The sequence below is a fragment of the Pteropus medius genome, unplaced genomic scaffold (assembly GCF_902729225.1).
Source record: "Pteropus medius unplaced genomic scaffold, Ma_sr-lr_union100, whole genome shotgun sequence".
Lineage (NCBI taxonomy): Eukaryota > Metazoa > Chordata > Mammalia > Chiroptera > Pteropodidae > Pteropus > Pteropus medius.
In genome coordinates this window covers 28,194,905-28,317,705 of record NW_024344378.1, presented here as the reverse complement: position 1 = coordinate 28,317,705, position 122,801 = coordinate 28,194,905, and the positions used below count along the sequence as shown (strand labels likewise).

At 39.5% G+C, this 122,801-nt stretch overlaps 4 protein-coding genes and 3 pseudogenes across 4 annotated transcripts; 5 read left to right on the top strand and 2 right to left on the bottom strand.

Moving 5' to 3' along the window:
* Positions 1 to 8,678: 8,678 nt before the first annotated feature.
* Positions 8,679 to 68,000, bottom strand: LOC120609342 (60S ribosomal protein L7-like 1; annotated as a pseudogene).
* Positions 29,777 to 30,763, top strand: LOC120608947 (interferon-induced protein with tetratricopeptide repeats 2-like; annotated as a pseudogene).
* On the top strand, positions 36,173 to 42,291 carry LOC120609341 (interferon-induced protein with tetratricopeptide repeats 2-like). The gene is made up of 2 exons (XM_039871767.1): positions 36,173 to 36,539; positions 40,792 to 42,291. The coding sequence occupies exons 1-2, from the start codon at positions 36,508 to 36,510 to the stop codon at positions 42,191 to 42,193; spliced, it is 1,434 nt and encodes a 477-aa protein (XP_039727701.1). The 5' UTR covers positions 36,173 to 36,507; the 3' UTR covers positions 42,194 to 42,291.
* Positions 54,349 to 64,415, top strand: IFIT3 (interferon induced protein with tetratricopeptide repeats 3). Its single transcript, XM_039871766.1, is given in 4 exon segments — positions 54,349 to 54,561; positions 56,983 to 57,141; positions 62,402 to 63,806; positions 63,808 to 64,415. Coding segments are annotated over 3 exon segments (1,461 nt in total). The 5' UTR covers positions 54,349 to 54,561; positions 56,983 to 57,136; the 3' UTR covers positions 63,859 to 64,415.
* An 18,026-nt stretch (positions 68,001 to 86,026) lies between the features above and the next one.
* Positions 86,027 to 101,367, top strand: LOC120609339 (interferon-induced protein with tetratricopeptide repeats 1-like). Its single transcript, XM_039871765.1, has 2 exons — positions 86,027 to 86,201; positions 98,676 to 101,367. Exons 1-2 carry the CDS (start codon positions 86,197 to 86,199, stop codon positions 100,090 to 100,092), a joined length of 1,422 nt encoding a protein of 473 aa, XP_039727699.1. The 5' UTR covers positions 86,027 to 86,196; the 3' UTR covers positions 100,093 to 101,367.
* On the bottom strand, positions 87,134 to 87,252 carry LOC120610176 (uncharacterized; annotated as a pseudogene).
* Positions 101,368 to 105,163: 3,796 nt separating the features above from the next.
* Positions 105,164 to 115,577, top strand: IFIT5 (interferon induced protein with tetratricopeptide repeats 5). The gene is made up of 2 exons (XM_039871764.1): positions 105,164 to 105,322; positions 112,572 to 115,577. Exons 1-2 carry the CDS (start codon positions 105,318 to 105,320, stop codon positions 114,013 to 114,015), a joined length of 1,449 nt encoding a protein of 482 aa, XP_039727698.1. The 5' UTR covers positions 105,164 to 105,317; the 3' UTR covers positions 114,016 to 115,577.
* The last annotated feature ends 7,224 nt before the right edge of the window (positions 115,578 to 122,801 follow it).

The following is a 122,801-nucleotide window of genomic DNA, read 5'->3' as shown; positions in this document are numbered from 1 at the left end:
TGAAAATTCAACCGAAGAGATTCTTCACCCAGTTAAGAGAGAATTTCCCCCCACTTTCTGCTTTGGTCCATTGTAATCCATAATGACTGATGGATGACCCATACTTTTTACTATAAAGAGAAAGCTTCACAGAAGACAGGGATACAGGTGTTTCGTGTGGCAGTGGGGGTGGGGAGAGGGAGAGGGAGAAAGTAGTAGAGAAGGATGTGGAGTGGGGGAAGAGGGAGAGAGAGAGGAGGAGAGAGGGAGAGAAACTCTATTGTGAGTGCACATGCCCTGGAGGTCTGTGAAGGGTTCCCCTCAAGTCTTGGGCTGAGTACTAATTGGCACTTACATGTGGAAAAAACTACAATACACCAGGAAAAGAACCATATGAAAGAAATAAATGGGAAACCCCCCCAAGTTCACACAGGACTGGGAATAGTTCAGGTTCCACCCAGCCAGAATGGAAAAACCTTATAATATACAAAGCACTGGGTAGAAGATTCAAAAGGATATTGTCTCAGCATTGGTGCCAAATTAGCCCTAGAGTAAGGATCCTTAAAAATAAGAGTCCTTAAACAGATTTCCTCAAATGATTTTCACTAGGGTGCCAAAACAATTCTGCAGAAAGAATAATCTTTTTAACAAATGGTGCTGGAACAATTGGATAGCTATATGCAAAACAGTGAACTTCAACCCTCGCATCTTACATAAAAATTAACTCAAAATGGGTCATAGACATAAATTTGAGAGTTAAAACTATAGAACTTCCGGGAAAAAAGAAATAAGAGCAAATCATGGGTTTGCCAGAGATTTCTTAAATACAACAACAACAAAAAAATTATCACAACCCATGGGAGGAAAAATAAACGCCAACAAATTGGACTTTTTCAAATTGAAAAGTTTGTTCTTCAAAAACACATTATAACCACAATGAGCACCACTTCACACCCACTGGGATGACTATAATGAAAAAGACGGATAATGACGAGTGTTGGTTAGGATATGGAGAAATCAGGACTCTAATATACTGCTACTGGGAATGTAAAATAGTGCAGCCGCTTCGGAAAACAGTCCACAGTTCTTCAAAAAGCTAAACGTATAGTCACCATATGAAACACCAATTTCACTCCTATGTATCAATCCAAGAATAATGAAAACTTATGTCCACATAAAAATTTGTCCATGGATGTTCATAAGAGCATTACTCATAATAGCCAAAAAGTAGATACAACCAAATATATATCAACTGATGAATAGATAAAGTGTAATATATCTATACAATGGAATATTATTGCATAGTAAAAAAATTAAGTACTGATACATACTACAATATGGATGAACCTTGAAAACATGCTAAGTGAAAGAAAACAGGCAAACACACACACGCACACGCACACACACATACATTTCATTTACAAGAAATGTCCAGAAGAGGCAAATCTATAGAGATAGAAAGTAGATTAATGGTTGCCTAGGGATAGTAGTAGGGGATGGGGAGAATGTGTGTTGACGGCTACAGGGGGCGAGGTTTCTTTTTTCCACGATGAAAGTGAATTGTGGTGACGATTACACAACTCTGAACAAACTGAAAGCCATTTAATTATGCACTTTAAATGGGTGAATTGTATGGTATATGAATATATCTCAATAAAGCTGCTTTTATTTAAATGATAAAGTATTCTCTTTATAATTTAATAAGATGATTAAGAACCCAATAAAAATGGGCAAAAGATTTGAATACATCATCACCATAGCAGACATACAGATAGCAAATAAACATGTGAAAATATGCTCACCATCATTAGTCATCAGAGAAATGCAAATTAAAGTCACAATGAGATACTACTATTTTACCCATCAGAATGAATAAAAGTAAAAAGTGTTGATAAGGATGCATTGTAGCTAGAAATTTCATGCATTGCTAAGTGGAAATGTAAAATTATATATGCACATTAGAAAAGAGTTTAAAATGTTCTTAAACGATTATGCATATGCCTACCATATAACTCGGCCATTCTACTCCTAAGTGTTTGCTCAAAATTGCCAAAGAGAAACAAGCTAACTTCAATAAAAGTCCCTCCAGTCACTGAAAATCAGCTTGTTGAATTAGATAACCTGTGCTCAACCAAGGGCTTACATGCTTGAAATTCCAAAGCAGTGGTTCTGAAAGAGATCATAGGAAGACATAGACCTATCAACAAGGCTGGGGATAATCCACCGTAAAGAAGGACCCCAAAGAGTTTTCTTTTGTTTATTTGGGTCATGGCAATTGATATTTACTATATTAGAAATTAAAACCTGTAGGATGATTTAGTGACCTTCTCTAGTTTGGAAAGCTGCAAAAATTTTTGGCTTGTAAAAAAAGCTCATGAAAGCTACACTTAAAATATTCAATCCCCATCTCTTTAAAGTCTGAATGATTGGTTTCAAAAGGATGTCACAATTTCATTGGCGTTACAATATTGTGTCAAAATGTTTTGCTGCATACAACACAATAAAGTACATAACTAATATCTATAAAGATAAGGGGAGGCCAGCAGTCATCATATTTTCATTTCTTATTTACAGCTTTGCTCCAGTTTCTTTGGATTACATTCCTTGCTTAGAATGTTTGGAGTACATCCCATACTCCCACTTTAGGGCTTTGCACTAGTACCTATTTCTGCATGGAATGTTCTTAGAGAGCCACATAGCTCCCTTCCCTCCCCTCATTCAAGTCTTTGCTCCAATGTCACCTTGTTAGTGATTCCCTTCCCTGACCTACCTATCTAATCTTACAAAACCCCTTGTATGTTATATCAGTCACTTTTATCTAAAACCTTGTAATATGGAAATTTTCAAGCAAAATTTAAAAAGTATAAAGGCGCTTCTTCATGTATCTATAATCCAACATCGGTAATTAGCAACATTTTACAATCTTAGTTTATCCATAAATACTTCAGTCTGCATCTTTAAATAAATACTTGTATTTTAGAAAGACAGTCACCATGCCATTATCAGGTCTAAAATTTAATTGTATCATATACAAGTATATATTCAGATTTCTCAGCTGTCTCAAAGATGTCTTGTTACAGTTGACAAGGTACACATATTGTTTCATAATTTTTCCATAGCTATATCACCATTCAAAAGATTACATATTTTATGTATTTGTTTACTGTCTCTCTCATTAGAATATCAACTTTGTGTATACAGAGATTTTTTGTTTTTTTTTTTTTTTGTTGTATCTTCAGCACTTAGGATGGTTCTTCAATGCAATAAATATTCAATAAATGTCTGTGGAATGAATGAATAAATGAATGAAGTTAGCAACAAGGATATAACAGTCAAGGGGTATGCTGTATAAACCTGGTCGAATGTGTTATTTTCTTGCTTTAAAACGTTGGGCATCTTTTCTGAGCCTCAATTTTCCCATCTGTAAAATAGGACTAATTTTTGCAAGGTTGTTGTGAGAGTTAGACAAAATATGTGTAGAGTGCCTGACAGGTAGTACACTCTCGATGTAGCTCCTATTTTTATTTTCCATTAAGTTAAAGATCTTGAGATGAAATTATTTTGGATTCAGGATAAGTCCTAAATTCTATGACAATGTCCATATGACAGAAAAGGAGAATACACAGGGACACAGAGAAGAGTACCATGTGAAGATAGAGGCAGAGATTGGAGTAATGCAGGCACAAACCAATAACACCAAGAGTCACCAGAAGCTAAAAGAGACAAGAATGGATTTTCCCCTAGAGACTTCAGAGGGATCATGGCCCTACAAACACCTTGATTTTAGACTTGAAGCCTCCAGAATGGGAGAGAATAAACTTCTGTTGTTTTGAGCTACCAAATTTGGGATGATTCGTTATAGCAGCCACAGGAATCTAGCACACATCCCTCCACACTGATACAGCACAGATCACCATGCCAGGGCTCAGCCAGTCTGATGGTTTGAGTGACTGATGTACATTTTGAAGCAGCTTTATCATATTCTCAACTAATCCAAAGTCCACCAGCTTCTCCCTCCCTCTCTCGCTCTCTCTCTCTCTCTCTCTCAATCTCTCTCTTTCTCTTTTCAATATATCTTTCCCCACCTCCCACTTCACTCTCCTACATTTATGGTAGAATTGGAGGCACCAAAGATCTAATGATTTCTTCCTGGATTATTCAGGAAGACAATGAGACAAAAATTAGAGAGGCTATATTTTTCTCATTTGATGCCATACAGACATATTTTTCCATCATCTTGTGAAGGATCAGAAGGGTGGGACAGGTGGAATGTCAAGAGTAACTGGAGATAGAAATATTTCAAATAGACAAATCAGTGTATGTCATGTCACAGGATTGTGTGTGTGTGTGTATGTGTGTGCCTGAGTCTGTATGTGTGTGCGTTTATGTATATGAATAGTGTGTGTCTAGGCAAAAGAAACAGGATCTTGACTTCAAACCTTAAGCTGTGCTGAGTCTCTCTGACTCCATCAGGCATTTGGGCATTGTGGAACCAATTGTTACTGGTGTGTTACTGGATGGGGTAGTGTCCCCTGGGGGTCATTTTCAAAGATGACTAGGAGTCTCTTGGAAAAGAATTTAAGGTGAGAGAAGAGGGTGAGAGAACACAGATTTGCTTCAAAGAACATAGCTCAATCCAAGGCTTTGGGAGTATTTTGCATTCTAGATGCCTTCCCCACTGCCCTCCTTGTCCTAGGCACTGGTATTAGAGCCTTGAGGAGTGAAGACTGAAATAAAAGTGCACTAAAGCTCCTCTGTCACCGCAGTTTTATTATGTGATAACTTGGGTACATACAGAGAGTCAGCCTAAACCTTTGTTCCGATTCCCTGGGGTGCTGCTAACCTGGCCAAGGACCAGAGCAGCCTATACCAGGCTGGTCTTGGGCCTTGGAGGGAGCAGTGGCAGAAGAGTGCCCATGGTACATGGAACAGGAAGGCGAAACCCTCAAACACTCCCTGGAGCAACCTGACTTATTTGGAAGTAGAGGGTAAGCTAGGGCAGGGCTGGATTCTACTATTGTGGGTGGAAGTGGAGCTGGAGAAACAGAGTTCTATTTCTCTCTTCTGTTCTGTTTCTAATAGGGAGACCCTGGTTTTGACTCCAGACTGGAATTATCTGGAAAATACTGATGACAATAAAGGTATAAAACTAGTTACATTTATCGAAAGCTGTTATTGCTGGAGCTCCCTAAAAACAAGCTGGTTTTGAAAAGTCAGTGGTTCCAGTCAAGATGGTGGATTAAGTAAATGCTGTGCTTGCATCATATCACAATCACATCAAAATTACAACTAAACTTCATAATGACCATCACTGAGAATTGCCTGAAGTCCAGCTGAACAGAAGACCTATAACTAAGGAAATACAGAAGAAAACACCTCGAGACTGGTGGGAGGGGTGGAGACATGGAACAGGTTGGTTCCACATTCACACGTGGCAGTGTGTGAATGCCTCAGGAGGGCTAGTTTGGTTGAGGAGATCATCCTTGAGGAGCAAGGGGTCCCAGCCACACACAGATTACCCAGTCCAGGATTCCAGTGCTGGGAGGAGAATTACCCATGAATTTTGTCTATGAAAACTAGTAGAGATTGTGGCTAAGTGAGACAGAGGGTGGCCAGAGTCACACGCAATCCTCTTAGAGGGCCCATGCATAGATTTACTCATTGACAAACTCACTTGCTCTGAGCTCTAGTACTGGGGCAGCAGGTCAAAAGGCATCAGGGACACTTGGAGAAGAACTGAATTGTCTGGCTTCTGGGTGAGGGCTGGAGGGACAGCTTTTTCCCAGACAGAAGTGCTGGTAGAATCCATTGTGCCATTGTTGAGGCCTCCCATCACCCAGTATACACACACAGGTGGGCGCCATATATGAGTCTCCATCAACCTAGTTAACACTGTTTGCCGCACTCTAGTGATTCTCTGAGACCCTGCCCCACCTAACTTGCAGGCCCACCCAAGCCACTTCCAGTGACTTTTCCATACAAATAACCTGTCTTGGCTCATGCTGAGGACTTTCCTAAAATCTCTCAAAGGTTCACACACCCCAAAGAAGCAGCGTCTGTCCTCAACATGACCTATACCTCTTACTAAGCAGCCCCAAGCCCAGCACTAGTGGCACCCAGCCTCAGTTTTCAGCTCAGCCTCTTCCAGGCACTTCCAAGCGCAGGATAAGTTATAACCACTTGCAGGTCACTTTGTAGCTTATATCAAGTGTCTCTGGGCAGGGCACTGGCAGCAGCTGGACTTCACCTGCACTAGAGCCCCACCCAAGAGGCCCCAGAATTAACAGACCTGGTGGCTAGCTTCAGACCACACCATATCACCATGTAACCACCTCCACAAACGACATGCCCAAAGGGCAGACACCAGACCCCTGGTAAAATAAATTATGCTTTTAAGGTCAGTCCTTGCACAATAGCTCCTCCACTATAGTCACAGCCAGTCTTCACAACCAGTCAGCCTGAGGATCAATCCCTTTCATTGATATGGCAACAATAAGCAAGGCTCAGTTACAACAGGAAAGCATAAACAACTTGCACAAAAGACATACATGGACAGCCTGGCTCAGGTGACCAAGGAGATTTTACTGCTGGGCCCCACGGGACACGTACTACATAAAGCTACTCTACTAAGACCAGGAGGCATAACAGCTTCACCTAATACATAGAAACAAATACAGGGAGGCAGCCAAAATGGAAAGGCAAAGAAACATGTCTCAAATGAAAGAACAGAATAATGCTTCAGAAAAAGAATTAAACAAAATGGAGACAGGCAATTTACCAGACACAGAGTTCACTGGTTATAAGGACGTTCAATGATCTCAGTGAGACCTTCAGCAAAGAGATAGCAAATAAAATGGATATAGAAATCACAAAAAAGAGCGAGTCAGAAATTAAGAGTACAGTAACTGAAATAAGAATACATTAAAGGAAATCAATAGTAGATTAGATAAAGCAGAGAACTGAGTCAGCAATTTGGTCAATAAGGTAGCAGAAAACACCCAATCAGAACAGCAAAAAGAACAAAAAATCCCCAAACATGAAGATACTTTAAGGGGCCTCTGGCACAACATCAAGTGTACCAACATTCACATCATAGGGATACCAGAAGAAGAAGAGAGAGAAAGCAAGAAATGGAAAGCCTATTTGAAGAAATAATGATGGAAAACTTCCATAATTTGGCAAAGAAAATAGACATACTAGCCCAGGAAACACAGAGAGTCCCAAACAAGATGAACCCAAAACTGAGATGAACCCAAAGGAGCTCACACCAAGACACATCATAATTAATGAGCCAAAGGTTAAAGACAAAGAGAGAATCTTAAAAGCAGCAAGGAAAGAGCAGTTTGCTGCCTACGAGGAAGCTCTCATAAGACTGTCAGCTGATTTCTCAACAGAAACTTTACAGGCCACAAGGGATTGGCATGAAATATTCAAAGTGATGAAAAATTAAGACCTACAACCAAGATTACTCTACCTAGCAAAGCTATCATTTAGAATCAAAGGACTGACAAAGATCTTCCCAGAAAAGAAAAAGCTAGAGTTCATCATCACCAAACCAGTATTACAAGAAATGTTAAAGAGACTTCTTTAAAAAGAAGGAAAAAAACATCAAAACTATGAATGTAAAACAGCTATAACTACATATCTATCAATAGTTAATTTAAACATAAATAAATTAAGTGCTCTAATCAAAAGACATAGGGGAGCTGAATGGATAAGAAAACAAGACTCTTCTATATGCTGCCTACAAGACTCACTTCACATTGAAAGACAGACAGACTGTTTTTATGAAAACAGAAACAAACAAAAAAACTGAAGAAGCAATATTTGTACCAGACAAAATAAACTTTGGCTATAACAAGAGACTAAGAAGGACCCAGTAATCCCGCCTCTCGGCATTTATCCAAAGAAATCCCAAGCACTACCTCGAAGGGACATGTGCATCCATGTGTTCATCGCAGCATTATTTACAATAGCCAAGACATTGAGGCAACGTGAGTGTCCATCAAGGGATGAATGATTAAAGAAGAGGTGCTACATATGTACAATAGAATATTACTCAACCATAAAAGAGAATGAAATTTTGCCATTAGCAACAACACACATGAACTTGGTAGGTATTGTGCTGAGTGGAGTAAGTCAGACAGAGAAAGACAAATGCCATATGATTTTGCTTATATGTGGAATCTAAAGAACAAAATAAACAAACAAACCAAACAGAAACAAACTCATAAATACAGATAACATTTTTTTTTTTCAGAGCAGAGACAACTGAGCACAGTTTTTGTGCTCTTCTAACTGTATTTAAAGTTCTTTCCAAAAGAAGGCCTTAGGAACTCCTAGGTTTAAGTATGCCCTAGGCCTGGCCTATTGCCATCTTGTATTCTTGCTTGGGTATCCATTCGCCAACATTAAACCCCTGGATAGATGTGAGGAAGCAAGACCCTTCCTCTGTGGCATGAGTCCTTTGCTGATTTCAGAGGTGGCAGCAGCAGCCAACGTGGAAAACACTGAGACTTTTCCTTTGGAACTGGGCTGTGATGAGAAGTGCCTGCAAGGAACATCACTATCTTTTCTCTGAACTTTCCCCTCCAGATTCTGAAGATATAGCAAAAAATAATCTCTGAAGATACTGGATAATAGTTCCAAAAAACAAAAATGCATGCTTCCAATGCATTGTGCTTTCAGATATCCTATGTTTAGTTCAGCTGCCGTGTGAGCTGATTGATGCATTCGCCTCAATAGCCAGTTAAGGCCACCTGTTCAAGGAAGCCCACTCTATTCTTGATAGTATGACGGGCCACCGAGATATAGAAAAGGCACAAGAACTCTGAGATCACTTGGAAATTCTTCCCTGGGAAGGCAATTTCATGAATGAGGTCTTCCAAGCAAATGACACCAAACTTCCCCAGGTACTCTTCTTGTCCACATTTTAAGATGAGTTCCCGGACAGACTTCAGATTTGGAAATCTCCACTACACATAGCATTTTTATGGTGTGGGGGTGTCACTTTGACAAAAACACCACTGAAAATCTTCAGGTGAAGCCTTACAATGGTCCTCTTCACCATTAAACTCACTCCATTAATCTTTTGGATGTATACAGCTTAACCCAAGGGACGATCATCCAGCACTTCCAAACCACAAGTTTCCACTTCTAGTCATCTGCGGTGCACTTTGTCATGTTGTTGCCGCCAGGCATCATGTTGGAACCATTCTAATTGTTTTTCCTTCCCTCTGCTTCTTCTTTCCAAAAAGTGCCTGCTTTGCCTGGGGGCTTTGAGGCCTGAAATGCCTTCCTTTTATTCAGGAGATTTTCTAGAACCAATGGGATCTTTTTTCTTCGCTCTCTTTCTGCCATCTTTCCAATGCTGCTGCTCCAGAGAATATTTCAATGGTCACAGGGGTTTGGGAGGATGGATGAAAAGAGGGACAGGATTAAGAAGTACAAATTGGTGGTTACTAAATAGTCATGAGGTGTAAAGTATAGCATAAGGAATATAGTCAATAATATTGTAATAGCTATGCATGGTATCAAATTAAAAAATAATATTGACTATGTACCCTAAAAAAAACTATGTATGGTATCAGATGGGTACCAGATTTATTGGGGTGATCACTTCATAAATTATATAAATGTCTAATTATTATGTTGTACACCCAAAACTAGTATAATATTGTATGTCAACTGTAATTGAAAAATTAAAAATTATTTTTAAAAAGAAAAACAAAATAAAGACATAGAAACTGTTCAAAAAATTAAATTAAATTAAAAAGTCAATGAAAAAAAATTGCAAGACATTACAATTTAGTGAATTTGATGTGGGTAATAAACTTGAATTACAAAACAGATCTCCAGGATCAGAATCCATCAAAGGTATCACATCCTTTCTTATATTTCTGTCGTAAACTCTGGTTGTATGGCCCTCCTCGCTGCCCTCGGTCTCTCTCATCCACCCCAGACCTAGCGTCTGGGAACATTTCAGCATCTTCACTCAGGCCTCCTTTGACCCGGCAGATGCTCTCTTCCCAGAGCAGCTGGGAATCTCAGCAATTAGGGCAATTCACTGGGTCACCTTTAATTGTGGGGAAATGTTCCGCCTTTTCAATCGAGTACTGTGGTGACTGCGCTGCCACGTGCAAGGCGCTGTGCCGGGCAGAGCCGGAAGGCCTGCGGGGCTCAGCACACCGCCTCTGCCCTAGGAGTATTTGGGGACAGAGAACATACAATGAAATTAGCAAAGAAAGAGAAAAAATCAGTAGGCCAGTGTCACACAAGGGCTAAGAGCTTGAGCTCTGAAGTCAAAGATTACATTCAAATTTCATCTCCTCTGGGGGACTTCGGTAAATGAAGGTTTCTTAACTTCCTTAAGCCTCAGTTTTACCATCTATAAAATGATAATCATAACCACAGTTGTCTCAGAGGCAGGGTCATTCCTAGGCTGTGCAGGCCTCAAGCAAACAAATTTGTGGGTCCTCTGTCTATACAGACAATTTGGGTCTTCCCAAACAAGTGAGCCAGGATCATTCTAGCAATTCAATCTCATGTCATCCTACCAAAGAAACACCACTCTGGGCAGTGGGAAGGGTTTGCTCACTAGGCACCCTTCCAGAGCCAGGGTCAGTCCAGTGGCCCTGGGATGACTCCATAAGTGCGAGCCTCAGAGCTTCTTGGCACCTGGTCAACCCTACGCTGTGTAAAGGAACTGCCAGCACAGCAGTGTTGAAGGACCAGGCCTAGAAAAGCATGAGGAAGGTGCTTCAGAGAAGCACAGGTTCTCTGAGGTGTGAGACTGGGGTGTGGGCCCTTCACCTTCCTATATCTGCTCCTAAGATGTTGTGAAAATGAAAATAGGTAATTTATGAAAAACATCTAGACAATTAGCATGGCTACTAGCACGTGCTGAATGGTAGCGATTATTATTACCAATAGCAATAAGGCGGAGGAATTAACTAGAGAGAAGAGATTTAGAGATCAAGAGGCCACCAGGTGGGGTTGCTGAGAGAAGGTGCCATCCCACAGATGAGCTATGCGATGGTCTTCAAAGTGTCATCAGGACATCAACAAGTGACAGGCCTTGGAACAAATGGAGGCAATCTTTATTAAAGAAGTATGACTTGAGTCCTGCAGACCCAGGAGAGCTGGAGGGTTTGCAGGGGCTGGTTGCAAGGACAGGGCAGAGCCTGGGGAGAGCCAAGGACCAGAGGCTGAAATGTTGGGGGGCGGGGTGGGGTGGGAGGGTGTTGCCCAGGGAAGAGTGGGTAAATGCCGCCCCTCCCCCAGCTAGAGCAGAGGTTTGATGCAAACTGTAAAATAGCAGAGGGCTGTCTTATGAGACTGTGATGAAGGGAGAAGAGAAGAGCCCCCTGGAGGCCAAGAGCCACATGGAGGGTGGCGGTAGGGTGTGTGTGGGGGCATATTCTTCTGAAGCAGGACTCACCAGGAGGAGTATTTCTCCCCTCCCCCAACTAATCCGAGGCTGCCCTGGGCTGTTGAGCCAGAGGTGGGGAGGCTTGAGGAGGTGCTGCTTGCTCTAGCAAACAGCCGCCAGACAGCCATGTGTTTGTGCCAGTGAATCCCGAAAAGGATTACTGCGCAAATTAAATTAAAATTTAGGAAACACACACAGCAACGAGACCTTCTAATCTGTAGCTCCAAATAGGCAAACAGCCCTGTTCGAGCAATTAAGCAGCTGTGATGATGAGGGGCAGCCAAACGCTGGAGCTGCACTCATCACAGCTCAGGTCATGAACGCACCAGGTTAGGACCGTCTGTGCGGAAGCGGGCTCCACACCGCAGCTCATAGTCGCCAGTGCGCCCCTCCTGGTAGCGACTTTTACACCAGATTGGGCAGGCCTCCCTTCTTTCCCGTCAGCGAGGGCAAGCTGAGAAGGAAAAGACAGAGAAAAAGTCCTTCGTTGCCTTTTGAAAAGGGAGATTTGGTGCTTAGCAAGGGTAACTTATTTTTTCCAGCTTTATTAATATGTAATTGACATATAATATCCTGTAAGTTTAAACTGTACAATATGATGACTTGATACACATATATATTGGGAATTATTTACTACAATATGGTTAGCTAACACATCTGTGGAGGAAACTGTCCCATGATGTGACCGCTGCCAGACCCACAAGCTAGACCCCGGCCAGAAAAAAGATTACTTACTACAAACCTCTCTTAGAGACCATCTGACTGTAACTGATATTCATTCACGCATAAATCAGCACCTTTCCCCTGCCTCCTGCTGTGTGCTGATTCCTGGAACAGGTGGTTGCCTTGATCTGGTCTAGCATGTAACCAGTACCTTTACCTGGTAGCTTTCACTTCCTAGTACCCATGACTATTCCCTTTTTGCCCTAGGTAATTTTGCCCCTGACAAGCAGCATGGAGATCCATTTTGTTCTGTAGCTGCCTAAGGTGTGCCTCATAGGTAAGTTTTCCTTAATAAACTCAGTTAGTTAACGACAGGAGTACCCAGCCTCTTTCTTTAGTCTTTCAGAGGCCTTCTTCTGGGTCTGCGTGTAGTAACAACATCCTTCTTCTAACATAATTACCATTTTGTTGTTGTAGTTATGGGGAGAACATGAAAGCTCTATTCTCATAGCAACTTTCAGTGTTGTTAACTAGTCACCATGCTGTACATTAAATCCTTGGAATTTATTCATCTTACAACTGAAAGTTTGTACACTTGCACCAACATCTCACCATCTCCTTCATCCCTCAGCCCCTGGCAACCACCATTCTACTTTCTGTTTCTACGAGTTTGTTGTTTTTAGATTCCACTTATAAATGAGATCATATAGTATTTGCCTTCCTCTGTCTGACTAATTTCACTTAGCATAATGCCTTCAAGGTCATCCATGTTGTCACAATTGGCAGACTTTCCAGGCTAAACTATATTCCATTACGTATATGTGTGTGTATATACACCCCACATTTTCTTTATCCATTCATCCATCAACAGACACTTAGGTCGTTTCCATGTGTTGGCTATAATGAATAGTGCTGCAATGAACATGGGGTGCAGGTACCTTGTCAAGATAGTGACTTCATCTTTTTTAGCTATATACCCAGAAGTGAGATTGCTGCATCATATACCAATTTAATTTCCCACTAACAAGGCACCATGGTTTCCTTTTCTTCCCATCATATCTTGTCTTTTTATAACATTTATTTTAACAGATGTGAGGTGATATGTAATTTTTGATTCACGTTTCCCAGATGATTACTGGTGTTGAGCACCCTTTTGTGTATTTGTTGGCCATCTGTCTTCTTTGTTTGTTTTTTGGTTTTTTTTTTTTTTTTTTGCTATTGAGTTGTATGAATTTCTTTTATCTTTTGGGTATAAACCCCTTTTCAGATATACAGTTTCCAAATATTTTTTCCCATTCCATAAGTTCACTTTTTACTTTGTTGATTGTTTCTTTTGCTGTGAAGAAGCTTTTTAGTTAAATGTACTATACTTGTTGATTTTCTCTTGTTTTGCTTGTGCTTTTGGTGTCAAATCCAAAAGTCATTACGAAGAAGGGTGTCAAGGAACTTTTTCCCAAGGGCAATTTTAAGACTGTAGAGGGGAGGGCGTTAACAGGCTTTTCCACCAGGGGGCGTGCTTGGTCTATTTACCTGCCCCTCCTGAGCTGATCTGTTGTGGCAGCTCTACCTTCTACATCCACAGAGGCCTTCTAAAGCCTCTCTGGAAGTGAGTGCTTTAAAAAAACAATACATTTTTAATTTGTGGGGTTTTTTTATGTGAAAAAGAATGCACAGAAAATTGAGAAAATATAGAAAACCAAAAAGAAAAAAAAAAAACGAAAATTATCCACAGTCTCAGAACCCTGGGATTCCTTTAGCAATTTAGTATAGAACTTTTTTTAATTGAAGTAACAGCTGGCGTTATGATTCCTCTTTTGGGGAGAATTCTTTTTCATATTCATTTCTTCTCTCTCTCTATCTCTTTTTAGGAACTATAAACTGACACATTTTCTGGGTTCAGTGTGGGAGAACATCTTGTCCCTTGGTATAGGAAGGAGAGATGGAGTGTGGGGGCCAGTTCCTCTGACAAAAGAGATTTAGAGATTGCATGTTTCATCTTCAGCACAGTGTCAAACATGCTGTACAGGTTCAGTACAAGTTTTTAATAAACATGTCATTTTGAGACACTGAGCAGACATACACAAAGTAATTAAGTATTGGGGCTCTCGCACCCCATCCCCACCAGGCTTCTGCCATTAGCATGAAGCAGAATTCTAAGCCCACAGTTAAATCTGTTCTCCACACTGCTTAGATGAACCCTGAAGGGGATGAGCATTCATGATTCCTGCAACCAGGTAACTGGACTTATATAGATTCTTCTTATGCATAACACCCAATGGGTTTTTCCAAGAATATTTTGTATTGCCAATTGTTCTGTTGTTTTCTGACGCTCAAAACGAGTGTGGGGAGGGGTGGAGGAGATGAGGGAAAGAAAGGACAGGCAGAGGTTTTCCACTGGCATGCTTTGATAGACTTATTATTATTTTGACTTTAGGTAGATAGACACTTTAAAGATCACATTTCAGTTCTGAAAGAATACCCCTAGAGGAAAAATGTGAGGACGAAAACCTAGTCTTGCTATTTTGAACTTGAATAGTTGAAAGAATACCTGTGTGTATATTTTCACCCAGTTTACAATTTCGTAGACTTTATTGTTTCTAACATTTCTGATACCTGAAGAAGTGAGCTGTTAACTGAAAAATAGACTTCCTTTTATTGGCGGCTGAGAAGAAGGAATACTTTCCAAAACCAACATACCCTTTTAGGAGGAAACAAGTGTGTACTTTGTTGTTGTTGTTTCTTTGCCAGTAATTTTCGTTAAGAAAATGTGAGTCCTGGTGCCTGTGTCAGAATGGGTCTCTTTCAGTGGCAAATAGAATAAGTGCAATGGTCACTGGGCAACGTGATTTCTTTTTCTCCACCTAGACCATTTGCTGAAGATAATGCAATACATATATAGTAAGCTCAGAGAAAAATACAGGTGCTTTCAGACAATTCATTCAACTCAAATTGGCCTTTTGCAAATTGCTCTTTTCTCTATCACCTTGTCATAGTCTCAGCAAAATAAAAGTGGAAACAAACATTAAGAATAGAGAAATAAATGATGTCTTCAGCAATAACACATGTTCTTCAGCTGTATCAGTTTTAGAATCTTGTCACTAGAAGGGTCCATGGAGGTCACTTATCGAAACACCTGGGGAATGTGCCCCACTACTCCTTCCAGTGACCATGGCGGACATCACTAACTGATTGCATTTTCCCATTATGCAGACATGACCTCAGAATCCTTTCCATCAAATCATACCAGTCATTCACTATCAATCCATAAAAGTCGATACTCAAGATGAAATCCCTTTGCTTCTTTGTATGGCTTAGTCATACTACCCACTCTATGAAGGCAGTTTCTCTTAGAATGCCTTTGGTGGGTGACTCAAGGCCTCCCACATTTGCTTCCAACTTTTCTCTCTAGCTCCAAACAATTGTATGTACCAAGAAGTTCAGCCTAATGAAGTGCTCTCTGGTCCTCAAATAAAACATTCATTTTTCTTGTATTAGTATGTAAACTTTTGGAAGTCTCCAACATTGCTACCATCCCAATAACATTCCAGCATTCCTTCAATGAGCATCCAAGAGCTGCTTCTGCAGCAAAGTCTTCCAACTAACCATTTGTGCCTTATAGAATGTTATGTGATCGCTTTAAAAAAAAAAAAAGTTATTTATTTTAATTAGTTTCAAGTATACAGTACTTTCCTTAGACATCTATATAGTTCATAAAACAACCCCCCCATTACTTCCTCCTCTGCTGACCCTCCAACTAGCCAACATATTAATGCTAACTGCATTCCTTTTTGTCAGGCTCCATCCCCGTGACCATTCATCAGCTAATTTGTACATCTTTAACCTTTCACCCATTCTCCCAGCCCCGAAATCCCCCTCCCCTCTGTCTGTCACCAAATTGTCCACTATATTTGTGAGTCTGTTTTTGATTAGTTTGTTCTTTTTATTCTTTAGATTCACATATAAGTGAAATCATATAGCGTTTATCTTTCTCTGTCTGACTTAAATATCTTCTAGGTCCATCAAAGCCATATCTTTTTCCATCTCCTTCCTTTTCATATGTAGGAGTCTTGTTTTCTTCTTCTTTCAGCTACTCTATCTTTTGGTTGGAGCACTTAATTCTTTTCCATTTAATGACTTGATGACTCTATGCCAAGGTATACCAGGCATAAACAGCTTTCTAACAGCGATGTTAGAAAGAAGATTATCTTTTGACTTTATTTATTTCTACATTATCTTCAACACTTAACTATACAGTTTATATGACAGCAATGCCAGCTCAGGTCAGAGTGTTACCTGTCTATTTTACAGTATAATTTTGCAGAGAATGTCAATCTGTAAAAGGCAGAGTTTAAACATGTAGGCACTGAACAGGGCCAAGACAGGGTAGGGTAAAGGGAATGAGGCAACGAGGGCGCATCATTGGAGGAGACACTCGCAGGATCCCGTGAGTACAGGGACAGCATTTATACCACCCGGAGAGCAAGTGTCTCCAGAAATTTTATACCCTAGGTGCCTTACTCACCTCGCTTTAGTCCTATTCATGGTTCTGGAGACAGACTACTATGTTTGAAGAAAAGATCCATCACTTGCTAGTGTGCAATCTTATGCAAATTATTTAATCTCTTTGAGTCTGTTTTCTCTCTAAAATAGGGATAATCACAAAATATATCAAAATGCTGTGTCAGAGATTAAACACAATAGTATATACAGAACGGCTAAAACAGTTCTGGCACATAGTTAAGGATCAATTAATGTTAGCTATCTTTATTTTTATTTATATTACATTCAAACATTACAGGCATAGAACAGTGTCTGACACATGACTGAAATTCAATAAATTTGATTGAGTAAATTAATGAATGAATAGAGATGGATGGATGGATGGATGGATGGATGGATGGATGAGCAAAATATTTATTCTGAGTTCAGCGTCCCTGAATTTCCCCTCAGCTGTTCAGAAAAATACAGACAAAACAGAGGGAACAATCACTGACAAATGTGTTATTTTTAAGTGGTAGAAACTATTTAAAACAACCTCTGCTGCTCACAACTGGGTTTAGGGATACAGCTGTGTCAGCGGCGGCAGGGTGCCCTTTCATTCATTTATTCATTTTCCAAGTAAATTTCCCCAGCGCTTCTACTTTGCTGTTATCTTTACACAAATAACACCCCCTTCCCACTCTCCTTATGGGAGCACGCATTTTTGTTGTCGTTTCGTTCTTGTTTTTTTTTTTTTTTTAAGTTTTCCAATCTAACTAAACTGCATTAAAACGGTAACTTGAAAATACAGAGTGCTACATAAATATGAGGAACAAGAGATGACATGCTGACCTTTTTCGAATCTGTTACATAACCCTGTCTCTTTTCCTCCCCCGCCCCCTCTTAGATTAGAATAAGTTCTTTGTGTGAACCTGGCCCAGGGCCAAGAGTCAGTATTGTCAACAAGAGAGTGAGAACAGGAGAAGAAAACATTTTTACTCAAATAAGTTTCTTTTTGGGGAAGTATAACAAGGGCAGTTTCATTTTCCCAGTTCTAATGACTTCATATCTATGCTGAAAGAAAAAGAACAGGTGACAAGGCTAGTGATCTTCTTTGACAAACAAGAGAGGCCGTAGCTGGACAGAATCCAAATGCTAAAGTATAAAACAAGACCAGCTGGGATTTGAGTCACTGTGCCCAGAAGGTCTACAAGCAAGACTTGTGAGATCAATCTCTCTGCTTCAGTGTTTCAGGGAGGTATGATGATGAGCCCAAGTAATGACTATGCAATAATAAAATGTAATTAACATTTATTAGCAGCTTACAATTTGCCAAGCACCATCCTTGGGGCCTATCTTGATTTAACTTATTTAAGCCTTACAACAAACAAATTTGATAGAAAGCAGAGGCAGAGAGAGGTTAAGTAACTTTTCAAAGCCACACGGCTAGAAATTTACCTTATTTGACTTCAGAGGTAGAGGTCTCCACAATTAAAATTGTTAGTTTGGAATACTAGGCAGAAAAATAAAAGTATCAAGACAGGCTCCAAATAGTTCTTTATGCTTTGGAAAAAGGAAGAAATCTCATAAAATAGAATTGAATTGTGAAAAATATAAAGTCTTAAGTTTAGGTTAAAAAAAGTAATAATAGAAGCACACAACATATAATACTGATATATACACTCAGACAAATTATATAGAATATATAATAGAATATTATGTAATATATCATAAAAATATATCACTTTTATATATTATTTAGAAAAAATATAATTACAATATATAAAACTAATATTTATGTGAATATTTTATTATATTTATATTTAATATTTAAGTATCATATTTACATATAGATATTTATACTAAGTAATATATAAAATGAAATAACATTAATTTTATGTTATATAGAATATAATTTAAAAGAATATATAAATTGTTTTAAATAAATATCTTATAATAAATAAAATAAATTATATAATACTCATATATACATATATAATGGGAACACATAGAATGGGAGAAATTTTTGTCAACAACTGTTTTACTGCATCTCATATAAAATACACTCGAGAAAATGGCTTCTGGGAAAGATCAGTTGTTATCAATAAGATGATATGCCCCCAGAAAAATAGCTGCCCTTTGGCTACATTAAAAGAAGTAGAGTAGACCAAAAAAGGGAAGTGATAAGTGTTCTAAGCTCACTGGTCATGAGATTCTGTTTAATGTGGTATGTCCCGTTGAGACTCAAGTGCTTTAAGGATGAACAGAAACCTGGCTCTCCCACCACCGTCTGTGCCCTTTCCTATGATACATCCCACCTTCTTCCCTTCTTCTTAGCTTATAGAGAGTTTAACCTCCAATAAGTTTAGTTAAAAGCGACTATTTTCTATAAGAGGATGGGTAGAGTGCAGCAAGGCCCTGAGCAGCCATTAGGTTGAGCGAGAGTTTTGGAGCAGCATCTGGGGATTGCTTTTCTATCTGAGTGGCAGGCGGTGGAAAACAGAACGAGATGGAAGTGGAGAAGGATCCCATCTTCAAGAAAGATTTCAGATTTCCAAATACATTGGTAGAAGCCAAGGTCCTGCCATGACCAGGGCTTCCAACCAAAGCACAAGGAATGATAGAGACAAGCAACAGAGAAATCCAGCTATTTCCTAAGAAAGGGCTCTGAGCTGAACCTTGACAAACAATACTTAAAACTTTTTGGCCTTGAAACTTCAGAAGTATGAAAAAACAGAGTAGAGATGTCATTAATAGAAGCCTTGAAGCAAACTCCACAACTACAAGATATAATTTATTGAGCAGAGAAATTTTAACATAGAACAGGAAATCTGGATACAGCTCTGAATTATTTATAAAGTTTTATAAATTCTTACCAAAAATAACTACCTGCTTCACCAGATCTGAAACTACTCTAGGAAAAAAAGCCAAATTCAAAATGCAAAAGCATATGAATCAAGTGGGAAAGAACAAATCATACAGACTCTGAAGTGTGCTATGAATTCTTTTTTTAATAAATGTCTTTATTTTTAGTTTTTCTTCCAGTTTTATTGAGATATAATTAACAGACGACACTGTTTAAGGTGTACAGCATGATAATTGACACACATGTATACTGTGAATGATGACCGCGATAAGTTTAGTTGACATCCATCGAAAACTTTTAGGACCTGCTATCACAGCAACTTTCAAATATATCATACAGCCATACAGTATTTGTGCATTTCTGTCTGATATTTCATTGAATGACCTTAAGTTGCATTCATGTCCTCACGAATGGCAACATTTCCCTGAGTCTTCCCTTATTCCTATGGTAAATGGTCCTCTTTCACCTGGGTGTCAAATGGAATAAATTAGGCGAGTCCTATAAAGCCCTAAGCAAAGATTCTCAATCAATATTAGCTAGTTACCGGTGACAGCAGCTCTCCTGAAGCCACACAAGTCCAGTGGTCATTTAGATTTCTAGTTCTCTATCTGTTACATTTCTTGTCCTCCCTCTAGTAAATTTTCCTCTACCTTGAACTTCCTTACACAGTCTTCCTCCAAAACATTTCATCCTAGTCAAGTTCCCAGCCAGAAAAATAAAAACTCTTCTTGCTTAAGTCTCCTCTCTCCACAGCAGGAAACTATGCTACCCACAAGTTAGTCGTGCTTGCCAGGATAAATTTCCATGCCATGTTTGCAAGTACACATAAAGGTACCCTTCATCAACAGCTCTGTGCTTCTTATCCTCAGGAATCTGCAGTCAACTCAGGCAGATTCTGAGCAGCAAATCAGCCTTTGCCAGACACTGCAGGACAGCTGGGCAGCACTTGAGGTAAAGCCTTTTATTTCTGGTATTGATCCCTTGAAATTGTGTCTAGTGTCTGAAAATCTCAAGGCAGATATTCCTTAAGTGTTAGATTTCAACGTCTGCTTTAATATTTAACAAACCTTAATCTAGAGAATGATTGTTTCCAGTATTTTAAATTCTGTGGCATTTCCAGACTCACACAGTCTCTCCCTAATGGAAGCTTTTAGAAATCCTAACCAGGAAATGGCCAGAAACTGGCCCAGGAAGGGAGCCGTGCTTTGGGGATGGGGGAAGGACAAATTTATTTCATTCCGTGGCAGGCAAATTTTCAGCAGTTAAGGAGATGCAAACCAGGTAGAAACATTCTTACAGGTTTTTATTTTTCTCTTTTTTATGTGAAAGAAAAAGTCAGGAACTTGGGGTTATTTAATTATAGTTTTTAAAGGAAGCATATGTCTTTGTCAGAGCTCGGCATTGGCTGTCCTAGTAAAGAACGGATTGGATGTAGCTAATTTCTCCCCAAAGAACAACAGTCAGGCACTAACATAACTCACATCTTTGAGGTCCTCCAAAGCCTCCAGAGACGCTGAGCTTCATTGGTCCCAGTGACAATCCTGCCTTTTATGTTATGTTTTTAATCCTCAGTGATCTTTAAAAGAAAAAAAAATGAACATACAACAGTAACTAAATTAAAATGATGAAGGACTTTTTTCAGGATAAAAATACTATAAGAACACTTTAAAACCTTGGAAAAATATTGGCTAATATAAGGGGAAAATTCATACTATTATATAACCAACCAGAAATAGACTATTTCAACATTTGATTTATATGTACTTTATAAAACAGATTTTGGAGAAAAATTTTTTTTAAGTTGAGGGTATAAATTACATATAGTTTCATCTTCTTTTCACTTAACATTATATTGTGAGAAATTCTCCATGTTATTAAAATTTTCCAGTATGATGAGTACTGAGGTTTTATAATAAAGTTGAGAAGTATGGATATATCATGATTCCCTTACCTTCCTCCTTTCCTTCGTTCTTTCTTCCCTCTTCCTGCCTTCCACTATTCATTCCTTCTTTCCTTTCTTCTCTTCTTTCCTCCTTCATTTTCTCTTTCCTTTCTTCCTTTGCTCCTTCCTACTTTCCTCCATCCCTTCCTCTCGGATGTTTTCTTTTCTAGTTTGGTCAAATTTGTACATTCATATCATTTAAATAGACAGCGTAATCTACAAGGTAGAAGAGCTAGCATCTCCCACCACCGTCTCGCCTTATTTCTCACTCCGCAGGGCGACCATTTACAATTCAGTTAGCGACTATCATGTTATTTATGGCCATATACGTAAATGATATGCTTATATTGGAAATTCTTGATTCTTAATAATTATTAGGCAGTATCTATTGGCTTTCTACCGTAGAACTCCCTCCTCCAATGCGCGCCCCTCTCCCCTGCGCCGCGCCCCCTACACACACTCCTTTTCTCCCACATCCTTCCAACCCATTATCATTTGTAAGTTTGGTTAGATTAAATTATTACAACACATAAATGCTATTCACAATGAGCCATATCTTGTTCCACAATAACCTTTCTTCTATATTTCTTTTCATTTTTTCTGAATTAAAGGAGACAAAAAAGTGGTTTTGTTCTTTGTTTCTTTTTCTTAGGTTTCTAAGCATTTATCTCTATCTCATCCTCAAACTCTCCTCTAGTTGAACAAATCTCCACTCCATATTTTCGGATTTTAGGTAAGCTGTCATTTTCACATTTCTGTAGAAATCGCAGGAGTAGGGTGTTTGACCTACTCCTGTCTACATTAGTTGCTCTCTAGGCCTGTTGCAAAATAACAAGTATTTATTTCCCTTCCCCTTCATCCAAGGTGTTCTTTTCCCCTCCCTCTTGGAAGAGACCTCTTGCACTGGATCCTGTGTTTCCTAAATCCCATTTCTTTATATACCTGGTTTACTCCTACTTTTAATGAGATGTCTCCTCTCAGCTTCCTGAGGAACAGTGCGCGTAAATTCTGTACTTATATGTATAAAAGTGTCTTTATTCTTTCCTGCCATTTAAATAATTACTTGGCTATATTTAGAATTCTAAGTTAGAGATTATTTTCCCACAGTATTTTGATGGCATATCTCCATTGCCTTCTAGGTTTTAGTATTGTCGTTGAGAAGTCCAATAACATTTGGATTTTTTTTAATATATAAATCCTCTTTCCCCTTAGAACTTACAGAATTTCCTTTGTCACCAGTGTTGTAAAAGTTTGCCATCATGTGCTTGGTAAAAGTTTATTTTTATTAATTTGGAAACTTTTAGCTTTCAGCTCAGAGAAATTTTATTAGATTTTTTCTTCTTTTTAATTTGATTTTTCTTGAGTATTTTTCTTTTTCATTTTCTTTGTCCTCTCTAGAACTCTTTTATTCAGATGTTGGTCCTCATAACTGATCTTCTAATTTTCTTATTTTATATGCCCTATTTTTCCTGTCTTTATCTATTTGTTCTATTGGAAATATTTTTTCTGATTTTTCTTCAAATATATATATTTTTTAATTTTTCATTTCTTTTACTATTGCTTTAACTCCTAAGAGTTCTTCTAAGTTCTTTAATGTTCATCTTTTTCATAGCATTTGTTTCTACTTTATGTATCCAATGATTTTTCCAATATCTCAATTTATTGATGACAGTTTATTTGCTGTTGTTGTCATTGTCACTTTTAATTCTCCTCTCTTTGAGTCAATTTTGCCATTTGCTTGTTTCGGCTGGTGCCTTCCATGTTAGAGGCTTTTCTAAACTGTCTGGAGATACTTGAATGCCATCTGAGAACTAATAGTGAAACACAAAAAAAGCTTACCTGAAGCTTGGAACAGATGTGTGGGGCTTGATAACTGAGCTTCCTTATAAGGTGATCTCAGTGAACCGTTTTAGGGGGAACCCTTGATGTTCGTATCTTTAAGCTTTATCTCTTGGACTTCCTTATTCCTTCCATAATTGTCTTCTTATCTCTTCCCTGGAGGGAACGAATCTGACTGCAGTATTTTTGGGGCTGAAATTCAATATACAAACATTTATTTAACCCTTATACTTTCATTATAGCGTCCCAAACTTCAACTGTGCCTCTAAGCCCCAGTCCATGCACTTCTATTTTTATCCTCCTTATAGAATAAACCTACAATCTTCTACCTAGATTAGGAAGTGAAAGTTGCAAGGATCTGAGGCAGAGTCTATGGGTACAGCTTCTTAAACTATTAATTGGTCCTCCTATCTTAGCTCCGGTTTACCACAACGCATGCACACACGGACACACACAAACACACACACACTTATTCAGCACCTCTGTGCCACTAATTCCTTAGACTTTGAAATGTTCTGCATTATAAATTGGGTGGATTCTTGGATTTCTCTCACTGCTGTCAGGTGTAGTTTTCTTAGGTTTAGTACAGCCTAAGGAATTACCACTTGTCTAGCTCTTTCAGAGTTACCAAGACTGTGTTGCTTTTGTGTTCTCTATTTCCTTTTCCTAATGGATTTAAGCCTTCACAAACTCTGGCATTTTAGTAGAATTTAAGGAGAAAACTAAAACAGACTCGTGCGCTCAATTGATATTTCTATAATACCTTTAAAGTTTTCTATGAACCATCATCGTTTGTGTAAAATTTTAAGCAGTCGTAACTAATCCTGCAATGAACATCTTTTGTTCGCAGACCTTTGTATCAGTCAGCATTCAACCAGAGAAGCAGAAGCAGTAGGAGATATATATTAAGAAATTTAATGCAAGGAATTGGCCTAGTGATTGCGAGGGCTGGGTAGGCAAGTCCAAATCTATACGGCAAACCATCAAAAAAAGAAGGCTGCAACTCTGGGGCATGGGCTGCAGCTGCTGTTCATGGGCAGAATTTCTTTATTAGGGAAGCCTCAGCTCTGTTTTAAAGCCTTTCAACTGGTTGAACCAGGCCTACCCAGATTATCTAGGATAATCTCTTACTTAAAATTAACTTATTATGGCATTTAATCACATTTGCAAAATGTGATTCACAGCAACATCTAGATTAATGTTTGATTGAGTAACTGGGCACTGTATGTAGCCTAGTCAAGTTGAGATATCAAAAAACCATCACAACTTTTGAATATCTGATTTTCTGTAAATTCCTAAAATCAAATTTTTATGTCAAAATCCCCTAACTTGTTTTGCCACAATGCCCCTCAAATTTTGTATCAAAATATGTTCCAAACACTCACGTATCAATAAGAGTGCCCAACTTGCCATATCCTTGCCAGCTTTGATTTTTAAAAATTGTTTTCTTATAATTAAATAGTTTTAAATGCTATTGAAATATTATTGATTTAATTTGGATTTTTGATTATTAATGACCATTTTTCACATGTATATTGGTAAATCTTAAACTAGCTTTTTATATTAGTATTTTCTGATTGATTCGTTAGAACTGTTTACGTATTAAAATGGCATTTCTTGTCATACTTGCAATTATTTATTTTCTCTTTTCTAGTTTGGCCTTTGATTTTTGTGAATAAAATTTAAATGTGGCCTCTTTTTGTCATGTTTCTCATGTGCTCCTGATTTCTCTCCATCTCTGTAGAGAACTTGGCTATTGTCTTTATGGCTGTAGGGCACTTGACCACTGACCAAAGCAAAAGTGTGGTAGGCCATGGCCTCAGGTAGTAACCAACAAGATAAGGAGTGGGGAGCATTTGAGTTATTGTTCCAACTCTTGATTCTATCCTAAGAGCCAGCTCAGCAAAACAATCAGCTGAGATAGTCACGCAGATGGTACTACCCTTATTGGCCCAACTTCAGGTGGATAAAAAGCTCTCCATGGGCTAACTTGAATGAACTAAAGCTCTGTGCAGACCCCCATCCCAGTGAAAGGTCTCCCAAGGGACATCTATTCATATTCGGCTGCAAACTATCTCCTGCTCATCTTCTCTTGTCATCTTGACCCCAGCATTTCCTTTTGCTCCTCTGACTAGTTTGGGCAGCCAGAAGTCCATGGAAACGCTGGTTTCCATGCTTCAGAGAAGAAACAAAAAATGACCTCACTAATCATTTTTACTCAACCATTGCACCACTCTCCAATAGCATTTCTGTAGAGAGACATATCTCACCCTTTGTAGTAGAGCTTCAGTGCCTCTGTGTACATCCTTCTCTAAGATAAGTGGGAAGCAGGGTGGCCCTCGGTAATAAATTTTCTCTACTTCCCCTTATTTACCGGCCATACCTTCTGTCTTAGTCCATTTGGACTACCAAGACAAAATACCACAGAGTGGGAGTCATTTCTCACAATTCTGGAGGCTGGAAGTCAAGATCGGGGTGCCAGCATTAGTCACAGAGGACCTTTTTCCAGGTCACTGACTTTTCCCTGTATTTTCATGTTTTGGAAGGGTCAAGCTAGCTCTCTGGGGCCTTTCTTACGAGGGCACATGAACTGAGCACCTCTCAAAGGTCTCGCCTCCTAATCACATCACTTTGAGTATTATGTTTTCAACATAGGCGTTTTGGGGAGAGACAAACATTCAAACCATGGCACCTCTTTTACATTCTGACTAACCACAAAATACCATGTATGGTATCAATAGTTAAGGGATCAGGAAATACAGTCTCTCTCTCTCTCTCTGTCACACACACACACACACACACACACACACACACACACACACACACACACGGTTAATTGATATGGCACTGTCCTTGCTGTGGAATATTGTGTAAGAAACCATTTCTCTCAGTTTCTCATTTATAAATGGGGATATTTACCATCTACCTCCTAAGGCTCTGTGAACATTAAATGAGATGATCCCTGTGAATAGCTTCACTTGATTACTGGAAGTCTGTTACACGTAATGATAAGAATACTAATAAATAATATTTTCAGATGCTTCCTTTGTGCCAGGCAATGTTACGGCAATTTCTATGTCATCACGTTTAACCCTCACAAAAGATATGAGACATCGAAGCTCAGAAAGGTTAAAGAACTTACACAGTGTCACAAAGAGAATGCCCTGATTTCACCTGCCAATTAGTCCTGAGGCCCTGGGTTCTGATTTTTAAGGTTTCCTCTCTTTTTCTGTATAAGTCAGGTTCCCATTAGGAAACTGAAGTCGAACTTAAGGTGAGTAATTGAAGAAAGTTGACTAAAAAAGTGGGTTGGGTTTAGAGATAATAAGAGATGCTGTAATACTCTGAAGTTAATAACACTAAGCCCAAAGGGGCAAGAAAAGGAAGTTATAGGAACTAAAAGGAGAGTTGTAAACAGAGGGCCAACTGACAGCAACTGTGGACTTCGGTAGAGAGAAGTTCTGCAGGGGAGAAGTCTCAGAAGTAATACTTGAGGATACTGCTCTCTTTCTCTGATCTCTTGTTGTGTCTGCCTTTGACAAACCAACTGGGAAGCCAAAGACAGTGGAGTTCACTGATGTCTATAAAGGCTGGTGGGAAGGATGGGAGGATAAATCTGAAGGGGCATATAGAAACCACCTAGTGCTGATTCCATAAACTTATGACACATACATTTCTTGACTCTCAGAGACACATGCTCAAAAGCAAAAACTTAGGGATGGAAGAGAGAGAAATACAAAGAAGTAAATAAAAATGGAAAGTATTGCTAACATTTTGGTGTTTATCTTCTTTAAGGAGCAAACTTATAGAACCACTCTCATTAGTCACTACCAAATCTTCAGCCTGCCTAAATCTGTGCCCTTAGCCTGCGTTCCCTTTCATAATTTGGGAAGAATTGTCCCTACTGTTAAAAACAATATAAAACAAAACAAAACAAAAATCAAGTCAATCATCACAGTTCGATCCTGGTTTATATCCCATTTCACTTACTCAAAGACTTCGGCAATTAATTATCAGCTCTTTTGTATCATCAATTTTTCCCTCCCTACTGAATCACTCCTATCGACACAAACATTTATTAATATCATCCAGTTTCATAAATGATCCATCAGCTACCTATAGCTGTACCCACTCCAAGTTTCTGCCGTTACAGTAAAACTTCCTAGAATTGTCTCCTTACTTCTCGTTTTCTCTTCAACTCACTCCACTTGAGCATTTGCCTCCATCACTCTTGATAGATATGTTACCAAAGTTACCAAAGAACTAACTTCACCACTTTCTCCTTGAAATGCCTTTTTTTTTATTTTTTATTTTATTTTATTTTATTTTTTGATGTTTCCTAGAGCAGCACCACTTTCTGGTTTTCTTTCTTCTTCACTGGCCATTTCTTCTCAGCCTCTTATGCTCCTCCTCATCCTCTATCCAATCTCTGAATGTCACTGTACCCCAAGGCTCTGCCTGGGCATGCCCTTTCTTACATCCACACTCTTTCTATAGGTAATGACATTCAGACCCAAGGTTTTCAGAACTACCTATATGCTCAAGGCTTTCAGATTTATCACTCCAGCCTGATCTCTGAATTATAGACTCTCATATCGAACTATTGTCTTAACAGCTCCTCTTGGATCTCTACTAGGCATTTCATTTTAGCAGAACTCTTGATTGCTTCCATAAATCTACTTCTCCTGTTGTCTTCTTTATCTCTGTGTTACCACAGCTCAGCAAGTTGCTCAAGCGAAAAATTTACCACAATTCTAATTTCTTTCTTTACCTGATACCCCATATCTAATCATTAGCAAATCCTGTTGACCATACTTTCAAAAATATATCCCAAACATTTTCACTTATCTCTATCTCTTCTGCTCTCATTAGTACTAGCCATCATCACCCCTTGCTTGGACCACAGCAATAGCTTCTTAACTAGTCTAACAATCTCCACATTTGACTTCTTAAAATCCTAAAATTGTCCATACGGCAGCCAGAATCATCTTGTTCAAACATACTAAAATCAAGTTACTCCTCTGCTTAAACTCTCCCTCAGCACACATCCTGCCTATTGTCTTCATATATCACTTAGAAGAATATCCATGCCCCTTAACCCATATGACAGATCCCCATGTGATCTGGTCCCTATCTATACCTCTAACTTATCTCATATGACTCTGCCTCTTGCATTAGCCACATCAACATTCTTTTTCTTAAATATGCCAAGTTTATTTCTGCCTTAGGGCCTTTGCTGTTGCTCTTTTGTATGCCTGGAAAGGTTTTCCCCCAACACCCAGATCACTGAATACCTAGTTTGTAATTGTCCTTTAGGTTGCAGCTTAAATGTTTCCTCATCAGAGAGTCTTTTTTCAAACTACTCTACCTAAAGTAACTCTAGCCCACCTTCCACCCCCAATCACATACTCAGGCAGCCTGGACAGTGTCATACAAGGATATTTTCTTGTATGGTCCTGGATTTGTAGTTTATTGCAGTCTTTTCCCACCGGAATGTGAGTTGAGAGATAGTAAGAGCCTGTCTGTGTTCATCATTGCTATATCTCTAGTATATAAAATGGCACCTGACCCAATATCTACTGAACAAGGGAATGATAGAGATATAGATAGATTCATAAATTTATTTATTTGTTCAATAAACATTTGTGGATATGTTTATGTACATATACACACATTCATATGTTTGTGCATGTCAAGTACTTGTTTAACAAGTGAATTATATTTATATAGCTGCTATCTATAGATTTAGACTAGTAGTTAAGAGTGTTACTTTTGAAGCTACACTATCTGGGTTCAAATTCTACCTCTGACAGTTTATATGACCTAAAACAAGTTACTTAATGCTCCATTTGCAAATTGGGGATGATAATAATAGCTCCTGCCACATAGGGTTGTTTTGAGGATTATGTGAGTTAATACATGTAAAGCCCCTAGAACAGTGCCTGGCATGTGATAAGTGCTCAGTAGACATTACCTCAAATGTAATATTAAAAATCAAAATCATTATTTGGGTGTAGAGTGAATTTGTGAGCTGTTCTTCTTTACTCCCTTAGGGATGTCAGCTCCCTTAGGGGACAGTCACTTGCCAAAAGCGAATGCTTCTCTCTCTCCCTCTTTCCCTTTCCTTCCCCTCTTCCTGACTCTGTGTGGACATGTGTTTGTTCCCCATTCTCATACTCTCTCCCCCTTTTGCCCCCTAACTTATATGCATACATTTAGAAAGATTGGTGGGAAGAACTAACTGTTCAGTCAAATCTAAGAATTAATCTAATCTGGATAGAAAGAAATGGTCACTTGTACATAGGTTGGCCTGACCAGGACTGCTGAGCTCATTCTTAGCCAGAATCGTTCAGCATGAGTGTCAGCTTTCCCTATTAGTACAAGGACTTATCCTTCCCCCGTGTCTGATCCATCGGGTAATATTCTCACACTACTTCCTCCTAGGCAACTTGAAACAGCATGCAAAAGAGGCCACAAGACTCGTGGCTTACGTTAGTAGTCTTTGAGCGTGGCTGAAGGACTGTAAAGTTGCTCATCTTTACATCTGTATGTTTAACTGCTATTCAGAAATGGTCAAATGGCTATGATCCAAACCTGTTACTTCGTACATCTGCTTGCTCCCATCCCCAAATGCTCACTTTTCTTCCTCTATAGCGAAATCACCAAACAGTCCTTGGAAAATATCTTAGCACACAACTGAAATGTCACTTCACCTGGAATTTATATGATGAAGAAAGTTCTTTAGAGAATTTAGAAGACAGGGTGCGTGATCAGATGGAGTTTCTAAACACAGAATTCAAAGCCATTATGTACAATCTGTTCGCCTATGTTAAGCACCTCAGAGGTCAGAACGAGGCAGCTCTGAAATACTTGCAGCAAGCAGAGGAGTTTATCCCACACAGGAAGGCCCGCCAAGGCAAAATAAGAAGTCTAGTCACCTGGGGAAACTATGCCTGAGTCTACTACCACATGGGCAGGCTTCCGGAACACAGGCTTACATCGACAAGGTGGGAAATCTGTGCAGAGGTTTGCAAGTTCCTACAGAATCAAGTGCCCTGAAATTGACTGTGAAGAAGGGTGGGCACTTTTAAAATGGGAAGAAAAGTATTTTGAACAGGCTAAGGAGTGTTTTGAGAAGGCTGTGGAAAAGAAACCCACCAACCCAGAATTCTCCCTTGGATTGGTGATCACACCGTATCGTCTGGATGACAAAGCACCAACAGAGACCACATTTGCCTTCTGATGTGGGCCATCCAGCTGAACCCTGACAACCAGTATATTAATGTTCTCTTGGCTCTGACTCTTCTAAATGAAGCAGAAGGAGACAAGCTAGTGGAAGAAGCCTTGAAGAAAACGCCTCGTCCAACGGAGTTACTCTGCAGTGCATCCAAATATTTCCGAAATAAAGGTACTCTGGACAGTTATAGAATTACTTAAAAAGGCTTTAGAATCAGTACCAAACAATGTCTACCAACATCTCCAGAATGGATGCTGCTACAGAGCAAAAGTCAGACAAAAACAGAGGTCAAGAAAGTGTTCCACTAATGAAGGTGAAGAAGTATAAGAAATGATGAAAAGTGCTGTGAATCATTTTAAGAAAGTTATTGAGTTGAAAATTAACTTCCCTCATTCCTGCTTCAACCTTGCCTGCTCTATGCTATAACAGGTCAGTGAGATGACGCAGAGTATTACTTCCAGAAAGGATTCAGAAATGATCTCACCCCTGCAGAGAGATATGCACTCTATCTGCAGTACGGCAACTTTCAGCAGTACCAAAGTCTGTGCATTAACACTGCCATCCACCATTACCTGGAGGGCTTGAATATCAATAGGACATTGACTGAGAAAGAAAAACTGATCAGAAGTCTAAGAAGAATTGCCAATAAACGACACTCTGAAAACACCTCAGACACTGTGGGTTGGCACCTCTCCAGATTCATTCGTGAATTGAATAGAAAAGGGCAGCCAACAGCTGACAATTCTGAGAAAAGACTGGAATGCCTATTGGACAATCCAGTCACAGACGCTGGGAGATGTGTCCCCTCTGCCTTCCTGGCTAAGAAGGACAATAAGGAAATGGTAGAAGGCGAATGTGGTCTCTGTTGGTGCTTTGTCATCCAGACGATATGGTGTGATCACCAATCCAAGGGAGAATTCTGGGTTGGTGGGTTTCTTTTCCACAGCCTTCTCAGGAGGGACCCGCCACCCAGAAGAGCAGAAGGCTCTAGAGAGAGTCTCTAACCAGGTTTCTGAGTTTCAGAGAGAGGAGAGGGAGAGCAGGAGGGAGCGGTAGGAGGGCCGGTTTCGTGGTCACAAAAGGGAGAAATGGGGAGATAGAGAAGTCACAACTCTCTCGGAGGAGCTGAGCCTAATGGCTAGGCTTTTCATTTTGCTCTTTTTTCCCAGGTTCTGAAAATTCTCTCATCCAGATCTGGAAACTCAGAATCACTTTTGCTCTGTCATACAGATATTTTGAGCAAAAGCTCCTTTGTGGGAAAGCACTTGCTTTGGGACTACATGATTCTGGTTTCTCAGTTTGCATGATCCAGATTTCCCAGCTCTCCCCCAGTGCCTTTCCCATGGCCTGGCATACAACAGACACTCAGTATTTGCTGAGTGAATAGAACACCACTGACCATTGTTCCTCTTTTCGTGCTCCTTAAACTACAAAATGAATCCCATGTAAATCAAAGCTTTAAATGTTTAAAAAATGGAAATCATAGAAGTACTGCAATAAATCTCTAGAGAACTTTTTTGAATGTGGGGTCTAGAAGTTGTACATATGAAACAAGACACAAAAAGCATAAAATATTAATGAATTCAACTACATTAAAAACATATACTGTATAGAAGAGATACGTTTAGAAAGTCCGAAGATAAATGACAAACTTAAAAGTACTATTTCAACATATTACTGAGTAAAGATTAAATTCTTTAACAATAAAATAGTTCCTGTTCATTAATAATGAAAAATAAACTCAATGGAAAAATGGGCAAATATCAGGAACAGACAAGAAATGGAAATGGCTTTTAAACATATGAAATGAGAGCTGATGTCACTCCCATTAAGAGCAAACAAACACTATGAGGAAGACTGTCTCAGGTCCACAAAGAAAACACCTTTTCTAAAAGTGTAGGAAGAAGGATTTGGGGAAACAGCCTCTACCATGCATTGCTGTTGAGATTATACATTGCACAGATGGAGGGAAGGAGCTGATTATTATTAGGTATACACGAATCTCTGCCCTAGAAATTCCACTGTAATTAACGTATGCTGTGTTTGCATATATGTGCAAAGACGCGCACATGGATATTCACAAAGCTTTGTTTATAATAACATAGGACTGAAAAAAAATGTCCATTAGGTGACTTATTAATTCAATTTTTATATTCCATATAAAATGTAGCTATTGTAAGGAAAAAAGGCAGTTTTAAGTGTTAAAATATAGAACACTATCTCTGAGATATATTTAAAAATAAAAAAAATAAAAAGTGCAGAAGAGTGTGTACGGAATGCTAACGCTGTTCAAAGGAAACAAGGAAGAGCAAGAGAGAGAAAGAAAAAAAAAAGCATGTCACAAGTATGCACAGAATATTTGGGGAAGGACATACTCCCCCTAGAGGAGCCTCTAAACCAGGAACTATACATAATCTACTAGTCTCTATTTCCAGGTCTTTCCCCATGCCTTAATCTCTACTACCACCACCACCACTCACTCACCCCCCAAACATTCACAATATTCTGCAACTCTTTTTGCTGAACTGTAATTGTAACTATAAAAACTGATTTTTCAAAATTTCAACTCCTCCTGGAAGTTTGCTCTAACCACTCTCCTCCATCTGCTAGGGAATTTACTTTTTGTGCAACAAACTTCTTGGGAACCCACTAGATGTCAAGTAATGTGATATGTGAGAGTGTACCAAAATGAAAGGCACACATCTTTTACCAGTTCACACTACAATATTGTGCTTCTGTTGACGACACACACTCTTCAGTTTTCTCATTTCTCAATAACAGCTTCTTCCATTTTATGTGCTTTGCAGTTTTGAAAGGCTTTCATCTCTGTTATTAGATGTGTAAAAGTTTAATCTTGCAATCAGGAAGATTAAACTTTTACCTAGGAGGTCAGGGACAAGGTTTTTAATTTCACGATGATGCTTTACCTTCCCTGATGTTGAAGGGTGTCGGAAACCAGCCGACCAAGTCAAACCAGGTACCTGAATGGGGGAGCGGGGACTGAGAAAAAAGAGAAGACGGACAGGGTGCAGGAGGGAGAACAGATCTCACAACTGTCTCTCTGAGTTTATTTCTTATGCTCCTTTTTATACATAATCTGTTCCTTTGTGTATCCCAAGATAACATAATTAAAGCAACATCCTGAAGATCAAGGTACAATCGACACTTCCTTTGACACTCCCTTCGACACTCCCTGTTTCTATTCTTAATCTTCTTCCTGAATTCCTCAGAACCAGCCTTTTCCCTTTTATATGCAAGCAGGCCTCCCGAGATAATCCATGCACTCTTTTGAATTTTGGGAGCTTTAGCTCCCTACAGAAGGGTCTCAGCCTGCAGCCCTTTAGTACGTACAGAAGGAGTCTAAACGAATGTGCAGAGTCTGCTTGGAAACTGTGAAGTACCCTAGAAGCTTTGCTTCCAGAGACCTGGTGAGGCAGCTGATGAGAGAGGTGGAAATAGTCCTACAGCTAATAAAAAAAAAAATCAGAAATTCATACACATGCAGAGAACACTTAATCCACATATCCTCTGACTACCTTTGCTTCCCTTGTACCTTTATGTTGCCTTTTTTATCTCTCTTCTACCTACCAATGCTTCTGTGATCATTTATTTTTAAAACTCTGTTGCTTCTCAAAATGAAACAGTGACAAATATTTGAGATATTCTTTGAGGACATTAATGTTTTGAATAAATACTCTCCTAAATAATACTATCAACAAAGGTTCTATATGAATATAAGAGTCTCTGGGACCACCTCATGTCAAAAAAAGGTGAGGTTAAAAGAGTGAATGTAGAAAAGGATCTCCCAGAGGATGGAGCCAGGGATATGGAGAACAGTGGCGAGGTAGTTCCCGTCGGTGAGCAGAATCAGGACCTAACTAAGAAACTTCCACCACTGCCAAGATAGAAGGTCTCCAAAATGCCTATCCAGGGAATTTCATCATATCTACAGACGCGTGACCTCTGAGATGTCTCCATGTTCCTTTTTTCCAAGGGGGTGTTTATTATGATCACCATAGCCACCATTGCATGTGGTACACATGAGTTATCTAATCTTATCTAGTCTTAGTTTTTCTCTTTTTCTTTTCTCCCCGCTCCCCCTGCCCCCCCATCTCTTTACCACTGACCTCTCCTAGGACTGCAAATTCATTCACTCAGTCTAGGATGGAGCCTGAGAATTTGCATTTCTAGCAGTTTCCTAGGTGATGTTGTTTATGACATGTAAGAATTAATGCATTGTACCACTTTGCAGCTGATGCAGCTCCTCAAGGTGGCTTTCCTCATTCTGGCAACAGCGAACAAGAACTCTCTTAGTCTAGGCTGAGATAGGGCAGCCTTAGGCCTATACTAGGACACAGACACATAAATATGTGTAACCAGAGTAATCAGAACTTTCACTGTTTCATTTTTCTCAAAATACAGACAGGAGAGAGTTGGTTTTCCTTTTCGGTTTCTATTTTGCAACCACATCCTGTATTCTTATCTCACTCTACTCCAGCTGCCAGATAATCTGAGTGGTCCCTGAGGTGATGGCATCATATACAGGCACTTGCCATACAAATCTCTGAAGAGTGAATCAATATCTCTAGGCATTTCAAAACACAGTGACTATGTGTTTTCTCTGTACTTCTCTCCAACCAGTACTTTTATTAAGACTGAAACATTTCTATCCAATAGTTTTCTTAAATGCAAATTCCAAAAACCTATCATGTTTCCTAGTTTCCTATTTCAGCATTTCTTGCACATTTAGCATACATTTCTATAAATATGTAATAGAACTTGTAAATAGAATTAGCACTTGTAACTCTTGATGGAGACCTAACAGTAAAGATTTCCAACTGGGATAGGCTTAGCCGTGAATCCTAATAAAAGGGTAGAGGATTGTCAAGAGGCATAGCTTCCATGATAAAAAAAAAAAAAAAAAGCTTCTCCAAAACTGAATAACCTGTCTCAGCAATCTCGGTTTTACTGGAACATATGTTTAACTTATGCTCTGAGTAAAATCTGGTCCTCAAAGATACCTGGCAATAGTACCTTTTTTCCCCTCGGGCCTATGTATATTGTAATCCCTCTGTGATTAAGGGTATGAATAAGGAAAAAGCAAAGAAAATACACCTGTTCTATCCTAACAAACCACTACAACTGTCAATTATGATGAGCCAGTGCTGAATGCCAAGGTGAACCACACGGATTTAAAATGTCGTGGAGCTCAGGGAAACCAAGAATGAGTGGAGATGTTAGGAATTATTTGGTTTAGGTTAGTGATCATGATGGATTATGAAATGTCTGAAGAGCTAAAGCTCTGGAAAAGGCAAACACTGACAGTTTCCCTTGGTAGAGTGTTACCCCCTTTTCACAGGAGAAGAAACTAAAGCACGAAGACATTCAATAATTTCCACAGTGTCACAGCATGTAAATGCATCTTGGTTTCCAATCCAGAGACTGACATCATCAGAATCCATGGTTCTAATCGTGTATTCATTCATCCAACAGCTACTTTTCAAATGCCTGCCATGTGCCAGGTATTATTGTAGGAACTAGAGATACAGCAGTGAATGAAACAGAAGAAAAATCCCTGCCCTGTGCAGGTCACATAACTGCTCCTTACAGTGGCTTGTGAGTCATATTGGTGATAAGAGTGGGCAGGGTGAGGATGGGTTACCATCGCAATAATAAGGCAGGGTGCTTGGTAAATGTATCCTTCGCTAGGATGGGCTCCCTTGATATCAGCTGATGGAGGACATCGATACAATTAAGCAAGAAGAAGTTTTTCTGACTCACTGCACAGAAGCAGAGTAAAGCCTAAAGGTTTGGCTCTTATTCAAGATTCATTTCCTCTAAGAGCCCTACTATTTCATTTTCCAGTTTCATTTTCTTTTTCCTAAAGTCAGTTGCCAAAAAGGAAGACTAATGAACCAGGCAATGCTTCTATATATAAGTCTCTCTCAGTTATTTGAGGCAGAGGGGGAAGATTTCTGAAGAGCACAATAACCTGAGATCTGAGACGTGCTTCGCAACCATGAGGTAAGCAGTCTCTGATCCTGTTGAAAATAACTAATCAATCTTGTGAAATGCAAATCCTGAGCAACCATGCTCCTAAAAGGCAAGTTTCCAACTTGTTTTGTTTGCTTTGGTATTTGAGTATAAACTTTGCAGGTTGTACATTTGTCATATCAATGCTGGCTTTTTTATTCCAAAGTTATTTTCTCCCTCATACAGTCGAGCTTCCTAAGGGTGTTTCTCCCTGGGGAAGCTGAGAGCCGAGTTCAGAGAGGAGTGAGGCAGAAAGAAAGAGGGCAGAGAAGAGAGAGTTAATCAGGCAGGAGCTTCATTTAAAGGTGGAGCTGGAAAAATTGCTCCTGGAGACTGTCTCTCTTCTGTTTCTTATTTGAAAAGACTAAGTGGGGTGCTTTTAATAAGATTCTTATTTAATAAGAGATCTCTTTTGAGCAGAAATTGTTTAAAGTGTACCGAGTAGCAACCTCACTTCATCTTAAGGTGGACTTGACTTTTCGTGTGCTCGTAATTCATGTCAACTTTGTATTAGGGCTGGTAAAATGTATTCATTTATTCAACAAAAATATAGTTGATTGGCTAGAGTCCTTCTATCTGAAATATGAAGCACTTGGAGAGGAGCGCTTGGAGAAAATAGTCCCCACCTCTCAAATTCTCTCACACCCCAGATGGGTAAGACTGCTCTGGGGAGGAAGTGTTAGCTCATTGGGTAGGAAGGGAACTCTCTGTTTTCTTCAGTCTGAGAATGGGGTGACCAGAGGGGATTCCTACGCCTCAGCCCTGGGAGCTCCAGAATCCAGGGACAGCAGCCGCAGCACTCTCTTACTAGAGAAAACATGACCTGCTTTCTCTAAGTTTCTGATCTCTCCTCTTGAAAGATATTTTTTCTGTTATCCTGACTGAAAGAGGAAAAAGATTTGAGATATTTCCAGATGTCTGTTTCTATAGTAATTCAGAATCTTGAGAATGTTTGTTTCTACTTCTTAGAATTTTAGCGTGGTCTTCTCCGAGTATCTTTCCCATAATACAGGCCCATAAGTCTCTCTTCTAATTTTCGTTGATTAGCTATAGGCACTGTCACCAGACATTGCCCCTGTGCTCTAAGATAATGGTTATCCAATTTGATTTGAGCTGCTGTAACATTCCTGGGATTAACCCCTCACCCCGACCCTGGATTCTGCTTTGGTAGTTCTGGGTGGAGGGCGGATGATGTGCATTTCCAACAGGCTCCTCAGTGGTTCTGGTACTGTTCTCAGACACTGTGAGGGCAGCACTAGCTCTGAGCCTGGTGAAGTGTCATTGCGGCCTTGATCCAAACCTGAAGCAGGGCAAAAAATATGTTATTGTTATGTAAACAGAAATTGTAGAGGCATCAGGACCATAAGTCTTACAAGTCTGAGTCCAGGAAGCAAGTATTTGGGATCAGATTCTGAATTACCAATGGAAATAAAAACCTGTAGTTACTCAGTGAAATTAAATGCCTTTTGAATGGTTGATCAAAGGGATTTTACTAAAGTGTATATATTAAATGTCTCCTGCAAATTCACAATTGACTATGTTTTATACATTGAAGATCTTTTCAACTGTGTTCACCCTCTCTGATTCTTTTGTGAAATGAGAAAGGAACTAAAGAGCTCTTGCGCTTAAGGAAATAGTCCTATAATCTCACTGAGAAGGACGATAGATCAGATTGGACATGAATTTTCAAAAAGAGACTGCTGTTATTACAATGCAGATACCAGCCAGGCACTCTCCCTGGCTTTGCTGCTCCCCTCCCCCAAATGTTACATCAAAAGGCTCAGACAACCTGGTTCTTTACTAAGACCTGCCTGGGGCTTTGAAAGGACATGGATCTTTCCCTGAGAGGAAACTCCTATCTATTTTCCTTCGTATTTTTTTGTTTATTCTACTTGGGATAGTTAAGTTTCAAATAACAGAAATGAGCAGGAACTGATTTAAAGTTCCTGTCATGACTCACAGGACGGACACAGAGGACTATAGCAATACCAAGAGGTCTAGAACAGGACACTGGGGAGCTTGGGGGACCCAGACTCTGTGTCTTCTCCAAGTGCATCTGGGTCACTCCCTCTGCAGCATATACTACAGAATATAGTCACCATCAGACCCCTAGCATGCACAGCACTCTTCTTGACATATGAAAACTGCCTCTGGCTCTTTTATTCCCTCTCAGTTTCATTGCCAGCTTCCACTTGAGTTTGGGAACCCAGCCATGGTCCAATTAAAGTGGGGATTGGAAGGTATGAAAAGTGAAAGGTAGGGGACAGGAAGAAAATGGGGAATATAATCTTGCATATTTCAAAAGTGATCCTCGCCATATTACATGACCTCCCAGATATCTGTCTGTTGGTTGCCAATGTCAGAATCCATAATATTTAGAAGATCAGCTCTTGATAAAAGGCCAATTAATATATACCATAAACATTTTTTTAAGTGAGAAAAGGCAACATTTTAGAGACTCCTATACAGGCACTGTAGAAAAACAGTTTGGGGCTATTAAAGATTGTTAATCAATTCACCTCCAAAGTTATTCAAGATAGGATTTTTGTTTATTTGTCTACTTGCTGTTTCTGGTTGGTTTTGTTTGTTATTTGTTTGTTTGTCATTGGTTGGTTTGAGGTCCAACATTAAGGGGAGTGGAAAATCCTTCCAGAAGCGTTGCAAGGACACCCTATGGGAAAAAGAGCATTTCCCATAAAAAAAGATGGTAGCTGTCTTGTGAGCCTCCTCCTGGAGCTGTCCTTCTAAACGTGTTATGAAAGCAAACTACAGGAGAGCACGAATAAAATTTCAAAAGAAAATTAAAGCAACAAATGCAAAATTATTAATAAATCAACACAATGAGACATGTTAAGAACAGAAGTCACCAATCTAAGGGGGAGGGGTGATTATATTTATTCCAAAATAAAAGTTTAAGATATTGCCAACATATATAGTAATCAAGTTAAAAAATGAATAACACAAAAGTAGAGGAAATTAGTAAAAATTTAAAATGGTTGAAAAAAATAAATGGTTGAAATGGAAAAGTTCAAAAAAATAAGAATATAGAACGTCTAAATAATGAAAAGGACAAAACAAAATCAATGTGATAAAAAGGATTGGATAAACAAAAAAAATCAATTAAAGATATATAAAAAGCTCAAATAATTAGAGAGGACATAGAAAGTAATAAAGATTAAAAATTAAGAACAACTAAGGAATTAATAATATAGACAATAAAATAGTGTTGAATATCAAAGGGATAAAAAAGAGATTAAAATCCAAATGGCAAAACATTAAAAGAAGAAAAAATTATAAAGTAAAATTTTCAAAATATAAAAGTAAATATTAGGTAGGAGGAAGAACAGAAACAAAGTAATTAAGTAAACTTACTTCTTTTATTTCAGCATTTTATTTTATTTTATGATTAGTTTCAAGTATACAGTTTATGAAATGATCTCATGATTACTCTCTCTCTTCCCTCTGGCTCTAAACGTCACCATTACATTACTGCTGACTGCATTCCCTATGCCATGCTAGCCTTACTTTAAAAGTATGGAAAACCTCCACTGAAATCCCACAGTTCCCACAGATCTGGCTGCCTCTGCAGAGGCCCTCACAAGAAGAAAGCAGAGGGCTAGCACTGCCTAGGACAAACTGAGAGAGGAGGCATCCAAATAATGCAAAGGAAAGGACTTGCAGAAATGACCTACTCAGTCAGTTGTAGATTAACCATTTAGATCTTTAAATGGCCTTCTGGAAACTCTTGCCACACCTAACGATCTATAAATAGATAGGACTGATGGTCTGGGACTTCTTTCCTCCTTGCAGCCCCAACCTGAAACTCCCCCACCCATCCTGAGTCAGGAAGTGAACATAGACCCTCAGACAAAGAAATCATGCGCCCCTTGCATGGAACACTATCTGGGTATATAAGCTGTAAGAAAGCTAACCGGAAGGAGCTTGTGCCTTTGTTCGCTCCACTGGCCTAATAAACTCTCCTTCCTCTAACAAAGTTGTCTGAGAGTCCAAATTTCCTCTGTCGAGTGTCGCCTCCTGCAACAAAACTGCCTTAATTTAGGGAAAACTGTCTCAAGTTCAGAGACCTGCCCACTGCCCTCTCCCTAACTCTGCTGCCCACAGTCACCCTGTCCCTAATTCCCTACGCATTTAATTAACATTTTTCTCCAAACTGTAGAAAGAACAAAAAAGGAACAAACAGTATGATCTTTTTTACTGGGTTTCACACCCTTTCAGAGGAGAATTGTATTCACCATGCTCCTGTTTCTTACTCGGTGAATCTGTGCTGTCTCAAATGTCCATCTTTCTGCTTTTCCCTACAGTGAGACCACAAAGAACTCCTTGGAGAGCAGCCTACGGCAACTAAAATGCCATTTCACCTGGAACTTGTTAGAGGCAGAAAAGTCCTTGGATGATTTTGAAGACAGAGTGTGTAACCAGACTGAGTTTCAGAACAGTGGATTCAAAGCTACGATGTACAACTTGCTGGCCTACATAAAACACCACAGAGGCCAAAGTGAGGCAGCACTGGAAAGTTTACAGCAAGCTGAAGAGTTAATCCAGAGAGAGCACGCTGACCAAGCAGAAATCCGAAGTCTGGTCACCTGGGGAAACTACGCCTGGGTCTACTATCACATGGGCAGACTCTCAGAAGCTCAGGTTTATGTAGACAAGGTGAAACATGTATGCAAAAAGTTTTCCAGCCCCTACAGAGTTGAGAGTCCTGAGATGGATTATGAGGAAGGGTGGTCACGGTTAAAGAGTGGAAAAAAGCACACTGAGAGGGCAAAGGTGTGTTTTGAGAAGTGTCTAGAAAAGAACCCGAAAAACCCAGAATTTGCTACTGGACTGGCAATCTCGAGCTACTATCTGGATACATGGCCACCATCTCAGCATCCCATTCGTGCTCTGAGGCAAGCCATTCACCTGAATCCTGACAACCAGTATGTTAAAGTCCTCCTGGCTCTGCAACTTCAAAAGATGAGGGAGGAGAGTGAAGGAGAGAGGTTAGTTGAAGAAGCTGTGGAGAAAGCCCCATGTGCAACAGATGTGCTTCGTGGTGCAGCGATGCTGTATCAAAAAAAAAATGACCCAGACAAAGCTATAAAACTGCTTAAAAAGGCTCTAGAATGCATGCCAAACAATGCCTACCTGCATTGCTATATTGGGGAATGCTATAGGGCAAAAGTCTTCCAGTGTCAGAAAATGGGAGAAAATGAAATGTATGAGAAAAGAGAAGAGTTACAGAAACTAATAGAACAAGCTGTGTATTATTTAAAGAGAGCTGAGGAGCTCAATAGAAATCTTGCCCATGTCTGCTCCTATCTTGCCTGCCTCTACAGACAGGCAGGTCAGTATGAAGAAGCAGAGTATTACTTCCAAAAAGAATTCAGCAAAGAGCTCACGTCTGTGGACAGACAAGTGCTCTATCTGCGATACGGCAACTTTCAGCTGTATCAAATGAAGTGTGAAGGCAAGGCCATCCACCATTTTATAGAGGGTGTGAAAATAAACAAGGAGTCAAAGGTGAAAGAAAAGATCAAGAACAAACTGCAAAGAATTGCCCAAACCAGGCTTTCTAAAAATAGAGCAAATCCTGAGGCTTTGCATATCTTGGCGTTTCTTCAGGAGCTGAATGAAAAAAGGCAACCAGCAGATGAAAATTCTGAGAAGGGTTTGGACTCTGGACATCTTGTCCCTTCAGCATCTTTACCTGAGGACTGAGAAATCAGGATGTGGTGCCCATATGGCTACTGCTGAAAGGGAACTGAAACCTTTCCACCAATTTGGTATTCAAAATATTTAACAACTGGTATGGCATAGGCTACAGTCAGTACTGGATCAGGATTATGGAAGAACTCCATTGGGCCAAGTGAATTGCTCAGGGAGTTCTAGGAGGGGGACTAGATTGGGAGGTAGGTCCTGTGGCTTGATAAAGGGGCTATTTTCCAAGAGACTTCTTGGGAGCAATTTGCTTTGTGACATTATCTTAGTCATCCTCTATGGGGCGATGCCATGGGTTTGTTTCTGTGTTTACACAAAGCAACCAGACGCCTCACATCTATAACACCGTGGTTCACTTTTGCTAAGTTTTTCTATCCTTGGAGCACAGGAAAGTGCTGTGGCCATCCAAAGGCCGGGGGACCAAAGCTTAGATAAGGCTGGTGTCACGCCTCCCCCCTCCCCCACTCCCCAGTCTGCCTCTTTCCTCCTGCACTCCAAATAATTCTCAATCTAGAATGTCCTAAACAACAGGAGTTCGATTGTCCCATTAACTGAAATGGAAACATAGTTTGAAAAAGAGCCAAGAATACGTCCAATCCAGAAAGGACATATCTCAGAGAAGCAATGGGGTCAGGCAATCACAGTTCAAGAGTTTCAAGAGGGACATGAGGAGAATTTGCCTCCACTCTGCTCTCCCTATAATCGTAATACAACTTGTGAAAAATTTAAAAGATTCTGTACAATATCCTAGAAACCAAAATAATACATTTCTTTAAAACTTGTGCAAAAGATAAATGTCTCACCAGTAGGGGTAGGGACAGACTAGGCAAAAAAGAGAAAGAGAGGAATGCTGGTTTGCCAATTGTGGATTGTGATCATATGGAGACATTTTTATCTTCTTAGCCACTATTAGGAAAATTTCTTTGTAAGATGAAGACTTGCTTTGTTCAAAAAAAAAAAAGTTTTGATGAGCCCAGGTTCAAAATCATAGAAAAGCAGCAGAATAGGGAATCATTTGGTGGCTAAGAACCTAGCGAAAGGTCTTGGGAAATGTTATCAGTAATGGAGGGTTTTCCCCTCATTAGAAATGTTGTATATTAGGTTATACAAAACTTCTTTTAACCCTGAAAAATGTTATGGAACCCCCAAATTAATGATATGTTTTGGGCAATTGGGATTTTCTAGGTAAATACTGAATAGACAGTGAAGGTTCGTGTGACCCAAAACAGAGTCACTGACCCAGCACCAAGGCCATCAGTAGCCTCAGTTGCAAAATGTTTGCCTGTTGGAATTACTTTAAATTTAAATGATGTTACCCAGGGCTGGTGGGGGTGGGTACAAACTTACAACTAATAGATAAAAGAGTCCTGGAGATTTAATGCACAGTACAGTGAATATAGACAACAATATTGTATTATAATCATCAATCTCGCTAACACACTAGATTTTAATTATTCCCACCACAAACAAGAAATAATTATCTGGATTGAGAGAGATGCTGTCAAACAATGGCAATCATATTACAATATGTAACTGTCAAATCAATGTGTTGTATATCTTAAATTGACACGATGTTATATATAAAATGTTTAAATTAAGTGTACATTAACATTTTTATTAAGCAATTAAAAATTATATAAAATTAAAGGCTTTTTAAATTAAAAATTCCAACTACTATAACAATGGTTTTTGTGGGTTGTTTTTTTTTAATCAAAAATAGTGTTGTGAGCGCTTGAGATCATCAGTGTGCATAGTATGGATTCCTGAAAAAAAGTCACAGATTTAATTAATAAATAACAGATGTGGATGTAACATAAAAGAATATTCTGGTTCTTCTGAAATTTTGCTATACCTTAAGTTTTCCAGACTCAGCTATGGATAGATAAAATGTTATGTGGCATTCACAAGGCTCATGTGCTCAGTGCATCAAATATTTCATATTCAATAGATTAGTTTGGAATGAGAAAGGTTTTATTTATTGAAATGGCGCCATGACAAGAAGAGAGCAGATTTTTAGACTTCTCAACTCCGTGTTAAGAGAGCCCAGAATTCAGGTTTCTTTGGTATCAAGGAAAGGGAATAGGAGGGGCACGAGGTGGGATCCAAGGCAAAGCAGGAAAATCTCCAGATCTCTTTTTTCTCAGTTGGCTCTCGACCTCTGCTGATCAGAGTCTGAGTCCGAGATTCCTGCAACTCGTTTGATAAACAGTCATGGTTTTACATACCTTTTCTCATCTATTCAGGAGGCTGTTTTTTCAGAAGTTCTCTAAATCAGTTAGCATATCTATAATAGGAACTATTCACCTGAAGGCCCTGGGAGAAATGCAGGCTACAGTGTGTGGGAAGAGTCAGAGGGAGAGAAACAGAGGCATTCCACCCCGTTACAATTATCCTGGGTATAAACTGTTTCCAATAACCCAGACTGGTCAAACATCGTAGCCACTGAACAGAACAAACCTTTTTTTTCTACAGCCTTCTTAAGATGATGCAGGATAGAGCAAATTTCCCCAATTGGGGAAGACCAAGCCCTGCACCGAGAGAAGAGTGTCCTTTGGCAGAGAGTATAGAAAAAAAGTAACACGCACGCCAAAGTTAGAGTCAAAAAGAAAGTTTATTAGAAAAGGTGTAACACTCCACAGAAAGAGCGTGGTCTCCTCTCAGAGTCAGAGAGTAAGAGGAACCCCAAGTGTTATGGAATTCAGTTTATATATCATTCTTTAGTTCCCGTGAGTTATAATTTAAAGACTTTGTTTACCCACTCCCTTTGATATGGGCATACAGTGAGGAAGGGGGAAAGGGAAGAGTATGTAGCATGAAAAGGTAAGAATATGTAGCAGGACAGGACTGCTGACCGTTCCCAGCCTTTAATCCATAGATTCCCTAGGGTTTTAGCCATAGGGAATAAATGATTTTATTTGTGTAGGGCAGCCACTTGAAGACTTTGTTTTTCCTATTTTCCCTTCAAAGTGTGGGGAATGGGTTGTTAGCGATCCCAGTAGAAATCTTCCTGTGTTCCGAAGGTGTCCTCGTGGCCTAGCTGCAGAGCTGAACAACATATTGCAGTCTCTAAACATAGCTTGATTAACACTTGCCTCCTCCCTACATTAAAGAAGGACCAAGATTTCAGCTTATACCCTACCCCCACACTGATGGTGAGTGGGCTGCTGCCTTTCTTTCTGTTAAATCTTGTTAACATCTTTTGCTTCCATTCACATTCTGTCCTCTTCTGACCTCCAGTATGAGAAATAAGGAAATGCCCGATTCTGGTTTATGCCCCATCCTGGAGGCAGTCTAAAGGCATGTTGGAGATATCCATATCAAGTACAGAATAAAAAGAGACGCGAAGCCCTAAAGTTTCTCATTTTTCAAGAGGCCTCTGGTGGAAAACATGATTCACACCAACTACAAAGGTAAACTCATTCTATTGGACTGAACTGGAAAAGTGTACATGTCAGATGAAAATTTAGTTCGCTTTGCCTGAGTAACATTATTGGATCTGGTGTCTAGGGAAGAAAGCTAGGCGTGTTCTGAATGGAAGGTAAGATGGACATGGACGCTGACCTTGAGCGAGGACCATCGACACTTGTAGTGTGCTAAAGAAAGTACACCAGGTGTATGTGAGGGAAGATAGATAGCCCAGGAACAATCCCTCCCACTCCAGGATATGTTTACAGAATTTTTTTTTTTCTTCAGACCTGCTTCTGTTTTAGCCCTGACAAAGGGAGATAAGCCAAAACTGGTCTTTTCCAGCTTAGAAGCCATCTTTGGTTAAGGCATGGACTTTGGCTAATTATAATAATATTATAATTATTTGAGGACTTAAAGCTAAAAAAGATGATTTTTTTTTTGGTAAAGACAGGTATATTTATTTCATATGACAGCACATTTCACAGGACATGTACAGAATGTTTGTATTCCACTAACTTTAATACTGTACTTCTATAAAATATGTAGTTATAAATATTGTATGCCATATAAGCAATAAAATTCTTACATATAAACAGCAATCTACTATAGAGAACAAAGATGATTGAAAGACAATAAACAAAATTATGATACAGCTCACGTTTCCTAAAATGTTGCTATCCAGGGAACAAATGGGACCACATTAATTGGAATGACTTGTAATTCCCTGATTCTTAACCACATCTCCCAGTGCAGGACATTTGACTCCTCTTATCATACTCACCCAGGTAAATAACATGCCCCCAACAGGTGTTTCCTAGGTGTTGATGAACTAATCTGTTAAAATTATCTGATCATATCAGCTATTTATATCGTTCCAGCACCGTCATCTAAACCATAGGACAACCGAGTTGAGGGCTCGTGCTGCCTGCATCGCTCAGCTAATAGACCAACAGAAGAGTTGGGATATTTAGAATAAACATTTATTGTCAGAACACTGGTGATCTGAGAAGGCAGCAGGTTAACATCTTCAAAACTGCATTGTCCTCTCAGTCTGGCTTAGCATATTTAAGCAACAATCTGGGCATTATTCCAGGAGCTACTTGATGGTGGGGGCGGGGTGGCGGCAGGGGGGGGGTGGTCTGTTATTGCTTCACAGAGACATTCCTCTGGCAACGTAGCCCTCAGGTGGCATTAGCAACCCAGGAGCAAAGATGGGAATAGTCTGGAAAGAATGCTAGACCAGAAGGATTATGATCAGAAAACATAAAGGCATTAATCTTAAGTTTCAGAGCAACTTTCTATAGCAAAGGACATTCCAAACTCTGGGTAAAGCCACTGGAGACAATCTATTGTTAAGCTATAAGGCAAGGAAAAGTGAAGCTGAGGACACTGGGAGGCCTTTACTATAGGGGTCCCAACTGGGCCCTTCTTCACAACTGTCAATGTCCTCTGCCCACAAAATGGCTTTGATACATTTCATCATTCTCTATATTTGATTGCCACATCGAGAGCACGGATATCCCTGCCAAAGATGTTCTCAAGTATAATAGTTACCATGACAGTGAGAATTTCTCTCATCCCTGTCTAGATTCCAAGTCATACTAATTATTTCTCAGCCTGAGTCCTCAGTGAAAGATTCATCAGTCTCTACTTGTAGCCTCTTTTTCCATAGAGCTCAAACACAGCCCCTGGGGGCAGCAGACTTTGAGTCATGCTTTACCATCTTTCTTCCCACCTAATGTCAATTGACTTGCACAATCTGCATTCGATGTGACTGGAAATGTGAAAGTGTAAGAATCCTAAAGCCAAAGACAAATAAGACTGTGTTAGGATCCCTACCATGTGCATAATCAACCTTGGATTTCAACCTGGGAAATGTGGGTTCCAGCTAGAGACCATATGTTTCTATTTCCTCTCTCCCTCTACTATTTCTCTATCATTTATTCTGGGGAAAAGGGAGTAACTTGGTTTGAAGAATTATAAGTTTTCCTTATGATTTATAGTGCAACTGTCTTATTGTGGGTAATCTATACCTTCTTGGGAGGCTGCAAAGAGGAAAATCCTTAGTGACTAAAATCTTTAATGTGAATTGTGCCGCAACTTTGGAAAACAATTTGGAAGTTCCTCATATGGTTAAACATAGAGCTACCATTTGACCCAGCAACTCCATCCCTAGGTACATACCCAAGAGAAGTGAGAACATATATTCACATAAACTTATACGTGACTGTTCATAGCAGCATTATTCATAATAGCCAAAAAGTGGATTTGTCAACCGATGAATCAATATATTAAATAATGTATAGCCATGCAGTGGAATGTTATTTAGCAATAAAAATAAATTAAGAACTTACTGATATATGCTACAACATAGATGAATCTCAAAAATAAGCTAAGTAAAAGAAATCAATTACAAAAGGTCAAATACTGCATGATTCTTCTGATGTGAAATGTCCAGAGTAAGCAAATCTATAGAGCCAGAAAGTAGATTAGTGGTTGCCTAGGGCTGGGAGGGATGGTAGTGTTACCGGAGAGTGGAGTCCTCTCCCAGGTTCTTGATGTCTCAAACAAAGATTTGAGCAAGACACTGAAATATAGTAGAAAAGAAAAGTTTTATTAGAAAAGAAAGTATACTTTCAGATGTGGAAGCGGGCCTGAGCAAGAGAAGTGTGGTTCAAAAGGCTTGGTAAAAAAGACTTCAGGGTTTTTAATCCCTTTTTGCTGTAGGTGGTTACTTTTCTTAAAGGAGTGGGCTTCCTTGATTAACAACTAAGATTAAAAGGACTCAGTGATTCATCATTTTGCCTTCCGCGCAAGTTTGTTCCCAGAATTCAGTCTGTTATAATGATATTAATGAATTTCCGAGTATATGCATATTATAATGATGGTGTAATGAGACTCAGGTGAGTTGAAGGTCGTTGGAGTCTTCATTGCGCAAATGCGAGTGAGTGACTGGCTTAAACTGGTACCTAAATCTCTGCCTACTGGTTTCTTTGTGTGAGTTAAAAAAAAAAAAATGCCTTGTGGTTTAATTGCGGGTAGATTAGGGCGGACCCCTTCTAAGATAGGATGACCTCAGTGTCTTTGCAGGCAGACCCAAAACCCCCTAACTAACTTTCCTGCCTACTTCTTTTCTAAGAGCTATGAACCCCCTTCTTATTATGGATGTTCAGGGACAGGAGGTCTCTTCTTCCGTATCTGCTTCCTGCTGAGAATGGCCATAGTCCCTGCCTACAAGGGTTACATGGAGCTCTTTTCCTTTCTGCCTCAGTCAGGGTAGGGTCTTGGGTTTCCTGCTGAAGTGTCATCTCAGTCCCTAGACAAGAAAAAGATACAAACTCATCATTTAAATCATACATCTATTAATTTCCATTATTGATTTGCCTATTAAATGAGTAAAGGGAAACAGGGTTGGTTAATATATTTCTTAAAGAGTGAAAGACCTTTGGCTTAAAGTCCCCTTCTCCCCAGACTCTAAGGGCCCTGCCTGGCTTAACACCATTTCTGCTTAACAATGGGCTGATGACCCATATCAATATTCAGAAGATCTGAGTCACCAGGGCAATTATCAGGATTTGAGAGAGGGAGCCTTTTTCCAAAGAAAGGAAGGAAGAAAACTTAACTAGGTTTACTAAAAAGATTAACTGCAAGAGATGTCTCATTTCATCTCCTGCTAAAATATTAAGAATTTTACAAGTGATGTCCCCTCTCAGTAGGATTGGTGGTGGCAGCAAATAGGATGGGGGGAGGGGGTTCTTTTAGGGGTAATGAGAATATTCTAAAATTGATTGTGATAATGGTTGCACAACTCTGTGAAATGTTTAAACCAATGTAAGGAGAGAACAAGAGAATCGAATGTTAAATCAAGCTATATTCAGAGGAGGCAATGTGTTGATCGACCCTACGGCTAGACCACGAGGAAACCTACAGAACAAAGGAAGATTTCTGCTAGGATTACTAACAAATCATTTACCCATATCATGAAGAGAAAACAGGAAAACAGTCCTTAAGTCTCTCCCTACACGTGTGTGCGTGTGCGCGGGCGCACACACACACACACACACACACACACACACAATTATTCATTCCCTAAGGCTAAAACCACAAGCAACCTATAGATCAAAGATTGAGAATTGCCAAAAGGCCTTTCACATTACATATTCTTATCTTTCACACTGTATACCTATACTATCAAAGGAAAATAGATAAACAAAAGTTTTTAAACTGGAACTCATAGAGACTAAGAATGATATATAAATTGAATTCCCCAAGCACTGAGGTTCCTCTCATGGTCTTTCCTCTGTCCTTCTCATGATTCTCTCTCTGTCCCTCTCAGCTCTCTCCTTTGTTTCTGAGAAGAGATCACACTCTGTCTATGGAGCATTACCTCTTCTCTAATAAACTTTCTTTTTGCCCCTAACTCTGGCCTGTGCTTGAATTCTTTCCTGTGCGCAATCAAGAGCCCTTTCTCTCTTGGTGCAGAGCTTGAGCTTCCCCCAACTCGGGAAAATTTGCCTTGTCCTACATTAAAACTATTGAATTATATCATTTAAATGGGTGAATTTTATCATGTGCAAATTATATTTTAATATAACTTAAAAAAACTCTTATTACAAGTACATATAAAGAAAGCAACCTTTTCTTTCATTTTCATTCTTCTATTTTTAACCTCTAAGTTTGCACTGTTGTGTGCCTAACTTCTTTCAGGTAGTTAAGAGAGAGGTAAAGTTTTTCTTGAGTTCGTGAGTCTCAATTGCCTTCAGCTTAAAATAGTCCACATATCAAAGTGGCGTATTTTGGGGAGCTTCATTCTGATCTCTTTTAGAAATGTTTTAAAAATGAAAAAAAAAGGAGGATTCTAGGAAACATGGTGGAGTGAGAGATGTCCTCAGATCTCTCCCCTTGAAACAACAATAAGCTGAACATCTAAAACTGAACCCAAAACACCCATACTGCACACTATCACATCTGAGCGTGGGATCTGCTCATAAGAACTACCATAGGTCAGAACCCCAGGTGTTGGGCTGTGGATTGGGAGAAATAAAGAAGCTGCCTCTCTCAGCCCCCCGCCCCAAAACTCCCTGCAAGAGTGGGGGCAGGGGAAGGTGCGGAGACTCCCCTGAACAGCCCTGCCTGGAAGTGCTGTGAGTTCCATGCACCGGCGGCAGGGCCCAGTCATCAGGGCTCAAAGCAGAGAAGCAGGTGGGACCACAGAGAAATAACAGTTGATTTTTACCGCCCCAGTTGCAAAACCGAGGTTGAGCTGCAATTTCCATCCTTCAACCCATACCCTCTGAGACCAAACGTGGACCCCAGGGGAATCTGAGCAAACGCTGCTGAGATTGTCACTGACATTGACAGGGACTAAAACTGAGGATAGTGAGCATGATTAATATCTACAAGAAAATTAAAAAGGCATTATTTTTATATAAAGCAGGGATCCAAGAGGTTTAGACGCCGCCTACTGGAAACTAAAAGAAAGGCACCTTCTTTGCAACAGGCTAAAGAGACACCTTTATATAATAAACTTTCTTTCTGGAAAAACAGCAGAGTACACTTCCATTAATGCCCAGGTGGAGAAATAGTCCATGAAACACCATGAACAACCAAGATGACAAGGCATATCAGAAAGAAAGGGGAAAATCTCCAGAAAATAAGTTTACAGACATAGAAATATGCAATTTAAATGACAGAGAATTCAGGATGATACTTCTGAAAAAACTCAGTGAGCTCTGAAACAGTCATATCAACAATTTTAGGAACTGAAAAAACAACTAGATGAGCAGAGCAAGGAGATTGAAACCCTCAAAAAGGACAGAGTAGATCTTCTGGAGATAAAAAACACACTGCAAGAGTTGGAAAATGAAAAAACAAGCTTGGGAAATAGAGTCGACCAAATAGAGGAAAGAATCAGTGATATTGAAGACAGAAATCTAGAAATAAATCAGAAGGAAGAAGAGAGAAACCGAAGAATGAAAAATAATGAAAGAGAAATACAAGAACTAGCTGATACTATCAGGAGTGGAAATATAAGAATAATGGGCATTATCAAAGGCGAGGAAAAGGAGCAGAGACTAGAAAGTATTTTCAGAGAAATAGTGGACAAGAATTTCTCAAATCTAAGGAATGAGCTGGAGCTTGGAATTCAAGAAGTAAACAGAAGAGCCAATTATCTCAATCCAAAAAGGCCTTCACCAAGACACACTGTATTAAAATTATCAAAAATCAATGACAAAGACAGAATTCTCAAGGTAGCCAGAGAGAAAAAAACCAGTAACTTATAAAGGAAAACCCATTAGATTATCATCGGACTTCTCAGCGCAGACCTTATATACCAGAAAAAAATGGAATCAAATATTTAAGCTATTAAGTGAAAGGAACTACCAGCCTAGAATAATGTATCCAGCTAAGCTTTCCTTTAGATATGAAGGGGAAGTTAAAACCTTTCCAGACATACAAAAATTGAGGGAATTCTCCACAATGAGGCCTGCACTACAGGAAACAGTGAAAGGAGTCAGCTCACCTAAAACAAAAAGACCAAAAAAAATACATAATTAGGAGTAAAGTAACTATCAGGCAAATAGAAGCAGAGGAATGCAACCCTTACTAAGAACAAGGCATTATAAGCTTAAATAATAAGAAGAGAATTGTTATAACAAGATAGTAATGAACATTCCACATACATAGGAACAAATTGAGATAACAGTGACTGAAAAGGGAAGGATTCAAAGATTCAGATTTGCAAAGGGGAATGGAGATAAGGCGCACAGAATAAAATGGACGACTGTATATACCTAATTATCCTTTACATATTCGTAATGGTAACCACACACAGAAGATTCAGAACTGAAGGATATAACATAAAACGAGAAGAGCCAGAGAGAAAACTGACAAAAGCCAACCAAAATAAAGAAAACAGAAACACAAGGACAAGGAAGCAATGGAAACACCAAGCTACCAAAAAGCAAAAGATAAAATGGCTATAAGAAGACCTCATATTTCAGTAATCACCCTAAATGTAAATGGACTGAAATCACCAATAAAAAGGCACAGAGTTGCAGAATGGATCAAAAAACAAACCCAACTATATGTTGCTTCCAGGAGACACATCTCAGCCCCAAAGACAAATATAGACTCAAAGTAAAAGGATGGAAAATGATATTTCAAGCAAATGGCATTCTGAGAAAAGCAAGAGTAGAGGTACTAATATAGACAAAAGAGACTTCAAAATAAAAAAGGTAAGGAAAGATACTGAGGGACACTTCATAATGATAAAAAGAAAAATGCACCAAGATGACATAACACTTATTAATATCTATGCTCCCAATCAGGGAGCCCCGAAATACGTAAAGCAATTACTAACAGAACTAAAGGGAGAAACAGACCAAAACACTATCGTAGTAGGAGACCTAAATACCCCACTGTCGGAGATGGACGGACCATCCAAACAGAAAATCAATAAGGAAATAACATCCTTAAATGTCACATTAGACCAACTGGACATAATTGATATATACAGAGCCTTCCATCTCAAAATAGTGCTTATACGTTCTTCTCTAGTGCACGTGGAACATTCTCAATAATTGATTACATACTGGGATACAGAGATAGCCTCAACAAATATAAGAGGGTTGAAATCATACCAACCATATTCTCTGATCATAATGTTTTGAAACTAGAGATCAACCACAAAAAGAAATCAGGAAGAACCACAAATACATGGAGATTAAACAACACGCTACTGAAGAATAACTGAGTCAGAGAAGAAATAAAAAGAGAGATTAAGAGATACATAGAAACGAATGATAATGATAGTACAACATATCAAAACTTTTGGGACACAGCAAAAGCAGTCCTAAGAGGAAAGTTCATATCATTACAGGCCTATCTCCAAAAATAAGAATGAGCCCAAATAAACAACCTAATGCTTCATCTTAAAAAACTAGAAAAGGAAGAACAAATAAAGCCTAAAGTCAGGAGAAGAAAAGAAATAATCAAAATTAGAGGCCGACATGAGAGTGAAATGGCAGGCACCAACTTTAGTGTGCAGAGCGCAGTTCTATTGCAGCGAGTGCGCTTTTGTTTCTGCTCTTCTGCTCCCCTTTCCAGGGCTCCCCATCTGCTGCCCAGGGGACCACATGGCTCCACATATATCAGAGTTCAATAGTGGCATTCGGCCACACATGCGTGATACAATAAGGTGAATTATGTTTACTTATTTTAGGCACAGGTGCCCTACTACACTAATGTAACATTCTAAATCCGGGGTCCTATTCCTCGCCGTGAGCCTGGATCACAGCCAGACCTGGGACCCGCCAGGCCTGGGAACCACACCCACAGATAAATTTACTGGACAAAACTACTTCTTACAAAATATTTTTGGAACAATTTTTCACATCGTGTGGACCCAGAAACCCTTATGTCTGAATCTCCCACCGATTTTATTAAAAATGCAGTTTCCTGGGGCCTACCCTCGATATATGGTCAGAAGGAGAACTGGCTGTAATTTCAGTTATAATTTAAAGAATGTACTTTGAGTCATAAGAGTCCTAACAGAAAGGAAAACCCAAGGGCTCTCAAATGCTCTGCAGGCTCAAATTAGGCATTGAGGGAGGAATGAAGAGTAAGAGGAATTCGCTGCCAAATGCCTCGGGTTACCTTTTTCTATAAATTGGGCTCCCAGGAGTAATGTTAGTTGTGGCTGCCTCAAGCCTGAGTTTTCTTTTCTCCTCTTGATTTAAAATCAGTTTCAGTTTCCAGTTTCGTTTTCCTTTTACAAAAGGCAATCACTCAGAAACAGAGAGAAAACATCCGCTGATGCCTTTCCCTCCACACCCATTTCCCCTTTATAATAGCTCTTTTGGCGTTTACTTGAGGTGGACTCAGGAAGATTTCTGAAGAGCAAGTCAGCTTGGACCCCAGCTGTTCAGACCAGCAGAGAAACAGATTGCCCTCTTGAGGTCAGTCAGATAAGAATGGATAAACACCTTTGATCTCGAATGCAAATTGTAGGCTGTTTCTCCGGTTCAGACAAGTTCCTGAGTTTGTCCTGTTGCTTACAGACTAAAGGTGCCTTTATCATGAAGGGCACTTTTTATTTCTGTGGCTTTCTCTGGAACTTCTAGAACTGTTCACTGGAACAGCTGATTCACTGGGAGCTGGGATAAGAGGGAGGCTTGGCAAGAGTGGTTAGATCCACTTAGGCACAAAGTTTGCCGATCCAATGTTAGACCTAAGGGAATTACTCTTTATGAATGTTGTTGTTTTAATTGGAAAGACTGAAAGGCTTTCTTCTTGTCATTTCAAAGGGAAGCATTTCTTTTCGGCAGTTATTATTAAAGATGAAATTGGTAGTGCAAATCCAATTCACATTGAGAGGAATTTTGTCTTGAAAATTTCATCACTTCAAGGTGGCAAGTGGAAGAAACGATTCTTACAGATGAACATTTTTTTCATTTCTTGTATGAAAACAAACTGAAAGCTTAAAGTTGATTTTTATTCCTGTGATGAGAGCTGGTGAGCAGCAGAAAATAATTTCTCTTCAAGGCATAATCTCTTTTCTAATACTGATCTAATCTCTAGTGATGGAAAGCAGAGCAAAGGTTGCCTGGAATGGTGGAGGGTGGTTGGAATTGACTAGGAAGGCATACAGGGAGATCTCTGCAGATGATACAAATAGTCTATGAGGAGATAGTGGTGGTGGTTCCATGGGTACATAAATTTGTCAAAACTCATCAAACTGTACACTTAAAATTGGTGCATTTTATTGTATGTAAAGTATAATCTTAGTAAACTTGATTTTCAAAAAATGCATATTGACTCGCTGGAGTTCTGCCATCACATAGAGCCTCAGGAGAGATAGAATTGAGAGAAAAAGAGGATTTTTCCATCAAACCATGGGAAGGGATTGAGAGGTTGATTTGCCTGGGTAGAAGGATGGTAGTGATCACTCAAGGAAAGGAAAACCCAAGGGCTTCTCAAATGCTCTGCAAACTCAAATTAGGGGTTGGGGCTAGAAGGAAGGGTAAGAGGAATTCACTGCCAAGTGCCTCGGGTTACCCTTTTCTATAAATTGGGCTCTTCATCATGAGTAATGTTAGTTGTCCCTGCCTCAGGAGGGTGGACCAGGAAATCTGGTCCTGCCCAGAGCGTTGGTAGCCAGTCTGCCCAAGAGGTTCTGCAGTGACCTGTGCTTGAGTGTGTCCGAAGTCACTGACCTGAGGAAGTCTGAGGACGGCTCCCCGGAGTATGCTGGACTGAAGCCCACATCAACACGCCCTGTTCCCAGAGGCTGTAGGGCCCCTGACAGGTTTGGCTGCTTCTCCCCGGCAGTGCTACAAATTGTCAAAGTGAGAAACCACCCGAGGACGCACCAGGCCTCCGCCCGGCTGGCTGATGGGTGCCCTCCTCTTCGCCACCCACTGACGATATCTGTTGTTCTCTTTACACAATCAAGATTCACTTAAAATTGTAACACTAATATACCAGTAATCATGGCGGTAACAGTTTCTATGTTGGTAGTGTTCTCTGGTAAGCACTTTACATGCATTATCTCTTATCATCTTCCCAATAGCCCTAGGAAGAAAGAACTTTTTTTTTTCTTTTTTTGCCTCATTTTCTAGGTGAGTAAAAGGGGGCTCAGAGGGCAAATTACTTGCCCAAGAGGTCTCATAGAGAGTAGGTATCAGAGCAGGATCATTAATGAGGTGCTGAGATCTAGTTCTAAGCATCCTCTGGCTCCACGCACAATGGCCAAAAGGATGAAATGTCTTAATGCTTTTAATTATGCTCATGTTAGAGAGAAAGGGCAGGGACTGGAAGAACTAGGCCCTCAGGGTCCCTATTTGGAGAGTGAGGACCGCTTTGATGGCAACCCACTCCTTAGGGCCACACCTTAGATGAGGGTAAAAATGGATCTCCTCACAGTGTAGTTTTCTGTAATTTGGATGGAAGAGAAAAGGCAATTCATTCTAGGCCATTTTAAAAGTAAGAAAATGAGACTAAATGATGTGATTCGAGAAATGTCCCAGAGCTGGTCAAAGAGATACCCAAAATTCAGATGCCCTTAAATTACTTTCCTTCTAGATCGTCAGACTCACTGTTTGGTACACTACATTAACTCCCACAAGTAAATGAGAAACGATTTTTTTCAAACATCTCTCAAAATGTGGTACCGGGACTCCTGCAATAAAAATTCCAGGATGCTTGTGAAAATGCAGGTGTCTGAGCACAAGCCCACCCCCAGATTGCATTATAATCTCTGGGAAGTAGGGCCTAGGATCTGGAAAGCATCTGTAGTGCCTTTTTACAAACTTCCAAACACATTTTGAGAACCTGCAGAGAGTGAGCTCAGCTCTTACACTGTTTCAATTTCTCAACAGGAACCCTAATAGCATTGTATCAGCTTCATTTTCCTTTTCTACTCTGTGAAAGCCCAGGTGGCCACGACCTCTTCCGCACTTGCTTGCAATCTACAAGCAGAACAGAAGATCAGCCTGGACCCCAGCTACTCAGAATTGAAGGGGAATAGCCATCATGAGGTAAATATACCCTGATCCTCTGATAAGAAGTAGAGAATTTCTCACAAATCTTGTTATTGCATGCAACTTCTGGAATTACGCTGTTTCAGTGTTGGTTTATAGGTTAAATATGCATTTATCTAACTTGATCATAAATATGTCTTACTAATTCATGCACTTTTATTTCTGTGACTCTTTCTATTTAGAGAGTCAGCCAGCCTAAGGACACTGAGGAAAGTGCTCCCAGTAGCACTGGTAGCTGGCAACTGGGAATGAGCTGGGGCTTGTTGGGAGAACCTAGAAGGAAAACCTGCTCCTTTCAAGCAGAATCTGGGCAATGAGGGCTGGGGCCTGGAAGACAGTTGCTGAAGGTCCTGGTCCCTCTTTTGTTTTTTTAATATTTTATAAGACTAAATCAGAGGTTGATGAGTTCTGCTGCGGCGGTTGTGGTTCTTTTAAAAATATGTTTACTTCTCAGCAGTGTGCTAATGACTAATTCAGCACCACAAACTCCAGTTCATACAGAGGCGGCTTCTATCTTGCAGTTTGATCTTTCAGAACTAAAGAATATATCTTCTTACTGATCTGCTCAACCCCACCCCACCCCCACCCCCGCACTCCGCCCCACGGCCCGGTGAATAGGGAGAAAGTGTTGCAGTCTCAAGCTGTGTTGCAAATGTCTGGCATCACAACCAACTGGAATGCTCTATTAGAATGCAATTTTTCGACCCTGCATTTCTAAAATCTGGACTGGTCAGAAATTAAGCAGGGTGGTGGGGGTGGGGGAGGGTGGCGAATACATATTTAAAGAGGACCACTGTCACTTTCTATACACACTCAATGCTCCCTGCCTTGTATGTGTGTAAATGTAAGTGGAGGAAGCTCGGTGTGGGGAGTGGGAGGGGTAGAAGGATGTTGACCTAAAACAAGGATTGCCTGTTTGAGGGGTGCTTTAGGGATGAAAAACTGGTGATTGGAGATCACTTCCCAAAACTCTTCCTGGACCTTTGCTACTCACAGTATGGTCTGAGTCCAACACCTCACCCTCCTCAGGTGATTTGGTCCGTGGGCACAGTTTAAGAAATACTGCTCTGGAGAGTTCCTTGGCTCACTTTTCGAAGTGATGGGTTGTGCCCGGTCTGACCAACTAACTGGGCATGAGGTCTGCCTGTTCCTTCGTGTAATCTGCTGGACCGTAACCAGAGCATCTGTGGTACCAGCTGCCTCAGAGATTTCCCTGGGAACTCCTACTCTTACCATTTAAATGAGATCTCTTTCTGAAAATTTAAAGATATTGCTCTTGTAATAGCTTTGACAAGGCCCTGGAAGGAGACGTGGCATCTACGCTGGAGTCGGTGAGCAGGAGAAGGAGGAAAGACTCTAAATGGGTTGATTCTAGTTATTTCCCAAGGAGCAACAATGCTGCCTGTATCTGCTTTGGTCAGCAAAACCTCATGGCTGCACTTGAGGCTCTTGAGAAATCTCTGCCTGGGCTAGAGGAACTTCCACCTTTTTAATGTTTTCTGCCAGATACGCAATCTCCAGGTAGGAAGGGCATTCAACTCCCCGTGTTGAACCTGAACAGAGACATTCTATCAAGTTACTGCAGCCATCATTCTACCTGCTTCCTTGTCTTCCCTTTAAATATCTGAATTTAATTATTGTTCAGTGATTTATTACATTTTGCACATGTACATATTAAGAATATTTAGAGCAACTTTTAAGCACACGATATAAATTAGTAAGTGAGGAAATCTTGACAAATGGCGTATTGATTTTTAGAAAGACATTAGTGTTTTTTATTAAATCGGAATTATCTTCAGATGTTTTGTTTTGATCTACTCAGTTAAATATGTTAATATCATAAATATGTCAATTAACATATAATAAATATATAATGAAAACCCGAAGGTAAAGAAAAAGCAGAGTATTTCATGTACTTACACATAGAGGAAAAAGTGATAAGAATTGCTAAGGAAAATTTTTGAAAATTCAGCCTTATCGAGGTATAATTGACATAAAAATTGTAAGATATTTATGTCGTAGTGATTTGATATACATAAACATTGTGAAAGGATTCCCCCTCGATCTAGTTAATTAACACATTCATTACCTCACATATTCTTTTTGGGGGAGTAGAAGAACATTTAAATTCTACTTTCTCAGAAATTTCAGTTATACAGTACAGCGTCATCAACTATAGTCACCAGTTATACATTAAAGCATCATACTTTGTTCATCTCACAGCTGAAAGTTTGTACCTCTTTAAGGACCTCTTCCTATTTCCTCCACCCTTTACCCCTAGCAGCCATTTTACTATTCTGTTTCTGTGAGTTTGATTTTTTTTAATTTTTATTTCTTTTGATTCTACATGTAAGTCATATTCGGTATTTCTATTTCTCTGGCTTATTTCTTTTAGCACAATGTCCTTAAGGGCCATCAATGTTGTCAAATGGCAGAATTTTCTTCTTTTTTATGTCCGAATAATACTGGATGGAAAAAAATGCTTGATATAATGTTACTCTTCTTAAATTTTATTAAGACTTACTTCATGGCCTAACATGGTCTAGTAGAATGTTCCATGTGCGCTTGAGAAGAGTGTATGTTCCGCTGCTGTTGGATGAAATGTTCTGTAAATGCCTAATTTTATCTGGTCCAACATGTCAATGTTTTGTTATTGATTTTCTATCTGACGATCTAGCCATTATTGAAAAGGGGTATTGAAGTCCCCTACAATTATTATATTACTAGCTATTTCTCTTTTTCGATCTATTAGTATTTGCTTTATATATTTAGGTGCTTGTATGTTGGGTTCATAACTATGTATAAATGTTATATCCTCTTCTTGTATTGACCCTTCATTATTATACAGTGACCTTCATCTCTTCTTACAGTCTGTGGCTTAAAGTCTGTTTTGTCCAGTATAAGTATAGCTGCCCCTGAACTTATTTTGATGTGTATGGAATATCTTTCCCGTTGCCTCACTTTCAGTCTGCGTGTATCCTTAAAGCTGAAGGCAGCATAGAGTTTGGTCTTGTTTTTTATCCGTTTAGCCACTATACGTCTTTTTGATTGGAGAATTTAGTGCATTTACATTTAAAGTGATTATTGACAGTTATGGACTATTGTCAATAATAATAAAAATGTTTCCTTTCTCTCTCTCTCTCTCTGTCTCTCTCTCTCTTCCTCCCTCCCTCCCTCTCTCCCTAATAAAACGTTGGTAAGAATAGATGGTTGGTGTCTTTGGGGATGAAAGTTCTTTCCATGTCCTTGTATTACCAGATAAGTTGGCAGCCCTATTTGGTTTATAATTTTTCTGAAATTATACTGGTCTGTGAAATCAAAAACATAGTCAACACTGGTTTTAATGATTTGGGGAGGTTCTTTTCAGTCCTATGGTGCCAAGCATCTACTGGTAAGAAAGCAGCACAAACTTAGTAAAATACGCCTCAAGACCTAGAAAATATGAGAATATACTTTGTGAACTTGTATAACCTATTTATCAATAAATAAGGCAGTGATCTCCCTCAGTTTCTTCCAACAACAAAACACAAATTTGCCAATTTTGTTCGTTTCTTGAAACAAATTTATTCTCTCTGGGGATCTGGCTTATGTCAGGGAGACTGCTTCAATCAATCAGACTTCATGGGTCTGTGTGTGACCATACAGAAGTGGTGGAAAAGATGAAGGGAAAAGGACTAAATCACATAGCATGGTGGCAAACATCCCTGGGATTTTGTTTATTTTCACGACTCCTTCTAACCAGACTTTGAGCTCCTGGGGGCAGAGAGGGCTAGGATAAACTTAATTTTACTTAGCGTCTCCCAAAACTAACAAAGTGACACAAAAAAGGTAGCCCCGTAAAGACTCATTGAGTGACTAAATAAATCTTACCCAGAATGTTTGAGGACTGAACCCTGACTTAGTCCTGAGCGGGACAAAAGAGATCTCACTATTCTCTCATTCACCTCACCTCACCTCCTATATATCTGCTCACACAGAGGAAGGGTTGTGCTTTGTGCGTTCTTGCACAGACCACAGCTATAAAAAGGAGAGTCCAAGAAGCAAGAAGAAAGCACCTGCTCTTCTGTCTAGGAAAACTTAGGGTTGTCAGGTTCTCCAGAAAAACAGAACCGATATTTAATATGCTGCTCATTGATATCAGGCCCAACCCACAGAAGCTGAGAAGAGGCAGCTAAAGACAGTTGTTTCAGGCTCTTCTGTGTCTTTGCTGGCCAAGAAGTAAACTATTTTGAGGACTACAATGGAGGAAATTCAGTCAGACAACTGCAGAACTCAGACTTCACTAAGGGCTTGTTTTTCTTCAGCTTTTACTTAAAGATTGACGTAGGATAGAAACTTTTGGCTGCCCTACCATCTGCTTTTCCTTGTGCTGTAGTCATCAACTCTTCTCAGATCAGAAGTAGGCAGCTACAAGTAATGGGCTCACATTTCACCTTGGCTGGCTTTTCTAAGTTATTTTGCATGTTTTCAGCAGAGAAACCAAACTAGGTCTTCAGCTTTATGCCTATTTCTTGCAAGGGAAGAATCTTTATACAACTGGACACCTTTTAGTTTTCCTCATTGAGAATTTTAACCTTCTTTTGTATTATTTCTACCTAATTTGTAATTTATTTTCTTCCGCTTTTTTTTTTACTTCCCATATCAAATTTTTTGTACTGCCCTTATTTGTTAAAATATTCTCAAATAGCTATCTATCTGTATATCTATCTGTGTGTGTGTGTGTGTGTGTGTGTGTGTGTGTGTGTGTGTGTATGTTAGAGAGAGAGATTCATTGTGAGAAATTGGCTCACATGATTATGGAAACAGACATACCATGATCCACTGTCTGCTAGCTGCAGACCCAGGAAAGCTGATGGTGTAGTTCCATTCTGAGTCCAAAAGCCTAAGAACTACAGGACTTAATGATGTAAGTTTCAGTCCAAGTTTGAAGGCTTGAGAATCCAGAAGTGTGATGGTAAAAGTCCCAGTCTGAAGGAAGGAGAAGAGCAATGCCCCAGCTCAAGAAACTAGGCAGAGAGAGCAAATTCACCCTTCCTCTGTCTAGTCCCTCAACGGATTGGATGTTGGGGAGGGTAATCTGCTTTACTCAGTTTACTAATTCAAATGCTAATCTCTTCCAGGAATACCCTCACGGACATGCCCAGAACTAATGTTTAACTAAATATCTGAGCATCTCATGGCTGTCAGGTTGGCACACATGACAGGGTGCACTACTTGGCAGGTGTATATCACAGTGACCATTTTATTTTCTCCACAGTGAGGTCAGCAAGAACTCTCTGGAGAAAATTCTTCCACAGCTGAAATGCCATTTCACTTGGAATTTATTTCAGAAAGACAGTCTCTCACATGATCTAGAAGATAGAGTGCGTAACCAGATTGAATTTTTAAACACTGAGTGCAAAGCTACCACGTACAACTTGTTGGCCTACATAAAACACCTGCACGGTCAAAACGAGGCAGCCCTGGAATGCTTACAGCAAGCTGAAGAATTAATCCAACGAGAGCGCACTGACCAGGTAGAAATCCGAAGTCTGGTCACCTGGGGAAACTACGCCTGGGTCTACTATCACCTAGGCAGGTTCTCAGAAGCTCAGGTATATGTAGACAAGGTAAAACACCTATGCGAGAAGTTTTCAAACCCTTACAGTATTGAGTGTCCTGAGCTTGACTCTGAAGAAGGTTGGACACTGCTACAATGTGGAGGAAAGTGGAATGAAAGGGCGAAGGTTTGTTTTGAGAAGGCTCTGGAAGAGAAACCCAAGAACCCAGAATTCTCCTCTGGACTGGCAATTGCGATGTACTGTCTGGATGATAAACCACAGAAGCAGTGCCCTGTCAGTGTTCTGAAGCAGGCCATTGAGCTCAGTCCTGACAACCAGTATATCAAAGTTCTCTTGGCCCTGAAATTGCAAAAGATCAATAAAGAAGCTGAAGGGGAACCATTGGTTATAGAGGCCCTGGAGAAAGCTCCTTGCCAAACTGACATCCTTCACAGTGCAGCCAAATTTTACCAAAAGAAAGGTGATCTAGACAAAGCTATTGAACTGTTAAAAAAAGCATTGGAATCCATGCCAAACAATGGCCACCTCTGTTACCTGATTTCATGCTGCTATACTGCGAAAGTCAGACAAATTGAGAACACAGGGTATTCTAACGCTAGCTGGAATAGAGAGAAGATAGAAGAACTAAGCAAATATGCTAGAGACTATTCAAAAAAAGCTATTGAGAAGGTACTAAATCCTCTGAATGCGTATTCTGATCTCGCTGAGCCAGAAACAGAATGTTATCAGACAGCTTTCAACAAGGAGCTGCCCAATGCTGAGATGAAACAATTCCATCAGCTCTCTTGCAACTTTCAGGAGTATCATGGGAAGTCTGAAGACACTCCTGTTCAACATTATTTAAAGGATTTGTCCATAAGCATAAAATCAACTGAGAAAGAAAAGGAGAAATGCCAACCACAGAACGTAGCTGAAAATCAGCTTCCACAAAATGCACCAAATTCTTGGTATCTCCAAGGATTAACTCACAAGAAGAATGGATATCTGCTGCAAGCAGCCGAATGTTTTGAGAAGGAATTGGGCCGCTTGCTAAGGGACAGCCCTTCAGGCATAAGCAGCATTTTGTTGCCAGCGTCAGAATTCAAAGAAGGCAGTGAGGAAAGTGGGCCAGGGTGCAGATAGCTCCACTCTCAGAGAGCTCCCTGACCCCTGAGCTGAAACAGAAAGGAGGGAAAGGAACAGAGAGGAGGAAGCCTGGAATGGTAGTCATGATGGGGAAAAGGGTGGAAGGGGAAGAGTTCCCCAATCTGAGCTTGCTGAACAAGGTAGTCTTGCTTATTACATTAAGATACATTGTTAGAGAATTGTTTTCTCATGTCTGTCTCCCCTGTCCATACCAGCCACACACAGTTCCCTAGTCTGCAGGTCTTATAATGAATTACTACTAGAAATAGCCCTTCAGAACTGTGCGATGTCATTAGTTCTCAGTTTGCACTCAGTTCACCAGAAGTACCCCCTTTCTGCCCTTCTTGCCAAGGTTCAACATTCTGCCTACCAACAGAATCTCACATCTGTCATCCCATTACTTTTTAACCTCCTGAGCCTCCTGGAAGACTAGTTTTTGACTAATCCCGCAATATTCCTTATATGTTGCTCTTAACTTCAGCTCTGTGTGTGTGTGTGTATTCTTGATAGTGACACTGCAATTAACATGTGTTCTTGATAGTAATTCTACAATAAATTTTAAAATTTCCATTTGGGATAGAAGTATTTGTGTGGCTCGCATGTGTAATTGTGTGACTAAGAGTAATGTTAATTCCCAAAGTTTCTTTTGCTAGGGATGGTGGGTGATTGCTACAGCCATGTCATGCTATTCCCAACATGCCCATTGCAGAATCACCTTGGAACTAAGACTCACCCCGTAGCCAGCCCATCCCAGGACTATGGGAACTATGACTCTCATTCCAGCTCAGAAGCCTCAGCTGAACCCCGTGCCCAGTTAGCAACTGCTGCTCTAGACTAGGGTTGCTGTGCACCCAGGAATAACTTGGCAACTGCCTCCCTGCCAAATATCATTTCACAGTGCCCCCCTCTACACACACACGCTCACCTATGATTATGGAGAAACACTGGCTCCACTTTGAGATAATAAACAGAAGAGTCTGATGTCCCTGCTCCTTTCTCTCTCCTAAATTATATGGAAATATACCAGCAATAGGGATCACTAAGGGGATCAACCTGGAATCTGAGGTTTCTCTGAGAATGATGCTATGTTCCTAGCCAGTATTCTCATGGTTTGGGACTTTGAGGGCAGCCATTTGTGGAAGAAGAGCCTTACAAAGGGGAATCCTCACAGGAAATTGTGTAGGTTGAAGAGAGATCCACAGTCACGGCCTGTCTTTCCTCTCCTTTGCTCCACTAGATGGAGTTATTTCCTAATAGGGCTGCACTGTTTTTTCAATGACAATTCCAGGAATTTGGCATCAGGAGTCCCCAAGACAACCCCTGGGTCTGGTGATTTTCACTAGAAGGACTCATAGGCCTCCACATGGAGTCATACTCATAGCTAAGATTTATGACAACAAAAAGATACACAGCAAAATCAGCACAGGTAAGACACATGGTCCAAGAATAAAGAAAATGAGGCACAAGTTTACTCGATTTCTCTCCCAGTAGGATCATACAGGATCTGCTTAATTCCTCCAGCATCAAATTGTCACAAACCTTGTAAAGCTATTTAGATACTCTATGCCTAATGGTTTCTTGGGAATTAGTCACATAGGGACCCTCTGCTTAGCACATACCAAAGTTCCAGATTCCCAGAAGGAAAGCAGGTGTTGGCATTAACCACATCATTTGCTCAAGCACTTTAGGCACAATAAGCCATGCTTATCTGTTAGAGAATGGTAGGAACACTCCGAAAATCCAAGTTCTCAGATGTCAACTAAGGGTCAACCTAGCAAGCAGGCCTTTTTAAGCATCATAGTCTCCAACCTAACACTTTTTTTTCCCTATTTCAAAGCAATTCTATTCTTCTTTTTTTTTTTCACATTTTTAAAATTGTATTAGTTTCAGGTATACAGTACAATGGTTAGACATTTATATAATTTATGAAGTGATCCCCCCGATTACTCTAGCACCCATCTGGCACTATATACAGCTGTTACAATAATATTGACTATGTTCCTTATGCTGTATTCTAAATTCCCATGACTGTTTTCTAACTACTAATTTGTACTAACACTCTTCTGCACAGTCCATCCCCATGGTCCTTAGCCAAGGTGTCTTTACAGCCAAAGTATTATCAGTAGGATCTTACACAGTAGGGTGAGATTTTGCAGTATTAACCTCAGTTATACCCTTTAGGGACCTTGAATTTAGCCATCCTACTAATTATAAAGGCCTATTTTGGAAGTCCAGGTCACTTCTGCTTTCAGTTTTTGTATTATTCTTTTTACCTGGTGGCTCAGCACAGCTCTAGCCAGTAAGTTGAAGCTGACCTGGCTGCCTTCCTGGGCTGAGGCACTGTCATGGTCATCAGGCACACACAGAAGTACAGTCTCTGAAGACACACACAGTACACCCTGGGAACAGAGTTTACAATTATTCAAGTAGCCCAAGAAGGATATACCGTAGGAAGTACAGGTTAAGAGGCTCTTCCATGTGGCCTTCCACTGCGGGACCTCCCATCTAGGTGTTCTAGCCCAGTTCAAAAATTCAGTTGAGTCCTTGGTTTCAGAGACACTGCCTGGCAGTTCCAAACATTTGCTCATCCCTGATACCAGTTCATCTGCCTCATGAGTAAAGATGACATCTGAGGTTTTCTGGGCAAAAGTTCAGGAGCTGTCTCCCACCCTTGCCACCTCCCATTACTGCTCCCCCACCTGACCCCCCCCCCCCCACCCCTCAGGCTCCCTGTTGTTGCTGTGCCTTGTGCTCACAGGCTCAGCAGTCTGAATTCAAAGCACTAGCAGAGATTTGGAAAGGTGGCCTGGGGAGAAAGGAAGGAAAGCTTCCAAGAACAATTCTGAAGAACAAAGATGGTTAATGCTCCTCCCCTCCTCTGAAGCTCCCTAGGTGTTGAGTTTTTACTTTTCTTCATTGTTACAAATCTAAGTGTTCCATTCAGGAATCATAACTTTTCATTATTTCCAATTATCCCCTACTCTCTCATCCAGCCTTTCCAATAGAAAGGCTATATATGTGCAAGAGGGACGAAAGTGTTTTCACTTTATACAACTCATCTGGAAAGAGACACTGTTTTCAGGGATGGGCCAAAACAAAGTCCCGAATCTTTAAAAAAAATTTAAATGGGTTTACATCACTTCCTACTCATCCATCCTGATTATTTATATAGTGAGCCCAGAAAAATTGGCCATTTTCTGGTGTCACTGTATTTAATAATCAGACTATGTACCTTACTAAGGTGGGCATATTAGGACAAAGGTGAGGAACATGGAGTCAGGATATCAATCCATTTTCGCAGACTGCAACTGTTCCTAAAGTTGAAAACAGCAAGTCCAAGGCAGTGAGAGAGCCAGGAGCAGGGTCAAATGTTCCATCTGTCAGGGGTGGGAGGAGGGGGTCGCACTCCCTGTGATGTGTCCTACCCCGACTTGCAGCTTTCAACAGGAATCACTAGTCAGAAATGAAACTATATTCTCTACCATGAAAGAGTTCAGAGTATGCCATCCTAAAAATATGTCACTTTGGCATAAGGCCTATTTTGAGCTAAAAGCATTTGATAAAAAGCAGACATAGGATGAGCTATCTGCCCTCCTTCAACTGCCTAAAAGCAGAATATAAATTCTCCATGCAGATACGCGCCCCTCCCACACCCGCATTCCTGTACCAGGAAAGAGATAAGAACCAGAGAGGAGATGGCACTGGAAAGAGAGTACACACAAAAAACCTTACCACCTAACTCTTATCTTCCATTAGTTTTTCCCATGTACTTACCTTCCCGCAATCTGCATCCCCTAGAAGCTCAAAGTCTCTTCCCTTTGTCTCCTCATTTTTCTACAAATGTATCATCCTTCTGTTAGGATGCTATATAAGCCCAAGTTCTAACCATCCCTTTGAGTGACTCATCAGTGGGTACCTGCATAAATATGCATAAAGCACATGTTAAGAAACTTCTGTTTGTTTTTCTCTTGTTAATCTTTTTTGTAAATCTAATGGGCAGGGCTCCAGTCAAAGAACTTAAGATGGATAGAGGAAAAGATTTTTCTTCTCTCCTCTACAATAAAAAATATAGAGCTTATCTCCTGCTATATTTCAGATGGTCAGTAAGAAAAATGCCCTTTCCTGTGGGCCTTTGTTTGTGACCCAGAGTCACATCGGGCACTCATTATGTTTTCATACTGTACAGCCTTACACAAGGTGTCCTGCATGTGCAAAGGCCCCAGAGTCTAGATTCTGTTCACACAGTCTACACCCTCATTCAGTTCAGCAAAGCACAAGCTAAGGCTGAAACAACACAGCAGCAGACAGTCGGAGACTTCAGCTTGAAGTCAGGTCCAGGCAGTTAGGATCTGTGCATTCTAGATTTCAAAAGAGTCCGTTGCTTTTCTTTCAGTAACAGCAAAGTCTAGACACGGCAGGGCCAGCCAGTCGTTGGGACAAGCAAGGCTTTCCAAGGCCTTTTTGTCTTGTCAGTTGTAGAATTCTAATTGACCCACTTAAAAATAGGCACATTGGCCTGAACTATCATCAGCCTCTGAGCATCAAACATCTATCTGACTTCACAAGGGCTCATTAAGCTTCTTCAAACTGCAAAAGTGTGTCTCCATCTGGAGATTGCCTCTCTTTTTATTCTATCTCCCTTTTTCCAGAGGCTCCAAAAGGTGAACATCATAGCAAACATCGTGAGTGATGGAGACCTGTTCTGTTTCCAATACTCAAAAATTTTGAATTCCACCCCCTGCACAAGCTGCAAAAAGGCAAGAAAGTTGTGTCCCACTAACACTTTTTTCTTTTATTTGGAAGCTTTTCCTGATTGAGATGATCCCACTAGAATTTATGAAATTATAAGCATGTAATGATTTATGTTAGTCTTCATCATAGATCCCAATGTAATAGCCACAAACACAAAGCCTCTTTTCCCTCATCGCAAATTTACTGAAACTCTTCTCGGTAAATTCATTACTTACAGGGTTAACATTAGCAGCCTGGGAAGTTCTGAGTTAAAATGCAAGGGTTGGGGGAGGGAAAGGCTATTCCAGCCTTGGCAGCAACCAGGCTGAAGAAATGACTAGAACAAGTTTGTTTTTTTTCCTTTTCCTCTGGGAACTGATTAACTTTTTTTCTTCCTACTGGGAAGAAAGAGCAATACAAACTTTTACTATTTTTGGTCCATCCAAAGCTCACCTTTAGGAATGTTTCAGCTCTTTCTCCTCCCCCGGGGGGAAAAGAATAAAAACCAAAGGCTGTTTCCTGGCTGCAAGGTTTCTACCCCTACTCTAGCCAGCTGGGCCAAAAGCAGTCAGAGAGAGAATCCCCAAGCCTACTCTCATGGGGTTGGATCTCTCAGTTTCAAACTGCACAGGTAAACCTCTTACCTACAGACAGTAGCTCGGTTGCTGTCGCATACCACGAATGACTCCAGCCAACAGCACCAGTTTTGTCATCCCCCGTCCCTTCATCCTTCCTTTCCCAAACAGTGCTTGCAACATATTTCATGAGTCGAGGTCCTTCAAACATGAGGGTGAGGGGACCCAAGACCACTCTTAGGTTTGCTCATTGGTTAAAAGAACTAACAGACTCAGCATGTAGTAATAATATTGGTAAGATTATTTATAGCATAAGGGAGAAAGACAAATCATTTTCCTCTACCATCACAGGTTCTTGGGCTGGGGTCCTGCAGATTAGATTGACAAAGAAAGATTAGCAAGAGAAAAACAAGCAATTTATTAACATGTGCATCACTAGAGACACTAGAAAACTCAGAGATTTGTAATTCATAGGAGTAGAAAGAACATGGGCTTAGATCACGTAGAGGAGGAAAAATCTTCCTCTATCCTCCTAGATTCAATGGCTGGGCCCATGAATCAAACTGATAAGAGACAGATTAACAAAAGAAAAAATAGTTTTAATTATATACATAGGCATAGGAGTTCACAAAGAAAAATGTGGCTCCCAGAGGCAGCCAGGTGACAGGCTTATACATCATCGTGCAGTGTTGATAAATCTTTTGCAGATCTAATCCTTTTTGGCTGGTGTTCAAACCTGACAGAATAGATGTGCTCACATCATGATGTTGATAATCTTTTCCAAGGCTTCATGGCCTAGTGTGGTAACTTCTGTCTCCATGAATACTTGAAGCCCAGATCGGTCAGAGGTCATCGAAGTGAGATGCTGTAGTGGCAGCACCAAACAACCTGGCAATTTGGAAGAATGTTGACAATGTTGAACTTTCCCTGAGCTCTGTGCTCAGGGAAAAGCATCTGGCTTTTCATTAAGAGAAGAGAGGAGGCATCTGAAATATGCAAAGGAAAGGGCTTGCAGAAATGACCCACTCGGCCAGTTAAAGTCCATTCCTGACTGCCCTCTCTCCCCATTTCCAGGACTCTCTAGCTAACGTTTTCCCATAGCTACCTCTCCCACCTCAAGGACACTCCAGCTCACATCTGTTGATTCATGGTTTGCCAACCAACCAATGTCCTTCCTTATCTCTGTAGCTGTGGAGGAATAACAAGACTGTATAAAACTGCCTGTTATGTTACATTTGGGGCTCAGCCTTTGGATAGGAATCCGCTGAGCAGGTGCTGGCATTAATAAGTGCTGCTTCCTGCTTATAGCCTTGGTGTTCCATCTCTCTGTTCCAGAATCCTATTACAGTGCTGATAACGCCAAGGTTGCAGGTTCTACGAGACAAATGACCTGTAAGACCAGTGGCCTGGAAATTCTTCCCCACTTACAGCCCCCACCCAAAGCTCCCCCTCCCCATCCTGAGTCATGAGGCACACATGAAACCTCAGACAAAGGAATCACGTGCCCCTTGCACGAACACTGCAGAGGTATATAAACTGTAATAAATCTAACCAAAGCGAGCTCGTGCATGGAGTTGTTAACCCCACGCGCTCAGCCGGCCTAATAACTTCTCCTTCCTCTAACAAAGTTGTCTGAGCATCCAATTTCCTCCGTTGGGTGTCGCTTCCTGCAACATCATTATTAAGTATAGTTGTGACTAAATATGATGACAGCTATAGGTTTTTCTCAGGCATTCTTTATTAAGTTGAGGAAGTTCCCCCTTCGTTCCTAGTTTTCTGAGAGTTCTTATCTTGAATAGGTGTTCAGTTTTGCTCCCCCCCTACCCTTTCAGAAGCACACATTCGCATAGCCAAGGTAAACAGTTTTGCAATGTTCTCAAGTCAAAGAATTCAGTATCTAGAGATTGTTTATAAGAAAGAACTGGCAGAATAATAATGTGGAGGGAAGTAAAATGAAAAGGTTAAGATGTGTTTCGAAAAGTTCTTCAAGAGAAGCACAACAACCCAGGTTGTTGGCAGTCCCAAGAACTATCTGCCTGATACACCCAAGAAGTGCCTCCTTCCCACCCTAGGAGCTGGGCCAGAGAGCTGAGTCCTGAAAACTGGTATGCTAAAGTTATCTTTGTCAAGGAACTTCAAAAAGTTAATGAAAAAGCTGAAGGAGGGAGATTAAAGAAGGAGCTGTATAGAATACTGTGGACAACAGATAAAGCTTGTAAATGAGGTTTTGCCAAGAGTTTACTAAGTAAAGCAAGCTGCCCGCACTCTCTACTGCTGTACTTTCAAGCAAGTTCTACCTTGAATATGAAGTTTTTCTTAAACACAAACTTTCAAGCAAGTTCTACCTTGAATATGAAGTTTTTCTTAAACACAAACGCTCAAATCTTTTAGCTTTTATTTTAAGGAGATATTTATTGTGATGTATATATATGGAATGGCAGAGAGAATGGCATTACTAGTCTCCTATGAAGAGGGATACATACATATATTCCCCATATACAGCCAAAGATCACTGTTACCAGATGATATGAGTAGTTTCTTATTGAACTACGTAGAATGTGAAAGCTGCACGCTCAAGAAATCACTATCTCCCAAGTTATCTGCAGCTTCCATCAAGGTGGGTGGGGCAAGCCAAGCATCTCACAGTACAGGCCTTTATCTAAAGTTGTGCTGTCCAATCCCATAGCCACTGTGTAGCTATTTAAATTAATTAAAATAAAAGCTAAAATTGAGTTCCTCAGGCGCACTAGTTAGCTCCATTTCAAGTAATCAGTAGTAACCAGTGGCAGGTGGCTACCACATTAAACAGCAGGGATTTAGAATATTTCCATCATTGCAAAAAGTTCTTTCAAAACAAATGTAGTGTTTCTCAGTCTTGCCACTGTTGCCACTTTGGGCCAGATAATTCCTTGTCGTGAGGGGCTGTTCTGTGCATTCTAGGATGTTTAGCAGCAGCCCTGACCTCTACCCACTAGATATCAGTAGCACCTCCAACTCCTGTTGTGATAATCAAAAATGCCTCCAGATATTGCCAAATGCCCCCTGGGGGGCAAAAATCACCCTCGTTGGGAATTATTGCTCTAAAGCAATGACCAGCCCCTATAGGGATTGGCCAAACCTCCCCACCTCCCCTGCAGAAGGAGATACCCTAGACCCCAATACAGAGAGCCCAGCTGAGCTGGAGGCTAAGGTGTCAATGAAAGACCAAGCACTGCTACACTTTATTCCATTGCCACTTCAGGATCTTGACAGAGCCTGAGCTTATGGCCTGCTTACAGAAAAGGAATCTTGAAAATCCCATGACTTCATGAATGGAGAGTCATAGAACTGCCTTCACATCAGCATGATAACTCTTTATTTATCTTCAGGTTGGGATCATTAACATGACCCAAGAAGTCTCCTATGAACCTCAGAACAAAATCAAATATGTAGTTATGTGTCTGTTTCCCACTAGATAGCAAGCCGCTTGAGAGAAGGGAACGTCTCCTCCATCATTTTACCTCCAGATGCGAGTGTGGTGTTAGGAATACCGCAGATGTTCACTATTGGCTGGCTGAACATTTGAACCGATAAAGAGCTCTTGAATACTACCTTAAAAGCTTAGGGGTACTACTTATGGAGATTTCCTACCATCTGTCCAATCATTCTTACCAACGAAAACTTAAACGTCTGTGGAATTATCAGCGTTGTGAAAATAACATCTGTGCTGAGCCATGTCCTTTTCAATCTATCTAATTTAGGATTGTAAATTTCAGTTGCAACTGCAAAATATCTTTGTTCCTCTTAGCTGCTTTTGGTGGACAAGTCCTCCTTAAGCCTCAAGTATTTCAGAGGAATCTAAAAAGAGTGACCTCACAATACCCATATGCATTAAGGGAGCAGGCTATGTGAGGTCTTATACCTAGTTCAAAAGTGGAAAGTCTAAAATGTATGTAGATGATTTCATGTGAATTAAAGTTTGACATGAAAATATAAACAGAATTATTGTATTGAGAATGAAAAATCCAGGCAAACCTTCTTATTTAACCCTTTAGGATCTGAGGCTCATGGAAGCTAAGGGTCTTACCAAGATCACCCAGCTTATCTGTTAAATACAGAACTTGTCCTGGAATCTTGATGTCTGTACTCAAAGTCTGGATCAGGTAGGAACCCTGTTCAGTGATAATAAATTTCCTTCTCCAGTTTCCATGACCAAAGGAACTATTGCAACTCGAGGGAATTTCTGGACCTTTCAATGTGTTTGACCAAATGCACATGCTGGGTGAGTGTGGTGTCACTGCACCACGCTTTACACGTAGCCTGCAAAGTCAGTCCCTCTTTGGGAAAAGCTGGACGCCTGCTGCCAGGCTCTCTGTGTGGGCCCTAAGGCGGGACTATCTAGATTGCCCTAACTGAAGCTCCCAGCAGAGCACCCCACCTCAGCAGCTGCACAGTCAGAGTCATGACATAGGGCACCTCTCAATGCCCGTAAACTGACAATAGCTCTCTTGAGTATTCCTTTAGGCATAAGCCACTGATGCCGGTCCAAGGAGCTTCCATTGCAGATGTCCCTGGATTCACATCGCTGAGGCCATTTTTGAATTACAGATTAAACGAGAATTTGTTGTGTTGCACAAAAATCCACATCTCTGTCTCCCATTGATCTTTCCCTAACACTGAAGTCATCATAAGGTCCAGGTATCCTCTATCTCCTGGCCACATTGACCCCTGTAGGGAATTTGCATATCAAAACTACTTCAAAACTACTCACAAACATCCCTCAACTGCCAAAACTGAGCATGTGCTGGTAATCAAAACAGATACAGCCCTCTCTCTCTTAAGTTTCATTTTCACCAAAATAGAGCCCTGCCAATTTTATTGGGCTTCCAGGGCATGCAGAACGCTTATATGAGAAGATCTAGAGCTATGTGGACCATATCTCAGAGAGGCCTCCCCTCCTGAACCCAGCATCTGCCGTCTTGTGGCACCATGAAGTAAAGACTTTCTCTGCTTTGTTGATTTTGTTTCTGTGCCTTTTGAAATTTCAAAACTCTCCTTAAGGGCCAGTTCTTATACAGGCTTCCACCCAAGAAAACTGACTTGCTTATGCCTCCAGCTCTAACAGGCACCCATAGCCTGGTAACTGGGGAGAGTTTAATAAGAGGGCTGTTTAGGATAGTTAGGCAGAGTTGAGAAAAATCAGGAGAATATGGTGCTGGACCCAAGACCCCCAGGCCTGCAGGGGTAAGAGGAGAGAGCAGTTACCAGATGTGATGAGACCCTCAGCTGTAACAATAGGGTGAGAGCTTCTTAAGAAGCCTTTGGTGAAAAACTCAATCGCTGACAACCCAAAGCCTGGCTCAGTAGGAGCTAAGAAATTAAAACCATGACCTTCACCTCCTTCTGCGCTCTAACTTCTGGCTGTTGCCTCCCAGTGGACCAAACCCAAAAGGAAATCAAAAATCAAAGAGGTCCCATTAACAAAATCCATATGGTCAATTTCTATGAGTGTACAGCATGAGGAAGATTTCAGGAAAATAAATCCAGAGGGGCAAGATAGAATACGTGCACAGAAGCACACTTCCTAACTGTCCTATTATAGAGCATGCTCAGTCAGAGCAGCAGTGTTCTGAACAGAATCAATGAGAAAGTAACCTTAAGTCAAAGAATTAGTCATTTGTATAGCACTCTGTAATGCAGTGACAGTTTCCCAGGGGACACTGACAGACTGTTCATCAGAGAACAGAAGCCTGGGCCTGGAGGGAGACAGGCATGGGGCCCAGCCAGCGTCTAGATCCTTTCGGGCAACATTGATTAAATCCAGGTGGGAAGGAGAAGTTATCTTTAAAGATGGCTATTTTTCTGTTCTTGCGATTACTATGAAATTCGCTTTTCACTAAATCCACTATTCTCAAAGTGTGGTTCCGTGACCAGAAGCATCTGCATCACCTGGGGACTTGTCAGAAATGCTGATTCTCAGGCCCCATCCCAGACTCGCTGACTCGAGGGTGGGGCGTGGGGACATCAATCTGTTAGTTACAAGTCTTCTAGGTGACCTAGAAGCAAATTTGCATGCTCACATTTGAGAAGCCACTCAGCCACTCTACTAGATATTAGGAAATAAGAAATCTCGTCAGGGTTGTGCTATGTTTGTTCCAAAGAGTGTATGCTCCTTTCCTTCCTGGGTTGGTTAGACCTGGCAAAGTACGAAGCATATTCTATGTTGCAAAGTGCCCTCACCTACTAGAGTCATCCCAGCTGCTGTGGCAGTCTGTGGGAGAGGAAGAGCTTACAGTAAAAGGGACCCCTCCTTCAGGGTTCCTTTTTCAATACACATCTATACCCGTCCCATGAAGAGACTGCAAATGAAGGATTGCAGTGGAGTTTACCAGAAGAGTCTCCAAGTATCTTTAATATTACAAGACTGCTGGTCATAAAATGATGTGAGCGATGTCTGCATCTGTCAGGCTGATAGAAAGCAAACCCTCCCTCTCACCCTAGGAGCGAGGCTCCCCATGAGATTTTTCAGTGGCCTATAGTTATGCTTGTAGAACTTCCTGACCTAAGGCAGCCTAAGGGGGGCTCTGGACAATCCTAGACCGACTAAAACTCATATTACAATACCCCTGGGCCCTGTGGCACAGGGACAGAGAGGCAGATTGAGCTACTCCTTTTACTCACCCTCATTGATCAAAATAGCTTAAGGGAAACAGAACCAGAAAAATGCCTGACAGCTAATGTGTATCTGTCACATACATGGGGGGTTAGGTCACCACCCACGTGCACATCCTTGTAATTTTATAATATTTATAGTACTACTAACAGTACACTCTGTGCCCACAAGATGACAGGAAGATTTTAGGTTCTCAGCATTCCTATTTTAGAGAGCAAGGATACCTCTGTGATGGCATTCTACTCACCAGTCTTCCCAGGGCCTAAGCCAAGAACATATCACATGTTGATGAACAACTGCCGATAAGAAAGAACAATAATTCTCTTCTGGCAGGTTGGCAGGGCAGCCTCATTAGGTTGTTCAAGCTTTGCAGTTGAAGTTCTGCAGTCTCAGTGAAGGTTGAAATCCCGTATAATTTTTACCCATTGATCCATGGCACCCTAGCCTGATTAGATCACCCAGAAGAAGGAGGGCTTCTTTCAACTTCTCACAAATGCTCTGGCTGGGCAGAGGTGCAGATATTGAGGTACATGTTTAAGTTATAGGGATATAATGTACATCATAGGGAATAGAGTCACTAACACTGTAATAACTATGTGAAAAATGGTTACTAAACTTGTGGCAACCATTTTGTAAGCTATAAAAATGTTGAATCACTATGTCGTACACTTGAAACCAATATACTGTATGTCCATAATAATTTAAAATAAATTAATTTAAAAAAAGAAAACCTGAAATAGCTTATCCCCAAATATTCTAGCACCTTCCTCAAGCCATGTTACCCTGTGTGAGTGATCTTCTTGTGGCAATGTCTGTCTTCGGCATGCCATGGACTGCAGTGGGCAGAAATGGAGCATTTGTGTTAAAGACTCTTTCTAATTCTATTTCCTGTGAGTGTGGTGACTATTTTCAGTTAGCATTCTTAGAAACAAAATCGATTTTACTCTCTCCTGATCTTGCCCCTTCCAACACAACACAACACACACAAGCAAGCTTCGTTGGATAATATTTCTTGGCTACAGTTAAGTGCCTATAACTGTTTTCAGTGAACATTCTTAGAAACAAAATCGATTTTACTCTCTCCTGATCTCGCCCCTTCCAATACAACACACACAAGCTTCGTTGGATAATATTTCTTGGCCACAGTTAAGTGGTGAAAAAGTCGCTGAATCTCCTCACTTAAGTGGTCGACCATGTAGTCATGCCTTGAAGCAAGAACAGATTCAGGTTAGGACACCACCTCTGAGTCCTGGGGAAGATGACTTGGGAGTGTGGGGAGTTTTTGAGGTGAAGACTTAGGGGGAAACAGAAAGGCTATATTGAGCTGCCGGCTGTATTTACAGAGGCAGTAGTAAGCCTGAGAATCCTTTGCTCATCTGGATTTGTGAATTTTCTCTATCTCTTTGTTTGAAAGGGAATGATTTATTGTCTCTTTTCTGTGATTAGATTATGGTTAGATATTGTGAGTCAGAACAGTAAGATTAACGTAAAAATTATACCATTGGGATAAAAAAAATTCATAAGGATCCCCACTGGGATCTTTCCTTGGGCATAACAGGTAGAAGAAATGTCAAATACAGAACATAAGATAATTAGTTGAAGACACAGAGGCAGATATACCTAAATAAGATGTGGATGGCTTTTTTAAGTATTAGAGACATTTCTTTTTTTTCTCTTATGTAACTTGGAGGGAGACTAGGACTTCAGTTCTACTTGATAAGAGGATGAAATACTGAAAAGAAAACTTCTGGTCCCACTGACCCATTATTATTCTCTCTTTTCCATGGGTAGCTAAGAGATTACTATAATTGTTGAGATTTTGAGTACCTGCACCCACTAGGCTACAGGGTTACCTCATATCGGGGTCACTGAATTACAAAAACTGAACCTATTACCTCCTTGCATATGTACATCTGACCTCATGCAATGTTCATTCATCCGCCTACTTTTGTTTCTGTGCAAAAAATCTGTCATTGTGAGGTGGTTTCACCCATTTTTCAATCTCTCTGGAATTGGTTGAGTAAGTTCATACAGGCATAGAAGGCAGGATGGTACCAGATTCTCCATTCCATCTTAAGCATTCATGAAACCCATCATGATAGATGGTAGATAAATTCTGTGAGAATTTCAACGAAGAGATAAAAAACATAAAAATAGAAATGGAAATTATAAAAAGGAACCAGTCTGAAATGAAGAACACATTATCTGAGATGAAAAGTATATTAAATGGAATTAACAAAGTGGATAAAGAAGAGAATCAAATGCCTTATTTAGAGGATGAGAAAGCCCAGCACATGCAATCAGAACAGCAAGAGATTATGATGCCAAGACATTAAAAATAATTTAAAGAGACTATAGGGCAATATTAAGGGTCCAGATATCTGTCTGATCAACGTACCTGAATAAAATCAAGATGTTGAACAGCTGTTTGAAGAAATAATGACGGAAAACTTTCCTAACCTGGTGAAGGAAATGGACATACAAACCCAGGAAGCTCAGAGAATTCCAAAAATTAGAGATCCAAAGAGGCTCACACCAAGACAGATCGTAATTAAAATGCCAAAGGTTAAATACAAAGAAAGAATATTAAAAGAGAAAAGAGAAAAACAGTTACTTATAAGGGAACACCCATAAGACTGGTAGCTGATTTCTCAAAAAGAAACTATGCAGGACAGAAGTGCTTGGCAAAAAATATTCAACGGGATGAATATCCAGGCTGTACGATCAAGAATAATTTATCCAGCAAAGCTATCATTTAGAGTTGAAGGACAGATAAAGAGCTTCCCAGACAAAAATTAGCTAAAGGAATTTATCACCACCAAGCCAGTTACAGGAAATTTTGGAGGGACTTCTTTAAGAAGAAAAAACATGTACCAAAAACAGGAATAAAGAATGGTAACAACTTCATTCCTATCAATAAGTACCTTAAATGGAAAAGAATTAAGTGCTCCAACCAAAAAATAGAGTGGCTGAAAGAATAAGAAAACAAGACCCCTACATAAGGAAGGAGATGAAAAGGAAGGAGATGAAAAACGATATTGCCTTGATGGACCTAGAAGGTATTTAATTCAGACAGAGAAAGATAAACACTAGATGATTTCACTTATTTGTGGAATCCAAGGCATAAAAAGAACTAATCAAAAACGGACTCACCAATATAGTGGATAATTTACAATTTAGTGATGAACAGAGGGGAGGGGAGCTGGGAGAATGGGGTGAAGGGTTAAAGAAGTACAAATTAGTAGCTGATGGATGGTCATGGGGATGGGGAGCACAGCATAGGGAAAGCAGTTAGCATTAATACGTTGGCTAGGTGGAAGGTCAGGGGAGGGAGGGAGCAATTGGGGGGATTGTTTTATGAACTATATAGATGTCTAACCAATGTACTGTATACTTGAAACCAATGAAAATAAATAAATTAAAAAAAACCCTTTCACTGTGAATTTTCTTGGGGGTTCTTTTTCTTCTTCTGCAGTTTCCTTCCTCTTGCCTCATCCTTTGCTACATGTTCCTCTCCAGTTCCAACACCTTCTCATTAGTTGATTGCTCAGGAACCATCTCTATGAGCACCTCAACGTCCTCCTTATTCACGTCCAGGTAAAAGTTGTTTGCCATCTCAGCCACAGCCTTGATGATTTTCTGCAAGTTCCTCATCCTTAGCAAATCCTTTGAAGTCATGGACAAACATCTTAAGTATCTTCTTCTAGATGTCATTCATATACTCCTTGGTGATATTATCCCAAGCCCAAGCAAAGCTCTTGATGTATCCACACATGTAATTCTCTCAGAATTGTATCAGTGTCTTCTTCACCTGCAGCAATAGCCTGAGCAGTAGGAGGCCTTAAAAGCTGCTATAACTCCTTGATTCATTGACTCAAAGAGGTGGTGTTTGGAGAGAAACACCACTTTGATATTGGGATGAAGATCACCCATAAAAGGAAGATGTCTGGGATCATTATCAAAAATAATCGAAATCTTGAAAGGTATGTTATTCTCCAAACAGCACTTCTCCATTTCACTGGCAAAGCACTTCAAGAGGCTATCTTAGAAAAGGAGCCGGGTCATCCTTGACTTCTTATTGCTCCTGTGTGCTAACTGATGTGTTAGAAGGCCTCACTGTGTCAGATTACAAAGTGTTTCCATAGGCGATATTGCTCCCAAGCAAGACTGTTATCCTGTCTTTAAAAACCTTGAAAGCTGGCATTGACTGAGCATTTTCTTGACACCCCCAACTTCTCTACATCTGTATTCAACTTTTGCTCTCCTTCCTGAAATCCACCTCTTATCTCTAGCAGACTATGCTGTGAGGACTAATTAAAAAAAAAAAATTAGGCATATACATGAGAGCATTATTTGTAACCATGATTTTCAACTGAGGTTGGTGGAGAGTAAGAGGGAGGAGGAGGATTTTGACCCTCGGGGCAAAAAGAAGTTGCATTTGGTGCATCTGAAGACAGTTTTGGTTGTCACAATTACAGAGTGCTGCTGACATCTAGTGGGTATATGCAAGGATGCTGAGTATACTCTTATACTCAGGACAGGACAATTCCCACAACAAAGAATTATCCAGCCTACATGTCAATGGTGCCATGGTTGAGAAACTCTTACATCCATCTGTTGGATGAGTCATTAAGTTATTACTTAACTTGCAGTATCCCAAGCAGGTTTTAGATCAGTTGCCATGTTTCACTTTCTATTTCCTTTTTTCTCTAGTTGCTGTGTGTTTACATGTTGGTAAAAAAAGAAATTCAAATTCAAAAGACAATATACGCTACTGATTTGCCCATGAATGCACCCAATACAACAGTCTGCGAAAAAAGAAGACTGATATTCGAATTCCATCTAGTAATTTCAGCACATTCAACACTCAACAGTCAGGTCTTTGTTTTTCTCAATCCTGAAAATGTCTACTTCTTTAAAATTTTTATAGATGGCTTTTGTCTGCCTGAATGTGAATTTCTAAACAGTATATGTAAATAACCAGTAGGGTTTTTTTGTTTGTTTGTTGCTTTGATTTTTACAATTGATTGCTTGTTATCCATTAAACCTTAATAAGAGACTATCTCTTGGCCCAGATACAGCTGAAAGAAAAGAAGGGAAAGAAGTATGAACAAGGAAGGAAAAACATGATCAAGTCTCTGGAAATTTTTTCAAACACTGGAGCTCTGTTAAATTTTTCTATATCCTTGGTAAGGAGGAAATTCTGGGTTTATTTTCCTACCCAAAATAAATCATTCAGTACCTTTTCTAAAATGTGGCTTCCCACTTAAGATAAACATTGTGACTATGTCTATAATATACAACCATTGTATTGTGGCTACAATAGCCTACAGGCCCACCACCTCCATGTTACCTCTCTGACCTCAGGTCTTATAACTCCCCTGCTTTCCTCACTCCAACTACACCATCTGCACAGGTCAGCTATGCTTCCACCTCCAGGCCTTTGATTTCGCTGTTTCTCCTGCCTAATGCTCTTTCCTAGCCCCATATTCACAGTGCTCATTCCTTCACCTTGTTCACATCTTTGCTGAATTGCCACTTTCTCAGTGAAACCTTCCCTCACCCACATATTTATAATAGCAAAATAGCCTGACTCCAACGCCTAGATTTATTGGATTTATCCAGTAGAAAACAACTAGAGCAGGAATATTGTTTTTTCCTTGTAAACAAGGTGTAATTAAAGTCATAACGATAGGCATGCTGAAATGTTTTATCAATTAGTTATACCGATTGCCTTCTTATGCAACAAAAATATAAATTGAAGGACAAATAGAAAAATTGTGGATGAATAGATGTGTAATAAAGCAAATAAGAAAAATGTTACTGTAGAATCTAGGTGGTGAGTATATTAGTGTTCATTGTAAAATTCTCTCAATTTTTCTCTGTTTGACCATGTTCATAATAAAATGTTAGGATGTAAAGGTCAAAAACAATATCTAAAAATAAAATCAAACCGAGGCAAATAAACTGAAATATATATGGGATAGAGTATAAAACCACATAGATATGAAGTATTCCCAGTGATTTTTAATACACTATAAATCGACTATATCTCTAGAAAGATATATCTTATGGACAAAAAGAACAGCAAACAGAAAAAATCTTAAACTATTCAGCAATCATTTTGAGGCTCTTCTGTTGATTTTGTTATTCTGAGACAGTGTGTTGTGGAATAGATCATATGAACGTTGGTATCGCTTAGAAAAGAGATATTCAGTTTGGGAGAAAAGATACACAGATGTGAGATCAACTAGGGTAAATAAAAATCTTATAAACTTAAATATATAAAATTAACTCATGATATATTTTATCTTTAAATATATACACTATATCAATGTCATTTTCCTTGTTTTGATATTGTACAATAGTTATATAAGATGTTGCTCTTAGGTAGCTGAAAGACTCGTCCTGCAACTTCCTACGAGTCTATAACTACTTCAAAATAACCCTGAAATGTAGAAGAGGAAATGATGAAAATTCAGTTAGTACTTGAATATGTTATAGTAAGCCGCACTGTGGGTCAAGGTGGGCTGAGTGGATCCTTGAAAACTCAGGAGGAGATTTGAAAATCATCAGACCATTCATAACAAAGGACTTCTGGTGTCTGATTTCTGTGATTGGAAGTATTTAGGAATAATCTCAAAAGCTAAGCGTATACTTTTTACACGGTGGTGAAAACTCTCTATTCTTTTTCCATCCCATTTCTGTGGATCAGGAAGAGACTGAGGAGTTAATTGCCTACTGTGCAGGTGGGGAAATAAGGCAGAGTAATGAAGATACTGAATCTGAGCCTTACTCAAAAGGAAGTATGTTGAGACCGAGTCCCATATCATTCATTCAGAGAATTTCAGTTACACGATAGACATTAGGGATCATCAAGGCTCTGTTTCTAGCCCACGTGTTTATCCAAATCACCCGAAGATTTCTTTTTACTATTGAGGTTGGGGGCCCATTCCTAGAGATGATTTCAACTGGTCTGGGATGGGACCTAGTTAGCACTATTCTTAAAACCTCCCTAGATGATTCTAGTATGCAGTAGGGGTTGAGATCTGATAACCTATTCTGAATCACTTGTTTATCAGCTGAAGAAAGTGAGGCTCACAGAGGTGAAATGGCTTATTATTGCTGGTCAGTCACTCAGGGAGCTGGTGTTAGACTCCTGGGAATGGACTCATAGCTCAGTGCTGAAATTTCATTTTCTAAAAGTTTCATTGTCACCAGTAAGCCGCACACACACACACACACACACACACACACACACACACACACGTATTTTGCTGCCTTTTTCTCTCTCCTTAATTATGCTCTGTATCGCTCATGGGCCTGTTTACCCGCAAAGAAGCACTGGTCAAAATTCTGAATCCCTACTCAGCCAAAGTCAGAGCCCTGTAGAACTGAGACCACTGCCCAATTCACAGCAATAATAAGACATTTGTCTGCCTCTCTCTGCATTCTATCTAATGCGCTGGAAAATTACATTTCCAATTTTTCCCCCCAAGAATTCCAAAGACACCTTGTTCCCAAAAAAGAGAGGTTTTCTAGTTCATTTATTTAAGCACTTGCTTATAGCCTGAACATTTGTCAGACTACATGTATAAACCTGGCTTATTTATTCAGAAACTCTTACTTGTGCAGAACTTCCTGACTAGTTCAGGATGTTGTAAACAGAAGGAGATTAAAAGAGTTGCTGAACTGTGAAATTTAACAGTCTTTGCTGATCTGTCTTGTAGAACAAGGACATTCCCTGAATGACTGACCACACCTTGTTCCTGTTGAAACCGCATAAGGATGCCTAAAAAAAAAACAAAGACTGACCCTTCTTCATTAAAATACTAAATTCTCCTCCCCAGGCAGAGTTTATCCATTTCTACCCGGGGGATGTATGATAAAGCATGATTCCCTACTGTGCCTGTGCTAGAATGACCTAGCCCCTACATATAACAACCTGTCCCTTTTTGATGAATATGCATAATTAGTCCCAGTAATGGTGACTCCCTTTGTCTATTTGCGGGAACATCACTTTGGGAGATATCCCCAGTACTCTCTTTATTTGCTGAAAGTAATAAACTTTCTTTGCTCATATACTGTCTTGGTTGAGATTCACTGGGTTACGTTCACCAAGAGATGAACCCCTTGCATTTAGTAACAATGTCTCGGTGGAAGCTTATGGAATTGATGAGGGCTGAGATGGGAGATGATCTGGGCAGGAGGGATTGAGTGGAAAATTTTTAGATCTAGCAGTGTGTCTGATTAAGTGTTTGTAACAAGAAAATATTCTTGCAACTGCTCCTCTTCTGTTTATTTTAAAAGACAAAATATAGGTGGCTTTTTAAAAAGAAAACATTACTTTAACTCGATGACTTATAATGATAATATTAATAACAATGGTGATGATAAATAATAATAATAACCACAACCTCTGATTTAGATGCTCCTATGTGCCAGATAGTTGCTAATTATTTAAACTCAAGTTCCATGAAGTATAGTTAAGATTGAGTTAGAATTTGACTCAGGATGTGGGTATCCATGCTGGAGAAATAGAAAGCTCTCTATGCCAAACCACGGCACCTTGCTTTGACCTTCTGCCCAAGGAATCAGATATTAAGAGACTCTCTTGGTATTTGGTTTATTTCCTTCTTTCCTGAACCAGGTGGGTCATTTATTTCTTTCAAGCCTAAACCCAAAGTAACAACCAGTATCCTGGTCACTTAATTAGGAATAATTTTATTTTATATCACATATTTAGATTATAGTAGATTCCTTCCATGTATAGGAGACTAACTGAAAATGAGGCTACCTCCCTGAATTCTTCCTTTTCTGCACAGTCATCTGGAATCCAGTCACCAGCCTCCATGACAGACAACGATGGACTGAGGTTCCCCTTCAGGGTAGGAGGCAGATCTGGTTCCCAACCCTGGCCAGTTGCTATGTTTCTACAGCACTAGGAACACCCATCACAGGTCCAGTCATTGGTAATCTGGTTTCATACAATTCAGAACTCACCTGGAAACCTCCTAAGACATAGCACATAGTCTTTGCCCTGTGACTCTTGATGATGAAACTGTGGACAAAAGATACCATCAGAACTTTCCATCTTTTATCTTAAATTCTCTATTTCTGTCAGCTCAACTACTTGATATTCTTCTCTGTGACTAAGCTTCCTTTGTTTGCATTATTTTCAGGCCACATGGAAAAACATGGCTGACAATGGTATCCAAATATTTATGTTACAGGTCCAACACTTCCCAGAATCAGCTTTCCAATGAAGCAAGTCTAATTGTTTACTCTCAATAAGCACGTCCCTGTGATTAAATTAACTATGATTGGGATAAATTTGGTTTGCAAAAGCTGCTGGGGAATTACCACTTTACTACAGGTATCAGGAGAGTGGGGCAATTTCCAATGAAAAATAGGAAGTAACAGGAGCTCGGTAGACACCGGTAATAGGAGACAAACCTCTGCCCAAGACTGTCCCCTCAGCACTTGTTTTTCTCCACCTCTCCCCACAAACACCATGAGTACAAAAGATGACACAGGCCAGGTTGGGATAGGCCAAGCCTGGGTGCCGTGGACACAGAGAAGACTGGACAGTGCTCTTACATAGGTATGACAATCATGTCTGGTGAATAAGAACACTTTAGATAACTATAATAGAGTTTTAAAAATAAGAATATATTGTTATTTAGGCCTAACATATTTTGTTTGAAGTCTCAAGAGGGTAGCACATATATTTTCTCTGCTCCTATGTGTAGAAATTCTAGGCCTCTTATTGTCATCGACCATTCTCCAGAAGGGTCTAGAAAGGCACAGAAGAATTAGTAAGATACGTGCTCTCAGAAAGTAGGAACAAAGTTGGATTAAGATTCCAGTTTAGAGATTTGCAGGCTTTTATACCACAAAACAAGCAATTTCGGTTTCCAGATAAGCAAACAGAAGCACAGATCTAGGGCATGACCTTGGCAAGTGCACACAGACAACTTTCACAGGTGTCCTTGGCTCCAGGTTCAGTGGACTCTACATAACTGACATTTAGCTAGCTTTCAGGTTTGTACAAAGTAGACTCTGAGAGAGGAATCAGCCCATCACTAAAACTGCTTTTCACAAGCTTCTCCTTGATCAGTTTTCAAAACAAAACAAAGAAAGGAATCACTTGTTTAAGTTTCGTTTTCCTCCAGCAGGAAGCCTGAAAACTTCAGTTTCACTTTCTACTTTTAGTGTTCATCTGGGTTTCCAATTCGTTCTTGCATACCCACAGGTTACCTTATAAGGTGCTGTTTATCTCCCTTATATAGCTTTGTCCTGGTGCTTAGAATTACCTGAAAATCCACAAGACAGGCTAGCCAGATCTCAGAGGAGTCCATCCAGCACACCAAAATACTGCAGATCTGCTGCCTAATTCATTGCAACCATGAGGTAAGGATTTCTCCACTTCTTTGCCTTTATGTCTAAAGTTTTTGAAAAGTTTTAATCAACAATATCTCAATAGACTTAGTTTCAGTGATATCAAGTTTCCTTGCTCTTCTATTTGAGCATTTGCTTATGAACTGGGTATGTGTGCATATGTGTATGCATGTATGTGTGTGTGCATGTTTTTGTTAATTCAGGCATTTTAATTTTTGTAAGCATCACCTTAAGGAAGCTTTCCTCGTGTTAAAACCCAAAGAAGAGGAGGAAAATGGGAATAAAATTTTGCAGGAAGGGAGATGATTCAATCTCTGAATGTATTTTCTACCAAACTCACTGACATAGAGAGGGAATGGATAGTTTATCTGGAGAGAGACATTGCTTTTAGCAGCCTTCTCAGCATGGAGGAAAAGTAGGGACCACTCAGTTGTGTGAGCCAGTTGTGAGGTGTCTTAGCTATCTTAAGAGAAGTATTGTGGGGATGCCGTGGGATCTATGCTCACTGCCTAGAAAACAAGGAGTTCCTCTGTAAGCTTCTAGTCTCACTATCTGCACTGCTGGGCTTCTATGTCAAGCCTTCCCAGTCCAACTGGATTTAAAATGAGCAGATTACTGCTCCCCTGGGGAAGCCAGGTGGTCTGCAGATACTCGATATCCTCCTGCCCACAGGGCTTGGGACCTAATGTGGGAATTTCTATATTATTGAAACTCATTCTAGATTCAAAAAACCCCTGATATCAGCGGGTTTAAAAAAATTATATATACATTAATCACTCTTGATGTGAAGATTTTTCCTCGATACTCCAGTGGACAAAATTTTATTTTTTTAAATTTTTAAATTTTTTATTTTTTAGGTGAGGCAACCCTTGTTTGGCCTCACAGATTGCAAGGAACTTGTCAGCTTACAATCCCTTATTTTTTTATTTTTTATTTATTTTTTACGTCTACAGCACCTGGTCTTCCTAGGTGGTCTCCCATCCAAGCACTAACCAGGCCCGACCTTGCTTAGCTTTCAAGATCAGACAGGATTGGGCTTGTTCAGAGTAGCATGGATGTGGATGACAAAATTTTGAAGGGGCAAAAGTTTCAGAAAATGCACGATATGGGCCCTTGATCAACGCTCCTCCTCCCCCCTTTGGTCCATAGACAGAGTGGATTGTCACTGATAATTAAAATAATAATAATAATACTATTATTTTAAATTATTAATTAAAATAATAATAATAATTATTATTATTACTATTATTATATAAAAGTAGCTATCTCTTCATGAAGGCTTATTAAATGCCAGCCTGGCTTCTAAAGGTATTATGTAAATTGTTACATTTAATATTCAAAAGAAACTGTGAGGCAGGTACTCATATTATACTTATTTTGTAATAATGAATCTTAGATTTAAAGATGTTAAGATCACATAAATAATAAGTGATAGAGCTGAGAGATGAACCAGAGTCTCTATTTAATGACATCTTGTTTAACCTTTAAACCAGTGGGGGTCTGTGTGATAATTTCAGAGAGCATACTAATTAGCTTTTGTGTTTTAATGCTTTTGTGTTTATTTCAACATGTACTAGAAATAGATATATAATTTGAAGAATTTCTATTCAGGTTAGTAACATGATTTTTTATTGTGATAAAATACATGTAAGATAAAATATACCATTTTAACTACTCTTAAGTAGTTAAATTTTGTGATATTTAGACTATTTTGTGATATTTAGACTATTTGTAATGCTGTGCAACTATCACCAGTATCTACTTCATTTTCATTACTCTGAGAGGAAACCCCATACTTGGTAAGCAGTCACTCCCTATTCATCTTTTGACCCAGGTACTGACAACTGTTAATCTGCTTTCCATCTCTATGGATTTTCCTATTATGGATATTTCATATAAATGGAAAGCATACAATATGTGGTCTTTTGTACCTGACTTATTTCATGTAGCATAATGTCAATTGACATGATTATGTGGGGTTTTTTCCCCCTTCATTCCGTTAATGGGGTGTATTTTTTAAAATTTTTAAATTTATTTTATTTTTTGGTGACATTGATTAATAAAATCCAGTAAGTTTCAAGTATACAATTTAACGGTAAGGCATATATATAATGCATCGTGTGTTCCTCTCCCATAGTTAGATTTCTTTCTGTCACCACATATTTGACCCCTTTTACCCCATCTATCTCCCTCCTCCCCCCTCCCCACCTATCCTCTGTTAACCACTAGTCTATTGTCCATGTCCATGAGTCTGTTTACCTTGTTCGTTTGTTGCTTTTAGGTTTATATCCACATATAAGTGATATCACACAGTTTTCAACTTTTTCTGTCTGGCTTATTTCACTTAGCATTATTATCTTGAGGTTCATCCATGTTTTCGCAAATGGCAGTATTTCATCTCTTCTTATAGCTGAGTAATATTCCATTGTATATACGTACCACAGCTTCTTTATCAAATTATCTATCGTAGGACACTTCAGTTGCTTACATGTCCTGACTACTGTGAATAATGCTGCTATGAACATCGGTGTGCAATATCTTTTCAGATATGGATTTTCAAGTCTTTGGGGTAAATACCCAGTAGAGGGATTACTGGATCATATGGTAGATCAATTCTTAGTTTTTTGAGGAACCTCCATACTGTTTTCCATAGTGGCCGTACCAATTTGCAGTCTCACCAGCAGTGTATGAGGGGTCCTTTTTCTCTGCATCCTCTCCAACAATTGTTACTACTTGTCCTATTGATAACAGCTATCCTAATAGGTGTGAGATGGTATCTCATTGTGGTTTTGATTTGCATTTCCCTAATAGCCAGAGATGTTGAGCATCTTTTCATATGTTTGTTGGCCATTTGAATGTCCTCTAGAAAGAAGTGTCTGTTCAGATCCTCTGCCCATTTTTTTATTGGATCATTTGTTTTTTGGTTGTTTTTGAGTTGTATGAGTTCTTTGTACATTTTGGATATTAGGCCCTTATTGGAGGCATTACTTGCAAATATATTTTCCCATTCGGATGGTTGTCTCTTTACCTTGTTGACAGTTTCTTTTGCTGAGTAGAGGCTTTTTGATTCTTAATCATTTCATTTTGCTTTTACTTCCCTTGCCTTTGAGGTCAAATTCATAAAATCCTCTTTAAGTCCAAGGTCCATGAGTTTAGTTCCTATGTTTTCTTCCATGCACTTTATTGTTTCAGCTTTTATATTCAGGTCCTTAATCCATTTTGAGTTAATTTGGTGTGTGGTGATAGACAACAGTCGAGTTTCATTTGTTTGCAGGTGGCTTTCCAGTTTTCCCAGTACCATTTATTGAAGAAGCTTTCCTTTCTCCACTGTATGTTTTTGGCTTTTTTTTTTTGTCGAAAGTTATTTGCCCATATAAACATGGATTTATTTCTAGACTCTCGATTCTGTTCCACTGCTCTGTGTGTCTGTTTCCTGCCAATACCATGACGTTTTGATTACTGTCACTTTGTAGTATAATTTGAAGTCAGGCAGAGTGATGCCTTCAGCCTCATTCTTTCTCTCAGGATGGCTTTGGCAATTCGGGGTCTTTCGTGCTTCCATACAAATCTGATGGTTTTTTGTTCTATTTCTTTAAGAAATGCCTATGGGATTTTGATGGAGATTGCATTAAATCTGTATAATGCTTTAGGTAATAAGGTCATTTTAACTATGTTGATTCTTCCAATCCAAGAACACAGAATATCTTTCCATTTCTTTGTATCTTCTTTGATTTCTTTTAATAGGGTCTTATAGTTTTCATATAGGTCTTTCACATGTTTCGTTAAATTTATTCCTAGGTGGGGTGGTGCCATAATGTAGTGGTTAGGACTCCTGCTTTACACACAGAAGGTCCTGGGTTTACGCCCCAGGTGGAGCCATGGACCATACCCCGGGTGCGCCAGGCCCTCAAGGTGCACGAGGCTCTGGGTGTACACTGTGAGCATGTGGGAAGGGATACCCTGCCTTCAGAGAACCAGTTCTTAAAAGAAAAAAAGAAAAAAGAAAAAAAGAAAGGGAAACAGCAACATCCATAGGTAGGGGTGGAAGTGGCGGTGGGAGTGGGGAATTAAAGAGGGAAAAAAAATTTATTCCTAGGTATTCTTTTTGTTGTGATGCAAAAGGAATTATTTTTTCTACTTCTTTTTCTGACACTTGATTATTAGAGGATAGGAATGCTATGGATTTTTGAATGTTGATTTTGTATCCAGAAATTTTACTGTATTTGCTTATTGGTTCTAGTGGTGTTCTTGTGGAGAAAGAGTAAGATGAAGCGTTCTTGCCCTTGGGTAACAAAAGAAATTGCCTTACCTACAGACTAACACACACACACACACACACACACACACGACACGCACACGCGACACGAAAAAGAGACACGCATTAATGAAAAAGACACGCATTAATGCTAATATCACCTGCCTTCAAGCAGAATCATTTCTCTTGACACCATTGTAGTGAGGAAAGTGGAATAAACCATATTAAGACTTGAGAAAATGACTTCTGCCTCCAGAAAGGTAGAGTAGATGTATATTTTCCTTTTCCTCTTGCTAAGTAAGTTAAAAACGCTGCACGTAAGATAAAATAAATATAAGAACACAATGAATGGTGGATGAGAGGCAGACTAGCCTGAAAACTTGAGACTTGAAGAACAATACTACAGTGAGTTTTGTGGGCTTTCTCTTTTCTGTGCATAATCCAGACTGAGTGCTGGAGAAGCCAACAAGTAATGCCAACAAGCATAGACAGAAAAATTCCATGAAAAGCCTAATCTCTCTAGCCAAAGGACCAAGAAAGGGACAGCCTAGTAAGACATAAAATTTATAAACAACAACCATTCTACTCTAGCTAAACTCCACAGGGCCGGAGTAGAGGGGAGAGGAACTGTAGTGCCATTCTGAACTCTGCAAGCAAAGGCTAAGCGGGAAACTTAGTCTTCTACCCTTCCCAGTCTATAGCTAGGCATTCCAACTCTCTCTCCCTCCCCCTTCCTCCACCAAGGTGATGCCAGAAGGCCAAGTGCAGTGAAGACCACAAAGGGAGTCTAGACATCAACCTCAACCTGATGGTAATGAGGCACCCTACCACTCCCCACTGACGTGGTATCAAAGAGGTCTAGTGGAGTTCAGGATTTTCACAACCACCCAGAGGCCTAGTAGATTTCAGATTTTCCCCCACTCATACTCCTTCTTGGCATCAGTAAAGGCCACATGGGGAAGAGTAACAGGCACACCTGCTCCTCCCACCCAGGGTGATCAGCAGAAGCCTGGGTGTAGCCTGAACTCCCACCCCCATGCAGCAATAATGAGGAGCTCAAGCTTCCTATAAAAAATGTTAATAAAAGACAAGTGGGTAAACAGGATTCCACGTAGCAGTGTGGAATGAGGTGTCCTTCTCCTAGCACAGTGGTATTAGAGAACGTCTGCTAAAACAGATTTAAATGTGACTCCGTCTCATAATATAATACCCTATATAAATGTCTAGGTTTCAATTTAAAATTGCTTGTCATACCAAGAACCAGGAAAATCTCAATGTGAATGAAAAAGAATAATCATTAGGCAACAACACTGAAATGACACAGACGTTAGAATTGTCTAACAAGGATTTTAAACTTGCCATCATAAAGATGTGTCAGTGAGAAATTACAAACACACTTGAAACAGATGAAAATATAGAAGAAAGTCTCAGGAAACAAATAGAAGATATAGAGGAGAATCAAATAGGAATTTTAGGATTGAAAAGTACAATAACCGAAGTGAAAACTCAGTGGATTGGCTCAGTAGTAGAATGGAGAGGACAGAGGAAAGAATTCATGAATTTGAAGATAGAATGATAGAAATTATCCAGTCTGATACTAATTTCAAGTAACTGAGCAAACTTCAAAAAGGATAAACCCAAAGAAATCCAAGACACAGCATAGTCAAAATTCTGAAAACTAAAGACAAAGAAAATAAACTATGAAAGTATTAGAGAGAAATGAAACCTTATCTATAAGGGAAAACACACACACAATTCTAATGCCTGCTAATTTCTTATTAGAAATCAGGGAGTCTAAAAGAAAGGAGCACAACCTTTTTCAAGTGCTGAAGAAAAAGAACTTTCAACCCAGAATCCTATACCCAGAAAAAAATGTCCTTTTGGAATGAAGAGAAAATCAAGGCATTCAAAGATGAAGGAAAACTAAGAATTTGTCATTAGCAGACTTTCCATAAAGGAATAGACAAAGGAAATTCTCCAATAAGCAAAAAAAGAAAATAAAAAGTCTACAGATCAGAAAGGAAAAATAAAAGTGACCCTAATTATAGATGCTATGTTTGTCTGCATAGAAAAATCCTAAGGTATCTGCAAAACAACTTAGAACAAATAAGTGAATTCATCAAAGTTGCAGAATACAATATTTACATAAAAAATTAATTATATGTCTATATACTAGCAATGAGCATTCGGAAATTTAATTTAAAAATATAATACAATTTAAAATTGCTTAAAAAGAAATACTTAAGTGTAAATAAATATAACAGGTACATGACTTGAGTACCTAAAATTACAAAATGCTGATGAAAGAAATCAAAATAGATCTAAATAAACAGAGATATGTTCATGTAGTAGAAGACTCAACATAGTAAAAACATCAATTATCCCCTACTTGATATTTACATTCCTGTCAAAACTGCAGCAAGATTTTTTATAGATATAGATAATGTTAATCTAAAATTTATATGGAAAGGAAAAGAAATGAGCATAACAATTTTGAAAAAGAAGAATTAAATGAGAGGAGTTATCCTACTCAATTTTAAGACCGATTATATACAGTAAGCAAGATTGTATGGTATTGGTGAAGGGATAAACATATAGATCAGTGGAACAGGATAAAGAATACAAAAACAGTCTTGCAAAAGTATTGCCAACAGATTTTTTTTGAATTTTTAAAAAAGTTTCATAAGTGATTTTAATTTTATTATTAGTTTCAAGTATACAGTGCATTGGTTAGACATTTATGTAGTTTATAAAACGATCCCCTTGATTGCTCTTTCTCGCCTCTGGCTCTACACCTAGCCATTACATTAATGCTAACTGCATTCCCTATGCCATGCTCCCCATCCCCGTGATCATCTATCAACTACTTAATTTGAACTTCTTTAACCCTTCATCCCTTCCCCCAGGCCCCCAGCTCCCCTTCCCTCTGGCCCTCACCAGATTGTCCTCTGTATTTGAGTCTGTTTTTGGTTGGTTGGTTCTTTTTGTTCCTTAAATTCTACATATGAGTGAAATCATGTTATTTATCTTTCTCTGTCTGACTTATTTCACACAGCATAATAACCTCTAGGTCCATCCATGTCATTGCGAATGGTAGGATTTCAGTTTTTTAATGCCTGAGTAATACTCTATTGTATATATGAACCATAACTTTTTATCCAATCATCTGTCGATGGGCATTTAGGTTGCTTCCATATCTTGGCTATTGTAAATTGTGCTGCCATGAACATAGGGGTGCATAGACCTTTATGAATTATTGTTTTGGTTGTCTTTGGATAAATACCCAGAAGTCCAATTCTTAGGTCAAAAGGTATATCGTTTTTAACTTTTTGAGAAACTTCCAGACTGTTTTCCATAGAGGCTGTACCATTTTGCAATCCTACCAAGAATGTACGAGGGTTCCCTTTTCTCCACATCCTCACCAACACTTGTTATTCTTTGATATATTGATGATAGCCATTCTGACAGGTGTCAAGTGATATCTCATTGTGGTTTTAATTTGCATTTCTCTGATGATTAGTGACCTTGAGCATCTTTTCATATCTATTGGCCAATTGTATTTCCTCTTTAGAGAAATATCTGTTCAGGTCTTCTGCCCATTTTTTAAATGGATTGTCTGGTTTTTTGTTGTTGAGTTGTATGAGCTCTTTATATATTTTGGATATTAACCTCCAGGCTGCTTTCCATAGTGACTACACAAATTTGCAAAACCACCAACAGTATATAAGGGCTCCTGTTTCTCCACATCCTCACCATTGATTTATTGATGATCGACAGATTTTTTTAAATTTATTTATTTTAATTAGTTTCAAGTATACAGTACAGTACATTGGTTAGACATCTATATAGTTCATAAAATGATCCCCCCAATTGCTCCCTCTCTTCCCTGACACTCTATCTAGTCAACATATTAATGCTAACTGCATTCCCTATGCTGTGCTCTCCATCTCTGTGACCATCTATCAGCTACTAATGTGTACTTCTTTAATCCTTCTCCCAATTTTCCCAGCCCCCTAAACCCCCCTCCCCTCTGTCTGTCACCAAATTGTCCACTATATTTGTGAGTCTGTTTTTAATTAGTTTGTTCTTTTTATTCCTTAGATTCCACATATGAGTGAAATCATATAGTGTTTATCTTTCTCTGTGTGAATTAAATACCTTCTAGGTCCATCCAAGCAATATCTTTTTCCATCCCCTTCTTTTTCATATGTAGGGGTCTTGTTTTCTTATCCTTTCAGCTACTCTATCTTTTGGTTGGAGCACTTAATTCTTTTCCATTTAAGGTACTTATTGATAGGAATGTAGTTATTATCATTCTTTATTCCTGTTTTTGATACATGTTTTTTCTTCTTAAAGAAGTCCCTCCAAAATTTCCTGTAACTGGTTTGGTGGTGATAAATTCCTTTAGCTTATTTTTGTCTGGGAAGCTCTTTATCTGTCCTTCAACTCTAAATGATAGCTTTGTTGGATAAATTATTCTGGATTGTAGATTCTGGGTCTTCATCCTGTAGAATATTTTTTGCCAAGCCCTTCTGTCCTGCATAGTTTCTTTTGAGAAATCAGTTGCCAGTCTTATAGGTCTTCCCTTGTAGGTAACTATCTATTTTTCTCTTGCTGCTTTTAATATTCTTTGTATTTAACCTTTGGCATTTTAATTATGATGTGTGTCTTTGGATCCCTGATTTTTAGAATTCTCTAAGCTTTCTGAGTTGTATGTCTATTTCCTTCACCAGGTTAGGGAAGTTTTCCATCATTATTTCTTCAAACAGCTGTTCAACATCTTGATTTTCTTCAGTTACACCGATCAGACAGATATTTGGGCCTTTAATAGTGTCTCATATGCTCCTTAAATTATTTTTGTATCTTGGCATCTTTTTTCTTGCCATTGTGATTGAGTGCCCTTGGCTTTCCCATCCTCTCGATAGGTCATTTGATCCTTTTCTTTATTCACTTTGTTTATTTCTTTGTTTATTCCATTTAATATACTTCTCATCTCAGATAATGTGTTCTTCATTTTAAACTGATTCTCTTTTATAATTTCCATTTCCATTTTTATGTTTTTTATCTCTTTGTTGAAATTCTCACAGAATTTATCTGCAGTTCCCAAAAGTTCGTTGAGCATCTTTATAACCAGTGTTTTGAACTTTGCATCTGTTAGATTACTTGACTCCATTATATCTGGATCTCTGTTCTATTCTCTTATATCGTTTCTGCTTCTTTGTCTGCCTTTCTGTGTCTGTTTCTATGTACTAAACAAAGCTCCTAAGTCTCGCAGTCTTATTAGTGTGTATTTGTGAAGTAGGTGTCCAGTGGCACAGTCTTAAGAGAGGTTCAGCTACAGGCCAAATTTAGCCCAAGCCTCTGCCCCTCTGGGGCCACCTGTTAAGATTCAGCAAGCAATCCACAGATGCTGTGCTTATAGTTGCCTCAAAAGGCCACACCAGAAACTGAGGCCAGCTGGCTCCAGTGTGAGTCTAGGCCGCTGCTCAGCAAGGAGCACCTGACTCACTGAGGATGTACTTGAATGTGGCTTGGGTGGGGATGTGAGTTGGGGGAGGCGGGGCTTCAGGGAATCCTCTGGGTGGAGGGACCTCTGTTATCCAGTTTGACGACATCAGGGCTATGGCGGCTCTGAGTCTGGAGCACTGGCAAGGGGGAGGGCTCAACAGGGAACAATGGATCCTGCCAGCACTTCTGTACAGAGTGAGTCTCTCCTGGGCCCTCACTCCTACAATGAGTCCCTGTAAGTCCCTGGCGCCCCCTGCACACAGCTGAATTAGCACTGGTGCTCAGAGCGAGCAGGTCCGTCACCACGAAAATCTGCTCGTGGATGCGGCCCCTTTAAGAGTAGTCTGCCACTGCCGCAGCCTCTGACTCACTCAGCTGCTCTAGACCGGGTAGCCTGGCGTCCTTGCCCCATTCCACCTTCTGCCATTGCAGGGCGCTTTCTTGGATTTCTCCCTAGTTGTATGGCTTGTTCATCTAGATCCCAGGTGATTTTTCCTTGCTGTTGCTCCTTGTTTCTGTCACAACTTTGATTTGGTCACCAGAGGGATGAACAGAACCTCTATCATCTAAGCCATTTTTTTTTTCCTCCAACAGATTTTTAATAAAGGTACAAAAGCAATTCAGTGGAGGAATAATAGTCTTTTAACAAATGGTGCTGGAGCAACTGGATGTCCATAGGCCAAAAACATTTATCGATCTAATATTGATATGTTACAGGAAAATTAACTCAAAGTGGATCATAGATTTAAATGTACAATGCAAAACTATAAAATTGTAGAAGAAATCATAGGAGAAAATTCAGGACCTGGGGCTTGGTGAGGACTTCCTGGACATGATACTATAAGCATGATCCATACGATTTTTAAAAATCAATGAATTATATTTCATCAAAAGTAAAAACATTTGCTTTTCAAAAGATTTTATTAAAGGATAAAAAGCTACACACTGAGAGAAAATGTTTGAAAATTATATACCTCATAAAGAACTTATATCTAGAATTTATAAAGAATTATCAAAGCTGAACAATAAAAACAAACAATCCAATTAGAAAATAGGCAAAAGATATGAAGAAATATTTCACCAAAGAGGGTGTGCAAATGGCAAATAAACATGTGGAAAGATGTTCACCACCACTAGCCATTAAGCAAGTGCAAAGTAAGACCATAATGAGAGACCACTACACACCTATTAGAAGGACTAGAATTTTTTTAAAAAGTGAAAATATCAAACACTGGATGGAGAGAACTAGATCATTCATACATTGCTAGTAGGAATGTAAAATGGTATAACACTGGAAAATAGTGGCAGTTTCTTAAAAACATAAGCGCACACCATATGGCCCAGCAATTGCACCTCTGGCCACACACCATATGGCCTAGCAATTGCACCTCTGATTGCAATTGCACCTGTTTGTACAGGCAAAATCCTGTACACAACTATTCATAGCACTCTTATCTGTAATAGGCTCAAACCAGAAACAACTGAAATGTCAATGATGAGTGAAAAAAAGCCAATCTCAAAAGGTCACATACTGTATGATTCCATTTATGTGACATTCTTGAAATAAAAAAATTATAGAGATAAAGAACAAATTAGTGTTTATTAGAGGCAAGGGATGTTTGGAGAAGAAGACACATGTGACTATAAAGAGATAGTATGAGGGAGATATTTGTGGTCATGGAGTAGTTCTGTATCTTGAATGAGGTGGTGGTTCCATGGATTTATTCACATGATAAAATGGCATAGAATTCTACACATATAATACCAATTTCGATTTCCTAATTTTGATATTCTACTATAGTTACATAAGATAAAAGCATTGGGAGAAACTGGGTGAAGGGTGCACTGAAACTATGTACTACCTTTGCAACTTTCTGTGAATCTAAAATTATTTCCAAATAATAAGTGAAAAAGAAATAATTGGTCAAAATTATCCCTTTTAAGTGGTCTTATTTTAGGTGGTCTTATTAGGTTGTCTTGTGGCATAACTTGCAGACTAAGGTCCTAAGGTTCTACATTTCTAACTGGGCTCTATCCAAATTATATTAATATGAAAATAGAAAACTCTTATATAGCACGTAATATACTATAGGTGCTTTACATATATGGCTTACTAATCCTCACCAACCCGTCTGATAAGTATTCTTACTATCCCTATTTTACAAATAGGACTCTGGAGCACAAAGAGATTACTTGGATAGAAAGTGCTGGAACCAGCATATGGAGCCAAGCGAATTGCATTTGAACTCCAAGCAGATTTTAGAAATATAGCTGACACTTGAACAACGTGGAGGGTAGGGATGCCAATCCCACCTCACCCCCACTCTCTGTCCCCACACAGTTGAAAACCCACTATAACTTTAAATTCTACAGTTGGCCCTTGGCATCTGCGGATTCAACCAACCACATATCAAAAATAGTAGTATTTTCCATCCATGGCTGGGAATGAGAAACACTGTTTTCCGTCCATGGTTGGTTGAATCCTTGGATGTAAAACCCCTGATAAGAAGAGCTGACTGTATTTACTGAAAAAAGTTCACATATAAATGGACACACCCAGTTCAAACCAGTGTTGCTCAAGGTCAACTGTAAAAGGACTTTAAGGAAAATCAAAGCAGGTGTGTCCTTGTCAAAGCTAAGCTATAAATATGAAGTGTTTTACCTGGTCTCTTTTCATTGGTTGTTCCTCACCTGACCTAGAAAATCTGCTTTTGTTTTCACAGTAAGAATGCTGATGAAGATCAGGTCAAAGATAGGTTGGAGCAGCTGAGATGTCACTTTACATGGAAGTTGCTAATCGAAGACACTGAAATTACCGATTTAGAAAACAGGGTCTTCGATGAGATTGAATTCCTAGACATCAAATACAACGTGGGAATTCACAACCTACTGGCCTATATAAAGCACCTGAAAGGCCAAAATAAGGAAGCCCTGGAGAGCTTGAAAGAAGCTGAAACCTTAATCCAGCAAGAACGTACCAACCAATCGAACACAAAAAGGCTGGTTACCTGGGGCAACTATGCCTGGCTGTATTACCACATGGGCAGCCTGGGAGAAGTCCAGATTTACCTGGACAAAGTGGAAAACACTTGCAAGAAGGTTGCCAGTCCCTCCTGCTGTAGACTGGAGTGTCCTGAGATGGACTGTGAGGAAGGATGGGCCTTGCTGAAATGTGGAGGAAAGAATTACGAACGAGCCAAGGCCTGCTTTGAAAAGGCTCTGGAAGTGGACCCTGAAAACCCTGAATTCAACACTGGGTATGCGATCACCATGTTTCGTCTGGATAGCTTTCACAAAGTAACGCAGTTTAAAGAGGCATTTTCTCTACACCCTCTAAAACAGGCCATCAGGCTCAATCCGGAAGATGCATATATTAAGGCTCTCCTTGGCCTGAAGCTTCAGGATGTAGGAGAAGAAGCTGAGGGACAAAAGTACATTGAAGAAGCACTGACCAAAATGTCCTCGCAGACCTATGTCTTTCGTTATGCAGCCATGTTTTACCGAAGAAAAGGCTCTTTGGATAAAGCGCTTCAGCTCTTAAAAACTGCTTTGCAGGCAACACCCTCTTCTGCCTTCCTTCATCACCAGATAGGGCTTTGCTACAGATCAAAAGTTCTTCGAATAAAGAAAACTGCAAAATGGCAGCCTAGAGGACAGGATAGAGAAAATGTCAATAGAATAACAAGATTAGCCATATCTCATTTTGAATTCACACTGAAACAAAAGCCCACATTTGAGATAGCTTACATACACCTGGCAGATATGTACATAGAAGCAGGCAACTATGAAAAAGCTGAAGACACTTATCAAAAAGTGTTATGCCTGAAAAAACTTGACAAAGAAGTTCTGCAAGAAATATATTTCTACTATGGCCGATTCCAGGAATTTCAAAGGAAATCTGAAATCGATGCAATTATCTATTATTTAAAAGCAATAAAAATAGAAAACCAGTCATATTCAAGAGATAAAAGTATCAGTTCTTTGGAGAAATTGGTTTTAAGGAAACTTCGGAGAAATGCATCAGACATAGAAAGCTTGAGCATCCTCGGGTTCATCTACAAATTGAAAGGAGAAATGAATGAAGCCTTGGAGTATTACGAGCAGGCCCTAAACCTGGCTGCTGACTTTGAGAGCTTTTGAACTAGGGACCACTTTCACAGTTCATTTGATTTTAGATTAACATGTACAGCTGATCTTTTTGCTTACTGCTTTCAGAAACATATTATGTAAATCACTGTGATGTAATTTTTGAACAATTACTCAAACCTGATAATATATTAGTTGTATTCAGAAAATAGTGAAGTAGAATAGATATGTCTGTGTGTGTGAGGGAGAGGAAGAGAGAAACCATTTCTCTGTGAATGTTATATAGTAGAAAGAACAGTTTGTTAAGTAGATTTGTAGCAAATAAAGTACTGCACTTACATAAAATAAATTGTCCAATTCATTCATTTAGTCAACAAATAGTTTTTAGTGCTAGATATCAAAAATAGTATGGTGATATAAAGAAATTTCTTTTCCTCCACCCATCTTAGGTTTATTGACCGGAGCCCCATAAATTGGAGTAACAAAAGACAAGTTAACCAGAGAAAAACAGACAAAAGTTCATTAATGTGTACATCTCACATAGACATGGGAGTACCCAGTGATGAGTACCTCAAAGGGGTAGTTAGAACTTGGGCTTATATAGATAGCATCTTAACAAATGAATGGTACATTTTTAGAGAAGTGATAAAAGGAAAAGAACCTTGAGTTTCTAAGAAGGCAAATTGTAGAAAGGTAAATTATGGAGGAAGCTAATGGAAGATAACTGCTAGTTACTAAAATCTATTACATAGATTCCTTTAGTAGCGACTCTGTGTGATAAAGGCCTGGAGTTATCTCAGATGATTAACTCTGTCTTTTCTGGAAGAGAAAGGAGAGGGGACACCTTCACAAATTTATGTCCTGCATTAGGTAGATAGGAGGATGGCAGACAGCCTTTCTTATATCTGCTTCTTTTCGACTGCCTTCAGCTCAAAGTAATTCTTATGCCAATGTAGCATACCTGGGGGAGGGAGGCATATTCTGCTTCCCTTCAATGAAAGAAGTAGACATTTTCTCCAAACCTCATGCGGTTTAACAGTCTACTGAGAGAGACAGACCGTAAAACGAATACTCAATTAAAGGTCTGCTTTCTCCATGAAGATTTTTGAAATTTAATTCATTGTCAATTGTTCCAAGCAGTTCTCTTGTTTTGTGCCAGTTTATTTGAAGCGCTATTTATTCAGTCATTTGCTAGTATTGATCTAGTTAAATCAAGAAATGTGAAACAGATACTAAATGAAAGGAGAGACCATCTGTGGCAATCACCTTTGATTATGCCATTTCATTAAAAGGCAATGAACAATAAATAATACTTTAAAAAGAAAAAAAGCAATGTTATTTTTTGTTTTTTAATGTATATTTGGGGGAGGATATATTAATTTTCTATTGCGATTGGAACAAATTATCACAAACTTGGTGCCTGAAAAACACAGACTTATTATCTTACAGTTCTATAGGTTGGAAGTCTGAAATTGTTTTCATTGGACAAAAATTAAGGTGTTGGCACAGCCATAATTCCTCCGGAAACTCTAGGGCATAATCTTTTTGTACCTTAACCAGCTTCTAAGATCCCTCCATTTCTTGGGGGACCTCTAATCCATAAGAATACAAATCTCCAAGGAATTTTCAGAAATATTTGGCTGGGCTTTGAATTGCTACTACATTTTTATAGGAATTGAAACAAGCAAAATTTGTATCATTGAGGGGCAAGCATAAGAATTACATAGAACAATGGTCCCCAACCTTTTTGGCACCAGAGACCAGTGCTCCTATGAGAATCTAATGCCTGATGATCTGAGGAGGAGCTGAGGCGGTGATGCTAGTGCTGGGGAGCGGCTGCAAATACAGATGAAGATTCACTCACCTGCCGCTCACCTTCTGCTGTGCAGCCCAGTTCCTAACAGGTCCACTGGTACTGGTCCATGGTCCCAGGGATTGGGGACCCCTGACATATAAGCAATTTTGTTAACTTTCTTATCACTAAAACAAGAGATTCGATTTCACAAAAACAATACCTTAAAGAATTTGTTTGGGAGAGGAGGCTGTGTGGTGCTAAATAAGTCAAACCACTGCCACCTCTCCTAGAGTCAGAAATATTAAAAGTAAATAATGTTGGATTGGTTGATTCTCTATCAGGCAACTCTTCCCAGGTATTGCTGTACATCATTGGCCCCCAGAAAGCAGAGTTCGTTGATGCAAACAAAGTCTCTGCATTATGTAATGTATTCGTGTGATATGTGTTTGACAATCTACAGTGATCACGGTTACTTAGTATTGCTTATGACCGAATACCATTTCTCTGTCCCATTCTTCCCAACTATGAAAGAGATCCCTACACTTCCCAGAGCCCAGTAAAATTAAAGTGTAGGATAGCCTCGATATTTGCAGAGAAAAACAACAAGCAGCAAATCCAGAAAAATAGATGCTGTTTGGTATGGAAAAAACTACTGCCAAACTTGCTTATGAATATCTCCAGGCATTATTAAGAGGTCTCTTTAAATTGACAGCTGAATTTCAGGAGCTTGTTACTCCCATGTAAATGACTGACAGAACCTCAGCTGGTGTCCTTATTTAGAGTTACTGACACTCAAGAATTTCTCTAAATGCCCAGGCATCAGGCTGAGCCATAGCTCCTGCTATTCTCTACTGTGATAGGTGTCCCAGCCCAGGTCTTTGAAAATTGCTATCTACACATGACTGTAGGCTCCAGCTCCTTGGGGATCACCATGGCCACCAGTGTCTCCATTCTCATGATGATGCTAGAGGTGAAACTGTGTTGGGACTCAGGGCCTCCATTTTATATCCTGCCCACCTTAGATTACCCACCCTCAGCGTGTCCACAGCTCTGTATCTTATCCCCAGCCAGATCAAATGTGATACAGACACCTCCACTGTAGAGTCCCATGCTGAAAGGAGTATGCCTTCTCTGACATTCAACTGAGAATTTTCAACTGAGGTGGGGGGACAGTAAGAGGGAAGGGGAGGATTTAGCCCCTCAGGGCAAAAAGAAGTTGCATTTGGCAAAATCCAGAGACAATTTGGGTTCACAACTGCAGGGTGCTACTGACATCTAGTGGGTATAAGCAAGGAAGCTGCATAAACATCCTCAATGCACAGGACAGCTTTCCACAACAAAGAATTACTCAGCTCAAGTGTCAGTGGTGCCAAGGCTAAGAAACTCTGACTTACACCCATCTCCTGGAAGAGTTATTGAAAAAATGAGTGTTTATTCTGAAAACTACCTCAAGGAGTACCGACCTATTACCTAAGTTTCAGTTTGCCAAGCAGTTCTGTTGCTATGTTTCACTATCTCTTTCTCTTGTTGCTGTGTTTTACATGTTGATAAGAAGAAATTAAAAAGACAATACACACTACTGAATTTCCCAAGAATCCACCCAATTCAGTAGTCTATGAAAAAAAGATTGATATTCAAATTCCATTCGGTAATTTCAGCATGTTCAATACCCACTTGACAGGTCTTGGTTTCTTCTCGATCTTGAAAATGTCTTTTCCTTTCAAATTTTTATAGCTTGCTTTGTCTTTCTGAATTTGAATTTCTAAACAATATAAAGTAGATAACCAGGTTTTTTCCCCTTTGATTTTTACTATGGATTTCTTGTCATTCATTTAATCCTTACTAAGCAGAGACTACCTTTTGGCCCAGATACAGCTAAGAGAAAGGAAGGGAAAGAAGTGGGAACTAGGAAGAAAAAACCTGATGAAGGCACTGGAAATTTCTTTCAAATATTGGAGCTCCATTAAATTTTTCTTTGGTAAGAAGGAAATTCAGAGCTTATTTTTCCACTCAAACTATTCAGTACCTTTCCTAAAACGTGGTTTCCTACCTAAGATAAATATTACAGTTGCCTATAGGCAACCACACACACATTGTCTCTCTGATCTCATGTCTTAAAACTTTTCCCTGCTCTCTCCACTCCAACCAGAGTCAGGTCAACTATGCTCCTACCTCCAGGCCTGTATGCTTACTGTTTCCTCTGCCTAACACACACTTTCTTAGCCTCGAACCCACTCTTTCGCCCCCTTCAGATCTTTGCTCAATTGACACTTTCTCAGTGACACTTTCTTCACTAACATATTTATAATAGTGAAACACCTTGTATTCCCTCTCTCTATGCTTTTTCTCCATAGCACCATCTGACATGTTTTATTTGTTCTTTATTATCTTATGCACTAGAAATTAACTGCACAAGGTAGATTCCTTGTCTGTTTAACTCATTGTTATTATTAACAGCGCATGAACAATGTGTGGCTCTTAGCAATTGTTTAATGAAATTTGTTGAATGAATGAAGTCGAATGAGACAAAAATTTTAGTGTATCAATATTGCCATTTTCTGCTTAGATTCCCAGCACCACCCTCATCTTTATCCGAATCTTATTACAGAAAGCAGTTGGCAAGAGCACGGAAAGCAAACATTCTGTAACAATTTTGAATGTATGACCTCAAAGAGGGAGTATAAACCTCTTTACAAAGTTATTCGGCAGTATCTACTAAAATTTAAAATGTGTATGCATTTTGATCCCAAAATGTCTCTAAATTTACCCAACGTAAATAATGGCACAGGTTCACATCATTGTAGTCTTGTTAATTGAATTAAGACTGGAAGCAGGTACTTCAGTTTTAGCTTAGGGTGCACAAAGCTGGAAAGAATATCACTGCCACCCTTACGACAAAAATAACGCTGAAAAATAACGCTCCTGTCATCTATTTAAAAAAAGAAAAGAAAGAAAAGGCTAATCGAGCTGCATATGTTTTATCTGTTCTTTATTATCTTATGCACTAGAAATTAACTCCACAAGGTAGATTCCTTGTCTGTTTCACTCATTGTTTATCTCAGAGAGACCAACATCCAAAGGTCCAGTCGCAAATTCAACTCTAAACGACCTTGCGCTCCGCAAACGTCTCGCCGCGGCCTCTAAATGTGGCGCAGGGGAGAGAGAGGCTCCTCACTCATCCCTTCTATAAGTTTCCGTTTCCTGGAGCTGGACTTTACCTAGGCCAGAATCAGATTCACTTCTCAGTTTCCTTTTCCCGCTCCGGTCCTGTCTAACAAAGACAAGCGCCTTTGCACCACCTAGCGGGGCAGACGCCTCGCGGGAAGCGCGCGCCCGCCCGCCTGACCCCCTGCCCACGCGCACGCGCACACGCACGCGCACGCACGTGCCGCGCGCCCAGCCGCTCAGCAGCACGGGATCCCGCTCCTGAGAAAGCCCGAGGGGACTTGCCGCCTCCCTGGAAGAGTCGCAGAACCCATCCACCATGAGGTAAGGGGTTTTCCCGTTTCTCCATCCAAATTCTTCGTAGGCCTTTGTTTCAAACTGGTGTTTTTCTTTTATTCCGTTTCTAACGCGGCGCTACGGCCCTTTAAGAGGCCGAGCCCCCCTCGTCCTACACCCAGGCATCTGGCTTGGGACGCTCCCCGGGATCCCTTTCCAGGTCCTGGGCGTCTGAAATCGGGCCTATTGAGGAGCTCGTTCGAGCAGACCCTTCAGCGGAGTGCTGACCCTCCCCGCCGGGCGTCTGCGGTCGGGCCTGTCAGGCGGTGTGGCCAGGCGACGCTCCCTGGAAGCTTGACCTCTCCCTGCGGCTTCTCGGCCGCCGCAGTGGTGACTGTGCTTAGTTGGCGGCCGCCCCCAAGACCATTCTGCGCAGCCTCTACGTGGCACGGGTTTCCTTAGGTCCATCGCTTTCCTCTGCTTCCCAAGCCTTTCAGCTGCCATTCTCATTTGGGCAGATGCGGTTTGGTCGCAGCTCCAGGCGGCACATTTGTCTCCTACTGCCATTTTGCCTCTCTGATTTCTGGGTCTGAATTCTTCCTTTTCTGGGAGCTACCTTTGAACCACGAACAGATTTTTATTGTTCCACCCAATTCACTATTTTATCAGGATTTCTTTATCTGTCTTCTTTACTAATTTTATGGTGATGGTGTCTTTTTCTCACCTTTTTTTGTATCCCCAGAGGTTAGCACACTGCCCTGTATGTAGTTAGTGAATCATTTGCGTTCAAGTTGAGGAGTGAGAGGTTAAGATCTTGGACTCCTGAAGCATATAACCCTTTGTTCTCCTAGTTGGGTGACTCAAAGAAAAGTTTCTTAAACTGAGTGTTTCTCTTCTGTAAAAATTAATGCTATCCATCTCTTAGGACTGTGGAACGGATTAATTGACTGCTTAGCACATATTGCAAATGTTGGCTATCATGAGAACTAAAAAAAAAAGTTTCTAATTTCTAACATTTGTGAAAAGGGAGGAAGGTATCTGGAGGGCCTGGAAAAACAAAGAGGAAAAGAGGGGTGCACTCTATGTGTATGTGCAGAATGGGGTGGACTGATTCTTCCTAGAAAAAAAAATTACTTAAAGATAAATGTTGCGTTTTCAAATATAACAACCTCTCTCTGCCAGCTTCCCAGAGACAAAGTTAAAACATTAAGTAGACAAAGTTTAAAAAGTAAAACTTCTCATGGCCTTCCAGTTGTGTGTGAATTTCAGAGTCTGAACAAAGCACTTCAGTGCCTGACTGAAGGTCCCTTTGAGATCTCACAACCACATTCATATCCAAGGCAGCCCTCCTCCTCGTCTCTGGGCGTTTAGCTGGTAGAAACCTTCAGGACAGAAGCCAATGTTCATTTTACTCTATGCATGGACAGGGGGCTGGTAAGCTGGTAAGGTGGTGGATCTGGGCAGGCTGTTAAGGGCATGGCAAATTGTGCCCATGATTTTGATGTAGTTACACCAGAGAAAGGAACAACTACCAAAAGACAATCATACCAGGTTTCCCAGTGAGGACTACAGGAAACAGTTCAAAACCTATTTTCAAAATCCAAACATGGGGCCAGACAGCGTGCCAAGCTATAAAGACAAGTGAGATAGGAAAGACCAAAGCGAGAAAAAGTTTGGAGCCTTTTAGCAGGAAGGGAAGAACCAGCAGGAATTCCCTCATCTGAAATTCATGTGTTTTTTTATGCTAGGTGCATACCTCTGGACTGGACATGCCAGAAGCTACCAGTATATAACTGCATTCATTCATTCATTCATTCATTCATTCAACAAATATTTATTTCTTGAGCTTCTATTATATCCCTTGAATAATAGATCCTAGGGACACAGAGGCGAAAAATTAAAATCAGAACAAGGTCTCTATTTTCATGGAGATTGCATTTAAATGGGGGAAACAGACAAACAATAGATAAATGACTAAATAATCAACATAATTCAGGAAGCGATAAGATCTGTAAGGAAAATAAAATAGTGTAATGGCCTAAGAGAGTGACCTAGAATGGAGGGTGTTATTTTAGGTAGATGTGCCGCAGGCAACCTCTTAAATAAGGAATATTTGAGCTGTAAAGAGCTAGCATTCAAAGATTTAAGACCAGAGCATTCCAAGTAGAGTAAAAACAACAGGTGTAAAAGTCTTTGAACTTGTATGTTTGTGATGAGAAGAAGGTCAGTATGTCTAAATCAGTGAATGAGGAGAGCAGTAGGAGAGAAGGTTGAATAGGTAGACAAGGTCAGCTCCTTTAGGGACTTGTCAGACATGGCAGGCTGGATTAATATCTAAGCAGTTGGGAGATTTTAAGCCATGAGACAGACATAATCTGGTTTACATTTTCAAAAATTTACTAGTACTGTATGGGGACCAAGAGTGGAAGCAGAGAGACCAGATTTTTGCTTCAGTTGAAAGCAAAGGTAATTGTGGTTTATACTAGGAAAATAGCAATGGAAATGGAGAAAAGTGGATGGATTTGAGATGTGTCTGGGTGGTTGATTAACAGGACTTCCTATTGGATTTTGATGAAGTGTTGAGAGATTATTTCTTGGTTACTTAGCCTATGGAACTAAGCGATGCCTTGCAAGGTTGGGAAGACTGAGTGTGAGACAGACTCAAGGGACCCAGATTTCTGTATTGGATATGTTTTTTGAGATGCCAGTTGAACTTATAATTGAAGACTTAAAAATTAGATCAGTCTGAAATTCAGGGGAGAGATCAGAGATAGAGGATATACTTCTGAAGGTCATCAGCATCTACAACAAAGTTTTTAATTGAGTTGTGGGAAAAAGTATTTTAATTCACTATTCTTAATAATGATAATTATATCTTTGAAAACCAAGATTCTTGCACTTCCTTCAGATCATTTTTAACATATTTTTACCCAGCTTCACTGGGCAACCATGGTTAAGTGTTTGGGGCTGGAGATAAAGATTTGAATATTAACAGTGAATAGCTTCACTTCTGCTTTATATTCCATCTTTCTTGCAATTATCCCCCTCTCCCCCAAGCATCATTTTCTCCCTTAATACTGGATCATTCCCATTGGCATATCATTAAGTCATTAAAAATATCATGATTAAATTTTTTCAACAAGTCCCCCAGCCTCACTCCAGCTGTAGCTCTACTGCTCTACTCCCTTCATAGTCAGATTCCTTTCAAGGGTGGCCTGTTTTCCCTATATCCACTTTGTTACCTCCCATTATCCCCTCAACCCACTCCAATAATGTTTTCACCCCTCGCATTCTATTTAAACACTCATCAAGGTCCCCCACAACTTTACTCCTGCCAAAACAGGGATCTCTTCTCTGTCCTCATTTTCTCAACCTCTAAGAATCGTTTTACACATTGAATATTCATCTCTCTTTCTTAAACATTTTCTTCCTTAACCTTTCATGGTACCAAGTTTCTTGGTTTTCCTGCTGCCTCACTGATTCTTCTTTCTTGGCCTCCTTTCCTGGTCCTTCTACTCTGCTTGACCTAGAATGAATTACAGCTTAGTTTTTGACCTTCTCTGTCTATGCTCACTCCTTAGGTAATTTCATTCTAGATCTTGAGGTTTTAAAGTTCATCTGCATGCCGATGACTCCCAATTTTATGTCCTTTGTTCTAACTTCACTCCTTCTCATCTCCGAATTTACTTCATTAGTATCCAGCTACATACTTGACATCTTAATTTGACTAAGAGACACCTCAGAATTAACTTCCCAAATAGTTCTCTTGATTTATTCACTCAGTTCCTGAAGTAAAAACCATAGGAATCATCCTTGATTCCTTCTTTCTCCCGTGGCCCTCCCCACACCTAGTCTGTCAGAAAGACCTGTCAGCTCTGCCTCTAAAATATAACCATCCATCCAGTCCTCACTAATCCTCTACTATAACCTGAGTGTAAACTTGCATCATCTCTGCTTGAATTCCTTCAACAGCAGCTTTCATGTCTCTTCACGTCACTTTCAGGGAGATTTGCTCTGGCCATGCTATGTAAATTTTAACTACTTCTCAGGCACCCTCCCGTCCACCCATTTCCCTCTCTTGCTTTATTTTACTCCTTAGCACTTACTATCATCTCTCATAGTCTATATTTTTAATTATTTTCAGTCTTTTTATGGCTCACTCCACCTCCGTTAGAATATAAGCTACATGAAGTTAGGATTTTTTTTTCTGTTTTGTTCGTTGCTATTGCCCTGATACTGAGAACAGTGTCCTGCATGCAGTAGGTTCTCAGTAAAATAAGTAGCTTTCCTACCAGTTTCCCAACTTTCTCTCTTGACCCTGTGTTGTCCATTCTCCACAGAGCAGCCAGGGGGATTTTTTTTTAAAATCTAGACGAACTATTTTTCATTTCCCTACTTAAAAATTTTTCTCCAGTGGTTTCCCATTGCAATTAAAGTAAAATTTATATCCCTTTTATGGCCTACCAAGCCCTGCATCATCTGTCCCTTCCTACTCCTCCTCCTCATCTCCTGCTACTCTCCTTTTTGTTTATGCTTCAGCCACACTTCCTTCTGTTCCCTGAACACTCCAAATTTGTTCCCACGCCAGGGCCTTTGCACTTGCTCTTGGTTTGGGTACCTTTGCCCAAACCAGGGTTTCTCATCTCAACATTATTGACATTTTGGGTTGGATCATTTGGTTGTTGGGGCTGACCCGTGTGCATTATAAGATATTTAGCAGTATCCCTAGCATTGATCTCATAGATGCCAGTAGCCATTCTTCCCGTGGTGACAATCAAAGTTGTCTCCACATATGACCAAATGTCCCCAGGGGTGAGGGGCAAAGTCATCCTAGTTGAGAAGCCCTGGCTTAGACCATTCTGCCCTCAAATCATTTATGACTGTCTCCTTTTCATTGCTGACATCTTAATTCAGTTGCACCTTTCTACAAGGGCTATTTCTTGGCAATCATAACTAAGTACTTTAACCACCACCACCACTTAAACCCATTACTCTGACTTTTTTTCCTTCTTAACACTCGTTATTGTCTGGAATTATGTCGTTCATTGATTTGTATAAAAGTTTATTTTCTGTCAACACCTTTTGTTCCTTTCTCTCCCAGAATGGAATTACTATGAAGAGAGGGCCTTTCTCTATCTTGTTCACTACTTTGCCACTATAACTAGAATATTGTCTGACATATGATGTGAGTTGATCAATAGATGTTCATTGATAGAAATATTACTGTAGTTCCCATCAACATTTATACAAATATGTGTTTACATTGTATGTACAAGGGGAGGGGTTCTTGTGTGCAGCAGAAAAGGAAATACACACATGCACACTATACTGCAGGGGTCCCCAACACCCAGGCTGTGGAGCAGTACTGGTCCGTGGCCTGTTAGTAATCGGGCCGCACAGAGGGTGAGCTGCGGGCCTGCGAGTGGAGCTTCATCTGTATTTGCAGCCGCTCCCCAGTGCTAGCCTCACTGCCTCAGCTCCACCTCACCTCAAATCATCAGGCATTAGATTCTCATAGGAGCACTGGTCCCTGGTGCCAAAAAGGGTTGGGGACCTCTGCTATACTGTATACTGTTCATCCCATAATTAGAGCATTTCCCTCTTTGAGAGAAAGCCTAAGTAAATTTTTTGTACATTTCTTATGACTTTTACTTATAGCCAATAGTAGATTTAGAAAGTCTTTCCTGACTGCCTAACCACCACCATCAGCCAAACAAACAAATAAAACTAGCATATTAGGATTTTGTCAGTTGTATAGAGTAGAAACCCAATTCAGACTGGCTTAAGCAAGAAGAAGGTGGGGTTATTCACTTAAGTAAATAGAAGTCTGTGGGTAGACAAGGTGATCCGGGCAAAACTGGATCCAGGTATTTAGTCAGTATCATGAGTTATTGTCTTTTTTTGCTGTGTAAGCTCTACTTTCCTCTGTGTTAGATTTTTTTCTCAGGCTCTCACCAGGAGTTTGGAAAGATAGCTTATATTCCTAGCTTATATTCCATTTTAAACTTTTTCAAAGGAAGAGAGATAGTTTCAGCAAAGTCCTGTTTCAGCAAAAATATATTTTAATTGGACATTCTCCAAATAAATCAATGGGACCAGGAAATAGCTGGAAAATCTTCCCGCAGACTAGAGTGAAGGGTGGACACCCATCCATCTCAAATCACATAGACTGAGAGTAGAGGGAAAGATCGTTCCACAAAGGAAAACCAGAAGAAGGATCCTCACCAAGTAAAAACAACAGTTGTGCCCAACACTGGACTATGTACCCTTCCTGGGTCACTTCCATGGAACCTGATTGGACTCCTGAGTTATAACTGACTCTTATAATATACGCTCTGTATAAGCAGGGCTGTGTCCCCAGGGTTACGTCCCCAGGGTTATTCAGAAGATCTTGCACATGAAAGGCTCTTGTAATAAATAAATACTTTCTCTCCCTTCCTTCCCCCTTTGCCTTCCCAGTATCAGGGACAGTGTTTCCAATGGGTCCTGCAGAGATTACACTGTGCCTCACACAGAGAGCTCAAGTATTTCTTGGGGTGAAGTGAATATTAAGGGCAATGATAAATTGATAACAGGTGTCAGCCTTTGTTGTTGCCCACAATCCCAGAGGTCAGAAGCATATGACACATCAAAACCTACTAAGCTTCCTTTTGGTTTTTCCCCGTCTTTCTCTAAATCTCTGTTACTGTCTTTTTATCTCAGACTTAACGCTTCTCCCCATTTCTTGGTATACCTCTTCCTGTCGTTTTGTGCCTTTTCTCTCTGTAGGCTTTCCTTTTTTCTGCCTTCCTTCCTTCCCTACCCCCTTCCTTTCTTTCTTCCTTTCCCTGGGGGCTGGGACGATGTATTCATGTGCCTTCTCTGTCTTCTTCAGTGTACTTTTTTTATTTCTCACCTTCTCTTTCTCTCTCCCTTCACTATTTATAATACAAAAATGAAATGTTATATTAATTATTGACTATATATATTTATACTTAATTTTCAAGGCTAGTAAATAAAACACTTAAATTCCCCTCTCTAAAAATAAGTGGTCCTTATGGGTTAGTGACTGCGAAAAGGAAATAGATACCCTATAACATAGTAAATACTGTCATCTCCGGAATTGGTTTTGCAATAACTAATATTTCTAGGATATAACCGTACACAAGGAAACTAGTATAAAGTAACAGGCGCCTATGATTTACTGTAAGATCAAATGAAAGATAAAAATTGGTTGTTAAGCAAAGAAGAGTATTTAAGGTTTTAAAACTGTTTTCTTTATTTCTTCAAAAATTAAAAAAGATTTTATCTTTGACAGTGAGATTCCTAAGGACTCCTTGAAGGCTGTTCTGTTGGAATTAGAATGCCACTTTACATGGAATTTACTTAAGGAAGACATTGATCTCTTTGATGTGGAAGATACAATTGGGCAACAGCTTGAATTTCTTACTACGAAATCGAGACTCACTCTTTATAATTTATTGGCCTTTGTGAAACACCTAAAAGGCCAAAATAAAGATGCCCTGGATTGCTTGGAACAAGCAGAAGAAATAATCCAGCGTGAACACTCAGACAAAGAAGAAGTACGAAGTCTGGTCACTTGGGGCAACTACGCCTGGGTATATTATCATATGGACCACCTTAAAGAAGCTCAGAAGTATATAGATAAGGTAGGAAATGTCTGCAAGAAATTGTCCAGTCCTTTTAACTACAAGTTGGAATGTCCTGAGATTGACTGTGAGAAAGGATGGGCACTCTTGAAATTTGGGGGAAAGTATTACCAAAAGGCTAAAGCGGCTTTTGAGAAGGCTCTGGAAGTGGAACCTGACAATCCAGAATTTAACATCGGCTATGCCATTACTGTGTATCGGCTGGATGATTCTGACAGAGAAGGGTCTATAAAGAGCTTTTCTCTGGGCCCTCTGAGGAAGGCTGTTACCCTGAACCCAGATAACACCTACATTAAGGTTTTTCTGGCACTGAAGCTTCAAGATGTACATGCAGAAGCTGAAGGAGAAAAGTACATTGAAGAAATCCTGGACCAAATATCATCCCAACCTTATGTCCTTCGTTATGCAGCTAAATTCTATAGGAGAAAAAATTCCTGGGACAAAGCCCTTGAACTTTTGAAAAAGGCCTTAGAGGTGACACCAACCTCTTCTTTCCTGCATCACCAAATGGGACTTTGTTATAGGGCACAAATGATCCAAATCAAGAAGGCCACACGCAACAGACCTAAAGGAAAAGATAAGCTGAAAGTTGATGGGCTGATTACATCTGCTATATTTCATTTCAAGGCAGCTGTAGAACGAGACTCTATGTTCGCATTTGCCTACACGGACCTGGCCAACATGTATGCTGAGGGAGGCCAGTATAGCAATGCTGAAGACATTTTCCAGAAAGCCCTTCGTCTGGAGAACATAACTGATGATCACAAACATCAGATCCACTACCACTATGGCCGCTTTCAGGAATTTCACCGTAAATCAGAAAATACTGCCATCCACCATTACTTAGAAGCCTTAAAGGTCAAAGACAGGTCTTCCCTGCGTAGCAAACTGACAAGTGCTCTGAAGAAATTGGCTACCAAGAGACTTGGTCACAATGCTTTAGATGTGCAGAGTTTAAGTGCCCTAGGGTTTGTTTATAAGCTGGAGGGCGAAAAGAGGCAAGCTGCTGAATACTATGAGAGGGCCCAAAAGATAGATCCAGAAAATGCAGAATTCCTTACTGCTCTTTGTGAGCTTCGACTTTCCATTTAACTACATACTCCAGAAAATCAGTTCTAAAGCTCTTCTCTCTATTTTGAGTTCTTATATTTTAGTTTATGTTTTAATCCATTGTTTATTACAGAGCCAATTTTTATTGAATGGTTATTGTGTACTAGGCATCCTGTTAAATACTTTATATACATTATAATGGATCATTTACTGTTTTCTATTTTTTTAATTGAAATACTATAATCCATTAAGAAACAGCAACATTCCAACTGTTGTGACTTTTAAAAATGGCATGGCCATTATGACTTTATACCCTTTATCTCTGCTATTTATAATAATTTTCTGATTAAGTTTTGTCAGATTTCTCATACTCACGCAGTGAATATAATCCTACATAAGCCTTTGACACCTGGGTCAGGAACACTCAGGAGTTGAAAAATTAGTTAAGCTCTTAAATATGTAGTTTGCAAAAGATGGAGCCTTCCAGTTATAGATGTTCTGACTTTGATGAGGATATTTAACTATCAACTGATAGTCACCTAAAGAATCTTTTATTGGAAAAAAACAGTTCATAATAATAAAAAAGTTTGTCATCTCTGATGACTTCAATAAAAGAAAAAACTAGAACATGAGAAAAAAGATTTCTTTAGGGACCCATGAGAAATTAGAAGTATTACCTCCCAAAATGTTCATTAAGTAGCTAGAAATAGTTGAGAAAAAAATGAATGGAAAACCATTAGTCTCAAGTTTCTCTGGTTCTTTTAACTAGAAGAATAAACCTAAACTGAACCTAGATGGAATTTTTTCCAATTAGAATTGCAGTATTTTTAGGTTAAAATCATTGAGATAGAAAGCAGACCAGTTGAGAAATTGGGGGAAAACGGTAAGCAGATGAGTAAAGTAGATGTCTCTAACCTGCATTTAGATTACCAAGATTTCAGTGATTTAGTTTTGGGTCTGGAATGGGTAAAGTTCTCATACCCTCCAATTTCTGACCTTCGGTTAAATGTTTTAGTATTCCAGGTTACTTCTGTGAAGCTTTTTATTTTGTCTGAAGTTTTCAGATTGACATATTTTCCTATAGATCTTCTAGGAAAAGTTAGGCCCTGCTTTCAGTTTAAATAACTACCTTGAAGGGTCACTGCTTAAGGGCTCTTCTCCCAGGAGACTCTTTAAATTGAGACGTTGCTAAAAGTAGCTTCTCTAATGTTTCTTTGGTTGTAGACTACACAATTATATTTGCCACCACAGTATTAGTGGGGAAGTGTGTCATGTGATTTGATTTTCTATACCTCCAGTGTAGCGCTTAAAACTAATGTGTATGTGTGTGTGTTTTACATTTTGTTGCTATTTTTATTTTTTAAATTTCTATTACAGTTTTGATTATTATAAAAGTAGTGAATTCTCATTGTAAAATTTCAAATAATGCAGAAGTATATGAACTTAAAAGTAAGAGCACTCCCCTCACCCTACCCCAATTCTACACCCCCAAGGTAAACTGTTAACGATTTGATATGTATCCCTCCAGATATTTTTTCTATACATATTCAAACATACATATATACTGCAATGTATCTCATGAATTAAATTTTTTAAAATGTTAAGTTCCTGCTGTTTTTGTTTACTTTGCTCATTTTATTTGTTTATTCAAGAACAAAGAATAGGGAAAGAAATTATCTTTACTCAGATATTTTAGGAATTCAGGACTGGACGTTCTGACCTGTTAGTAGAAGCATTTGTCATATTTTGCAGCAAGTCATTTTCCCTCATTGGAAATAATGTAATCAAGGTCATGTTCCCAAGTAGGCACTTGACATGCAGTAAAATACAGTTATGGTATCAAAACAAAGATATAACTGTAAGCTTCTATATTTAAATGTTAGACTTTAAAGTCTATCAGATGACTTTAAAATTCACTAAATATTAAAACATTGAAATATATAAGAAGCAACATTAAAGCATAAAGTCAGCATCTGAAAAGTGCAACTATAAAATATTGAACTAAAATTAATGTTTACGATAACTTTAAATTTTGTCAGTAATTATACTTGCCTTTCTAAAATGTATAACTGTTTAGAAATAATTTCATAGAGTCTTCGGTTTAAAAAAGACCTCAGAGTTCACCTTTATCAGTTAACCATCAAAACTTGAAGTTTTGATGGCTCGAATTATCTTCCTAAATGATTATTTCATCTTCAGATAGTCCTTGTTCTTAGTTTATTCTTTCCATTTAGCTGAAGACTTATAGCCTGAAGTTTATACATTTTGGTTTGTCTTTAGGGATCTCAAAGATCTGATCTTTTTTAGACACCGAAAATATGGCCAGGGAAGTGGTTGTAATTGCCCTTTAGGGTAATTTGATCCTTCAAGGAAATGAAAAGTGCCTCTTTCCCAAATCTCCAAGGTGCTCTTGGAAACTATTTGGTTCAGTGAAGCTATGCTTCCAGCCTTTCAACAAGTGAATCAGCTGCCAGGAAAACTGGCTTGAGGGTAATGGAGCTCTTAAACATATTCTGCTTTCTCTGAGTGCAGAACTAGTCTTAGCAGTTGATCATGTGCTATCTGCCAGTTTCAAGGACAATATAAGCAGTCATTCCTTTCTAGATTGAGTCCATGCAAATTATTTCAGTTCAAGAAAAACTGCATCAACTCACAGAACTTTAGAACCAGGGGGCCCCTGAGAAAATGCCTGCTCCAACCAACTCTACCGATATGAAAGTTGGGACCCAGATTGGTGATGTGACTTAAGATTTCACAGCACTGACATCTGTCATTGCATTTGCACCGAGGCCATGCTTTCCAGGGATACTAGCTCAGGCCGTGACCTGGGAGAGACAGAAGTCCTCTGACAGGTGGCTTAGGCTCAAGGATTTCCCACCAGCCTTGCCAAATTTTCCTTAAAACTACACTAAAATCTTAGATGCTTCCACCCAACTTTTCTTCCTTCTCTCCTGCAGATATGCATCACAGTCCAATGGCTCCCCTAGCCTCTCCCTGCTCCCATTCATTTTCTTTCATAGGTGTTCCCCTAATAAATTTTTTCTAGTAAATCCTATCTTGATGTCTGCTTTTGGAAGTCAAATCTACTGACCTGGTGAAAGAAATGTAATTAGATGGCTTTAATTGACTATAGGTAAGTCATCTTTACATATTATAAATGCCCATTTATTGTTTTTCAACTTTTCGATCAGTAATTATGGTTAAAGAACAACATAAATCTTCCCAACCTTAATATTTGAGTTGGAAAAGAGAATGGGGAAGGAGGTTAAGGGCAGGGTAGAAACCAAAAAAAAAAACCCTTATCTTACAAAAAGGGAAGTCAAGAGATAGTTAAAACTTGAAATAAATGTTAAGTGTGTTATTGTCAATAAAACTAATAAAGTAAAAATTGAGCCATAACAAAAAAAAAAAATTGGAATAGGAGTTCTTTAAATTCAATAATTTAACAACTCACTTAACATAGCAGGAAATCAATACATAAAGTCTACATTAAATAGATGAAGGTATAGCATTATAAGCACACCATAGGCACCCACTGACGGTGGGGATAGCCTGCTCCCCCAAACCTGACCTTTCTTCCTCTCCCTCCCCACAGAACAAAGCCAGTTTATACTTAATGGCCACAACCTGTCAGCACTTAACTTTCTGTTGTAACTTTTCCTCTCTCCTACTTCTTTCCCAGGACCACAGCCTCTCCTTCCACTCCCATTCTCAGCCAAGTTTCCCTTGATCATTGAGATGTGATTTCTTCTCCTTAGTGTCCTCTTTTCCTGTGATCCAGTCACTCACATGCACCTCACCTCACACAAAACTCCCACCTTCTCTGGCAGTTTCAGAGATAAATTTGTTCATTAAGCATTTTGTTGTACTTCCCTTTAAGTAATTTTAAAAAAACAGCCTCTAATTACTAGAAATATTCACAGAAATGCCATGTATATATTCCCATGTCCGCTCTGAACTTAGGGATCCTCTGTAAGTGATGAACAAGTATTCTCGATATCTCCTTTCATGATAGCATGTGGCAGAGTAAGCAACAAAATAGTGAAGGTGGGATATGTAAACTTTGGAAAAGCTGTACCTCATGGGAGCACACAGGTGCCTCATAGATAAACTCTGAAGGACAAGCATGGGTTGATGTTACTTGGATTGAACATCGAAGACACTGAACACACTGGCCTTTCCTATTCTTCAGAAAAATCCATTTTTGTCTAAGTTTCCATTCCTGCATCAGAGGGTAAAATGGAGTGAGGGGAAAGAAGGAAAGAGATGAACACCCAAGAGTTCAGAAGTGATCTTATAAATCAGTTCCCTTTATATATGTCCCTAACTCACCACCAGAATGAAGCAAAATCCTAAGACAATAGCTACTTAAGCTACATCTATAGACTCTAGTGACACATAAGTAATTGTTGCTAACTCTTACATAGTACATGTAATATGTACCAGGTGCTGTACTAAGTGTGTTACATATATTGAACTTATAAAATCCTCACAAATAAAATCCTTACATATTGAACTTATAAAATCCTTACCTATAGTGATAGGTAAGCATTTTTATTGTTTCCTTTTGCATATGAGTAAACTGCAATTTAGATTAAGACATATAGCTAATAAGAAGTGAGAAAAGGATTTAAACTCAGAAGTCTGATGCTAAAATTTAGCACTTGACCACTATAAAATACTTTCTAAATAGTCTTAAAATTTGAAATGAAGGATGTGGAAAGATACGACCAATATTTACAGACACTGTAGGGGAATGCTACAAAGGATCATACTGAGCTCAGACATCCTACAATCATAGGCCACCTACCACTGTTTTATATAGAGTCTCAATACTCCCTGGAAAGAATTTGAAAGGGAACTATTTGTCCACATCCGCTGTCCCTTGATATTGGGATTAAAGCTGCTCTGAAATACCTGGAGAGAATGGCCTAAGGGACTCAGTCTAAGCGAGGGCTTGTCTCAAGACTTGGATGTTGGAAATCAGAGATTTGAAAGATATTCCTCGAACCTACTTTGGAAGACTGAAGAACTGGTAATCAATTAGAAGTCAGGACACTCAGTTCTTTGTTTTTGAAGGAAGGATCTATCTCCCCGACACACACCAACTAGAATGAGAACCTTCACCTACCGTGGACACAAGAAGGTGAGGAAGGAGCGTGATGTAACACATGTTAACAACTAGAGGTAGGCTGAGATCATCTGCCCCTTAAAATCGCCTGGGTTTACCTTGAGCCTCCAAGTCAGGTACTTTGGAAAGTGCCTCTGAGCCCCTGATTCCATTAAATATGAATTTAGTTTAAGAGTATTTCAGCCCTCTTCACAAGATTGCCCTTTCTCATACCACATTAACTCCAGCAACCTTATGCTTCAATCTCACCAAACCAAACAACAAACAAAACAACCCCCAAAATAAAAATCACTTACAGTTAATTTGTGTATAAAAACTTTTTATTGAGGAAGATTTCAAGAAAGAAAAATGTACAACTTAAAACTTAATATTAGATAATTGGAGGGGGGATGCATAAAAGGAGGAAGGGAGAGGAAATAGGAAGAAGGAAAGGAAGAAAAGAGAGATGGAGAAAGAAAGACCCTCAAACATTTCTTGATATTCCTGCCTCTTGCCATGATTCTAGCTGTTACTTCTTTTCCTATCTGTACCCATCTCCTCCTGAAATAAGAACAAATACCTCTATTTTCCTTAAACAGAAATTCAGTTCTCTCTCTTATCCTTATACTCAGCCCTAGACCCACCTATGCATAATCGAATTCTTCAAGTTTCTTCGATCAACCAAAGATTCTTTCATTTTAACATGATATATTCTCCTTTGAAAGGAATTGTCATAAATAGCATCCTCTCACAGTTTCACAGGAATTACACATTTTAAAGTAAATTCAATCACTAAATATGTCATAATTTGTATACAGTATAAATAAGCATGATGTCATGATGTTTTATGCTTCCAAATTAACACAAATACATGATGTTTTATGGTTCCAGATACACTCCCCTATATCATTTGTTCTCAACAATTCTCAAAATTTGATTTCTAATGTGTTTGAAATTCTGCGTGCTATGCTTTAATTTAATCCTTTATCAACTCAAATCAATTAACGCATTACTAAGGGGGCATGAATGGGATCCAGGATAGCAATCTGGATTCCCAAGGATGACAGAGGGCTCAAAAAAATTTTTTACATTAAATTTTACCAATGGTTATCCGTAGCCAAGTCAACCAAAATCATCATATTAATTTGATACTCCACATAAAGAAAAGAATAACCTGGGCAATCAAAATGCTGAAAAACACCACACAGCATCTTTATCTCTGTATTTGTATTTGCGAGAGGAAGAGGATAAATGTGGGATGGGTAAAGAGCAGGATCAGGTCAAGAAGTGTAGGAAACAATAACAAACTTTAAATCGTTCTTAAGGCTGGCCTCGTCCAGTTGAACATAACTGGAGGCAGCACCAACTTTTGGGAAGTAGTTTCACTAATTCCAGCAGATGGCAGTGCTGCACAACATGTCAAAAAAAAAAAAAAAAAAAGGAAGAAGAAGAAAAAAAAACTTTCCTGAAGCTCTGGACCCTCTGAGAAAACTTGCTTAACATCACTAATCATCAGGCAAATGCAAATCAAAACCACCATGAAATACCACCTCATACCAGTCAGAATGGCTATTATCGAAAAGTCAACAAATAACATGTTGGCAAGGATATGAAGAAAAGGGAACCCCTGTGAACTGTTGGTAGGACTGCAAATTGGTGCAGCCCTTATGGAAAACAGTATGGAGATTCCTCAAAAAACTAAAAGCAGATATACCATACAACCCAGCAATTTCACTTCTAGGTATTTATCCAAAGAAAATGAAAACATTAATTTGAAAGATATATGCACCTGTATGTTCACTGCAGCATTATTTACAATAGCCAATATATGGAAGTAACCTAGGTGTCCTTTTGACAGATGAATAGATAAAGATGATGTGGTACATACATACAATGGAATATTAAACAGCAATGAAAAAGAGTGAAATCTTGACATTTGCGACAACATAAGTGGATCTAGAGGTATTATGCTAAGTGAAATAAGTCAAGCAGAGAAAGACAAACACTGTATGTTTTCATTTATATGTGGATTCTAAAAAAATAAACAAACTAAACCAAAACAGACTCATAGAAACAGAGACCAAAGGGATGGTTTCCAGAAGGGTGGGGGTGAGGGGATGGATGAAAAACGGAAGAGGAATATAGTCAGTAATATTGTAAGTTATAATATTATTACATAGTGATAGATGATTACTAGAATTAGTGCAGTGATCACATTGTAAGGTATAAAAATGTCACATCTCTATATTGTACACCTGAAACGTAACCAATATAAGCTTGTATATCAACTATACTTAAATAAAAATGAAATTAAAAAAAGCACACCAGAAAAAAAGGGGGGAAAAGAAAACTTACAAATGAATGTTTTTTAGAGTTGAGAGGTAAGTATTGAAGTATATACCCCATGTCTTAAAAATTCCTGTTTTCAATTTAGAGAAGCCAAGTAAACCCCCAAATCCCAGCAATCTCAAAAGTCCCAGACGCACTTGTGGGTTTCCTCACCAGAACATTTATTAATGTCAACTTGTGTTTGGTTCTGCACTGACCTTAGCTATCTGCTGGAACCTCACGCAGCCACACAAAGTGGCTGCCCCATATCCATTTCCCTTACTCCCAGCTTCTCTTGAAAAGAACAAAGGCTGCTTCCAACCCATTCAATCCCATAGTTGAGTTCCTTGGAACCTCCTCAGATTTCTCCAGTCCATAATGAATTCTTCCTCTCCTAACCCCTAGAGTATGCAATTGTTCTTTGCCTCAGCATTTAATAACTGCTTGGTATTTTTCTCACCTAAATTAGTTTCGGTTTACCAATTATGCAATAAGCTTGAGATCACAAAGCGGGTGCTATGTATATTTTGAATTCTGTTCCATGTATATATCGTGGTGGCAGATTCCGAGGAAGCGCTTAGTAAGTAGTACTTACTAAATGGTTGAGTATCTCCTCTCACCCACTTTTAAAAATGCTTGCCAGCATGCTGTCTGAATTTCAGTAATGCCCTATGAGTTAGAGGCCAGTCATAGGACTAGGCAAAAGACTCCGGTTAGGGACTTCTGTTCCAAGCCAAACCCTAGCATAAGGTTTTCATGTGAAGTAAAAACAGCTTGTGTGATGCCTATAACTGATACTCAATCTTTTCAAGCATGAGGTATATGTGCTCCATCTTTTCCCAACGTGCAGGGCTCCCTTGTGTGAGCAGTGCCCCATGCCCAGGACTTGCACTAAATTTGAGCACAACAGAGCTATTTAATTAAGCCTGTCTGGGTTGAACACAATTTTACATTTTTACATTCAGGCCTCAGTCAGGTCGCAGCTTTGGTAACAGGTATGAAAATCTGTTGTTTGGTGGAGTTAAAAAAAAAAAAGACTCAAACTTTGAAGTATGAGAAAAGGAACTTAGATATCTACCTTGAATTTACTCTATTTCATTTCAACAAACTATCTTCATCCTCACTAGGCAGTGGTGCAGGTATTTCAGAAATAAGTCGACTCCTGACTCAGAAACCTGATTTTGGTAATGTGGAAGATGGAACCCCATTTTATGACAAAGCATGCTCCTGAATCTTCTCCCTATTCCCATCCCCTCCTTCCCACCCCTCCCCCCGCCGCCCCGACAAATGTTCCCAAAGAGAAGTCTGCATCAATAGTCAGCAAATTAAATCACTTTGGCTGAAAGTAGTGGTCTTGATAGAATCAGACTCTTGGGAAAACTCGTGGAAA

Excerpts from the sequence above, each read along its gene's own strand:
- LOC120609341 (XM_039871767.1), top strand. The coding sequence starts at position 36,508 with ATGCAAATCCTGAGCAACCATGCTCCTAAAAG. Across the intron at positions 36,540-40,791 it reads AGCAACCATGCTCCTAAAAG|TGAGACCACAAAGAACTCCT; the intron begins GCAAGTTTCCAA and ends TTTTCCCTACAG.